The sequence below is a fragment of the Acanthochromis polyacanthus genome, chromosome 13 (assembly GCF_021347895.1).
Source record: "Acanthochromis polyacanthus isolate Apoly-LR-REF ecotype Palm Island chromosome 13, KAUST_Apoly_ChrSc, whole genome shotgun sequence".
Taxonomy (NCBI): Eukaryota; Metazoa; Chordata; class Actinopteri; family Pomacentridae; genus Acanthochromis; species Acanthochromis polyacanthus.
Genome location: NC_067125.1, coordinates 36245495 through 36380629, shown reverse-complemented (window position 1 = coordinate 36380629; position 135135 = coordinate 36245495). Strand labels below are relative to the sequence as shown.

Genomic DNA, 135135 nt, shown 5'->3' with positions numbered 1-135135 from the left:
AAGAGGGGGAGGAGGAGGGTGACGGAGGAGGGAGGAAAAGTGCCGCTTTTGGTTGGCTTGCCTTGCCAGCGGAAACTGGCCCGGGCGGCTCGCAGCACTGTAGTGAACCGGCGGCCGGCAACAAAAGGGAAAGAGACGTGTGAAAAGTTCAAGCAAATGAAGACGCATTCAGTGTTTTTTTTTTTTTTTTTTTTGTGCAGCTCCCACCCTCCCGCCTCATTGTTGCACATGTCGACGAGGGGGAGAAGAAGGGAGTGAATGAGGTCGTCAAAGAGCCCCCTCTGCTTCACACTCTCCAAACAGCTGAGAGCGGGAGAGAGTAAAAAATAAGAGAAACAACACAGACTGAAAATGTCCTCCTTTTTCCCCCCATGGATGGGAAGGTGGCAGGGCCTTTCAGGGTATTTGTGTATTTAAGTATGTGTAAGTGTGTGTCTGCGTGCTGGAGAGAGAGCTTGTGTGTGCGTAGTCTCTTTGGAGGAGGCTTTCTGTCTGCATTAGAAGTGCAGCGCGTCTGAGACACTGGGAGAGGGAGTGTGTGATTTTGTCCTCCAAGTCTTCCCCAGGCGTCCTTGAAGGAGACTTGCGGGGAATATCTGACTCTGTGTGCTGTGTGTGTGTGTGTGACATTGTGTGTTTGAGCCCTCACAGGCTGAGTTTAGCACCCGAGGCTTGTGCCTTGCAGAGCAGAATTTACAGGTGTTCCCTTCACAAATCAGGGTGCTCCTGGAAGTAACACAAAGCTGCAGCTGGAGACGTAACCCGGCCTGATGAATGAGAAACGCAATTAAATCAAGTGGCTAAGAATTAAAGTTTAAAGAAATCCTGAGTCAGTGTGTTTCTCTGTGCCTGTGTGTCTCCGTATGCATGTGGAATAGCCTGTGACGACTGTAGCAGTCAGTGAGACAGTCACACCCACGTCTGACCTTGTTTCTCCGCCTGTCTACACATGCTATCAGCTGTGGTCAGTTGGATGTAGTGACAGGAAACTGCATTTTCTGGCGGGTAGTGGACACAAATTTTAACACCTTTAAAGCAGCAAAAATACTTTTTTGCTCACTCAGTTACAAGTACAGTCAAATTTAAACTAGAAATATTAAAGCAAAAAGTTTATTCTGGGACTCTTAATTTGAAATTTGAATTAATATGGCCCATTTTTACTATGATAATGGATCAAAGTGGAGCTAATTCTCCGTAATGCACTACAGTGCAATTTAATCTAAAACAATAGTCGTATTCCATGAGTTGACCAAATATTTTAGGTCTCGTCCCACAAAGCAACTAGTAGCTTTAGCTGTCAAAAACAGCCTAAAACAGTAGCAAAAGAGAACAAATATGGTCTAAATTGCAATTAAGTACACCTACTTATTACAATCCCATACTTGAAATAGGCAAAGAAAGATTATTTTTTTCAAACACATAAGCATTAAAAGCATTAGAGGAGATTTAATTTCCTACGACTTTGAACGTAGCATGCGCATGCGCACATACAACCTCTCCCTCACCCCCCTCTAACCTCCCCCCTCTTAACATTTATGAAGAAACGCCCCCCTCCAGAAACTTGCGTAGGACTCGTGAAGTTGTCTTTTACGGCTGGGTCCCCCTGGATCTTTATCTGCCATTATGTAAAAAAAGATGAGCAAAACAAGTCGCCAGCTAACTACGAAGCTATACCAAAGCAACACATACAGAAAACACGTAAGTCCAAGGCGTACGTAATCTACGTAACTAGGCCTGAGCCGGACGATTTTTGATTGACAGGAAAGGGAGCAAACCAAATGCCTCGGTCCGAGCGCGTTGATTGGCTGATGTTTCTCAGGTCCTGCCATGTCCACAGTTATTTTTTTAATTTTTTAATTTTTTTAGAAACCATACATACAAGTCTACTAAAGGTCAGTATATTAATTTTATGTGAATCAGACAAATTAAACAAAAAAAAAAACATCCTCCATAATGCCTTTAATGTTTATTTCGGCATTTTGACAAGACAAATGTACCTTAAATACAAGGATGTAGCTGCAAATTCTCAAAAAAAAAGCTGTGCTTTTCACAACATCCAGGGACCATAGGTGACCACTGTTTACTCAAACACACAAAAAAAACTGAGGACTTATAGCTGCTATTTAAGCCGAGGTCATTGAACAATAGGGAGGAAAACATGTGGCAGTTTTATGTTAAAGACTGATGAGATTTATAATGTGTCCTCTGACCCGACACACACTACTTTCTGTTACCGTAGGAAGTAAACACGGTGAAACTGGCAGAGTCTTTACAGCTAAAACACGCTGCGTTTGTGCGGTGAATGAAAATGAAGTTGCTCCACCGAAACACCTCCAAAAATAAACCACGCTTCATCAGACATATAAATATTGAAATTTGAATTTAACATACAGTATCTGAATGTACAGACCACGCAATGGAAACTGCCAAGAAAATTTAACAAGCACTTAACTTTCTTAGATAACAGTTGTCTTCTGTCTTTCCTCGTCTTCTTCTAAACCTTGAATAATTACAGGTCAGTTTGTTGTTGATAGTCAGCTTGTAACTGGAACAGTTTCACAGGTTGAAGCCTAACGGGAAACTCCTCCTGTTTAAAACACAAGGACCAGTTTACTGGTATTTGTTGGACCAAAAAGACACCATCAAGTTGCATTTTCTTCACCTTCCACCACAGCAGCTCACAGTGGATGATAAGCATAAAAGGGTGTTTAAAGATAACTGCCACCGAGTAGATAATATTCCAAATCTATCAGACAATAATTCTTTGAGGGCATGTGGCCATTAAGGAGCCATTTCGCCTTTTGTTGAGTATGCTCCTCCATATTTCATTGAGATGCATATCTGCCTCTTACACTGTCTGCCTGCTCTGCTATTCTCTATTCAACGGTGACCCATCGCTCCCTGCCATACAATCCCTCACCTTTCTGGGCTTAAAAGTAATTACCACTTTAATTTGCTGTCCGCTTTTGTGCATGCCTGAACGTATCTGTAACTGACTGGAGTGCTTGCTGTGTGTGTGTGTGTGTGTGTGTGTGTGTGTGTGTGTGTGTGTGTGTGTGTGTGTGTGTGTGTGTGTGTGAGGGTACATGTATGCACACAAGAGACAACAAAGTGCATGTATTCACATAATTGTGAGCAGAAGTGAAAGAACTGGTCAATAATTGATTAAATGAACTGACAACACTTGATCATTTCAGATTCTCAATTAATTGTTAATTCATAAGCCATAAATAAAAATACGGTCTTTGCATGTGAACTATGATGATTTGCTGCTTTGCTGAAAAATGTTTTGGGCAGTTTTTTTCTGATATTTTAAACATTTTCTCGAGAAAGAAATGGACTCATCAATCAACCACGTTTGAGCGTACAAAGATGTGTCCACTCATGTTTGCATGTGTGCATCAGTTTATACTATATATGAATGCAACAGAAGTGCAAATCTGATGTGTGTGTCTGTGTGTTTTTTTGTTTAATATGTGAGCGCGTGTGTTTATGATGAGCCTCCCATTGGCCCAATTACTCCAGAACCGAAACCCCACAGCTTCCAATCTCTCCGCTAAAATCCCTCACCCCTCTCACCTCGCGGTCCCAGTGGTGGACCCTCCGAACACCCCAACCTTCCACCTACCCCTCCCCTCCCGCCCCACAGCCCCCCCGAGCACAGCCAGATTGTCCATCACAATACCCCCCCGACCCCTCGCAGGACCTCCACCACCTCTGCCGCGCCTCCTGCTCTCCCCCTCGCCTCCACGCGTCCCGCTCAATCATCACCGTCGTTTCCACTTTGTCTCTCTCTTCCGCCGTCGTCTTGTCTCTCTCCTCCTTCATTTACCCCTTAAACTCCTCTCTCCTTTTTTTTTTGCCCCCCTACCCCTCCTCTACCTCCTACAGCTGCCCCCTCCTTCGCTCCTCCTCCTCCTCCTCCCCCCCTGTTCTGCCCTCCCCAGTCCCAGGTGAGCTGACGACACAAGGAGAGCAGAAACACTCGGCGAATATTAATGGTTTGATCTGAATATTAATAAACCATGCATCTTAATGATCTACATAAAAAAAACACACACACACACACACACAAAAAAAACAAAGAGCCACAGTCAGGGCTATACTGCCAGGATGCACAAACACATGCGCGCACACACCGAGGCTTGTGCATACATGCGTGCACGCACTGAGCTGAACTATCTGTCCTGCTCTGTGTAGATTAGTTAAAACAGGGCCTTATCCTCCAACCTGCTGTTTAAATGCTGAGCATCACGTTCAAGACAAATGTGTTGTCTTTTTTTTCTCCCCTCAGTAAATGAAGACACCTCTTCTTTCCCACGTCCTTCTCCTCTATCTCCTCCTGTTGCTTTCTTCATTTTCTTTTTATCTCCTTCTACTCGTTTAGTTCAGGCAGCCCTCCCTCCCTCTACCTCTCACGGTTGCCCCATTTCACCCCTCCTCTCCCTTCCTCTTTACCCATCCCCTCCCTCTTTTTTCCCTTCCTCCCCCCACTCCCAACTATCTCACCCTCTCTCTCTCTCTATCACTTTCTCACTAGATTACCCCATCTCTCCCTCTCTCTCTCTCCCAGCCTCACCTACTCGATATTCCAGCCTTGTTCTCCTGCAGTCTCCAGCACAACTTTCTGACCCACTTCCTCTCTCCTCCCTGGCCCCCTGATCAAAGCCTGCAGGACGGCATCGCCTTGGGCAGAGGAGAGGGAGAGCGCGAGATGGGGGGATGAAGGGATCCGAGCAGGGAGAAGAGAGGAAGAGACAGATAGAGAAAGGATAGAGCGGCACGGGAGAGGGGGAACAGAGAGATCACAAGGACAGGAAGAGGAGCCAGGTGCCCTCTCAGCCCAAGGACAAAAGCTCTTCCTGGCTGATCACACACACACACACACACACACACACACACACACACCGAGTCCTGTCAGCGCCGTCATTTCTGGTCGTGTATGTTATGTGTGACGACAGCGCTGACATTAATGTGGTGTGATAAAAAATATCTCCTTTTTTTTGGTTTTCTGCAGCCCGAATCCCCAAAACAAGTCAACTTTACAAGTGATGGTCATTAAAATTCAACAGGATGTTTAATAAATTACACTTTCAGATTACATGTTGTCCCATCGTGTTATTCTGTTTTGCATTCGGGCGCCGCACAGGTGAGAGCACTGACAATGTGTATCTGTATCTCAGCAGGTGTCAGTCAGGGCGCCTTCTTATTAAGCCATTTTTGTCTTATTTTCTCTGAAAAAAAGCAGGAAAAAAACCCGGCATTTGTTTCAAATACGTCACATTTTACTTGATTGCGGTGCTGCAACCTGCGCCCTCCTTCTCCGTTGTTGCTTTAAAACACACGCGGCTTGAAAAATAATAGAAAAATTAGGACTCAGGTATAGACTAGAAATTAGCTTGTCGGAATAGAGATATTTTGTCGGAGTGTGCAGCCTCCTTCTCTGTGGAGTCGTTATAATTTTAAGAGTCTGGTTTTGGGATGTGAGCTCTGTCCATCCCAGCGGCCGTGTCGGTTGGGCAGTCGGGGCGGGCAGAAAGGATGGAGGAACACCAGCCCATTTGTACCCAGAGCGAGGTGGCGTGTACTTTAACATTCCCTGCGCATCCCGACAAAGAGCACTAATTATAAATAAATTAGGGACACGACACGGTGTGCCACAGGGGGACCAGCCAGAGCAGTCACAGAATAGAGAGACTGATAGAGAGAGAAGAGGGTGTGTAAAAGAAATAGAGAGAGCGAGAGGAGAAGACAGAGGAGAGCAGACAGGAGAGATTTGGCAATGACATAGAGGAGCAAGTAGGAGAAGAAAGTAGATAAGAAAATAGAGGAATGGAGCACGGGGAGGCCTGGGGATAGAGGCAGTGGGGGGGGGGGGGTGAGTGTAAGCGAGCGGGTATACAAGGCCTGAATCCTCAAAATATAGCTTGAACATACATCTGTTGCCAAAAAACTGACAAGATTCCCTCTAGATGACGGAGGCAGTGCAATATGTTTGAACAGAGATAGAAAAAGGTGACAGGGAAATTAACAACCGAAATGAAACAGAAGGAGGCGGTGTGTTAAAAAAAACAGACCCGATACAAGATGAACTCAACAGGAGGCGGGTTTGAAGGGAGGAATGGAAAAAATTAATCTGCTCAGTATCAGTTAGGAATGGATTCCTGTTATTTTAGAAGTCAATAGTACAAATCTGATTAAATAAATACTACACAATAATCATAAGGTGGCAATATCTGGCGGAGTGTTCTACACACACTAGTAGTCAACACTCCCTACCTGCCACTCAAGCTTATCTGAGATGACTTGTCAACCAAGCAAGTGCATGTCAAGAGACTGCTGTGTGCATGTGTGTGTGTGTGTGTGTGTGTGTGTGGAGAGAGAAGAGAGATCTGTTTCTGCCTCTTTGTGTCCATGTGCACACAGTTTTGTGTTTGCCAGCGCACTCGAGCCCGCGCCGGTGTCTGTTTATTGTGCGGTGTGTGTTTAGCTGAAGCGTGCACGGATGTTGTGTGCGCGGGGAGAGAACCTCGCCGCTATCTAAATGGATCACACTTCAGAGTGTGCCACCATTTCTCAGAAGCTGCCATCTCCATGTAGACAGACAGACAGACACACAGGCAGACAGACTGGGAGGATGTGGATGTGTGTGTGTGTGTGTGTGTGTTGTTGTTTTGTGGGGGTGGAGGGAAGACGACGCTAAACCTGCTTGCTCCACTCAAGGTTATGTCCTGCCTGAAGTTGAGAAGTGATGACTGTCACCGCAGCAGGAAAATGTGCCGGAGTTCAGGAGGAAAAATAACCGCCGTCTTTACTTGTGGGCATTTCTCCGTCTGAGGTGATGTGAGTGTCTTGAATGATGGAGGAACAACCTGCAAGGAGACATTTATTGTCCCCCGAACAACTGCTTTGTGTCTTTGGGTCTGGCCGAGGCCCAGAGCTGGAGGTCAGAGGTCACCCGGCCGCGGTGCAGACAGAGCGAGGTTAGACTGACTGACCCCCGATTGGCCCCTGACATGACGACCCCCCACTGACACGGCAGTAGCCATGGCTACTGAGCTGCAGACAAACATGATGTCAGTGTAAGACTTAGAGGTGGCGAAGAGCAAGAGAGAGGTCAAATAATAACTAATCTACAATTCTCCTCAACGCGCGGTCGCATCCACATACATAAACCGCCTCTTTCCGATGAGAACGTGCTCCCCGCGGTTGATTTGTGGAGTCAACATGTGATCTGCAAAGTGCAAATCGTATGAAAGAGTCGAGGTCTCCATTATCAAAGTCTATGCTTGTGTCTATAGTCTCTAAACTTTCTGCACAGAGGAGAGTTAAAGAAGAAGAAAGGTAAAGAAGGGCGGGAAGACAAGAGAGGAGCAGCTTGTTGCATTAGCATTCCACCAGCAGAGAGGCTGTCTGTTTGCCTCTGGCAGCAGCCGAGAGAGGGGGACACTCTCTGCATCCTCACACAGCTCGTCTATCTCTTCCTCTGTCACTGTCTATCTCTCCCTCTGTCTGTCTCTGCCTGTCTCTCTCTCCTTCGCTCTCCCTGAGTCTGTCTGTTACATTTCTCCCCCCACTCTGCCACTGCCTGTCACTGTTTTTCTCCACTCTGGACAATTTTCTCTGCAGTCTTCTCGTATCTCCCTATCACTCTATCTCACACTGTCATCTTCCTGTTGATCTTTCTCTCCGCTAATTTCTATTTTGTCCCCTTTCTCTTCACCTTTTCTCTTTTCATCGAGGACCTCGAGTGCCCCCAGCTTTTCCTTTGAAATTATTCGACTCGCCACTGGAAAAGCCCGTCGGCTCGAGCCAAGAGGGCCAGAAGTGAGTCATGAAGTCGAAAACTGTATCATGGTGTTGGCAGGTGTGTGTGTGTGTGTGTGTGTGTGTGTGTGTGTGCAGTTGAAAATTAGAGGGTTTTTGAAAGTAACATTGCAGATTTATCCATCAATTATGTATAAAACGCAGTGATTCATATTCATGCATGCACAAACAAGCGTTTTATGGACAGTTTCTTTGCTGAATCAAACACAAACTCCTTTAACATGACTGCACTGTTTCACATTTCTTCATCTGATTATTCCATTAACATGTTTCATAGAATAATTGTGAGGGTTTGTCTGAACTAGAAATCTAAATTAAATCCACGACAATGTCACCGAGTCACGGAAGCGTAAATTCTGTCACACAGGTCAGTGTTGCAGTTAAGTGCAAAGGCAAACTCCCTCTTTGTTGCCATGGCGATCCTAATAAACCTTGGCTATTCCACGCATGCAGATACATAAAAAGCAATCGGCTAAATAGTATCATGTTCATTTTCAATTATTCATTGAATGTATTAAAGGTTGCATTTTTGCATTAAATATTAAATGTCATTCCTGCTGTAAATGAATACAAGTGGGAAAATGAAGGAGCACAGCCAAGCCAACACATAAAATTCCATCTTGTCTCAGAACGTACAATGGTGTGGACGAAAGAAAAAAGATGTGCATTCACTATTTTATCTTTAGAGGAAGATGACAGCAAGTGGATAAATGTATTCAGTAAGTAGTAGGTCAGTGATTACCTTGTTTAGGTTATGTGCTTTTAAATGAGGCTCCAGTGCTGACCTTCAGTTATTAGCTTTAAGGGTGTTGGAGGGTATTTATATTTGTATGTGATGAACAACCTACAAATCTTCACATATTTATACAACTAAAGGCATTAGAGGAGATTTAATTTCCTATGACTTTGAACGTAGCATGCGCATGCGCACATACAACCACTCCCTCACCCCCCTCTAACCTCCCCCCTCTTAACATTTACGAAGAAACGCCCCCCTCCAGAAACTATCGTAGGACTCGTGAAGTTGCCTACAGCCGCAGTATAATACAATAATACATTTTACCTATCCAGAAGGAATTTAGCAACCAAGGCATCGGTCTTTAGGTCCATTTGTTGCTTGAGCTGACGCCATCGCCCAAATGACTCGCCAATAATCACTTTTGTTTTTGCATTCTCGTGATCCAGTTGTCTTTTATTTTCTCTGACCTCAAAAAATGACTTTCTTTTACGGCTGGGTCCCCCTGGATCTTTTTCTGCCATTATGTAATAAAAGATGAGTAAAACAAGTCGCCAGCTAACTACGAAGCTATACCAAAGCAACACATACAGAAAACACGTAAGACCAAGGCGTACGTAATCTACGTAACTAGGCCTGAGCCGGAAGACTTTTGATTGACAGGAAAGGGAGCAAACCAAAGGCCTCGGTCCGAGCGCGTTGATTGGCTGATGTTTTTCAGGTCCTGTCATGTCCACAGTTATTTTTTAAATTTTTTTATTCTTTTAGAGACCATACATACAAGTCCACTAAAGGTCAGTATATTCATTTTATGTGAATCAGACAAATTAAACAAAAAAAACCCATCCTCCATAATGCCTTTAAGACCAAGCAGCAAAGCCAACTAAGAGAATTTTTAGGGAAGGATCTTGATTGATCAAGTCAGTCTTTCCAAATGATCAAGTCAATACAAAAATCCCCCTGAAACAAAAACTAAACTAAAATGGATCTAGTTCAGATAGAAGATCCTCATCAGTGATTAAATCAGATATTTGCGCTGAGTCTGTAGGTTGTCGACTTAGACGGTCATTAACTCCAAGAGGTTGGACACCAATTACTGAAGATGATGTTTTTAGTTACACATATTTTAAAGTTTCCTACTAATAAATGTGTCTTGCTAACATTTCTTTTAGATGTTTGACCTTCACTGTGCAGGATGATAGACAGCTAAAGGTTTAGGGAGATGCTCAGATTTTTGTCAATCACAGTACTTTCAAGGAGGCACTAAAATCATTCTGGAGCACGAGACAACATCCCCACAGAGACGAGCAGAGTCATACAGGGCTTTCTCCAGGTACAAGAAGAAAAAGGAGTCCTGTAACAGGTGGCATAGCCCCATAGAGGTAACTCACAGAAGACACCAAGAGAACCTTGCAGAATAACAGTAGAAAGTTCTTCAGGGATCTCATGTACAAGTCTAACTAGAGGCCTTTTCGGACACGGAATACACAGCATCGCTACATCATCAGTCTGTTACAGTGACAACATTATGTCATTTGGATGAATGTCAGCTTTATGTTAACGGCTTCATTCAGATGTACTCACCATAGTGACACTGAAGAGCACGTGATATTTCCCATTCACTAAAGACTGGACAACAAATCAGGTGATGTAGAATATATAATAATGTACTAATGAATCAACACTGATGCTGAAATATGAAAAAAGGCATTCCCTAAATCACTTTGCATGACTCAAAGTACAGTTGCGACCATCTATCAAGGCAACTGCATGCAATTCAGACTTGTGCTGTGTTGAAAGTCATTTTCAAATCTCACTGGAGCCGATTTATGAAGATCCCTGTCGTGACTTCAACAGAAAAGTGTTCAGGGTGCTCAAACAGACATGAAACTGACACGTTCAGTTGCCGTCAGATTAATGGAAAAGGCCGTCATGTCTAAAAAAGGGCTTAGGAGCATTTATGCTGTTTTAAAGATAAAGAGTGAACACATCAAATATTGAGCCGAGTTACATTTTTTCTGTTTGCAGCACTTTATGAATGAATGATCAATAAGAAATATATTCATGGTATTGATCGTGAAAGCATTCCTCAGAAAGTTTTGCACGGTGATTGTATTGTTTGTGCTGAAATCTTTTTAAAGCTCACCTTAAACCTTCGTACTTCACATACAAGATAAATTTGCGGCAACAAGGCGAGTTGGCAGGCACATCATGATGAAGAAATAAACTTACACAATCATGACGTGGACAAGTCTGACCTACAGTTCACATACACTGAGCACTGGATTATATTTGAAAATTGATCCATGGATTTCTCAATTAGGTAGAAGGATGACAAGTTAATTTAACTACTTTTACATTTTTTCAAAACATGCCTGGAGGAGTTCTTTAACTTGCAGTCTTGTACTTTTTTACTCCAATAAACAACAACACTATGTACAAAAGCGGCACCACTGTTATACACTTCATTTAATATGAATGTAAACACTTACATTAAAGCTGAAAGCAGCTTTAATCAGACAGTAATTGTTTCACTTAAAATTCAATTTGCTAAATCAAGTAAGTTTAATGGAGCACTTTTTCAGAGCAGACATCACGTGGCGCTTTACAGTACAGGATAAAAAGATGCACCATCAGAATGGAAATAGAAACGCTGCACAGAGCCCAAACAAAAACAAAAAGCATTTCACCGCCCTACTACTTACAGACTACACTGTTTGTACAGGTGAGTGCACCCATTTGAAATGAACTGTCAAGAGAGGAAAAGTGCTTTTTTGACTTGTCAAGTTCCAGTCCGCCTTCTCTGCCATGAAAGAAAGTCAAACATTTCGAGGATCCAACTTTTGTCAGCATTTTCGAGTTGATGCCTTGTGAAAATCCAGCCGTTTACAGTTTTTTGCTTTGCTGTCGCCCCCCCACACTGCACCAAAGTGAATGCAGTTTTAAACATCCTCCGACGATAATGCCAAAAGCCCCTTAATGAAAGCATTCGATCACAACAGAGCAAAATCACCGTATCAGTAGGATGAGCGCTGGCCATAATACTCTGATGATTACTCATCTTTACCAAATTTAATTAGATTATAAAGGATTAGCCTCCAAATAACTGTGGGTAAGTAAATCACATTGGGTTCAGGAGTCGAGCCTCAGCGAAGCCAACATTGTACTGTAGCCACAAATACAAAATGCATTCAAACAAATTAATAGTCCATTAAATAAAAGCAAACCTCTGCCAGCTGATAGTACCTTAAAAGCCTATTAGCATTAGAACAGAATAGACAACCATTTGTCTCTTAGGAAAGTGTTCTAGCAGTGAGAAACTGAGGGATGAGTTTGAAGTCTCATGCTTCTTTCTTTACATACATGTGACTTCTGGTGGAGGGTCTTTATCCCTACAGTGCAGTGAGTGATGGTCCGACCTAACCCTGATGTGATCAATTTTTTTTTCTTTCCATTCTGTTTCTACATTGTCACTGAAACTCATCCTTCTCATTTAAAAGGTACTGTATCTCCCATGTCCCAATTAATCTCACTCTCTCCCTCTGTTTGCCCTTCCGCTTTTCCTCTCCCCGCATCCCTGCATCCATCTTGTTCCTCCCCCCCACTCTTTCCTTCAGGCCCAGCCACCACTCTGGTATTCCCAAAGTCATCTGCAATCAGACATCTTCAATGGATTAATTACACTGTCCTCACACAGCTTGATTGAGCATCTAACATCTACACCCCACCTCCTCAGACCCCGATGCTCCCTCCTCACCTCCACCCACTTACAGATCTCGGCTGCTTTCTTCTCGCCATCTTTTTATCTCTCTTTCATGAGTTCTCCTCCCTTTCCTTCCCTTTTCCCACCTTCTCCTCTAAACCTCTACCTTCAATCCCGAGACCCCACCCCAACCTCCTGTTCTCTAAAATGTCTGCAGCAGTCATCCCCCCTTCGTCTTCTCTGGGAGCCTTTGCTAATTGGACATCAATTGACAGGGCCTTCTCCATGATCTCTCCTGAATATTGGGATCACGCTAATTAACTTAGGTAAGAGTTGGACCTGAAAGACGGAAGGCAAAGACAGACAAAATGCTTCAGCTTAAAGAAATACGATAATGTACACAGGGGTGCATCCAGGCACGAATGCGGTAAAGACAAAAGAGGAATCCGAGGTGCTTTAAAGATAAATTAGTATAGACATTTTGCCACATGACAGGATTCACAAAATGTTAGACTGATTGTAATTATCTGACTTTAATCATTGGAGCTCCCATTAGCTTCCTTAATAAAAAACTAAACAAAACAAAAAAGATCAGAGGGAAAATCAAACCAACTCCTCCTGAGGAAGAGTCTTAACTCTCAATTGTTACTTATTTTTAGCAAACAAATACACGCAGTCTCTTTCTCAGTCCTCCCTCCAACACACACAAACACTTCACATCAATCATGGATCCCAGACCATAACCCCAAAAGCAGAGAGCTGCTTTGAGTCATTCTAAAATCATGATGGATGACAACTTCCTAAAGCAATCCCTCTGCGTGCCAGCATCATTTAACTAAAGGCATCAGCCTGCCCCAGCCAATACCACTCCTCTGTTTCCCCGGCCTGAGAGCGCCGGACTCCTCCTTTCAAAACCCTGACATGATTCCGACAAAAAAAAAAAAAAAGGTCCTGAGGAGACATATGAAGGCTGCCACAGAAGAATGAGCTTCACCCACGTTTCTGATCATGAATCTGTATCGTCCCACACACCCCCTTCCTCTCTCTCTTTCTCTCTCCCTTTTCACAAGCCAGAAACACGACGAGAATCGAGACTGCGAGGAGGTTAAGCTGACCTCAGGCTCACGCTTTGGAGCAGCTTACCCTGGAGTGTGAGATGACAAAACATTTAGCTCGATCTCACTTGCAGCTCACTGACAGGCTGAAACAAAAGAACAGCCTCGGAGGAATTTAAAATCATTGAATGAATGTCAATTAATTTCACAGGACGGAGTTGAATTGATTAGAATATAAAACAATCTTTCTTGAAAGCAAAAGGGAATTGATGTCCAAGGCCTTCAAACAGCGAGAGTGGGAAGACAGAGAAACGACAAAATGAAAGAAAGACGGATGATTTCGTGTGCATAAGTGTGTGTGTGTGTGTGTGTGTGTGTGTACGCGCGCGCTCAAGTGCGTGTGCGAGTGTGTTTGTGTGTGAGCTCAGCAGTTGTGTTGCACGCTTGGCTGGCAGGGTGTGTGTAAAGTAATTAACATGATAGCCTCCCTCTCAGCCTGATAGCCTGTTCCCTGCAGCGAGGTCGTTCAACAGACACCAACAGACACCTGAGCTGCGTCTCAGACACAACCTCGCAACGCATCTCAAATGCAAACACACACACACAAAGACACACACACACACAAACATGTTCCACCCACATATGCCTGGTACCAGCAAATACTGTGAACATACAGGTATCAGCAGAAATGACGTGCTACATGTATACCTGTCAACGGCATATTGGATGAAAGCTGACATACAGTTTGTTAAAAAAAAACAAATTGACGTTTAATAATTCATCCAGACAATTGTATGCACACAATGCAAAGGATAAATGTGATAGATAGTGCGGAAGCGTGAAATGAAGATAACTAGATACGCAGGGAGCCGAACGACCGCCATGGCTGCACAATTAATGCTTCAAATATTTCATTTTAATAATAGAAAATGCTAAGATGTTTACAGCTGTATTGCAACAAAAAACAACATTCTGATGCGATATGCAGCATTGTGGGGATTATCTAAATATTGTCTACTTTCTAAACAATATTAAAGCTTTGTACTAAGATGAATTATTCCCAGCTCGATGAGTTCTGATCAATTAAAAGTAAAACTTCCTGTGACACTATTTTTGTAGGACTGCTTAGAGATGAAATGTTACATAATTACATGTTTTATCTAAATGTGTTTGCGATTGTATGATGCATGTTTACAGCAGTTCACACAAGGCCACAAGAATTCGGCGACAGTTTGGCAATACGGTAAATATGATATACATCATTGTTTTAGCATAATCCACTGTGTAGGAGAAGTTCTATTCAGGTGAAAATATGCAAAACCCTGATAGAAGAATTTTTTGTAAGCCAAAGAATCTAGGGTTTTTGCTTCATCACTGCAGCCACGGATGAAAAGTGCACCAAAAACAGTAAAATCTACTTTGGACTTTTGCATAACTTTCTACTAATGTCACTAATATTTGTACATTTTGAAACTGCTACCTCATAAACAAACACAAAGCACCAAATAGCATAACCTCTTTCGTTGGGGTAATGAGACCACTGGTGACCAGCACAATGCTGAATATATCCCTCCTTTTCCTCCAGTACAATCCATTGTTTCCCTCTTCTTCATCCCTCATAACCCCCAAGACCTTCACTCTGGTCCTCTAATCCTAAAACTGTGGCTTGGCGCAGGCCCCCAAACACCCCCTTCAGCCCCACACAACCCTCATTTGCTCAAGGATTAGAGTGGGGGCACCAAGGTCAAAGTTAGGCCACCACCAGAGACCCCGAAAAAGAAGAAATGCACACAGCCCAGCAACCACAGAGCCGGGGATACACACAAACACACACCTATTAGCATTGTGTGAACTCTGCACACATGACACTGCTTTAGAGCGCACAGTCTGGGGAGCAGAGCTGCATTATGTATTCACATACTGTAGGTGTGTAGGCAGGACCCTGACCCCCAGACACGTACTGAAACAGAGACACAAATTTGCATGAGCATGTGCAGAACTAAATAAATTGACCTTAACTCTCCAACTCAAGAAATACAAATACATATTTGTGCGACTTAAAAAAAAATCAGGGTCAAACAACAACTTCAAGAGCGAGGGAGGTTGTGGATAACGGCAGCGAGGTAGCGCTCCTTCGAAAGAAGTCTAAGTGAGAGCGAAAGACAGGAGAGAGAGTTAGCGAGTTAGCGAGAGAAGAAAAGTGATTGTCAGGGAGAGAAGAAACATCACTCTGAAAACTTCTAAAGAAGGCCCTGCTCTGGGTTTTAAATGCTCTCCTCCCTCTATCACTCCCTCTCTCTTCCCACTTTCCTCTCATCCCTTTCATGAATTAAAAGCACGGCCGGTCTGTGGGGAGAAGCATAGTTAATTCCGATCAGATCTCCTCCTCCCCCCTCTCTGTCTCCCACCACCCTCCTCCTCTCCTCCCTGGGCGACGGTTGCCGTGCAGTCTGACAGACGGAGATGGGATCTGACAGTAAACAGGCGTGTGGATGCCCGGCGCGTGATTGACACGTAGGCAGGTCGGCGGGGGCCCGCCCCCCTCCTAATCCTGCCCTGTCAGCTCTAATTGGGGAGGTGGGGCTCTGTGTCACCAAGGTGACTGATTGACAGGACCCCAGCTTTGCATAGATATGAGGGAAAGGTGGGGAGGTTCACGCATGGCATAACACTGTTAACACTACTATACTGCTAATAGAGATGTGTGTATGTGTGTTTGTGGTTGTGCGTGTGTTTGCTGTGCGCTCATGCACATTCACAGACACCCAGACACAGGTGAGCACACTCAAGAACATGGCTGAGCTCACAAAATAAACCCACAACAATAACAATGAACAAAATCGACATGCATACAAGATGTCTGAATGCAGACTGCATCTACAAAACACACATACCCAGGCACACACAAAATCTCTTGACATGCTGTGATGAAGAGCAGCGGTTGTAAATGCTACAAGTGCTGAGATACGGGATGCACTGAGAAGCAGTCCAAAGGTCTCCGCCATGTCAAGGCCCATGAGCAGGGCAGGGATTAGACAGTTTAACACGGGTCTAACATTTCGACCTGCAGACATGCAAATGTACAGTGGGCTACGTGCTAATGTGCTAAATAAAAGACTGTGAGTTTATTTGTGTATGTGTATACGTTGGAGGACGCCTTTTGGACACGATATTCTATGAAGGAGTATTTTTAGGAGTCAGAATCCCGTCAAGGGTTACAACAAGATATAAAAGAAAGAGTCGGCACAGTGATGCTTCTAGCTAAATGCTAATGGAAAATGCTAACATGCTCAAAATACCAATTTTTTGCCATAGAGTCTAACAGGTTAACCAAGCTCAGCGTTTATGCACAACTTTTCATTTGTTAGTATGCTCTCATGTATAAATTAGCACCGAAGACAAAGTACAATTGAGGTAAATTGGTATATCAATAGTTTTACAGGTACCTTGTCAGACCCAAAATACTTGGACAAATTGAAATTTTGCTGAAAGTCAGGAGATTACCAAAGGGATTGCATTTTATCAAATAGAATGGCAATTGATCCAGTAACTCCTAAGATATTCCATTTAAAGCTGTTAATCTTGTTGTGGAACTGAAGGACAATTCAAGCCACTATTCTGCCAAAAAGCTTGTAATTTTTTATTCAAATGGATATTTAAAATTAAAATTCTAAAAACATAGATAATGTTTACACAGGACAACAGAAGTGAGTGTATTCCTCTGTGCTATATGACCGAAATGTCAAATGATTTAAAATTGGAACACTTTACAGTAATTGCATCATCTCTAAGTTGAACAGTAGATATTTATTTGAAATTGAAAACTAGCTGTTTAGATTGACTATATAAAAAAAAAATACAGGCCCCACAATAAGAACTGAATGCAACAAAAGTAAAAATGCACTTAAAGATTCACATCTTTAATTTCCAGATACTTCGTATTTCCACCTTTATTTTTAAAGACAGACTCAATCCTCCTCAGTACAGTGTTGCCCAAATTTCTGGAGATGTGCTGCCACTCTTAAGAGACAATTTAAATGTTTTCTTAGAGGGACTGTGTTGCTCCACATATCTCCTTAAAATACCCCAATTGTGTTGTAATGGATTCAAGTCAGGTGACATACTTGGCCTAGCTATACTTTTCACTTCTTTTTTCTTCAGGAACTCGTGTGATTTTGGCAGTGTGCTTAGATTCTAATCATGCTGGAATATTCCTCTTCTGCCAAGCTTCCGCAGACTGGGACTCATCCTGTCAGCGAGTGTTTTAGTATGTCCACAGAGACTCTTTGTGCCATCTATAAATGTCATCGCCATAACACCTTTTGCACTCATGCAGCCACATATCATCACACTCCCACCTGCTTCACTGTCAGGACTACACATTCACTGTGGTTGTACGGTTTTTCGGATTCCGTCCGAAGAGCCCGATGTTATGCACTGTCCTTTTCATTGTCTGAGTGTTCACAGAAACTCTTGATTTCCAATTATAACCCCATGATAAGGTCAATCAATTGGCCCTCATATGTCTGAGCTACAGGTGTGCTGTGCAAGTACAGCACTGTCCATTGTGTCATTTTAGGAGGATGGCAACTGCAACTTTGATTAGTGGTACTATGCCTCATTCTATAGCTACTGATTACAGCTGCAACTGTATCTCAAGTGGTTTAGTAGCTGGTCACAGATCTTCTTGTATCCTTTTCCATCTTCTCCTTCTTTTTGGTTCTTCTGTCTTTATTTTCCATGTAGGGCCATGATGCAGACATGATGATACACAAAGCCTATCGGTATAAAACTGAAAAAGTTTTGGTGTTTAAAGGTAATTCTAAAACCACGTTTATGCATTGAGGCTAATTGGACATCATTGGTGTCCAATTTTTTCATCACAGGGTTTCTAACTTTTCAATGTCAGTAATCATAGGTATATTCAGTTTCGTTGCATTGATTTATATATGTACATGTCAATATCTGCTTCTTGTTTACTTTCATTTTTTGCTGACGTTTCCTTCGTGTCTGCACTATTTTATCTGCTGCTGTAACACTGCAAATTTAATAAAGGCGGATCATATCTTATCTTTTTTTTCTACTTTGGGGCCAATATTTTCAATGTCATCTTTCTAAATTATTTGATTGTGATTGGTTTTAAGAGGAAAAACTGTACTTATTAATTTAGAAATAATGCACTTATGGAAAGGTGATTTAATTTTGAAACAGTTTGCATTTAAATCACATTAAACAGAAGTGTACTCACTTATGCTGTATCCTGTAAATGCTATAATAAAGTTGGGTTGTAACCCCCTTGTAGCAGTACAAACTGCATTCTTCAGGGTATAATCCACAGAACACTGCATTCCCCATTAGTAGATGCAGGATGATTCCAAACACCTGAGTAAAAAGCCAATAAACTATGTCAGTGTTGATTATGTCAGTGGGTCCCATCTATACTGGAGTGCATTTTTGCTTCTCAAAATTTCTCTCATCCAACTTTTTCTCGTTTCAAATTTGACAGTTTTATTTGCCTGTGCAGATTTTTAAAATGCAACAGTTTGAAAGCCCAAAAACCTCTGACCTATGATGAGGACATTCCTTCATTTTAATGGGTCATAAACCAAAAAGCTTGGCAACCACCGCTCTAATAGAGTGTCAAATTATCTGCTCAAAGCTTCTGAGTTTGTAGGGCTAATTATAAATGGTCAACTGTCGCACAACATAGCTGTTAGCTTTATGTGTGAATACATTTCAGTGATAGTGTGTGTGAGCGCATGTGTGCACGTGAAATGTATGCGTGCACGTGTGTGTTTTGATTGACAGCTGCCACTGACCTGTGCCAGTCAGAGTGCCATGCTGCGGGGCGGTGGGGTCGATCGCTACGGAGATGACCTTCGCCCTCATCTGCATCCTGCCTTCATTAGCAGAGCCAGGCAAGGAGAATAACAACCCAATAAATTAATAAAGAGAAAGAAGGGGGAGCACAGAGAAGGAGGGCAGGGAGGGAGCGGACAAGAGAGGAGAGCAGGCAGAGCAAGGGTAAAATGGGGAGAACGAGTGAGGGAAGGAAGCAAGCAGGCGGGAGGAAAGGGGAAGAGAAGGAAAACTACGAGAGGAAAGAGCGACGCACTGAAGTATAGAGGGCAGGGAGTGAGGAGATGGAGGGAAGGGCTGCAGAAACACAGTGTGTGTCTGTGTAGGTGAAAGGTGTGGGGTCAACTCGGGTAGAAAAAACAAAACAATGAATGATAAGCAAAGAGAGGTTGAAGAGGGTAACGGTAAGAGTCGAATTAATCCCAGTCAATAAAATCTAAATGCAGATAAAAGATGCATCTGCAGTATATTGTGTTGATGCACAAAACACAATTCGACCAACTTTATTTACCCAAGAACGACCGCAAACAGCCAAATATATCTCTGGGGTTGATTTACAAATGTGGCTCGAAGCCCTGTTTAAAAGAGTATTGATACATTACCATCTGTACTGGCTCTTAAATGCCAGTATAGACAGAGATTCTCTAACTGGCCCACAGAGCTGCATTTTGATGGGTCCAAATGTTCCAGATTTTCCCCTCTCTCATTCATGATTGGGATGAAGTCAGCATGCCAACCGCACAGAAAACGTGTTAATAAAGTATGAGGTTTAATCATCTACTATTTCACTGGATACATAGCCTTGCTGGTCCTGTTCACAAGCAGACAGAAATAGAGGAAAATACCTCTCGAAAACCTCCACACTTGCAGTAAAAGACACACAGCAGAGTCCAGGGGAAGCTTGCCGCGTAAATAAATTATGAACAAGCATGTTGCGCGGGATAGACTGTTGGTTGGGAGCTTTCCCTGGAGGACTCTAGTAATGATGCTTTCTCATCTTCCAGCAGAGTTGTATAGCATACACCACCTTCCATTACTCCATCTTCATCAGCATGATGGAAGCAAGTAGGGCCTATCCTCACAACAGCGGATCTCCGTTTTAGGCGTTTTAGAAAGTAGCTGTTTCCAGTAATGAAGTGACCATTGCACACTTGGCTGGTGTTACACACGAGTGCAGTGGTTCCCAACCTTTTTGTCTGATGTGACCCCACAGCCATGACAGATGAACCATGACCACAAATCACTAGCAGTTAATACTTTGCAACACATGAGTAGATAGTAGATATTTTTCGAGTCAAATTTCTACATTTGAATTACCCATGTTTGATTCCTTTGTTCAAGTTTGTGTTTATATCTACATGTGTGGCTACTTTCCCATTACGTAGCTGCTTTATCCTGTCCATAACCAAGGAGGGCTGGAGCCGATGGTCAAGATTATACCACCCTCTTAACATGTACATGGACAGTAGCAAATCAACAGACACCACATCTATGTAGTGGTCCCTTTTAAACCTACGATTGTACTACTTTGCCGGCTGCTGTGGACACCACAATTGTGTTGTTCTATACTACTTTCTAGTCTACTTGGAATCCACTTGCAGAATGTGGTCTATACCTACAACTTCGTATCTGTGTTTAACCAATATTTACTGGCCATTTCCATAAATATATGAGTGTCCGTTATAGTTCATGAAACGGAAATTTCAAGTCAGCAAAAGTTTGTGCAAAGTCTTCCAAAATTTGAGTCAACTTTGCTAACAAGGGCAGCATGTTCGACAGTAGTGTGTGTCGTGGTTTCTCTCCGATGTCCGTGATGTGCAGGTGAAGGAGAAAAGTCCGTGACACTGACTTGCTTAATAATAAGTTTATTATAAGGAAGAACAGCATCGATCAGACAGAGAGACTGTCCGGGAGGATCCGGCCAAATGAATCTCCCCGAACAGCAAACGGAGGTCACTTTTATATGTTTTAAACAAGTGGAACCATTGTCACAACATGTGATTTGTATCAGAAGACCAAAAAACAAGAGTCTCATTGATAAACCCTGTGGCAAAATCCATAGGATAATTCCCTAGACACAGGAACTACTAATACAACACTGAGTTCTTTCAACAAGAAGATACACTCCATTCTGACATATAGCACATGCCTAGCAACACCAACATCACTTGTCTCAAGTCATGAGAATCACATGTCTAACAGCACATCTGGTCAGATACTACATGTGCATCTACTGTGCACGTATGGAACACACTCCTTCCTCCCAGTAGACTCAAAGCAGACTAGACAGCAGTATAGTAACAACAATACAACCATGGTGTCTGCAGATTTTCGTATACGTGTCAGCAAGGTAGTATAATCGAGGCATTCTGTGCACCACAACAACAATTTGGTGGGTATGCAGACGTCCGAGGAGGACAGACCTGATCAAGAAGTTCACTTGAACCCTAGCAGACCCTCACATACTGTAGCACTAGCCTACCCTTTTCACTGGACAAGAGGCGGGATATACTTTTGACAGGCAGCCAGTGCATTACAAGCCTAAAGCCGGTGTTAAAATTTCCATGTCTTTGAGTACACTAGGGTGTGAGCGATGTAAATTTTATCATCAGAGAGTGCACATGAGGACAGTTGTGTATCTTTTGATTTGTTGTTGTAGTGCACATGTGCTGTGGAATATGAAGACTAGAAAGTAATGCTACATGACTAAATATGTGTTCATGGTGTCTACAGCTGTCTGTGCACATCCACAATGGAGCATCATCTTAACCTAAATGTACCCAACGTAAAGAGACAGACAACCATGAAAGCTCAGACTTAGGGCAAATTTAAAATCACTATGTTACAAGCCTTTGGAATGGAAAGAAAACATAGAAACCCAGAGAACCTTGTTGCTGTGAAGCGACAGTGCTAACCACTTCACACCATGCTTCCATCTGATCTAATAATTTATCTCTCCTAGTTATTAAACCATTTATCCTGAAGCTATTTTAATCACTTGTCCGCTGTTTTTTCTTAAATGCATAGACTGAACTGTTTGCTTGTTAATTCTTCTTTTTTCCAACTACATAAACTCTTTCCAGCTGCTTCTCTACAGAAGTGCCTCCTGGCATACAAGTTTCGCTGGTAAGAAATCAGTGTTGTACAGAAATACAGTGACAAAAAGAAAAAAAATCTGTTTTCAAACTGCAACCTCAGTTATAAAAGACTATATAGACGGCTCAGTTTGAATTATTGAGCGTTCAGTCAGCTGATCACCGGCACGTCTAACTGAATTTGGAGAGGCTGCAACACCAGTGCTCTCAGGAGCGACACACCGCCTGCCATACCCACCTAATAATACACATCACGTCAACAAGACCCCTCTGTTGAGAAGGCAGGTAATGCACCTGGCCCTATTTTCTATGTCTCTCTTACTGAGAAGTGCTGGCTGCTCAGGGTCGAGGAGTGTGAGCGGCGGGGAGCGGGGCCTGCTGTGCTGGGGAGGAAATTCTCAGGACGATCGATGCAGAGGATTAGGACCGGCTTTGGGGCTCAGAGGCCTGGATTTGAGCAGTATTCTCAGTGGGGCCCCTGGGAGAGCTGGAGAGGAAAGCTGGAGGGAAGAGAAGAGGAGGGCCAGGGGAGAGAGGAAAGAGGGCTAACCTGGAACTGTCAGGAGGCTGAGAGAGGGTTGGCCAGCCTGGGAATAGAAGAGCAGTCAGGATCCCAGTTGACATTATGAATGGCGCTGAAACTCTGCCACCCACTCAGATAAACACATACTGGCCAGTCTGATTGGATGAGGTGGAGAGCACAGAGGAGGGAAGAGGAGACTTAATGTAACAAGAGAGGGAGAAAACAGATCGACAAACACAGATGAAGTCGGTTATTTTGTCTCCTTACACACCCGTCTTTTAATTTTCTTCAGGCCAAATCGGTAGTTGTCTTCTAACTTGATGAGTGCAGCGCACAACAAAAGGCTCCCTCCGTCTGTGTGTCTGCCTCTGATGCTCATGATTGGTCAGCCCATTCGCCAGCTCGCCGCTCTCCCCCGGGTACAGACGGTTGGATCCATGATTCATTTTGCAATGAGGAAAAAAAGGAGAGAGCGCATGTGAGAGAAGAAACAGCCAAGACCACTGGGAAATTATACGGTGGAGCAGCGTGGTGGATCTGGAATTAAACGGCATAATTAATCAAGCAAAAAAACAAGCACGTTGCTCATACATTTATTATTTGCATTTTTTCTACTTCAGGAGATGTAATCAGCAGATATACATTGGGGCCCTTGATCCTTGTCACAAGTACCCGAAGGCCGAGTTTCCATTTCGACCACTGACCCTAAAAGTGTAAAGTGGGATCAGTTCTGCTCAATGCTTTATTTTTTTCCTCGCTGACTATCATCTCCACACAATGCCCTCTGCCTCCAAAGTAATCTCCACAACAAGCAGAACAAGTCCCACAGAATCATGTTGTTGTCTGCCTGTCCTTTAAATTAGGGTGTCTGCAAAATTGGGTTCACAACTCTGAGCTCTCTGCGGAGTTGTTCTGCATTATGCAGTGTGTGCACTTGACCCAATGAAGAAAAACCAGCAAGTTTTACAAAGATACTGTGGAAATATGACAGAAATCTGATCACACAGCAGCAATGGGCTGACAAAACCATGGAAACGCATCATCATGAGTAATATCAAAATCACTATGGCAAACATGGCTTTAAAAAAAAAAGCCAAATCAAATTCAGTGCTAATCAGCAGCACTTACTAAACCCCTTTAAACTACAGTGTGCCCATCATATGAAATCCTTATGGCAGCTGCTCCTCCTTTAAAGTGTAAGTTTCTGTGTTCTCCAGTTCCTTCTAAATAATTCTGCAGTTTCTCTCTTATAGATGCACCTGTGAGTTGGGCACAGATGATTTGGCTTATTTGAAGCTCTGTTAGCTGTTTCATCTTGCTTTAAAAACTAATTTATCAAACTAGTGATTGTCAGGTCTATTTTGTGCTGCCTTGATGTGCAGCTGACAAATACTGCTGAGTGACATGCAACCTATTTATGACCTTGTATTTGTAGAAATGTATATTTTTTAAAAAAGAAGGGCTTTTTCTCTCCTTTTTTTAAAGTCTTGATCATGCAGCTTTTGTGTGATCCTGAAAACCAGCCTGTGGTCATTTCTGCTGTGCCAAGGTATGCAAAAGTCGTTAAGCTGCAAACATGTATAGTGAAATCCTTTTAGGAAAGCCCAGATTGTTCCTCCAGTTTCAGAAGAGTCTCTATATATGAGATATTTAGTGGAACCACAGCTGCAATGATGAATTGATAAATTAATCACTATTTTGATAATCAGTTTGAGTAATTATTCAGGAAGAAAAGCCTAAATTCTCTGATTCCAGCTTCTTACATTTATGATTTCCTTCCTCCTCTGTGACAGCAAGCTAAATATCTTTGGTTTGTGCAGAAAACAAGACATTTTAGGATGTTTTCTTGAGCTTTGGGAAACGCTGAACATTTTCACCATTTTTTGACAATTGATAAATCAAACAATGAATCGCTTCACTGAGAAAATGATCAACAATTAATGGACTGAAAATATTCAGTAGTTGCAACCCTATCATTTTGCAAATCCTTATTTCATACAGCATATACAGCATGTTAAATTTCTGCACACTGTCTATATACGTAGCTTTATAACTATGATTTCATATCAGTTATGTTTTTTGTCAACAGTTTGTATCTTATAGCTTTCTCATTGGTCAATCGTTGTGCTGCTGCGATACTTAATCCTCCTCCAGGTGATGACTAAAGTTTTATCTTATAAGGAAAGGTGAAAATGTAAAAAGCAATTCAAGGTGCCTGAATTACATAGTCACAAGATTAAAAGAAAACTAATTCACTGATTAAGATGAATATTTGAAGCTGCAAACATAATTTTGATGAGTTGGGTTGACGTAGTAATGCTGATAATTGCATCAACTTAAATATTATGTGCAATTTAAATGCAAATTTCTGTGCTAGTTGCTTTACAACTAAATTCAGGTTGCAGTAATTCATTAAAATTGACTTGTTTACTTAGTATTTGTGTACCTTAAGTTCAGGATTTCAAGTCCCCTCCTCCATCTTATCATGCCTAAACAATTTCAGACACCTACCATCTACCACCTATTTAAATACATGGTTGCAAGATAGAAAAAGATAATTAACAGATTTAGATGAACATTTCAAGTTGTAAGCATGATTTCAATGAGTTGGTTAGACATTATATTGTCCCTGACTGCATCAGCTTGATATAAGGAGTAATTTAAACTCAAATTTCCAAGTTAGTTGATTTAAAGCTAAATTGAAGTAGAGTTAACTTAATGAAATTGATTTGATTATTTAATTTGTGTTCGCCTTGAGTCTCGTTCTCCATCGTAACATTCCTGGAAGGTTAAGACTGGTGATTAAAAAATAACTTTGATTGCAGAGGAAAAGCTAATTTTTCAAACTCAAAGCAGTGTGTTGGTTGAACATAATTCAATTAGAAACGGTCAGAACTCAAAGCCATTGATAAAAATTGTTGTCATTTTTTTGTTGCTTTGTTTGTCGAAACATTGTTTTTTCAGAGTGCATATGAACATCATTATGATCTCCCAGCTATTCCGCAGCCTCACTATATTTCCATCAGTTATTAATAGTCATGATGTCTACATTAGTAGTGGTGACAGTGAGAGTATAACAGGTTGTTGTTGTTATTGTTGGAATATTGATTTCCCCCCTCTCTCACACAGGGCACCCAGCATTACTGAATTTAACTCACAGAATATATTTGCACACCACTTCCACCACATGTATCTAACCCTCATTATTCCTATTATGCATAAATATATCCGCCAAACAGTTTGAAACGTATCACTTTCCAGCTGGTCAATACGGCCTGGTCCTGGAGCGCCGTCATCAATCGAGGTATCAATATGGAAATACCACTGTGACCCAGACATTAATCAATTGGGCTCCTCGGGGAGGAGAGGGAGGGCAGGGGCACCAAAAATCATCAATGAGACGGATCGGGCCGCAGTCAGGCTCGGACAGTCCGTATTGATAAGAGCATTTCCACCTGTAGCGGCCGGAGCAGAGAGACAGGTCGCATCTGAATTCAATACCCGCCGCCGCAGCTGTGAGCTCGAAGCCCAGAAAGACACGGTTGAGCGGAGCTACGTGCCTCGACTCATCATAAGACCGGTCTCTTTTTCTCCATATATGTCCCCTTCCTCCGCCTCCTCCTCCTCTTTTTCTGTCTACCTCAGAAGTTTTAGGCCATGCCTTTGCACTGAGGAGGCATCACGTCTCTAATACAGAGCAACAATGACTTCAAATTAAGTTCTTTGTCTTTATTCCGAGGCTTACTTCGCTGAGCGCTCCCTCCCATCCTCCCTCTTTATAGAATCTCTGGAGTTTAGTCAAACCTATTTCCAACTTCAAACTGTGAGAGGGGAAGAGGAGCTCGACATCAGTGAGAAAACTCTTCAGATGCTCGTCTCTCGCATTCATCTCACCGTGAGCACAGGATTAAAGCGCTGACATCCAAATCTTGACCCAATCAATTAGGTCCATGCTCCGTGTTTGCCTCCTTTACCCAGATACAGCAGAGGTAGTGTGAGACAAGTCAGCCTCCTAGTGGTGTCTTCATGCATGCACAAGGAAAAGCAGGGAAATTGCCAGTGGAGAAGCATTTTACTTCATATTAGATCAGTGTGGTTTAGTTAAATGGCTTAATGAGCACAGTAGGAGTGATAGCAGTAATAAATTCTGCAAATCCCCCCTCATGCTCACTAATCCTGGCATTCCTGACAACCATGAGTGGCTTCTTCCCCACGCCGGCCTGTCAAGCAATGTTGACGATCCCCATATTTGACTTCCAATCAAATCCCAGCCCGCCCTCTCCCTCATGATGCTGCTTAAAGGTTAGAGTTCAAGGGTCGTGTGTCCTGTGTGCACACAGGCCTGCCCTTTTCATTCCCAATCAGTTGCTCTGTTTTTTTTTTCTTCCTGTGCCAGAATGGGAGAGATGCACCACAAAGGTCATGGGCATGGATTTCCTTTGGTTTGACTCAATGAAAAGGTCAGATGAGGGCACCATGAAATGGCAGTGAGGCCTTCACATTGGCCTCGCAGGGACTAGAGTCCTTACATCACCCTGAAATGGCACAGACCGAGCCACCGTCGGGCCGCTCTCACAGGAACCAGGAGGGTCCTGTGGGCTGCTGTGACCTCGTCCCGCCCCCCCTGTGGTTTCAGCGTCCCTCAGCAGAGTGCAGAAAGAGCAGAGCAAACTGCGCTATGAAGACTATCACATGTTGTGTGAAACTAAACTTTTTAGAAGAAATGAATTTATAAAACCTATTTCTATGACTGCAAGCGTTTCTATTTACTGAGAACAGTTTTACACAAACTGTCCTGCAACTACAAAATTCTCTTGACTAACTTGAGTCTACATTTGTTGCTATTTGCATGTGTGCATCAGTGCTGCCTGTCGATGCAAATATGTACAAAAGCTGCACATAGCTTCTACTCACCAAACCAGTTTTCGCCGTAGCTGTCAGGTGTCATGAAAAAGGAAAATTTTACCTGAAAAATGTCCCTTAATAGGAGATGTAGCGAGAATTTTAGATTAATAACTGCTCATCCTCATATCAGTTTACTTCAAATAATTTGTACAACTTGCCTTTGAGCAAGTACAGCTAGTTTGCACGGTCACATTCCACCGGAAAGATAACAATTTAACATCTATACTACTAATGATTTTATGTAATTTTCCTTCAGTGGTGTATCTGAACTTTGCAGTTGGTAGACAAAACTGAGGGGCTGGAAGTTCATTTAACAGAATAGAAATAGATGAGGTTTTGTTTAATCTAATTAATAACTAGATAAATTTAGATAATTTAAGCCTTTAAAATTTGAAAAGTTTACAAAAAGCACTCCTTTTTGGTAAAAGTAGTCACATTAAGTAGACATGCAGCATACATGAGTTGGAAGTACACATCTCTTCATTTTATGGTGTCACAAAGCCAAAATGTTACCTCCCAATTACCTTAAACATAAATGAACCCTTTGCACATCTATTACAGCAGACAGGTGCGTAGGAGAGGGACAAGCTTATCCAGCAGGTACAAAACAGACTCCCATACACTGCTCAACTTGTGTTAGACCTTCATCAGGCATATAGTTTCTCTTAAAGTCAGAAGCCATCTTAAATAGGGAGTGGCTCTGACTCCACCACCAATGAACTCACTATCCTGTCCTGTTGGTGGAGAGGGTATGTGGAGGTTGCTCATTGGTGGTGGAGTCAGAGCCACTCCCCTTTTAAGATGGCTTCTGACTTTGAAACAAATGATTTGCCAGATACAGGTGTAGCACTGAAACGTTGAAAATAAATTTATCATTGCATGTTAGCCAGTGTGCAGAGGTGCTTTGTACTTGCCAATTATCTGCGCTGTTTTCTGACTACAAATTGCTTTAGGGAATGTGTGCTGCGTCGGTGGACGTCATCACTGCTTTTATATAGAGTTGGCAGCTATTTTAAGAATTTCTTGATGTAAATATTTGACACAGTCTGCATCTACTGATATTAATTCTAAATTAACTTAAATTCTGCTGATCAGCTCTGCAGCAGCTGAAAGTTGTTTTTTCATTTGGTCAAATTTATAAATTGATGAATCCTTTAAAGATGTTCTTCTGTTTAATACATCAGCAATTAATGCTGAAATAAAGAGACAAGACACGGGAGTTTTACAAGATTTGATTTATTAACTATGATACAGATCACATAAGGCCTTGCTGTATACACCATTCCCATTGAGACAAATTACCATACTCAGCAAATAATGACAGTTTTTTTGTTTGATGTTATCTTTTCAGTTTACAGTACTTCATTTATGTATTTTTTCATTATTTTCATCCCGCCCCTCCCCATTATTTCTTAATATTTTTTAATCATCTCTTAAATAGTGAGAGTGGTGGAGCCCTCTTCCTCGGTCGGGAAGAAATCATGCACTATACTGGGCTGGTCTCTCAATCGTTCACAAAGAAATTGTTAAAAAAAAAATGCTGTGTATTTTTTAATTATTAAAATAAAACATAAAAAGAAACTTTTTTTTTCTATCACCACTGACTAAAGGGCAAAGTGTTAGACCCCCTAACATATCAATAAACAACCATTTGAATATAGTTTTGCTTGTTTCTCAATTTAACTTAACAGACATCTGTCACCATTGTTGCAAAAAAAGGAGAAAATAAAAGAAAAAGAAAAGCAATGCAGCCACATATCGCTGAACCAAAGTCACATTTTTTTAAAAATTCAACTGTTCTTCTAAATTGTCACTTTGCTTCCCGTCTCTCCCCTCAAACCCCCTTTTTTTTTCCACAGTCTTTGGCTGCCTCACAGTCAGTTCAGTATTAACACATTGATATACACAGGGAACGCCACTGGCCGGCGTTCACACACAAGTACCAGTGGTCACCCCTCCTTCCTCCCTCCATCTCTCCCAAATAATGATCCCATTCACCCATTTGCTGTCTGTCTTCCCTCCCTCTCCCCCCCTCTATCTCCCCGCCATCTCTCTCACACTTTCTCTGAGGATCAGTGTGTGTAATCTGGACGAGCTAACAGGGTTACACAGTGGGGTAATGACCGAGAGGAGAGCTGCATTCCTCTCCTTCTCGTTCGTTTGGATCATGCTGGTGTCTGGCTGCTGGCCAAGCACAGCTTACTAGCATGTTAGCCTGAAACCCGCCCAAACACACACTCCTAATTCCTCTGTCACACATACAAACATACATACACCCACACACAAGGTAAATAGGTAGTGTGGACAGATAAAAGCTCCTTCAAGAGTTCAGTGATTGGTTGAAAGCGTTTTTTTTCTCCCCTCCATCTTTCGGGCAGTGAGGGCAGTCTGGAGAGACATGCAGAGATGCAATTCAGTGTCAAACGGTGACCTTGGTGAGCATCTGTTTAACATTAACACGCATAAGTTCACACGCGCCCACTCACACAGAGACACACGTGCACAAACGCGCACACACAAACACACACACATTTTGAAACCTGCTTCGATCGGGGCTCAGCAACTCTCCTCGAGCCCCATCTCGCTGGTTTCTACGGTAACAGCAGGCTGGGCTGAGGAATTTTGTGATGCTCCATTCCAGTCATGCAGACGGATGAATGGACTGTCTGTTCTGTCTGCTGTCTCTCCCAGACCCAACTGTCTCTCTTGGACAGGGAACGACTAGGGGATGTGGTGGCACAACAGTGACAGCGGAGGCAGGGGGGGAGACCGGTGTAGTGGTTACTTACACTCCTGCAAATTATATTTTGAGTCCACCGAGACAAGTTTGAGTGTCCGTTCCAGAGATGTAACGCTGTGTCCTAAGAGGACATCATGCTGGGGCTTGGAGAAGTGGTTACCAATTATTTCGAAGTATAAAAAGCCTCCCACCTGTCAAAGCTCAAGGCTTCTTTCCAGCTCTCACTTTCTGGCCTGCAATGCTACATTGTGCCTCAGTCTGTCTTCATTTCCTTCCACTAAAATATGGTATGTGGGAAGTGGAATAAACTCTTTTACAAAGGACTGACTTTGCGCCCCAAAGGGAACTGGAAACTAACAACAAAAGACAGAGGCAATTTCATTCACTGCATGATAAACCAACTGCAATGTGGCCACATGCTTGTGGCTACAGAGTCTAGATCTATATAATCTCGATTAATTTGTACCAGATTTGAAACTGCTGTAGTTCTTTTATTTATACTAGTACACTTAAGTTAATTCCACCTGACAAACGATGAAGATTAATCTTGACGATTGCACCTATGAGAGGATCTGATGCTACAAAAAAGAAAAAAAAAAACAACAGTAAAGGAGAATGGTGCTACGCCCATGCAGTAGTGGAAGTGAGGTTATGGCTGCAACCCATTTCTTCCTCTAGATGTCAGTGGTGTGCTCCCAGAGAGAGAGAGAGAGAGACAGAGTAGGGTGGACTGACAATAAAGTGAATGGTGGCTGTCATGTCTCAACAGCCCCAATTTAAAAATGTGCCTTCAAAGTGCTCAGAAAAGTGCTTTTTTTGAACAAGGTCCTTACTACGTAAAACTGCAGCACCAGCTCGCTTGTAAAACCACCACAGCGTGAAAGAAGCAACATGACAGGTGAAGGTCCAACACTGGAATTATTCCCACTATCTGTCTAATACAGGGAAATTCAGGCATGGGTACAGGTGCAGGCAGACAGATAGACAGCCAGACACACACTTACACCCTCATCAACAGATCGGCCTGGAACTTATCAAATAAACAACTTAATATAAACACAGAGGGAATGATGTGAGCGTGGAATGAAGATTTAGACTAAAAAAAAAATCATGTTAAGCTGTTTTTTCATGTGTTTACAAGGACAAAGCATGAGGCTGAAGTTCAAAGTGACAGGGAGAGCAAATAGGAGACTGGGAGGAGCCTTCCCAGAATGCCATGGGTGTCACAGCACCCATAATCCCTTGCTTCAATTTGCTGCCCAGCAGATCCAGTCGGTCGAGATTTTTTTTCTTCTGTGCTTGGCATATTGCCTTGACTAAAACTGATTTTGTTTGTGTGTGTGTGTGTGTGTGTGTGGGGCTGTGAAAGGGGTTGACTGATAGGAATTTGTGAGTCGCGGAGGACAGAACATCCTGTCGGGTGAGTAGTAACACGTGTTTCTTGCTTAAGTCCTCTGTACAGTGGTGAAATAAACAAAACATGTTCAGGACTTGCTGTCTGCTCCACTTCATCCCAGCCACAGCCTCCAGGAACGTACAGCAGGTGGGTTGGTTTTGCTAAAAAGAAAAAAAACAAAAACAGAAAAGACAAAACAAAACCAAACAAATCGTGTGCTGGCCACCATATTTCCCAGCACAGTTAGGAGCTGAGAGATTGAGGAGAACGGCTGTTTGGAGGCACACTGGCCACTGGCTGTTTGTGTTGAGTGCATGTGTGTGTGGTTGCGTGTACGCTGAAGCAGTTCCAACATTACAGAGTTCACATTCCCCCTTTGCACTGTACTTCTTAATCCCTCCCTGAGTCCCTTTAACAATTACTGGCAACATCTCACTCGTCATTAGTGTGTTTGTGTGTAGATTCGCTATAAGGCAAGGAGGGCAGGTCTAGATGAAGTGAGACTGAGAGACAAAAGGGATTAAAGTGGCGGGGAGGAAGAAAGATCTTACTGCCAGTTCAAAGGTTCTTCCTGGCTTGTATGTGTGTTCATTTTTTCTAAAAGCAACAGAGGACTCAAACGCCCCCTTTCTTCTCCCAAATGTGTTGTTTTCTCCCTGTACATACTGCATCTCGCTCAGTCTCTCCCAACTTCACTTCCTAGCTCCTGTTCTTGTTTCAATTTATCTTCCTCAGTTCCTTCCCAAACGGCGAAATCTCTCATCCTGAACCCTTGAATCGCTGAATCTTGTTATCCGTCTTTATGTTTTTTTTCTCTTTCCCTTGATCCCTGGTTCACAGCGTGTGTTGTTCCGTTGGGGGGTGGTGGGGATGCAGGGAGGGCGGCAGCAAGGCTGGAATCGGGGACTGAGGGGTGGGAGGTGGGGAATGAGGAGGGGACTGGTGTTGATGGTGGTGGTGGTGGTGGTGATGATGGTGGATCGGAGGGCCATAGTGGGGGATGACGGGAGGAGTTGCGGGGAGGACGTAGGGAGTCGGGGACGGAGTCGGTGAGGATGAGTAGCCGCCGGCCATGCAGGAGTAAGCCGAGGTTCCTCCCCCAGAGAGTGTGGAGGTGGGGGAGCCTGGCAGACCGTCGGCCAGCGGCTGATTGTAGAAGAAGTACGCGCACTGGTGGATGAAGCTCTCGATGATTGTCTGGTAGGTGCGGGTGGCAGTCAGGGCATCCATGGTGGTGAAATCCGGCCTCATGAGTGTGGGCCAGAAACAGATGGACAGGTTCTCACTGGTCATCAGATTCAACTTGTTGTGCTGGCTCACCCTGGGAGACGCAAAAAAAATAAAATAAAATTAACCATCCTCAGAAAAGGGATGCCTCACTAATCTGCGGCTGATTGAAATCTGACAGCGTCTTCTTTAACCATGAATATGTGCACCAGATTTTCAGGAAATCCAACCGCTGGACCAAAGTGCGACTGATCAACACAGCTGCAGAATGTCAAAGAGGTTTGTTTTCCCGTCACTGTATGGTCCTGCCTAGTTCATACCTCTGGTCTCAGAACTGTCCCCCAAACTATACAATAGTTGATTTATGCACAACAGTGGTTTCCATCTCTTCTAGCTTGGGATGACTTAAGATGAAGCAACAGCCACTTGTGACTACTTGCAAGAGGCTATGGCCATAGAGTAAACATGAATAATGTGCAGTTATATCAAATCCCTAGATTTTTACATGCATAGAGGTATAAAATAAGTTTCTCTTATTTAATTTTCTCTTTTATTCTTTTACCCCATCAACCCCACAACCTGCCGGTTGGGTTGAATGGCACATTATCTTTAGAACAATATTGCCAAAATTACAACATTGCCCAGAGGAAGAGAATCTAAAAAACTAAAAAATCGTGGGATTTTCAACTTTCCGACAGTCCTTGAACTCCTCATCTGTGACGTGCGTGTTCAGTCAGAAAACACACCGAAATCTAAAGTTGAAATCATGATATTTATCAATATCATTTAACTCTTAGTCTTATTTACAATTTTGCCTAAATTAAACAGCTTGCAATAAACACATTCTGCAAAAAGCAGAAAAATCTGTGCCTTTTGCTGCAACCAAGAAGTCTTTCAGGACTCAGTTGCGACCAGCAGTCATGTGACAAAAATTCAGCTGAACTGGGCTGAACTGCAGGCTGGGTTCAAACAGAACAGATAGGAGACAAGAATGGAAACAAATTAATAATGTAAACAGTAAAGAGATGTAAAATGAGATGTAAAATATCTATAAAACTTGAGTATTGGTAAAATCTTTGCGCACTTCGTTAAATGTGGTATATGTTGATTCTAGTTTTTCAAAGTATTTGTAAAGTTAATCATTTGAAAAAATCTGCTTTGATTTTTTCTTTTTATATTATTTCTAGAATTCTAACTTTGTTATACTGCACAAAACTGGGTCTGAGTTCATTCTACACTTGGCACTGGTTGACTTGTTTCCATAGAGGTGCAGGGTTCAAAAAATGTTGATCATCTTGTGACTGCTCAGACTTATCTTGGGCGATTAGACCCTCAGGATGTGAAACAGTACTGCATACAACTGTTTGAATTGAAGCTCAGGTTTTCTAGAACTCAGCTCACAGAACTATAATTACATAAATACACTGCAGCATCCTCTACCATCCATTTACAAACAGAGCTAAAATAGTTACAGCATTGAGATGGATCATGAGTCAACCTGAGTAAAACCTCTATTCTATCAGTATGCTTGTTTCGGTGAAGTCACCCCTGGGTCACTTGACCGGGTGACCGGCGGTGTAGTCAGCAGAGCTGCCAGAGGCCATCTCTGACCCCGTCACTCACTCACTTGTTCAAGTGGCTGATGACATATTTGAAGACCTCGTAGTTTTCCTTGGGGAAGCGGCGCAGAACATCCTTCATCGTCTGGAAACGCTGCTCCCTATCGTTGATCTCTGAAAGGAGAGAGATGAGAGGTTAGAGGAGAGAGAAAAAGTGGCTGAAAGAGAAAGATCAGAGGAATCTGAGGGAAATTATGTCAGAGGAGCGAGACTGGAGAGCAAAGAAAGACGAGGAGGGACGGGGAGAGCACAATTGAAAAGACGAGAGTGTGAAGAGCATAGGGAAAGCAATTGGTTTCAGCTCTCTAAAAAATCTGAGCAGGACACAGTGATTTCATCCTTCAACAGTATCACTTATCTCAGTGACAAACACACACACATACATGACTCCACACTACAGTTCTCAGAATAAGAAACAGCAGACAAAGACCACACACATTCCAGAGGAGAAACACGCCATGCATACACCCATTACAGTGTCCAACAGATTACAGCAACTCACACACAACTCACACACACACATACAGGGTGTGTTAAGCCTGATGGCAGCGAGGAGTGAGTCAGAAAAGCTGACGTCACCAGCTAACACAGTCCATCCTGTGTGTATGTGAGCGAGGCAGCACTGAGAACAGCAGATGTTCTCCTCCACATGATTTACAATCAGAGAATCTGAGTTTGTATTTCCACAATCAGGTCAGTGTGGATCAAAAACAGATTTTAAGGCGGGATGACTTCACGCAGTCCCTCCTGCTGCATGTCCTTCATCAGTAATCACAACTTAACTAACATACTACAGCTTATTTAATGTAACCATGACAATGTCCACCCACCAGCTTTCCTGTTTCTCCACCTCTCTGTGTGCTAACGCCAAACAAGCTGTAATTGTAAAAACACCGAGCCTAATTTGCTATTTTCTCCCAAACGAAGGCTTTCTAGTCTCCAGCTCTACCTCACTTTTCTTTTTCGCCCTCTAGTCTTTTTCTCTATTGTGGCACAGACTGCAGGAGCTTTATCAGGTCTCTGTCACGGCTGAAGGGTCTCGCCGGGGCCTTTAAAAAACACACACTCGCACACACGCATGCAGAGCTTGGTGAGTGACAGCAGCCTGGCGGCCCGGGGGTAAATCTCTCCGGCGCGATGCAAGACTAAGCTATGCTTTAAATCTCCATTCTGACAGATTACAGGACACAAAGAGGAAAAGAGAGGCTGTGGAGAGCGCAGGAGCACCGTCGTTTATCTCATATATGACTTTTTTCTCATGACTTCATCCAGACCTTCCATCACCATGTGCAATCATGCCCATGTCCTCTTTCCAAAAAGCCTTAAATATACTCCTCCATCCCTTTCCCCCCCCCCTCTTCCCTGGCTCCTTACCGAGTGGCAAATCCAATTCTCCCCATGGATGGATTTGGATTGCAGGAGTTTTGCTTGTTAGGTTAAAGAAACGTTACAATAAAGGGAAAGGGGGTTTCAGGAAAAATCCAATACACCTCGGATTTTAGTGAAGAATTCTCCCCACATCCCCTGCACCTCCCCGTCCTCTCACACCAGCAGAGCCCCGGGACTTACTGAAGGCCTCCACCAGCTCTCCCTGCATGCTGTAGGGTACCAGAGGCTCAGGGAGCTCGGAGAAGAAGGCCTTCATGGCTCCTGCCACGGTGTTGATGGTGAAGTCCTTCTCCACCAGGTCCAGGCTGTGATCTGAAAGGAAGCAAGACATTTTAAATACAAAACACATACATGTCATACATATATAGATATGCAGATCATTGAATACGTGACATTGTTGGCATTCTGTCATTCAGATGAACATCACTTTACATTAATGTTTCTGATGGCAACATTCAGACAAACCTATGACAGTGATGGAGACAGCCACAGTACACGTGTAAATGTGACAAACATGCAAACATTAAAACAGCATCAAGTGATTTAAATAGATATTAATCCACTAATAAACAAAATACTAACTGTCCAAATGACAAATGGCCTTGTTTATCTGTGATTTCCTAAACACTGAAAATCCTGTCCGTGTGCGATGATAATCTAGCTAATACTTTACCAACAGCAAAAATAAAAATATCCCGACAGCTGTGATGGAGCTCAGGACTCAACCTGAGGACGGCTGCTATGCAACAAATGATTTAGATGCAGCTTAAAAACGGTGACTCTGTTGTGAAGAACTTGTCAGATCCTGAATGACCCTGTCTCCATGTGGGCTGTAATTTGTGACTGATACATTCACTATAGGTTCCTGGTGTTGTTTCATGCTAAAGGTATTCAATAAACTCAGAGGAAAAAAATCCTACTAACAGCTGGAAGCAACAAACACAACTTCCACTCCTGTTAATGTTTCAATAAAATCTGGATTCAATTTATTATTCATGCGTCTCATCTTAATTTGATGGGATTTCAGTCTGTAATAGATGGTATATTGAGGGGCAAAGTGAATAAGAAAGGATTTTGTCAGACAAATTGAGCACTTGTGATGTTTATGGACCAATATTGTGAAAAAAAGTCCTCAAATTGCTCCATGCAACTCAGAGTGTGTCACTTTTGCCTCCCTATCTGGTAATTCAACAGCACGCAGTTCAGACTGTGTGGAAAACAATTTTGAAATGAGCAGAGATAGCAACTGTTATTGAAAAGTGATCAGGGTGTTCATTCACACATGAAGCCAACATGCTCAGATTACCTCTGACTAACTGAAAGGAGTGCACGTTTTAAAGGGGCCAAAATAAACCTCTGACAACCTGACTCATTCTAAAACTATCCATCCATTCTCTATACACCGCTTTATCCTCACTAGGGTTGCGGGGGTGCTGGAGTCCATCCCAGCTGACTCAGTCAAAGGCAGGGGACACCCTGGACAGGTCACCAGTCTGTCACAGGGCTACATATACAGACAAACAATCACACTCACATTCACACCTACGGGCGATTTAGAGTAATCAATTAACCTCAGCATATTTTTGGACTGTGGGAAGAAGCCGGAGTGCCCGGAGAAAACCCACGCATGCACAGGGAGAACATGCAAACTCCATGCAGACAGATCCCAGGCCCACCCCGGGATTCGAACTGGGGATCTTCTAGCTGCAAGGCGAAAGTGCTAACCACTACTCCACTGTGCAGCCCCATTTTAAAACTAGATCTCTGTAAAAAAAAAAAAAAAAACACCTAGCCTTTATATTGATGATTGAAAATGAGCTTAACAACTGTGTGCAAGAATTTGACACAAGTGTAGTAGATTGAAAAAAGTCACAAATAAAGAAAAACTTGAAAAGACGTCTCTTGCTCTTCCTGCTCTAAACTTTGTATTTTCTGCTCTTTTATTGTGCCCTGTTGTATTTGAGTACAATGGAAAATGCAGAAAAAAGTTGACAATTATTCATATTAATAGGCGGAACCTACTAACATTCCGTAAAACAGCAGGGAGGCCCACCTTTATGGAAGAACCAAGCTAGAACTTGTGTATGTTGGTAGCTTTCGATTTATTATCTCTGGTGTATTAGGATATTGTGATCAGCAGTGTCTTAAATAATGCAAATAATGGTCTTTATATTATTTTTGCTTCAATTTGACAAAGTACTTTAATTTGTAAGGGGTTAACTTTTCTACATCAAAACCTTTCTGATATTCCAGGAAATGTATTAAATGAAATTATGTTAAGATATTACAATAATGTAATAAATATGACAAGGGTTACATCCAAATATAATACGCTCATTTCTGGTTCTTTTCAATTACACACACGACTTTTAGACAAGCTTACATAAATATGCTTGCCCTAGAGTTGTAAATTCATCATATTCCTAATATAAATAAATAACAAATAGACAATTATAAAGTTAATTTGAGCGAAGAAAAAGCCCAGAGAGCCAAAAGAGCAAAACCGCTGGAGCACCACTCTAGCAGAGAGAGCATGTGTGTGTGAGCAAGAGACTTAATTAAAAAAGCTATTTTCTGATAACTTTTTACTTTACAAAAGGTAGTCGGTGTAGCAAGAACAGAGGGGAGAGAAAAGTGCTTCAGCTGCGGTTAGCGGGTTCGTGAACAGTCAGAGGAGAGCTCCCATTTGGAAAGTTTCCACGCACGCCGCTTCTCATGCAGCTTTTTCCTGCACTGAGTTCCCTAAATCTTCAGGGAGCTGATGAAGTGCCATCTTCGCTGCGACTACGAGACACCTGCGCTGTAGCTTCACCTGTAATTGTCTTGTCCCATCGGCCCGAGGCTCAAAATGATTCAACGCAGGGTTTCAACCCTGATTACTGGAGTTGGATTTAATCTCAACCAGGCGTGGACGCTCGCATACACACACGCATACACGGGCCATCTTGCTCTGCTATCTATCTCGGCAGCAACATGCTTCATTAACCAAACCAATCTGCAGGCAATTAACTGCCCACGGCAGACAGACACACGCATGGAGACGCACACTGAGGGTGCCTGTGCACGTGCGAGGATGCACACGAGGGCAGATAGACGATTGAGGAGGCAGCTCTGCAGTCTAAAAGGAAGTGAAGGCCAATTCCCTCAGTAGAATTAATGCTCCCTGGTTAATTAAGGAGACTCAGGATTGTTATAGACAGAGGCAGATGTGCGCACGTACACATCTTCATGGCCTTTTCTTCACACGTAAGCATGTCTACACCTGAATGTGTGAGTGCTGTCAGCAGAAAGTAGCACACCTTGGTCGAACTGCCGCTGCATGCTCTCCATCTCTGCTTTGTTCCCGCTGACCCTGTAGATGCCCTCTGTGCTCAACCCTGGAGGAAAGAGAGGGAGGAAAAAACATGTTATTAACTCAGTGTTCTTTTCTCATGTTTAATTTGCAACAAGTAGTAATGGTAACTGTTCAATCCAATCCAAGAAGCCTTTAACATATCATCATGCTGTGTACAGATGCTCTCTCAAGTGCAGAAAAAGCAGAGGCTGTGATTACAGCCTTTCCCCATGTCCCCCTCCATCTAAACACGCTATTAGCACTATTTATTAAACCCATAAAGGGCTCCTGCAGGTCCGCTAAGAGCCCACTGGTGCACTGTGACAAGCTGAAGTTACCTTAGTGCCACTACGCTGTAAAATGGCTTTAAAAAAACGCAGATGCCGTGTGCTTTTTCTTCTCACACTTAGCTTCATTCTTAAGAGGATATTTACGGAGGATTTGCAGCTTTTTCTTAAACAGCCAAAGTACATCCGTATTAGCTAAAGGGCTGCGAAAAGGTTTTGTGCTGGGAAACAGAGGAAAATCGGTGCAGCTGAAATGTACATGTTTTAGGTGTTGGATTACTTATTTAAAGGCAGTTTTATTAGTGCAGGAGTGCAAATTGTACAAGCATAAATAAAGACACGGCAGCTGGAAAAAGCAGGTATAAAATCAGTGCCATTGTTTCACTGAACATACTCAGCAGAACAGTGACAACATCTTAGGTCCATCTAGTCCAGACTACATACGCACTCTGACACCAGCAAAGAATACTGCAGCAGATATGCTTGTATTCATCAAAGCAACAATATGAGACAGAAGAGCAGAAGTTAAACAGTCTGCCATTATTCACATAATTCTCTCTTTCCGTTAGTCGTGCCTCCTGTTCAAATTCATAATTCTACAGACTTTTCAAGGCTCACAGCAGGTGTTGTCTAGCACAACATGACTGAGACCTTCAATTAAATACACATTAAGACAGCCTGTTAGATTTTATTAACCGTTTACAGCAACAATCTATTCTATTATACTTTAATATAATTGGCACTTAGAAAGTTTCAACGACGCATTGATTTTTCATAACTTTTCAATTCAGTCACTGACCATGTTGTTCAGCGGATAAATTCTGACTATGCTGATATTTCCTCACATGTTGTAGAACTCTTATATTTAATTTTTCTGGGGGCATAAAAAGCCCAAATGCATTTTCAAAGCAGTGTGCTCTTTCAAATCACTTAAGTTAAATATTTCAATATTAGAAAAAAAAAAATGTATTTGGAGCTCGACTGCTTTCCAAACATAAGAAAAACCCCACAGAAACATGCCGACAGTAGGCATCAGTTTTCATTTCGCCCTACAAACACCAAAGCCTTCTCATCAGTTTGAAGGGCATATTAGGTTAATATAAAATAAGGATCTATCAAATTTATGACATTACACAATTTATCAGAGCCAGAAACTGTAAAATCAAACAAAGTTTAAACTTTCCAAAAGTTCTTGAACTACTCATCTGTGATGTGCCCTTCGATTGGAAAATGCAACCAAATCTAAGCTTAAAATCGTGATATTTCATCAAAATCATTTCATTCTACATGCGTTCTTTAAAATGTGACAAAAATTCTAAGACTTTTCAGCTGGACTGGGTGAACTACAGGCCGTGTTTACACTGAGCAAATAGGAAACAAGTATGGAAACAAATTAAAAATGTAAGCAGTACAGCAGTAGCCATAAAATAGTTTTTTCAGTATTAATAACACATGTGGGAACTTGTACATGTTGTACACCACAATCCTGGGTAATTTCATTTTTAGTCAAACAAGTAACCAAAGAAATTCAACTAAGTTTTTTTCTCGTATTTATGGCATTCTAAGTTCTCCCTACTTCTAGCCATGGTTGTGCTGTTTTCATAGAGGTGCAGGATTCTAGCCTAGCCCTGCTACACCCATGTTTCTGACGGCACAAGGGTCTAGGCACGCTCGACAGGGAGGGAGGCGGGCTAAAAGGTTGTCTATCAAATCACTCTGCAGCAGTTGGGTAGGTATACAACCAATCAGCGCAACAAATAGGCTCCAAGAGCGCCGGAAATCAGAGGGTGCGGTAGTTCGGTGAAGCCTTATTTATACAGTCAATGGGTGAAGCTCAATATATTACAGACATGTTAACAGAAAGATTATTCAGAGTCGGTGCTAATGGAGCTCAACGACTGTTGTCGTTTTTGTTGTCAACCCTGGCAGAGAATTAAATTCGTTGCCATGGGTTGTCTAGCACGGCTAGGCTAGTCGTTTCCAGTTGTTTCTGTCAGAATCGTCGCGCCTCTGTCGTCACTTAGTTACGCCCGCCTTCTGACTCTACACTTCATGGTGATTGGTCCGGCCAGTTTTAGGAGAATCCAGCCTCGAGCCTTATGGAGGGTAACTAGACCCACCCTGGCAGAGAATTAAATTTGTTCCCGTGGGTTGTCTAGCGCGGCTAGGCTAGCACGATTCTATATTGTAGTGAAAAAAAGAGCCCACAGTCGGGAAAAATGTGTCAGGAGAAAAAACTGCTCACAAACTTGAGGTTCAGAGGGTGAACACATTAGGTGAACTGCAGTTGGGCATTTTCATACCTTTAGCCTGAAAAAGTAAGAAAGTGGTATTTTGCACCATTAATGTTAATTTGCTGTAGGTTTTGTTAATATCCTCCTCGGCAAAACATCCATGTACTCAGACACGGAAAACACAAGTAACCAAGTCAAAGTAGGCCAGTGGCAGAAAGGAAAGGCCTATGGATGACTGGTATGAATGAAACTTCACTTCAATTTGGTTCATTAATAGTTTTTTTTTCCAATTTACGACAAAGATAACGCTCCACCTCCCACCCTCCACCCTCCACCCTTGAAATTCTCTTTCCGCGCTCACACTTTGGTGGCGATATGGGGGAGACAAAAAGCAGTCCGGAGGGAGTGAGGGAGATAGGAGTGGCAGAAAAAAAAAAGATGAGATAGGGAGAGGCAAGGGAGGAAATGAGAGAGCTCTCAGTCAAGGCATACAACATCGATCTCCTCCTTCTACCAATCAATTATCCACAAAAGCTTTTCTAGCCAGACACTAGGAAAACAGGGATGGGAGGAGAGATAGGGAGAGGGAGTAGTGTTGCAGTGGTGGGGTGAGAGAGTGAGAGATAGGGGTAAAATAGGACAAGCACCCAAGGATGGGAAAAGATAGCGAGGGAGGTGTGAGGACGAAAAGGAGTGAAAGTCGGACTGATGAAAGAGAGAATGAGAAAAAATAAAGGGATTAAGATAAAGATGGATATATAGAGGAATGGGAAGCTACATCAAAGACGGGGGTTACATGAAGATGAAAGGAATGTAACAGGAGCCAAGAGGCAGTGGGAGGGTCAGAATAGAATAAAATAATAATAATTCCACAGTGAAAGCTTGAGAAGGTGATCTCGCTAAAACTGAATCCTCCTCCTCCTCCTCCTCTATAGTTGAGGAAAGCACCAGCAAAGTCAATGCAAATAAAAAGAAAAACAAATCTTCAACCTCTAACAAAGTCTTCTTCCATTCTTTGGGGTTATTATAAATCCATACACTGTGCACATTAGGGGAAATAAATCATCACTTTATCAGATTTGGTGTCCATATCTTTATGCATCATTTATAAATAGGATCAAAACCTAAAAATACACTCATCTATGGTAACTTCACAGCTTCCAGCAGCTCTTAAGTGGCCAAAAACATGCCTGTGGTCCCGCAATCACACAAACTCTAATAGTGTGATAAATGCTCCCTCAGTTAGCATTAGTTCCTGCAGCGTGTTACTGTCTGACACCAATCCAGCTGATCCCACATCAGCCCAGAATCCCAGCCGCTCTCCGGGTTCAGCAGCCCAGAGGCTGATTTCATAGTTCACCATGGAGACAGGCAGTCGCTGGGTGCTGCCCTTTTCGTCGCTATGGAGGCTCCTACAGCCAGCAGATATGCCTGCACACGCTAACACACATTCATCACCTCGGTGCCCATGAGCAGAACACACTGCGACTACCACGCTGGGAGAAAGCCTGAACTGAGAAGAGATAACAGCAGTCACTACGGATTGATTTTATATAGCTGCTTTTCTACAAGCTCAGAATGCATGAAAATAACACAAAATACCACATCCACTTCTATTATTCTCAAGGACAAAAGGAGCGAGCTATGAGACATGAATAAGAGATCCAACAAAGAATAAGACTTTAAAATAAGAATGATATAAACAGAAAAAAAAAACTCATTTTATTCACTGCACCGTCTTTGTGTTGCCACCAAAAATTCTGAATATGAAGAATGCAGCTGTTTTATGTGTACAATTAAAATGTATAGAACTGGAGGATTGTGGGTGACATTTACACAGATAGGAATAAAGGCAGGAACACTGGGTTTGGGTTTAAGCTAGCTATGAGTATTTTTATTGAGCAAAAAGGAAAAGAAAAGAATGTAGGTCAAAACAGCAGGTCCAAGGTCGGGCTGACAACGTCACCCATTATCAGCTCACACTACAGTGACAAACACAGTGTCAGCGCTGTACGGTAATTTCCTGCAAGTGCCATTATATCCACAGATCATAGACACAGATATGGGATAAGTAAAGTCTGACTTACAGCAACAACAACCAGAACTAAATAGCACATTGTATCTCATTTCCCCTTCCAGTCCCAGAAATTCTCAGTGTGGGTCTGTCCCACATGTGTCAGCATGTAAACAAAGTATACACAATATACACAAACACACACAGTGCACTGGTTAGTAAGATGTGCAGGGCTGCATTCTTTACACATGCATACACTTGCAAATAACATTTGAAGAAGCTAAACACACATAGAGAACAACTGAGACCAAACTCTTCCAATTTCTTGGCTTGTGATATTGATCAAACAGAGAGAGATATGGGGCAGAATATTACCTGGAAAAAACATACCCAGACAAGTGAAATAAAGGAGAGAAAGCAACGAAGGGGAAGTCAAGACAGGGAGAAAGAAATACATGAATTGAGAGAGGTGACAATAGGATGGGGGAGAAAGAGAAATGTGTGTTAGCAAAGAGATGAAAGAAATCAAATCTGACAAGTGCAGGTACTCAGAGTGATGGAGGGAGAAGGATGAGTGGATCAGAAGAAAGAGGTAGAGAAACAAGGACACGAGAAATAAAAGAGGAGGGAGAGGAAACAGAGGATTAGGAGGAATACTAAAAGGAGCGAGTGAGGATAAGAGGTGGAAAATACCTCCAGAGGAGCAGCAAATTCACTCTGCACAACAGCGCGTATGTCTGCATATTCAACCAGTTTTTTTCTCCCAACTGCTGTGACTGCTCCAGTTAACATGTTAACAGGGTGAGGTGAAATCTAATGCAATGCCATGTTATCAAGAGCTTTGTTTCTACACGGAGGAAGAAGGTGGATGTTTTGCGAGGCCACAATAATCCACAAATACAGCCTTTTAATCTGGGCAGAGACTACAGTGGAATGCATTGGCATGTCAGTAAAGAACAGGGGTGTTTTGAGAAACTCACTCGCCCAAATGCAACTCGAGCTAGGGAAGATTAAAAAAAAAGAAGCTTTAGCAACCACAGTGATAGTTTTACGAAGCATTAGGTGAGAAAATGTAATATAAACCACTGATGCCATGTCATGTGCACTTTTTCTGGGAATTTAGATCGAGGCATCGTGACTTCGCTAAAATCTAAAATCCTGGTTATGACCCAACTAAGAATAGAAAGACGAGTGCAAATATCTTAACACAAGCATCAACCCTGCGTTAAGTTGCCTCTGGTTTAGTGGAACAGCTGGTGACGGAGTGAGAGGAAAGCTGGCAGTCGGAGGGCAGTGGGGCACCAGAAGAGCCTGGCAGGGGGTTTGGCATCTGGGCAAAAGGGTAGCAAGGTTAGAGGAGGCTATCTATCCACATCTGTGCTCCCAGAGAGGAGGTTTGGGTGGCTGCTGGCACCAGACTAAAGACCTGTTAGCTAAACACAGTGGTGCACACTTTAATCTATGCTGGTGAGAGTATTTCCGTTAAAAACGACACACTACTCTACACTGCAAGTTCATCTCTTCTTGTCACACTAATCCGACTTGCTCTAAAGTTGGGACAAAATACTGAGAATGGAAACAGCAGCTATGATGTTCTTTTTTGATGCTTTCACTTGGGAACCAGTTGGGAGACACTAACTCGAGATTTATGTTACATGTTAATACAAACAAGGCACAGCTTCATCCATTCATCTTTATTTTGCTTTCTTTACTATTTAAGCGATCAAAAAGTAAGTTAACATCCTTTATTCATGTCCCTGCTGGTGCCCACCTGTAAAGCCTGCAGCTCAGACACAACCATCTATCAAACCTGAACAAAGAATCAGTGAGACATAAAGAAAGCATGTGCACATGAACACAAAGGCTGCGTGTGAATTAAGGCGGATGACAGTACGCAGCAATCCCACCAGAGAGGAGGATTAAGATAAGGAGGAAGAGAATGCAGCAGAAGAGAAGAAAGCAAAATAAATGGAGGCAGGTATAGCACATGCAGAGGCAGAATGGATCCTTTGAAATCCTTTTATGAGAGCTAATACCTAATTGAGTGAAAACAGCAGCCTGCGATGCGTCTGGATGCTATTAAGCAGCGGATTCTTACCTGTTGTTTCGATAAAACGGATGCACTTCTCGATGAAGATGGGGATGGGTCTCTCGAGGGAGACCACGGTGGTCAGTGGCATGCCAAAGTAGTTGCTTTCGATGGGTTTTGAGATAGAATACCTGGGTTTGGGTCGTGGTTTCTGTGGGGGGGGGATGGAAGGAAAAACAGATTAGTTGGAGCAGTCAGAGAAAAAAGCATCAACATTATTTGAGAGGACTGACATTGGCAATGAAACCGAGCCTCGAGGCATTGTTCTCGAAATGGCTCGATTCAGATGGAAAAGAACACGACTGTATTTAAAGGTGTGTTTTTCGGTTTAGCAACCACTGGTGAAAAGACATTCACAACCGTCCCGCACATTCCTTAAACTGATAAGTAACCATACATTCCTGTCTTGAGCAATGTTCTGTGCATCACTGAGATACATATCGCCCTGATCTCTTCATTCTTACCCTCCTTCCTCTGGCATTCTCTTTCTCTCCACTACTGCATTGCAGCTCTCAGACAATAAAACTCTCTTATTCATTGTTTAATTACTTTCCAACCCCTGTTATTCTCCTGTTAAGAGACCTCTAATACACTCCTGCAACTTTCTCTGCCTGCCTCCCCATATAGCTGAGGCATCAGCGGTAATTGTACTGTTCTTTAATGGTGTTCAGTGGGAATGTTTTGAAGGCCCCTGAGGCCTGGATCTCTAGTAAGTCTGTCAGCCCCCTGAGGCAGTGCCCTGGCAGGCTGGGTGGTAAGTCAGGGATGCATGGTTGGCTAGACACATCGACTGTGGGAGCAGTGCAGGCCTGACAGACAGACACAGGAAAGGAAAGCAGAGGAGTGCTCATTAGAGAGAAGAAGCCTGGCGTGCCCTCTGCTCCAGATACTGGCCTCACTGCACTCCAACAAACATTTTCGATAGCACATATATACGCACTCACTCACAATGCTACTCTAGGAAACAAGTAGAGAAACATTCATTAAGCCCGGGAACATCAACAAAGGCTCACCTGAACCTTTTCTGCATCGCCTGTTGTTTTAGCATTTAGTGAATTTACTTTTGTTTCTAGTGTATTATTAGGCTTCCATCTATAGGAGCAAGTTAGTATTATTACATATGAATACTGCAGATGAGTTTGCCATTGATTATGTGCAGGGCATACACGTTTAATGGCCAGCACTGCTAAGTCTGGCTTTTAACATTAACTTTAAATCTTCAAAAAGCTGCCAAAATTACATAATACATATCATCGCTACAAGCTGCTGAAACTGGAAAAATTGTTATATTTTCATATTTCTGACAGTCCTTGACTATTCATCTTAGACTTACTGTTTAAATGGAAAACTGAACCAAATCCTACCTTAAAATCGGGATATTTAATTAAAAGCTCCATTTTATATGTCTAATTTAAAAATGAGCACAAAAGAAATTGTTTCCACAAATCTAATTCTGTAGTAAAGAAAAAATTCTGCACTCATCAATGCAACCGTGAAGCCATTAGTGACTGAACAGTAATGACAAAATATAGGGACTTACCAGCTAAACTGGGTTGAACTGCAGGCTGTGATTACACAGCACAAATAAGAGACAAGTATGAAAACAATATCTATTGTGTATATAGATAAATATATACACAGTATATATATATATTTTCCCCCAATACTGTCACTAGTGGGCACTTGGGAAAATGCATTTTGATTACAGCTTTTTAAAAATTTTTGTAAAGCAAATAATCAAAGAATTTCAACGCTTGTTTATACTTTTTTCATGATGTATGGCATTGCAACGTTGTTTTACTACACAAAAGAGATGTTTGAGTTTACTCTAATTTGAGTCATGGTCGTGATGTTTCTACAGATGTGCAGGACTTTACAGCAGCCCACAGTGAATAAAAACGTAGCAGGAGCATAAAACACTTGGGGTTCAAAGGCTTTCTTCGGTAGCTAAAACAGAAAATAACATATATTTCAATTACATCCAAAAGTGACAAAACACACAAAGAACATGTTTGTTGCTATTTTGCTTTCAAGTATTGGTATTGATATTGACCATATAAAGATCTAATTTCATTCAGGCTGTTTTTGTCTAGGATGTTTTTCAATTAAAAAAACTACAATCAAGTCAAATCAATCAAGCTGATGAAAGCAGAACCTGCGCTGAAGCACGTTGGTTACACAACTGCAGCCCAGTTATCTTTCTATCATATCCCAACACCGACAGCTTCCGAACTGGAATTCCTTCACTTATCGCTCACTCTACCTTCTCCACCGCCAAACCTCTATGATAAGTCTTTTCTCAACATACAAGACGTCTAAACACTTGTGGCCGGTGCAGCGGTTTTACATCTGCGCTGTACATGTGAAGTGTGTTTCTGTGTTCACACGACACCCACATGAAGCTTTATTGGAAACAAAGGGGAAGTGATAAAAGATTCTCTCTACACAAGTTGTGTTATTAGAGCTCGCTGCCTGATCGGGTTTTCTTCTTTTTTTAGCTCCAAGAAGGAGCTCATAATTTATTTGTGTCCTATCACACTGACTATGTTGTATATCTGTGCCCTATCTCAGCTTAGCAGACTGTCTCTATACTTCCCTCCTCCTCCTTCTCTCCTGCGCCCACTTTTCTCCCTCACTGTCTTCTCCCCCTGCAGTTTTGCCTTCTGGCCACTCCTTTTAGTTGCTGACTGAGACAGGATACGTTGCCAGCGCTGAGAAGACAAAACAGACCTCTACCACTAAAGAAAAACAAAACACATCCGTAACAATAACATACAGACACCATGGTGAGCGTATACATACACTGCACGCTGTAGGAGGCAGAAACACAAGGATGTGTTATGGTTCAATCATAACTCTCATTTCGCTCCATCTCCATTTTATTTTCTTTCTGCGGCTGTGTTCTCGCTTTTTACTTTGACTGTCTCCCTCCCTCTTGTTTCTTGCATGAGGACACAAGACGAACTAGGTGACTGAGGAATTTAAAACATTCCTCTTGCTTGGCTGAGGAGGTTTGAAAAAAAAAAAGCTGCAGAAGACAGAGGGAGAGAGGAAATGTTTCCGGCCTCTTATTGAGGGAGGGTGATCAGGACAGACACAGTTGGCCGTTGCCTGAGGTAAAGGGGGGGAAGGGGTTTAAAATGGGCTCAGAGTCTAATTTTAATTATTTGTTCCTGCTCGTCTTGACTCACAGTGGTAGACAGTGCCCTGAGGCTGCGGTCAGGAGAATGTTTACTCCACATAAAGCCGAACCTTCACCTAAAACACGACTTGAAAATCAGACTTTGCGCTAAGCCTGACAAGTCACACTAGCAGGGGTTTCTGGTTCGGGTCACTGCTACAATACATCTCCCCAAGATGACCAAGTAACTCAATAAAATGTCATCCTGAGGGGCTTTCAGGGTGCAGCAGATTGAAAATGGACTCTTATCTTTGAAACAGCTGCTCAGAAAATAGGTGATGGAACTTGATCACTTTGTTACAACCACAATTAAGCCATAATGGCCTGTAATGTGGGTATCCAGATCCCAGATGTGCTGTAGGGCACAAATCAGAGGCACTAATTAGACTAATGATGACGACACGGATCTACACTCTGCCGGCCTCAGTTTACTTGGGGGATTTGTTTTGAAACATGAAGGCTGATAATGTGTCATGTGATACTTTATTGATCACCCTTTCGTCTTGCCCCCTCCTGCAGGGACGGGGTCAGAGCACGGGGTCGGGCAGAAGTCAGAGTTACTGGAGCTTCACTTGTCCACTTCACGGGCAGTCTCTCTGATCGACAAACTACACTGATGCCTTGTGTTTGAGTTGTTTTTCAGGAGCACAAATGGCATCAGGCACTAGAGAATGCAGTCGAGGCAGCTGAAGTATGTGTGAAGACAGCTTCTATGCAGGTACTTGGACATCACAGCTGAGTGTGTGAAAACATTAATCATCCTCCTCCTGTTCCACCCTACTGACAGCCATGGTAATTATCACAGACGCACAAGCACAACATACACAGCTGTAACTCTTGTTCAGCTGGCACTTCTGTACCACACCACGTGTGCGAATGAACAGCATACCGGGCTGATAAGCCTAACAGTGTAAGGTCAAAAAGCTTCACTGCAACATGGCTGAGAGACAAGCACAGAAAGCAAGAGGACACGGGTTAGACAGAAGCTGAGTAAAGGGGGAGATACCTGCGTCTGCAAATAAAACCTCTGGCAGAAATGTAAAAACAAAAAGGAAAGAGATATGAGGACAACATAATGGGGTGAGAGAAAAAAATAGTGGGACAGGAAAGTGAGCAGCAAAAAGTATGAATCAGCAAGAAGAGAAGACAAACACTGAATGTGAGAGAATGAAAGGAAGGAAGCATAGAAAGCCAAACAGACAGGGAAGAATTGGAAGTCTCTGGAACAAGTTGAGAAGTTTTGGTGCATAACTCACTGCGGCAACACAACAGCGAACAGCAAACAACACTGCCGTAACTTAGAGACAACAGTCAATCACTATCTTAGTAATGTCACATGCATGTTGCCAGTTTGAGACTACTTAGTCTCTTACTCAGAAATAACGGCATTCTGTCATTCAAACATAGCTCACTGAATGTTTTTTGCTGTTTTACTCAAACATCTAATAACAGACAGAGAAAGGCTCTATAAATCTGTACATGTAACACATGTACACCCACCACTTTTAACAGCATTTAATGTTAGTACACTGTAATCCTGTGATGGCACACATTCCAGTCTGGTGCCTTGTTGAAAGTGATGTGTAAATGTTAATAGGCCTGACCAAGGGAGGCAGCTGTTGCGACTTTTGCAGAAAAGTTTCGAATGTGCTCATTCAGACATGTAGCTGACATGTTTAGATGTAGTAGATTACTGAAAGGGCCACAATAGTAGCCTCACTAAATACGAGCCTGAAAACATGGTGACTAAAATCAAATTTTGTAAATTATACAAGGACTATAAAGGAAGGTTTTAACTTTGGACACAAACACAATTGTGAGGAGATTCTTACCATTTATTGTTATTTTTTCCTTTTGCTTGTTAGTGCTGTCGTTTCCTCAACAGCAGGAATGTTTGCAACTAATTTGCTGAGATATAACATTAGCTTTAATTTGTTTCACGTGTCACTATAGAAACAGCTGGAAGTTGGAGGCGGATGTTTCCAGCATCTCACAGAGGATAAATGTCCAACATCATTAAGCCAGCTCTCATATAACGGGAAACCTGACACAACCAGACACATGTGCACAAACAGATAAAACAGCACAGTGTACACTGGGCTCTGTCTCTATTCATTAAGATTTTCTGCTTTCTGGTATAGACATTTACTGACTGGAGATGGTTTCTTTTTCCTCTGATGATCTGGCTAGTTTAGAAGGCTCCCACAGAGCGGTCAGGGACAAATATGGCAGACATGCTTTCAGAGGAACCCCAACAGTATGTCATGTTTTCACTGGGCTAAGCTTCACAGAGTACAGAGATTATACTGGACTCATTAGTTATTCCTTGACTTTAGCAATAAACAGAGTTATCTACCAAAGCAAACAGGTGTTGAATCTCAGCCAAGAACTAATTATACTGGGGATTATCGACATTTTTATACATTCTGTCTGTAAACAAATTCTTGTGCATACATGCAGGCAAAGTGGTTTAAGTGCACAACCTCCTGTACTGCAGAGTTAGCCATTATATATGGCTGACAGTGTTTTTTCTTAAAAAATCATTTTCTAGTATCAAAAAGTTACTGAGGTAATACAGTATTTTAAAATGTAATTGAACAATGGATGTGTTCCACAATAAATATGCAACCGTATGTAAAAATTTTTGTTAACTGCTGTGTTAGAAGTAGTTTAATCAACTAAGAAATTTAAAATGTGCCCAATTTAAGAGTTTACATATTTTTAGTCTTTTCACCAGTATGTCACTCAAACAGACGAACATGCACACTAACCTTTGTATTTCTGCGCAGGCTCTTGAGAATATTTCTCCTTTTCGGATCCTCACTCTCCTCAATGGAGTCTTTCTGTGCTCCTCCGTCATCCTGGCTAATCTTGGGTGGACCCCCCATCTCATCATCACTGCCCAGAGAGAAGCTTGTCCTAAAATTGCTGAACTTCCCAAGCCGTTTGGATCTGTCTCTATAAAGCTTAGGCTTTACATGAATGGCAGACAACTTTCTCCTGCGCTCCAATGAGCTGCTATCAGCCTCGCTGTCTGATCCATTCCCCCCAGCACTCCCATTGGAGTGACCCTTGTTGGCGTTGCGGATGGTGATAATCTTGCCCTGTGTGCTGTCATGAGGGACAGAGTAAATGTTCTCCTCTTCTGTGGGTCTAGGTTTGCTCACAGCATCCATGGGCTCCGCATAGTCTGAGGGGTCATAGCCACCATCGCTACCTGGTGCCCATGTAACAGTTTGGGGCAAAGAGCGGCGGTTGGTGCCTCCCTGCTGGTCCATGTATGGGCCAAGATTAACCTTACGGACGGGTTTGGGCTTCACTTGTGGAGGAACCTTGTTGTTCAGCTTGCTCTCAAAGTGCTGAGCTCAGAAATGACAGAGAATGTATCACTTGAATCCAGATCTGGCAGCTTGTAGCTTCCCAGGTGGGAGCTGAGACTATCCTCCCTCTGGGTAGGGTAAGGTGGTGAAGGGTCAATATCATCCTCTGAGTCCAAAAGAATGTTAACTGGACTAGGAGAACCACAGCGAGGGCTGATACTCTCATTGGTACATGCCTCTGCCACATTGTCATACATGTGTGTGGCTTCAACAATAGTGCGCTTCTCTATGACCTCTTTGAAGAAGGGTTGGAAAAGGTCTATCTTATGAAGTCCCCCTACTACCCCACCATGTCCACATATTACTGTGTTAAATCTGGCCTCTATTTCATGGGCCAGTTCCTCTCCCTGACTGACTTGCTCCTTCGCTGATTCTGAGTCTGTCAATTCCATCTGACTCTCTCCTACTGCTAGCAACTGGACTGGTATGATGTCTTGGACCTCACACAGGAAAGCACATAATGTCTCCATGGAGGCCTTTCGGCGGGCAGAGTAGACTGCAATGTAGCCATGGACCAGACCAGTCTTGCGGAGGGAGAATGAGGAATGGAAGGACAGCAGTGACAGCTCCATGTTCTGCTTCTGACCTCCTAAATTAAGATCCAGCAGAACAGAGGTGCCACTGCTGAGACTGGAGGCGGGACGACAATGCTGTGGCAGAAGGAAGGGAGCAAGGAGTTGGTCTAGGTCGTACGTGTCTCCACACATAAGGCAGATGACTATCCTCAAGTCTGCCTCAAGCGCTGGCTGGGACTGAGAGTCTCTGAAGGCAGAGGATGGTGGAGGTAAGGGAGGGGAGCTGCTACCTATGCTTCTCCGTGATTCTAGGAGGCCCTTCAGCATCTGGCTGATCTGCTTCTCATTGACATTGCGGCCATAACCCATGCCAGGGGAGGCAGGGTCTAGGTAGGCACACTGCAGCTTTCCAGCCACCTGCTGCCCTTGCTGTATAAGAGTTTGAGCTGTCTCTCCCCCAATATCCCCTATGGACCCGACCCCCCGCTTGGTGAACAGAAGGAGGGACAGTGGGAGCTGCGCTAAGCTGTTTTCCCTTTCCCTTCGGCTAATAGTTGACTCTCTAAGCTTCTCTATGCTCTCAACAACATAGGAGAGGGATTCCTTTGAATTGTACAAACATAGGCAACCATGGGGTGTGAAGGTTGGTGTGTGGAAAGAATTGACTGGCAGACGTACATTACCCTCTATGGGACGAAGAGCTAACTCATACAACTTGCCATCTAACACGTACCTGTCGTCACTGGTGCACAAGGCTCTTATCTCATTCGCCATTTCTCTAGCTAGCCCATCTCTCCCCAGGATGACAAGATTTATCCGCTCAGCCCTCCCTCCCATCCAGTCTGATGATGGGTAGCGAGTGGGGAATCTGGATGCCAGTATCTGCTCTATCTTACTGTCCACACAGTGAGGGCTGTTGGGACAAGTATCCTTTGTTGGGTGGTAGACAAAGTGGATATGTTTCAATACTAGAGCATCCCTTTCTGCCTGTAGCTTCTGCAGAGCTTTAAATCTTTGCTCCTCGCCCAACAGCTCCTGAATGGCTCCCATTTTCTCTTTACTTGGTTTTGCATCCACTTCTAGCTCATAAAACAGCTCAGAGTATTCAAGAAGCAGTTCCTGAAAGTCCTCTTTGGCCCGGTCAATGATTTCCTTCTGATGTTTGTTGTAGATATCCAGATATTCAACTTCATCGAGCCACTGGTAGAACTCTTCATTCATGATGAAGCTTCGGGCCTCCTCCCACGGTTTCCCTGGTGTGATGAAAGGAGAGACACTTAGCTTCTCCTTGAACTCCCATCTTATCTCTGCCCTTTTGCGCTCATTCCTTAGCTGCTCCAGATGGGCCTCATAGATAGCTTCAGCTGCTGGGGTCTCCAGGAGGTCCTGGGGGATTCGATCGTCCTCCATGTTATCAATATGTGGTGTGATCTCCCAAGGTGTATCGTCTAGCACTACAAACCACTGGGAGAAATCTCTCTTTGTCTCCAGTACTTTCTGAACCCCAGACCAGCTCAGATGGTCTATCTCACTCAACTCTGGCAACAGTATAGACAGGGCCTGTGGCAGAGTACTTAGATAGGCTTTCCTGCGTTTCTCTATATGCTCTTGTTTCAGTCTATGCACGTGCTGCTGGAAGAGCTTCTTGGCTTTAGCCGTGCCCTCAAGGAAAACATATTCCTTGTACTCGGGGGCTGTCTGCATTCGGCGACTGACCGCTGGCCACGTCTCATTGTGGTTCTTCACAATTCGGTTGACCAGCCACTCATAGCGGTCTTTGGCAGAGGCAATCTGTTGACTCTGCTGTTTCAGTGCCTCAAAGTAAGGGATAATCTTAGGCTTTCCCCTACTCTTGTCTATTAGCTGAACCAGTGTAAGAAAGGCTAGGTCAACATTGACATTAGAGCGTGCTGATGTTTCTACCACCTGTAGGTTCTTCTTGGCTAGGGCAAAGGTGTGCGAGTCCTTAATATAGCGCTCAACTCCTTCATCACATTTGGTGAGAACCAGTACCACAGGCTTCTTCGTTTTGGCTAACTGGTTATATAGGTTGGTAACAAACTTCATCTGGTCCTCAAAGCTACGATTCATACCCCTGCTAACATCCACACAGAGTAAGAAGCCATCCACCATAAGCTTGCCTTCAGGCATCTGCTTCTGCTCAAAGTCCTGCTCCAGGCCCAGCTGATCTGTGCAGAAGTACATCAGCTTTTCAGCCGAAGCCAGCTTGGTGGAAGCTGCCCTCTTGATGTAAGGCTGGAGCGCCGTGCTACGGTGCGGCTGGAACGTCTGATCGTCGATGAATTCCGTCTGCTCCACCACATTCATACGGCATTCTGGTCCCTCCTCCACCGTTCTCCCAGCCTCTCCCCAGAACAGGAAGTGGTCATTGTTCACCACGCGGCCTCCAAAGTCACTGGTGCTGAGAACGGACGTGTGATCCAGATAGAAGTCATCCGCACTTGGTCGGACAAAGCGGTTAGACAGGCAGGACTTGCCCACACCACATTGGCCTTTCTCCTTCTCCGTGCCGGACAGCCCAACCACGACCAGGTTGTAGGTGGGTGCCCGGACATCTTGCTTTTTGGCCATCATCGTCGCTGGCAGAGGCTCATCCTGCCATGCTGGCTGCTAGCTCTAGGGAGAGGAGAAGGCTGCCAATGAAGCAGGGCTTCCATGCAAGAGGAGCTCACTGGGTGGAGGTCTGGCCCTGCATGATAGGGAGAGAGAGAGAGAGAGAGAGAGAATAAGGAGATAAAATTAATCTAGAGAAAAACAGAAAAAGCAAAAGTATTCTTTATTATTAGAGAGCTATTGTGTCTCTCATCTAAATTCCTACTATGTGCCTATGGCCTGTTAATAATGTTTAATCTGTGATCCTATTTCTCCACTGAATGTTTCCTGAAAAGATTGAGGTCAGTGGCAAAGCTGCTGGAATGCTGCACATTACTTAACCCAGCTGTAGCTCAGTTAAAGGCAATTTTTCCCAGTTTAACTCATTTAACTTTAATGCTGCTAAGACTGCAGCGCTACAAGCGGTGCCTTCCACATTTTATTCTCTTGTTCATTGAGACTCGATATATGTTTCAGCTTATTATCTGATCTAGCAGTACAGATGATCACCTCCCTATCAGCAACATTAGAATAAAGCTATGTCGGGTTTTCACTATCGACGCAACAGACACATGAATGTACACACAACCACCAGCACACACTTGTGGAAACAGGCACACTAAGCTCCCTGCACCCCCAAATGAAAGACACACAAGATGAAAGGAGATAAGTGTTCCAGAGCTAAAGTTACTAATTGGCCAACTAGGGAAAGCCATCTGCATTTTAAAAGGCTGCATTGCCTGTTGGCTGACTTGTCTCCATCAAAAACATGTTTTCCTATGTTTCTTACCAAACAGATCAGAGATAGCTGCTATACCAGCACTAATGCCATACATATTTACTTAAAGCAACAAATTGGTGCATAGTGGGCAAGAAAAAGGCCCATGCACCTAGGAACGCAGAGGGCTGCATGACTGGCTGATCTCAATGTAATTTATTCCATTTATAAATCAGAGCTAAAAATAAATTAACAAGAGCGAGAGGATGACGGATGCTCTTTATGAAATGGCCCTCTCTGACAGCACAATTTGTAAGAAACAAAATCTTCCCAAGCTGCGAGACAGCCGGCATACACAGGCTCGGAGTATTAGACCACCCCCTCCATGTCATAACTTAGGCATTAATGTAGTAAAACAGACATTAAAACCACTATTAATCATGAATAGCTCTTTTGACAGAGAGCACAAAGGAAGACAAAGCCTTCATTGCAGCTGAATTGAGTTTGTCAGACAACAGAGAACTGTGGATTTGCAAAGATGAACTTCAAAGTCCAACACTGCTACACCAGAGGGGTAGACAATGAAAAGGAAATGGTAGGAGGAGTAAGAAACTCATTACAGAGGAACACACAGTAGATAAAAAAGGCAACCTCACACCTGCCATGTATCGACTACTGCATATTCTGTACACCGCATTTCTGAGTTTTATTTGAAAAGCTGAGCACCGCTAATCGAAATTCAAAGCTGGCAGTTACGGAAAAGCGCTGAAACCCTGCATTTCGCTAAAGCAAATTCCAATCAGACTGTGAATTAACATTACAGAGGCAAGACCTCCCCTGCGCTCTACCAGGTGTATAACCCAGTGCCAGCAGAAAAAGGAATCAATATCAAAAAGAATATCTTGTGTTTTGATATTTGTCGAGGAAACATGCATGAAAAATGTATCAAGACACCCAGAGATAAACCAGAACCCTGTAATAACAACACATGGAGTGCACTGTGCTCTGCCAGACGTGGTGGTCGATAAGTTCAAACACACATATGACCTGGGAATTTTAGTTAATTCATGGTCTTCTTTTTCCTGGCTCTCATGTGTGTATGTTTAGAACATGTGTGCCCTTTTGCTTGTCTGCATGTGTGAGCACATGAGCCTATAATGGTTTCCACTGTGTGTACCCACATCTGTGTGAAATCTGTGATCATTGAAGATGTCCAGTTAGAAAAGAAGTGCACGACACCATCTTGACGAGATGAGAAGAAGTACAGTGCGATATCTATAGAGCTGGAGACTTAAAAGCACACCTGTGTACTGACCTTGTCATGTTCACATTACAGAGCAGACCGTCTTACTGTAATCATCCACAAAAAACATGACCTGCTGCCCCTGGATGTGGTCCACAGGCTGAACAGAACATGTATTCAGTCTGCTTATCATCATTTTTTAATATGTTTTGTCGACATGAGCCTTTCCTGTGCTACCAACTGACCAGCTTCACAAACATTACAAGTTCAATTTAATCTTAAATCCACCATGAAATATCTCTGAAGTCTGGCCCTACCAATTTATCAGTGGCTCCTTTCTGATTGCTGTATTTTGAATTTTGCACTATTATAATTATCAGGGCTGATTTCATTTACACTAATTGATTGTTTTTAAAGTTTTTGGAGTCAGCCAAAGGGGATTTTCAGGTATGTTTGTGAGTTCTGTCTTTGTGAAATGTATCTCTGCAGAGTAAACTGCGGGGAGATGCTTGAAGTAGCTGTCTACTGACCGTACAGAGGGCATTACCTTAACAGATAAGTACCGAAGCCCTGGCAGAGAACCACATTTGCACAAATACCCCTATATGAGCTTACACATAAAAATGCATACATCCTTGTGTGCGCACACACAGACTAACTAAATTTTATCCTATATGATCAGCATCCTGGTGATAATCATGTCCTGTGTGAAATAGGTCAAGTTTACTGAGAGAGTATCTGGATTAAATACAGTCAAGTACTCCGAAATGTCCATATGGACGTGGAGGTTGGCCAGGCTCAACACTCTCACAGATGTTCTGCAAACATCTGCTTTACTGACACCACTTATCTTTTTCTAATAATCTTCCTGTGTGTGTGCACAGTGCATGTGAAGTTCATCCACATTTCCTGACAGTCAGCTAACACACACACTGCAGTGGAGAGCAAGATACGTGTGTGTGTATGTGTGATAAAAAGCTGTGGCATTTTGCAAAAACCTCAAAAGGAATGGCAAATAACAGAGACCTAAAGCAGTTTTCTTTTTTATTTGGTCCTGACACGTCCGAGCAGCTTGTCAATGCCAAAACCAAACAGACAGCTTGATGTGAGGATGAAATAGTTTAGAACACAATGGCAAATAATGTGGGAAAAATAAAATGTCTCGCTGACTGACTGCTGCGCCCAAACCGAGCTGACAGAAACATAGAATATATATGACACTACAACTGCACAGTTCAGCTTGTTTCAACTGCAAGTCTGCCGGCAGTCTTGAGTGCAGCGTTTCATACACAATAGATCTAGTCATTTAGGGAATACATTTCCTGTTTTCTATAAAGATGCCCCTGCCTGCGCTCAACTACCCTCAGTGCAGCAGTCCAGTTGCCGAGCAGTCAGGCAAACAGTCTCCCAGTTCACCCAGAGGCCTGGTGTCTGGTGCGCATGTCCAGCCACATACCACCGTCTCCAAGCCCTGGGCTGTACAGGAGTGAGCCAGAGATAGGTTAGAGCCTGTGCTGCATCTACCTCTGACCCTGAAGCACATCAGTAAGCAGAAAACAAGACAGACAGAGAGTTGGAGGAGGTGGAGGACGTGCAGGAAGGAGTGGAAGGCACCGGTGGAGGCAATGCAGGGTGGGAAATTAGCGCACATGGAGAGGATGGGGGTATAGAGAAGAATGGATACAAGAGGAAGGGAAGAGAGGTCAGCAGCCTGGGTCATGTGAGCCGCACATTGGAATCCCCTGGGGGTGGAGGGGCAGGGCGTGGCGAGGCCTGGACGAGTTAAGGGTCAGGGTCTGACCCATCACATCACTCACCCTCCTAGTCTAATCACAAACAGCGTTACAAGCGTGGCATACCCACCAAATACCACATCTCAGTTTCCCTGCTGATTTTTACTCCCTCCTCTCTCTCTCACGAGCACTTATCACCGTGTCGGTTGAAAACAGCTAAAACACAGTAATCTTGCCATGACAGAACCAGCCCTTTCTAGGTCACTGACTGTATCAAGGACAAGAGAAGCCAAGGAAGATAGGATGCATCTGCAGGGTATTGGAGAGCAGCCTAGAGCTAATGCTGGGGCGGCAGGGCGTGAAGTTCATCATAACACGTGCTACAAAGGGCACCAGGGGAGAGGCTGTGTTCACTGCCCATGAGGGGAGACCGTGTGGCCTTCATGGGGTGGCTGCATTCCTTTCATTACAGAGTTCCACGAGTTAGCAATGAAGCATTACCCAGGAGTTTATAGTAATTGTCAGTCAGGCCTGTGTAAATGTATAAAAAAAATCCTTACTGCTTTGGCGTGTTAGCCTGAATAAAGAGAGCAGATGGACTGAAGGTAGCAATCTCTCTTTAAAGCAAGATCTGGGAGGAACAAGTAGAAGGAAAATTCAAGTTAAGAAGACTACTTTGCGAGGACTAATAAATGTTAAGTAGAAGTGGAACGTGGTTGTGTAAAGGTTAAGTGTTTCGTAGATTATCTGAGCATTATGTGCAGACAATAAAGCAGGAGATTTTCTAGTATGGTACAAATAAAGGAGCAAATATAATGGTGCTATTAGAAGAAGCACTTTAGAAATTCCTTTCTTTAACTCATTGCCAAAAATTATCAGATATTTTTTAGCGATTCAAGCACGGTTCATATAGAAAACTACGAAACAAGAATAAACAAGAAAGCACAGTTTCCCAGAAAGTCCTCTGGTTGTACAGTATTATACACTCAGGAAGACTGGGAGTTGGCAGAAACAAAGGTCATGAAATAGTCATGAAGCAGTGTGATGGTGATGATGAAGACAGAGAGGCAGCAGGGAAAAAATCTTTCTCTCCTTTATTCTCTAAGATACAAGAGTGGCTGGCCCTCCCTTTGTTTCAGTCCAAAAATGTTTTCCCTCCATTTTTTTCGCTCCTTCTGCATGATGTAAGTCTACAGCTAGTTGTGCTTCCAGTCTCCTCTGGCTCATTATTTGCTTTGTTTTTTCATCTTAGGTCTCTCCCACACCATTGCCATCATCATATAGATTTCCCATCCCCATCTGTCACAACGTTTTTGTATTCTTACTTTTCTCTATCACACCCGCCCCCTTATTCTTTGCCTCTCTGGAGACTCGTGCATTAGTGAGCTACGAGGGTTTTGGCCAAGGCATCGGGGCTGTGAGTGGGTGAGTGGGGGCACATCCTTACGGTGATACCACTTTCTGCTCTGGCTGTGCTCTCTCACTGGGCAATGATAAAAACAGACGGTACAAAATGAAGGAGGAGATGAGAAATGTGACACAAACGCTCATGAAGAGAGAGCCAAAATCACAAAAAAGTAAAGATGTAGCGCTTAAGTAGTGATGCACAAAGGGACACATGCAAACAGTAACTTCAGTAAATATATATGTTAAGGCCTTCACACATCACAGTCACTGCTCTTTACATGAAGTGCTCTGTGGTGCAGTGAACTCAGCGTATCCACGAAAACATAAGTCATTTGTCTTTTCCACAAATGCGGAACATCCATCTATCACTCACCAAAACAGGAAACACAAATTTCCTCACTCTTGCCATCTACTGCGTGCATGCATCAACAGAAGACAGAAACACTATCATAACATCGCTAATGCATTTCACATGTGGCAAAGCAAACAAAAGTGTTAGAAACTACTCCTACAGGAAGAAAACACTTCACCAAGAACATTCAGCCCATAGGTGTTTCTAGCCCATTTTTGGGGGTGCTCAAGCACCCCTAAATTGAATCCCAGCACCCCTAAAGTTTGAGAGATTTTTTTTTTGTATTGCATGTCCTTGTTTTTTTTTTTTTAACAAACCAGGAAAGTGTAAAAATCATACAGCACTTGGTTGATACGTAATGTTTTAACAACAAAAGTACAGCACTCCTCTCCCCCTATCTTGCCTCAAAAATGGTTTGATCCCGTCCAACTTTCCCAACTCAGGCTCTGAGCCTTTACGCTTTACCTGCAGAGCTAAGCGCTTCCTCTCACAGGAGGATATGTTTCGTAGCAGTGCAAGTACCTGGTTTAAATCAGGATACGTGGCACAATTCTTAACTTCTACCACTCAATACCAACACATTATTATCATTACAAGTCCTCGTTTTTGCTGCATTTAATCACAGGTTACTGTTTATGTTGTTAGGTAGGAGTTAGCTGACGTTTTTTCTAGCTAGCAAACGTTACAGGTGGTCAGTGTCTGTTTGAACTGGACTGAGAGAAGCCAGCTGTTGTGTCAGTGCATGTGTTAATATTAAAGCTAAGGTGCTACAGACTAGCTAACTGACTGGATGCCCATTAACATTATAACTCCTATTGTGTGTGTGGACAGACAGACAGCCTCATCATGGAGATAAGATTGTTTTTTTGTTTTTGTTTTTTGTTTTTAAAGAGCCAGGTTCAGGTAAGAGTGTAAGATCAAATGGTTTATCTATCATGAGTAATGTTGTAAGTTGGAGCAATGTATCAGTGTTTATATCTCTTATTAGATATAAAATGCATTGTTTCGTTATTTGCCTTTAGGCTGACAGCACAAAGAGAGAGAGAGAGAGAGAGAGAGAGAGAGAGAGAGAGAGAGAGAGAGAGAGAGAGAGAGGACGTTATTTATTTGTATTCTTATTGGTATTTTTTCATATTTCCATTCACAATATAATTTTACATATATGTCATGGAAGTTATGTGTTCTCCCCACATTAAATGTTTTCCAGAAGCACACTTAACAGATATCAGTGGACTTCATTTGAAACAGAACTTCTTCATTACATTTTCCTAATTATTTGTATGCTTTAATATTTGCTTAATTTCACTATACAAGGAGGAGAAGAACAGGGAGAGACTCGGGTAGATGAGAGAGAACAGACCAGGGAAAGAGATGCTGTGCATCGCTTTTCAATTAAAAGTAAAAAATAAAGTCCAAGGTCCATTTTTGGTGTTTTTGGTACTCAGTATAGGGGGCTGGTTTACTCCAGAAACATACATGCTATTTATGTGTATGTTAAGGAGCTGCTGCATCTAAATTAGTCACTTTTCCAAGAAATTAGGGTTGTGATAGGTTTCTTTTAAAATTCCAGAGCATTCCTCCTTTGCTGTGACTCAGCATTTAAATATCCTTTATCAGATTGGACGGTTTAGTCACAGACTTTTTCAAAAAGTGTTGCTTTTCTTTGACAAATGTGGGAATGAAATTGCGTTAAAATGTACAAAACAGTGAAATTTATCTTGCCTGGCCAGGCACCCCTAAACATTTGATCCTAGAATCGCCCCTGGTTCAGCCTGAATCAGCTGACTTCATGTTAAATGTCTGACCTGCAAAATATCTGCACTCCAACACTCAGAACTATTAATGCAGAAACCAAACAGCCATCACATATCTGAGTCCTGATCCGGGAGAGTTGGTCATTTGTGACAGGGATTATGGACACTCTGTGGATTAGCTCCGGCTATTTGCATCTTTCCATTTGCAGGTTCACAAGCGGTGCTGTTTGTGCATTAACATCATCCGATGGTATGGTGATATAACCGCATGAAAAAGGACCAGAGACGCAAATAGCAAATCCCCCCACGGCTGCTCTATTACGCTACACATTTGCATACTGACATATATGCAGAGTGCACTGACATAGAAACATACTAAGGGGAAAATAAATGCTTATCAGCGCCATATACTGCAATATTGAACAGCTGTACCTGCATAAACCTCATTAGATTCCTTAATTGCTGCTATGTTGTGAAAACACTGCTGTGGAACAATACAGGCTTTAGCAAGCCATGATATGTAGCGTTGCACCAAGCTCCGCTTACTCCCTCCGCCTGGCTCTGCAGATCTAAAAGGCTAGTTACTGATAGACCCCCTGAGGAGAGACGTAAACGGACAGACAGAAGGAGGAAGGATGCTGGATAAGAGCTGGAACAAAGGGGACAAGAGGGACAAAGACGGCAAACAGAACCTCCAGCTATTGTGGATGCAAGATATGAGGAAGACAGAATGAATAGGGCAGACTGTATTCTCAGAATCCAATCTGAAATTCACGACTACATCTGAACTTCTGAAGGAGGAAAGAGCAAGGTTTAAGTCAGATAAAGGAAGGATCTTGAGAGAATGGACAGCTTATTTAGAAAGTGGAAAGAGAGAGCGAGAAGGGCAAACTAGGAGTGCGGCACTGTGGTTTAACCTCTTCAACTGCACGAGGAGGCCTCACTGATAGCACTGCTAAATATAATGTGCTGGGAACACGGACAATGACAGATATGAATTCAAACTACCGCCACAGAAATCCACTTGCAAACACACAGATATACAGATGCACAAGTACTCAGAGGGTGGTACTTTCTTCTGATAAGATCATTTCTCTCCAAGCTGACAGCCAGCCGAGTGAAAAGTGAGAGGATACAGTTGTTCTGCAGCTGCAAGTCAGTTAACTGTGACACCAGCTCTCTGACTCCGGCGACCCCGACTGATTAATCAGTTATTCAATCTGTCGAGGAATAGTGTTAAACATCTGAGAGGATTTGCTGTTTTTCCTCTGTTTGATAAAATGCCTCTGGAGGGCTATTCATACAAAACTAGTGATTTGAAGATGTCACCTTGGGTTTAGGAAGTGTTTTCCGAGATGCATTATTATTGCATTATGTTTAATAGAATGAGCAGTAGTTTGCACAGTTAACAACGTATCAAAAAAGACTATCATATTAATCTATGGATGGAAATAATGGTTAACGGCAGCCTAAAAGTTACAAAGCACAGCTTAACACAGCAGGGACTTTCGAGGTCAAACACTGAAAGCGAGGCACACTGTGCTACTCAGAAACATTTGCACCAGAAATTCCCCATTCAACAGGCTATGCAACATAAACAACAACAAAAACTGTTGCTTTTTCATGCAAGGTCAGCGAGACAGACAAGCCTGTGTTTTCCTTTGGCACAAAAGCTCATCTGTGGACCTTCTCTCTTCCTGCTTCTTAATTCCCTCTGCCAGGCATGAACTGCCGTACTCCTCATTTCTTTCAATGCCTCTGGCTCTTGTGTAACTCAAACTATATTCTCTCCTACTTCTCTGTGTCTCGGCATGTCTCTGCTGTGCTCCGTCTCGGCTCCGTCTTCTCCTGCAGCAGCAGCAGCTAACCTCGCGGCCCAGCCCCTGTCAGACCAGCAGCCTGTCTGCCTCTGATATTAGCATACATCTGATCCCCGCTCCCCTGTTAGAAGGTTTGTCAGCCTCAGCACAACTGTATACACACATCCAGACACTCAATACATCTGTCCCGTCCTACCAGCCAAACCCGATGCAGCAGCACAAACAAACAGCTACAACACAGACGGACACGCAAATACATCCAACACACTCAACAGGAGAGGGTATTCAATGTAGACACGGGGCATGTTTGCATTCTGTGCACACAAACGTACAAAGCAGTTTTGTGGTTAAATATGACAACATTTCGCTGAGGGGGGATTGGCAGGTGGGTCTTCAAACTCAGCTGGTAATCTTCCACCTGAATGAGCCTCCAATTCCAATTGCTACTGTAATTGCTTTGACAGCGATGGTGTGTGTGTGTTTGGGTCTCATTTCAGCACCAGGGACGCCCTCAGTCGTTCAATACCCAGAGCTGCCTGCACGTATACGCCAATTTTCCAAGCAAAATACATTTTTTACAATAATGTTTGTTAATATACATGCTTGTGTTTTGGTGTCTAAAGTGAGAATTGCTTCCAGCACATCCTCTGTGTACAAATAAAATCAGACTGCGCAGAATAAATTTCCTCAATAAAAAAAGCCCATAAACCAGAAAAGAAGTTGTAGTCCTGCTGAAAGAGTAGTGCAGCTGAACAGAACTTTATCCTCTTGACTTCCTGAGTAACTACATGACACTGTGACCTCTAGGTGGGATGTCTTCATGTAGCACGATAATGTCTCTGTAAAACAAATAATAAAGTTCTACATTATGTGCATTTTCAATAACTCGGCTCAGTGACTCAAACTTACTCACCACCACCACAATCCCTCTCCGAGCCAGAGAAAAGCTATCCACATAAAATACTATGATTTGTGAGCAGCAGATCAATTGCTGACATTACCTTCAATTTAATTGTCATTATTAACCCATTTTCAGTGAAGCGCTCATCCCAAGCCAGAGCGAGTGGCTAATAGATGTGCTGGGTGTGTTTTCCAGATGGTGAACAAGACAGGAAAGCTGTGCGCGCTAACAAAGCGAGGCCGCTGCCACCGGAGCTGAATTCTTTATCACTTTATCTGCTGCTGCGAAGATTGTGATGGCCAGACTAAGCTCATAGAGCAGTCCTGATTGCAACAGTTACTTGATTGCCGTCGCACAGTGTCCATTGTTTTGTCTAACTATGAAAGAAAGTTCCAATTGTCAAGGCTGTGCACACCTGTGTGTTATTTGAATTTCCTGCTTCCTGCTTTGGATTGTTAGAGGAAAGAGGAGAGAGAAGGGGGGTGAATGGACAGGGCAAAAACGAATGCTGCTGGGAGATTTGACTTTAAAAACCAGTTGCCAGGGCAACCCAGTAGCCGAGTGGTTACTCTGAACACCAAGCAGGTGCAAATGCTGTCAGCTGCGGGTCCCTGGTTCAAATCCCGGTAGGTTGGACCTTTGCTGCATGTGGTCCCTTTGCTCGCTTTCCTCATTTTACGTGCCTCTTTCCACTGCTCCTATTTAATAAAGCCAAAATCATATTCTAAAAGGAAAAAACAGTTGCCAAATTATACACAACCACATTTGATTTGCATTCATTTAGACATGGCGGCACCTCAGGAGGTGGAAACGTTCTCTATTTGACCTTTTGACTCTAAAATAAATACATTCAAAAGTGAGCTCAATTAGCCCTCATGCTAGGCGTACTATATGTCAAATAGAGAAGCATTAAATAAATTGCAGCACCTGCTCAAGCCGTATTCAGAAAATATAGCTGCTGAGACTTTTGCATTTGACTGTTTTTCACCCTGAAGTTAAAGCAACACAATAATTCTACCTCTGATCAGGACTCAGGGTACAAGGATAATGCTGCTAAACTCATTCCATCTGGACTTGTAACCTGCAGGCTTTGTATATAATTATGTGCTATGATCCCTACAGGGAGATCTTACATCAACCAGAGATCACCCAGACCGTTACTAGGTGACAGATGGTCGTCACACACACAAAAACAGCCACCTAACACCTACACCATATGCTCCAACATAGATACGGCACGTTCACATCTCACAATATACACATGCCCTCGAACTCCTCTACTCTCTGCTTAAACATTGAAAGTTGAAATAAACTGTTTTTTTTTTTCTTCCTCCTCTCCACCAAGAGAAATGTCCACGCACTACTGAATCTTGCGACCAATTAAAGCTGGAAATGACAGAAATGAAGCACAGGGATGGGCTGAGAGGGAAATGGAAGATGATATAAATCTGTTTTTGCAGAATGCTAGATAGTGCAAGCTCAGAAACAAGTGTTGGCTGTGAAAGTGGCGTATGCCAGCAGCTATGGTACATCACTGCAAGACTGTGAATGCCACACTATATGTGGTCTGTTCTTGTCATGTTCTCATGTGTGGAGTTGAGGTGCTAATGGGCTAGCCTGGGCAGCGGTATCCTTGTAGCATCATCCCATGCTGCCAGAAGCAAAATAAGACAAACTAGTCAATAGGTGCCACCTCCTCTCAAATCTTCAGTCTATCCTGTCAATCTGTCCCTGCTCTGTGGAAGGTTAATAAAGCAGCCAGCAGTAATAAAAAGGTACGCCTAGACACTGCACTGCCAACCGATTCTGACAGGCCTTCCAATAATTAAAGGCACACCCCAGATTCAAACAATAGCTGGAGACAGAACATCCCAATACTGGCTTGTTTGCGTAATTATTTTTCCATCGAATTTTTTTTGCACCTACAAACTGATTGACTGAGCCGGTGATGGCGAGAAATGGCTCATTGTGGGGGAAAAAAATGGATTTGAAAACGACAAATGGTTTTTGAAAGCTTGTATTGACTCTGGTGCAAAATCCTGCTTTTCATTCCGAGGGGCTCGAAAGAGAAAAGAAATTATTTTCTATCAGTAAATGCCACCTTTGAAGAACTCGGGTGTCCCGCGCTATGAAAGGGAGAGATGAAATGAGCCGAAAGAAAAGAATGAAAGTTGGTTCGACGTGGAGGGGGTGAGAGTGTGTGAAGCTATAAATAAGGCAATGAAAAATATTACAAGAGAACAAGTAGAGTTTCCAACCAAAATGAGGCAAGAAGAGCAGAAGGAGAGACTTTGCATTGGGGGGGAAGGAGGAGGGGAGGAAGTTAACACAAGGAGCTTCTGGTAAGTGCTTAGCACTTGCGGTTGGCTAATGGTACACAGGCCGGGCTACTTTACGATGGCTCATCTGTACTTCTTGCTGCTGCTGCCCTAACAAGCCTCAACCTGAAAGAGTAACCCCTGTTAAAAAGCATAGACAACCACTTTCTATAATTCCTTGCCCTCCACCTTCCCCACACTGCCATTCAATTTTTATGCTCCTGTTACTTTCCTCTTGAAATTGTTCTCTCGTCACTTTTTGCTCCAACTGACATTGAGTCATCCATCAATACTCCTCGGCATCTAAAAGCATAGTGGCATTATGCTGCATATCCTGGGAGCAGGATAACCTTAGAGAGGGAGAGAATTGCTTGAGATACTCGCACACACTCCCTAAATCGTCCAGTGAGGCAGCTAAGAGAAAGGTACACAGCACGCTAAAAGGAACGATGACACGGGAGGGGAAAAATGAAGAGCCCCACAATGAAGTGGAGGACTGCTGCCAAAGATGGGTGAGTCACTGAAGAGAGAGAGAAAAAAAGCTAATGATACAATTGAAAACACCTGAACCTGCCACAGTGTCAATTAAAGATAATGACTTTTTACTGGTTGCCACAGTAACCAACTGTTGGCACAAAGGCAGATGGTTGCAGAGGTTTTCTTCCCCAGCGTTCCTTCCCCTCCCTCTCTCTCTTCCTCTATCGCTTTCGGTTTTTCCTAGAGCTTCTCTCTCTGTTCCTGCCCTCCTGCTGGTGCCAAAGTGCAATTCATGCAGTGGGAATAGAAAGCCAAACAAATAAACCATTTCCATGCTTTAATAACACCCAACTAAAATAGCCTCTGCTTTGTCTCTTCAGGTGCAGAAATGAATGAAATGAATGGATTAGATGGAAAGTGGTGAGTTTACCCGACTACAATATATATATATACATATCCATGTCCCACAGTCTAATGTAGGCTGTACGCTCTGTGCATATGTAAATCCATTAGCTTTTACAACTCTTCTAGCAGCGCCTGTGTGCATACATGTGGGAGTGCCACCTCTGAGCTCCGTCTGCAGCCCGAGTGGAAGAAGCTGGCAGGCTCTGGGGCAGCTAGTCCAGAGGTTACAGGGGTTGTGCTCGGTCATCCATTTTAAATCAGTCTACAGACAGACACTGGTACGCCATTACAGCTCAAGACTTTGCTGCTCTGCACTGATCTGCCTGCAGCTGCAGCAGTGTTAAGGCCCAAGGCCGAGCTCTGCCTGCCGGGCCACTGCCTAGTCGGTCCTCTCTGCATCACAGCCACATAAATGCAACTTCTGCAGGTAAGAGTCAGCTTTTAGCACAGATACACACTTTGCTGGATGCAGGAGGTTTGTGCAGTTTGCGAATATATCCTAGCTTAGTCTTCTTGTCTAATTTAACATGCTCATATATACATGGTCATTTTCTGGCAAAATCATAGATGGATTGATGTTCTTGCAAAAGGTCTTAATGCCATACATGACATAGGCATCAAATACAATGATAATTGCAACAATATTTGCATTTTTTCACTGCATAGAACATGATCCCATTTTCTACTGTCGAAAAATCTCATTTTGTTGAAGTGTTTTGTTTGGTTTGTTCACTGTTTTTTTTGCAAGCCGCAACTTTCATTTTTTAACAAGGACATGTAGTGTAGTATTTAGTCTATGCACAGCATCTTGTTTACTGGTTATTTCAGAGCAGAAATCTATTTATAATAGACATATCTTACTCTTACATGCAATACACATCTGCTACACTCAACTATACAGTTGTACCATAATCATTTGAACATAAACTTAGCAAACAGTTGCGCAAAGATATTTTATGGTCACTCAGTTCAACAATAAGCTGGCAGTTATTTCTTCCTGAGCTCGTGTTGACAGTAGCAGCTCGAGGTCACAACATTAATCTGGAGTAGAAGCGTGGATCTGCAAAGGACAGCTGTAGAGCAAATTAGCGCCTGAGAGGCTGTAGAGAAGCAACACTCTGAAATGCTGTACGATTGTTAAGAGCGATAAATGTAATGGCAGACCAGAAGCACAAATGCAGCCATAAATAATCAATCGTGATCTCTCTTGACCTCATCCTCCTCCTCATTTCTAAAAGTTACATGTGCACTATATTATTCATTCTTCTTCAAACTAGTTTTCTGTGTCGTGCCTGCTGTTCCTTCTCCAGGCCAAGAGGAAGAAAAAAAACATCAGGAAAAGGCAAGGAGGTGAGAATTAGACCATTTTCTCTGCTGAAACAGGAAAAGAACCAGGTTGGATTTTATAGCAGATCTCCTGGATTTCATCCAAGTGTTAACCCCCTACCTCCCGCCTCCTGAACACACACACACACACACACACACACACACACACACACACACACACACACACACACACACACACACACACACACACACACACACACACACACACACACACACACACACACACACACACACACACACACACACACACACACACGCCATTAAATTCCTGTACTGAGTGATGATGCCAAGACTTCTTTTCACTATCCCCTCCTCTCTCCACCCATCCCGTCTCTTCCCTCTGATTGGCACTGTTGCCTCGCACTACTTCATATCCCAGGGTTCTCGTATGAACCCACCGGCCAATCGTGTTGCCTGATATGGTTCCAAATTCTCTCTGGATTCCTGACTCAGAATGAAAAAAAGCGTGCAGTCCTTCAAGCTCTGTTTTGTTCTGATATACCCTTTCCTCTTAAAAATACAAAGGGTGAACTTGGACTTTCTGTTAACACTCGGTTTAACAATGAATAAAAGAGTATTAGACACTGTGACACGCAATAATGTAGTAATTATAAGAAGGAATACAATAAATGCTTAATTTCATTATTGATTAATTTGTTATGCAAGTAAATGCTGAATAAATAAGAAAAAAATGTTCTATAATGCTTTTAAGCCCTACATAATCCAGTTAGATGTTTTGTTTTGTCTAACCAGCATATCATATATTATTCATTTTAAATAACATATTCAAAATGAAAACTATGTTGTCATATTTTATACAAATATCACATGTATAATTGCTTGTATATATTTCATAGCTAAATACATAAAGTAGTGTTCGTGGTTTTATTGTACTTCTTAACATTCGTTTGTCATTAAATTTGATGTTGCTCGTGTCACGTTTTTGCTCACTAAGGGCTCATACTTTTAATGTAAAGTTCTGCACCTCTATGAAAAGAGCGTGAGCACAAACAAGCACAGGAAACTCAAAAATGCATTCTGTGCAGCATAATAAAGTCATAATGTCATTAATTATTTAAAAAAGAAAAATCTAAAGGTGAATTTATTATTTATTTCTACAAAAACTGAAAAAAGGAATCAGTATGTACAACATTTTTGCAAGTACACCCAGGTTTTACCAATCTAAAAAACCTCTACGCATTATAAATATTTCACTATGTGTATCAACACTGCCTGCAGTTCAGCTGAAAAGTCCCTGAGACTATTTTCCATAATCTGGTTGCTGTAAACAGTTTATTTTTGGCAATTTTTTAAAAATATTTATGGATGACTAGGTAATGGGCTGCTGGAAAGTGGAACAGCCAACTATTTTTCCATTTTTACAGGTTCTGATAGATGGTCTAATTTTTGTGATTTGTAAAAGATAACGCACCTGAGGGTTGATAAAGTTTTCATTTTTAAATCCTTTTCTCTGCATGCATTGATGAAAATCATGAGATGTGGCAGAAAGTCCTGAAAGAAATCAAATAAGTGAACCTTGAACATTTAAAGTAATGAGTCTATATCTCTCTACAACCAACCCTACATTTAAAGTCATGGTGACTCGACATCTATCCAGCATGATTTGCAGAAATGAAACCAAATATGTTCCAGGTCTTTAACTTCCCATTCGCAGCTCTGTTCCAGTATTACTGCAGCCTCTGCACTTGACAGTGTTTCAGATGCAACACCATTCGCTTTTAGCTGCTGACGTCATCTCACAGAACACTCACCTCACAAAGACACACAAATGCTCACACCCAGCTCGGCGTAGCGTCTTTAAGCCTTTCTAATCCTTGATGTGTAGAAGGACCCTCCATCCATCTCAGACAAAGGACGGGGGACTCTCACACATCTCATCGGTCTGCGTATCGATGAGCAGGCTGAGGTCATTACTATGATTGTCATGTGAAGGTAAGGGGGGATTATTTTGCCACCGTCCACTCGACACACATCTGTGGGACTTAAGGATTTCTGTTTGTGTCTCCATCTTTCACTTTCCTTTACAATCTCTCCACCTCACTTTGCTTCTTTTTCTTGTCTCCATGGGGATTTGAGCAGAGAGAGAGACGGTGGGGGAGAAGGTGTAAACCGTCAACAAGTTTCCTTTTATATATATATATATATATATATATATATATATATATATATATATATATATATATATATATATATATATATATATATATATATATATATATATATATATATATCAAGAGATAAAAGAAAAATGTGTGAGCTGCTGGTGCAAAGCCTCGACAGGCAAAGTGACCAAATGACCTTCAGTGGGCTCATTCATAAAGTCAAATACATAGCAGAGGGAGGGGGGGGTTACAACCAAACATCCAAACGTGATAAAAATCTACTCAGAGGGAGGGAAACCGGAAAGAAAGGAATAAACGAATTAAAGTCAGATAAAGCCTTGTTTCTATTGCACTCTGGAGACTTGCTGCCATGGCAGAAGAAAGGGGAGAGAGGAAGAGAAAGCTTTAGAAAGTCACTAGAAGGGAAAGAAAAGGGAACGCAGAGAGCTGAGTCACACACTGAAACCTGTTACTATAGCCATTCACAACTTTAGCACAGCAAAAAAGGTTAAATCAGTCTATACGGCAGCCGGAACCATGTTCCAATTTTTCAATTTATAAACTACATTGATTCAAAACAGTGCAACTACTACAACTATTAGCTCCCCGTATCCAATAACCTTTAAAATCCTTGAGCGGCGGTATCCGCTCCTGGCTGCAGTCCCACAGTCCACTCTGATGTTTAGGTTTTCAAGTGAGCCTCTTGCCTGAGCAGAAACAACCTAGGATAGGAGCTAAATCAAACTCTTGGCACAATCAAGGGAGCACGATCATGAATGAACGCAATTAAACGAGAGTTATTTAAAAACAAATGATGCGGCGAGGAACGGCGAGGCCAATTTAAACACAATCTGACATTGTCCAGATTGGTAAATATTGCCCTGTTTAAATAAATCAGCTATTCCTTCTCTGCCGCTGCTGCTTATTAAACCCTATCCTTTCATCTCCCCATTAACTGCTCTGTCGGCCTGTCTGTTTGCAGGGCTGCTCTACACAATGACATGTTTACCTCCAGTCAGATTCCCATTTAGATGCCTGAAGAAGTAGAGGGAGGTGAGAGCGCACATGTGTGACTGTGCTTCGAACAAAAACATAAAGCTTTTGCTATAATTTAGTTATTACCACCTGTACTGCTTCATGCTTTTCAAAATGAACAGTGAAGTTTAGTCTTTAGACTTCGGTTTTACACCTGAGTTTTAGCACTGGGAAAAAAACAAGCTGAAGCCAGTTAGATACTGAAAACAAGAGCGGTTTGACAGAGTAAGTGGACGTGTTTGATGTATTGTGACGTGCTGTTTGGTAGGTGGGCAGCATGAGTACAGAAGGCATTTAAACTAGGACTAGGAGATGTAGTTTTATCATGCCACAATGACATATTTCAGTCCCTATATAACTGATAATGATGCCAGAGAAGGAGACCACTTAAAGTATTTTCATGAAACTGACCTTGTTCTGCATTTTCATGGCTTTCTGCATCTGATGCATTTAAGTGAAACTATCAAACATTCATTGTGATCGCTCAAGTCTACTTTAAACCATGCAAATTCTTCAGCTCCTCACGCATGAACCCATCTTCTACTACTACAACTATCTAGGCTCGCTACGCATCATTTGCCATACAACCAGGCAGCAGAAAAGTCGGCATCACTGCACTCAAAAGGACGGTGAGACTGCTAGTCACAGTTACACAACTCTGCATCCCTCGTGTCTCAAAACTCTTCAACTTCCAAATCCACTCTACTCAGAAAGGTCTTCATCACAGCAGGACAGAAAGTGGAGCGAAAAGTGTGTGGAAAACACCCGACTCCACAGTGACGAAGTGAATACAGTGACAGCGAACTGGATGAGGCAGAAAGCCTTCAGAGCAACAATATACCCATCAGCAGAGTGATGCTTTCCACATTGCAAACCCAACCATTAATGCAAAGTCACGCTATGCTCACTGCTGATTCTCCTGGAAATCAGAATGCATTACCGGAGCACAGTTTCCTATAGCACTGTCGGTACAGGCCTCAGGATACGTAGGAGGTGTTGTCAGCGCTGTTACAGACAACTGCATTTATTTCCTGATGTGCCGAGTACAACAGCTCTGACCACAAGATCCTATAAACAAATGGTCGGTCACGATGGCGCTGTCCTACATTTGACTGGCGATTGTCCAAACTGTTGCAAATAAAACTAAAAAGTCGTGCGATCACAAAGCAAATTTACATCCTTCGATTTGCAGAATAGTTTAGAAACAACCATCTCTGGAGCTACTGCACCACGTACTGATTAATTTCATCGTCAAGGGCTCCCATAATTTACATTCAGCCTTCTGTTTTTCCAACACTATAATATGCAAAACTGAGTTTGAGGGAAATATATGTAAACTATGGTCAAAACTGGGCCACAACACTAAGAGAAGTTGCAGGAAGTTACCCAGAAGGCTCCACATTAACTTCAGCACTACCTTCTTCTACATCCACCGAACACAAACCACAAACCTGATTCATCTGCATACGCCAGCGAGGAGGGAATACATTATCTCTAACTCTCCACATACAAGCGTGTGATACAGTGTGTGTAGCGCTCATACATCTTCTTGTCTACTAAGAGAGATCCCAGTGGGACCAATATCCATGTATCGACCAGCAGGGGAAAGAAAAAACAAAAAAAAAGACCTTCACACTGAGCTATGGGTTTTCTGATATCACACACTATCTGTAAACCACACAGCCAGTGTATGGGAAGGTAAATTTATGCACACACGTCAACGTATCATGAACGTGTCTGTAGGCAAATTATTCAGCTTCTGCTTTGACAGCATTTTCTCGGAGCCCACTACTAGAAAAATCTACACGCCGGCACAGGAGACATCCTCCTCTTACCGACTGCCAGCCAAAGACACACTCGTTCTCACATAATTACTCATGCAAATGAAGAGGGAGCGCAGCTATTTCATCTGATGGAGGAGATACTGTATCTGTGTGTGTGTGTGTGTGTGTGTGTGTGTGTGTGTGTGTGTGTGTGTGTGTGTGTGCGAGATGAACACACAGGTGCACAGCTTATAAAAACATCACTCAAACGTCCTTTGTGTTAACACCTTGTTCTCGGCACATGAGCATCTTTAACACCCTTTTCACATAAAGAATTGTTTCATTCAAGCCACATTAGCGCAAAACCCACCCACCCACGCTCCCTCTCAGCGCAGACGCACCAAACATGCAGCGCTTGCGGTATAATAGGAGTACATGCAGCATAAAGACAGCACAAAGGCAGCTGAACCTGACTAGTGACAACACTCCCATTCATCACCATGGCCCCAGAGAGACTCCACATCCCTTCACAGTGACAGCAGTCAGCAGAGTACACACACACACTCACGCGCGCACACACACACAGTTGTGCTACAAAGAGTGCAAAGCGCACAACGGACCGTGTCAGCATCACGACCAATCGAACAGGCTTACTTGTGTGATGTGTGTGTGTGTGTATGCGCTTGTATCTACATATATTATTCATTTGCATGCGCGCACATGAAAGTGTCTCTGCTAGCGGAGATAAGGGGCTTCTTTATTTTCAGCCCTTCATTTGTGTGTCAATGAATGCATGCATGTGTGTGTTCTTCAAATCATCCATTAAGCAGACCATTTGTAAAAAAAAAAGAAAAAAGAGAAAAAGAGAGAGACAGAGAGGAGTGGAAACATAGAGAGATACCAGGAAAGGAAGCGAAAGGACAAGAGAAAAACAAGAGGAGGCAATGAAAGAAAAATCCGTTATCGAAGGGAGGAATGAGAGGAGAATAGAAGGGCGAGGAAGTGAAGCTCGGCAATGGCATAGAAGGAGCTCAAGGGGGCTTAGCGTTGTCGTATTTTCATTTTATTGTATACAACCTTGAATTTATTCAGAGAGATTTGCAGAATTTAGACACATACAGTACAAGAAAACAGATCTGCCTTCCCATTCTAGCCCACAGTACTCAGCATTCATCCGCCCCATCAGCGCTAACAAGCCAATACTGTCAACACTCACAGTGGGCTTTATTCCATCTACAACGCAGTCTGCTTTCACAAAAACCAAACATACATGCTGGCACAGGCGCACTGAATTACACACATACTCTTGTATGAAAACAACTCTGGAAGAAAAAGGCTGGAAAGCACAAAAATCAGTCTTTTCCATGCTGGAATGAAAAAAAAAATAACCCAAATTTTTCAGGCTTTTTCATCATCCTCCATCTGTCTATGCCCGGATAAACACAGAGTCTAGTCATCAGAGGGGCAACAGACAGAGGATAGGAGGAGGTAGGTTAGAAGAACAGGTATGGATTTGTGCATGAAGGGCTGCTGAGGAACGAACTGGGTTCACGTTTGCAAGTGTTTGTATCACTACGAGGAGCTGCTCCAAACGTTTGAAGTTTGATCTACTGATCTGTAGAGGGAATATGGTAAGATTGACAGATTAAAGATTGAAATTTAAGCCAAAATAATAACTTCTTGTAATAGCTGGGGGATGAAAGAGTTTAAGGTAACAACTGTTGATTTCAATGGTTCTAAAGATTCAGCTGCAGGTAGTTGTTGTGGAAGGTGAGCTACTATATAGAGCTGTTTCTCTACATTCCTGCATCTGCACTATTTTTGCTCGGACAATGTTTGTTTTTTAGAGGAAACAACACTAGGGTTCGACCAATATGGTTTGTTTAGCGCCGATACTGATACGAATGTTAGTAGTAGTTGATCAGTACTTGAAACTAATACACATTAGCAATAACAATTAAACATCATTGAAATATCTTTGTTTATTCATGTTTATAATATGTTTCATTAAAAGAGAACTTCTGAACCGTTATCCTTCAGTATTGATACGTTGTTACTAGTGATGTGTAACCAATCAGATGTAGGTGGGATGTTACTAAAGACCACAGAGTTGCAACTACAGATATAGAGGGAATGGATTGAATTAGAATTTATATATTTTACTGAGAATCGTTCTCGAGATTATTCACCATAATCTGAAAAGTGCAGAATATCTAATCTGAAAATCAGCTAGATCGAAAATCAGTGAATCCTCAACATCAGAGAGTATAATTTTGAGTGGTTTTATTATAATAGAGGTTGCCGTTCATATTAGATCAGCATAGTAGAGTTCAAATCGATATTTTCTTCATTAAATGCAAGTACGTGGCAGTAGAGAACTAGCAACAAGCTAGTTACTAAGTGAAAATGACAGACAGCTGATTAACAGAATCTGCCAGTTAAACCTTCAAGAACATATCGTCTTTTGCAGATCATTACCTTTTAACGTCTTTGGGATTCATAGCTTATCATTTTAGTTAGTGGAGATAATGCAAATTAAAGTAGCTTCAGTGCAGAGCTGCTAACAGAATCAGAGGTAGGAGTTTGATATTACGACGACCCCAAGAAATCGCGTTGCACGCACAATATGAGTCAGGAGGATCCAAATTCGGTATTTCTGTTTATATTCTAAATTACTGATGCAATACAATATGGTCACTCCTCTTTGTTTTTCATTCTCTTCAGTGGCCACGCCCTTAACCAAGTGGACCAGCAGTGCGACTATCACAGTTTATTCTGAACTCTAAAATAGCTCCATGCTCCTGGTCCCTCAGGTCTACAGAAAAGCTCTATCTGGTGCATGTATGTGCTGACAACACTGAGGGGGAAAACTACTGCACAGACCACCTTCCATATTTTACAAGAAAAGCTATTAAAGCCCACCATGCATGTATTAAAGTGGTGCAGTGCAGGGACTTGGGGATTTGTCGAGTCTGAGTATTAACATGTTTCAAGCACAAAATCTCAGACTGCTTATAGGCTGAAACAAAAAAAAGCTACACTATCTGTATGCACAATAACGTGTATTCACAGACACACACTCGCACACTTCCCCAGGCAGAAGGACACACATAAGCACACAAATATCCACAATAGAAAGTCGGTCAGTGAATGGGAGGGGGCCGGCAGACTAGCAGGTGCTGTGTTGGTGGAAGATATGGCTTCTGTCCACCTCAGCATTTCTAAACACTCACAGTTATCTTCCCTCTCCACAGGAGGAGAGGTCATTTCTTTCTTCTTTTCTCCTCTGCAACACCGTCCTCTCCCTCGCTTCTGCTTTTCCCTTCTGCTCCAGCCTTCTCTCCCGTCTCATTTATCTACTCCCAACCTCTCTTTTTATATCCTTCCCCCCTTAGCTTTTTATCTTTTTTTCCTCTTCTTTCAAGCGTTCTCCTGTTTTTCCTTTTTCCACTCCACCCATCTCCTCTCCATCCCCTCCTTGTCGTCTCCTGTGCTCTCAGTGGAACAGCCCATTCAGCAACAAAACAAAGCTGCCTACAGCATCACACACCGGCTAATCAAGCAAAACCAGAATGCAGCAGCTCTCGGATCCACTCAACAGCACCATGATACTGGGCAGCAATGGGACCTATAGGCTCAGGGGGAGGAAGGAGGGGAGGCGGCGGGGGACAGATGTCAGGAGGTTGCGGATAATTAATATGCAAAGGACAATATTATCTATTAAATTCTTGCACCCGATAAGAGCTAAAAGTAATTTTCATTCCAACGGCTCGAGCGGTGTTTGCATTGGCTTCATCTAAACGAATGTAAATACACTCTAGCACATGGCAGGCATGGTGAAGGGAATGAGTTTGACAATGCAAAAAAGGCCGCGAGGTGCCATGGGTTAAGATGAGGTGGAAAAGAGGGCTAAAGGAGGGCAAGGAGAAGAAGCAGAGAGATAATGGGGTGAAGAAAATTCTCTGACAGGCCATCTACAGTGAGGCAGCGCATTCATGACGATGATGAAACCCAACAATGGTCAGCTGCAATCTCCTCCTGGACAGAAGATGAGCGTTTACAAGCGAGCATGCCAGCCACTCCTCTGTGAAGAAAAACAACTGCTGTTCAGCTTCGGGGAAAACCTAAAGCACGACAAAAGGAGCTCGCAAGATGCAGAGATAGGAGAGACATAAACGTGCAAGAGCAGCAACAACAAGAGGGCACAAGGAGAGCCGGGTTGTGAACAAAGCGCATTGTAAGCTGGCAGGGAAATTAGGATCACTTATCCACCTACAGATAAATATTCATGTGCATGACCGGGGCAGAGATTTGCCCCATGGTGGGATTTGGGGAGAGAAGTGTTGTTACTGACACACAAAAACATCGTCTTCTTATTGGAGGAGGAAGAGGGGAGGTTTAAGAACAAGGGCAGGGATGAGTAAGGAAGTAGAACGGCTGCTGAGATGGAAATGTGCTAAAAGACAGCTGCCAAGTGACCTGTTATACCACTCAGCACAGTCCCAAGGTTCTCTGACTGGTATTGATGTTTTTAATTTTTACATTAGCACTTTTAAAGCCTGATGTAAGAAAAAAAAACATTATATTATGCTTGTTTGACGATTAACTGCCTCCCAGAAGTGCCCATTTAGATGAGAAGGATTTACTGTTTGTATTTACGATGCTGGATATACTGCATGGACAGAAATACTGAGTTTTTGGACGACAAGCAAGAGATTTTCAACTTTTCCTGACCTGCCTTCCACACACAGTATTTGTCACTGTACACAGGCTTATTCATCAGCTTCTTCACTCCCAAGGTACAGCGTGAAACTATCTTTTTCTCATCTCGGCTTCCACTGCAATGAGGAACCAGAACCGCGAAGGTGCACCAAAGGAGGCATCACATGAAGAAAAAACATCAGCAAACAGTACAGAATATAAAACAGAGGCATTAAAGAACACAGGCTACGCATTTGCATATTCCTTTTCTTCCAGATGAGAACGTCAACACCCCTCTTTAAAGGCAACAAATAGTGGCTTTGCACGAGGTTATGTGCTAGACTGTTTCCCGCCAGGCGCAGCGCCTTCATGCAATACTGTCTTCAACGTGAGGTTGCCAGGCAACCAGCAGAGGCTCCAGGAAGTTCCCAACGCAGCATCCAGCCAAGAAAAACTGAGAAAGACTTCCATCTTAACCTCTGCGAGTTAACAAATAGTTGTATTTGCAGTTCAGGGAGTTGAGATCTTGATTGGATTAATCAAATACTGTGTAGCATGTTAATTAACGAGCATGGCACCTTTAGCAGGTTAGCTCTTCCCCGCTGTTGACGGCAACTCAAAATAAAAAATTGACAGGCTCGCCAAGATAGCAAATTATTAATTTAGAACTATATATATATATATATATATATATATATATTTTTTTATTTTTTTTTTTACAATTTTTCTATTTAAGTTTAATCCAACCTGCTAAAAAGATGTCCCCCTAAATTTATAATGAGAAGAGATGGCCAGCTCAACTAAACTATGGCTGTGGTTCAGTGTCTTTTGCCACATAGCATTCATGCACTTAGGTGTTCAGATGTATGCATTCTAGGAAACCATGCTACAATTTTACTTGTTCAGATGACAAAACAGGACAAATATTTACTGCTCTCTGAACATAATTGTAGAAACTATACATTTTGAACATCCAGGGCCAAAGTTTCAAGGTGTTCGTGTAGGCAGAAATGAATATTGAGGTGTGATGGGAGACTTTAATGGTTCTGAAAAGAAAGAGTGGGCTGGGAAGGAGGAAGAGAGGGCAGCGTGTGCTTGGAGGAGGAGTGAGTGTGATGGTAGGCAGCAGAGAGGACAGCGCAGTGATGAGACGAGGAGGCGCGACTGATGGTGTGGAGTAGAGGAGAGTGTGATGGTAGGATGGGATTTGAGTCTTTTAACTTCATTAGTTCCGCCTCAGTCTGGGGTCTGTAGATTATGTCTAATTAAGCAGCTTAACATGGCTTAAAAAGCACCACACAGAAAGCACAAGAGCCTTATCTGTCAACCTGCTCAAACGATTCTCCGCTTCTCCTTTCATTCCCGTGGCAGGCTAACATAAATTCCCTTTGCATGGCCTTTATGCTGGGGAGATTAGAGGCTCTGACATCGGCGTGAGCTGGATAGCTAGCAGCCGCGGTGATAGCAGTGTGGGCTGTGGAAAGGGAGAGCATGTGTGGCGAGCAGTGGGGAGGCAGATGCTTTCTTTCAGACTGCAGGGAGAGAGAGTTGATAAAGAAGGGTGGGGCTCACCAAACAGAAGTCCTCCTGAGTCCCGTCATTCTAATCAATGCTGGTACACCAGCCAGAATTAGGCCATGCAGTCTGCTCATTATCCCAGAGTATAACAAGAGTCAACCAGGTAGCAGCATTACCATTGAGCCAGTGTTACCTGGACCAGTCTAGTTCAGGTAACAATATGATTACAGAAAATGGTAAGCTGTCTAATGGCAATATCAGACCTAAAAGCAGCGATGTTTCCTGCAAAATTGACATCAAACAGGTTAACTTGCAACCTGACAGATCTTATCAAGTGTTGGGTGCATTTAAGTGCATGTAACATCCTATTCTGGCTCATAATATTCTTATACTGGCTTTGAGAAAGTTGGATATATCTACACGTTTACACATTTCAACGAGGAAAATAATTGGTAGTTATAGCCCTAATGATGAATTACTGACCACACCGATATCTGCAATGTGTGAGCTAAATTGCATCCTTACTTATTCATTTTCCAGGTGATCCACCAGAATAGTTAGCGCAGCAGCAGCGTCCAGACAAACAGAAAACAAAGCAGGTTTTTCCCAGACTATACAGCAAAAAACAGACTGGTTGAAATATCAAAGTGAAAGATGAACTGCAATCTGCATGAGATGATGGGAACCCAAGATCATGTTATTATCTGTATACAGGGAAGTGAAGAACCAGGGTTAAAACTCTTATCTCACACATGATCGAAACCAGCATATGACTCAACACTGGGATTCTACTCTGCATGTAAACACAGTTATTATGAAACTCTTATAAAAAACAGTAAAAAAAAACATTTTGACTGATTCATTTAATGGTTGCAAGACTGAAAAATAATAATTTCTTAAATTTCATAAAGTGTTTAAGCTACAAACACTATTTCAGTGACTTGAGTTTACATAATAAGGTTGATAATTACATCAACTTAATACTGTGTTTAATTTAAACTGATAATCCTGCTTTAATGGATGTAAAACCAAATTCATGTTGATGTAACTTAATGAAATTGGCTTCATAACAACATTTTTTATTCACTTTGAGGTTCCTTTTCCACCTACTTAACACTGGAGCTACATTTTCTTATTTTATTTGCCAACTTAAAAACTTGTGCTCGTAATTGTGGTAATCCAGCACAAAATACTTTAAAATTCCTTTATAAATAACAAGGAAATACTAGTTGGAACAACTTCAATTTAAAAGTAACTGACTTAATGGCCTGTGTTTGTGTTTGTGTTATCAATCATGAAGTAAGCAGTAATTAACAATGCCTTTGATTGTAGCGGTAAAGCTAATTTTCCTTAACTCAACATAGTTTGTTGGTTGAACATAATTTAATTACAAGTTGTCATAACTTAAAAAGACAGATGAAAACTGGTGCTTTAAGTTATTTTTTAGAGCCACAGCCAAACAGGTATTTATGTTGGGCTGGGATAAAGTAGATCTTGTTTATTGAAACACGTCGTCACAGCAGCAAAGCCATAAACGCCTCAAATGAACTGTGTGTGTGTGTGTGTGTGTGTGTGTGTGTGTGTGTGTGTGTGTGTGTGTGTGTGTGTGTGTGTGTGTGTGTGTGTGTGTGTGTGTGTGTGTGTGTGGTCTGTCGGCCTCTCCCTATACAGCACCTGTTAATTATCTATACAGAGTATCGTCACAGCAACATCAGCATTGTGTGACACGGGACAAGCCTGGCTACCATATGTCAACGCAGAGCAACAGTGTTTGGCAGTTTTATACAGCTGAGGAGGAGTGAGAAGGAGCTGTAACAAAGCACAGGAGGTCATTCGGAGTTTGGCTCCACTCAGCTTTCCCTACCGAGCAACATTCCCCACCTCAGGCAACAGTTCACTCACACAGAGACTTACAGGTAGATAAAAACACCCCCTTCTTTTCCAATATCTCCCCCTAATCTTCTTTATTCCTGTTTTATCATTTGGGACACGGGAAAACCGCACACAGAAAGCAATTCCCACTAATCCTCAAACACCCTCTTCCAGGTATTCAGCAGTATTATCTCTCGTGTGATTTCAGACTGCACCAGACAAGATGGCCACCCTCAAAACTGGTCCATCTTGTTAACAAGCATAAACACACCAGGGGATAGGGGAAGCTGTTCTCTCCAAGTCTGCAGCAGCCTCAGAGCAAAACACACAGAGCGTCTCTCTCTCTGACACCGGCTCATCTAATTCACTCCAGGTGCGAGGCCCATAGGCAGGAGTGAGGCAGGTATACTGTGCAAGACACACAAATAGGTGCACAGCATGAGGTAATTAAATTACGAAAAGCAAGAATGAAAGAAAAGTAAGAGAAACCGCGGTGCAGGCCAACAGCCACAAGAGAAGAACACAGGAGAGTGAGGTGGTGATAGAAAGATGAAGTGGGAGCCTGACTGATGTAGTGAAGAGAAAGAGTGTGTGGGACTTGGAATGGAGGGAGAGATGAAGAGAGAGCTGCTATCTGATAGAAGGGATTTGCCCTTCCCTGGAACAGTAATTTACTAAAGCCATTCTACAGAGGCCCATCAGTGGCGATCTGCTGGCAGATTAGACGACAAAACCTCATCCCTCGCTTTCACCCCAGCCAATCAGCGGCAGGCAGTGAGCACCCGGTGGAGGATGGAGGGAGGACAAGAGGAGGGGAGGGGCAAAATTTCCTGTCTCTGTCTGCTGAATTTAGGAAAAGGCCTCATACACAAAAAGTACTCGCACACACATGCACACTGAATACATGCAGGAGATTGAATTGGAGCTGTTGCATTTCCCACCCTCAGGATACAGCAGCTAGAACGCTGTTTGGTTGCAAGAGCTGGGGATTTGTCATTTATAATCAGTTTTCTGCTCTTGTTTCCCCCTGCACTCGCTTGTCCTGTCTTTTTGCAGTGTGTATCCTGCCCCAAAGGCCCTCGCAGCGTTCCTCTGTTGTATCGGTTCAGCACCCACCCACCACCCCGCTCCCCTCTTCCTCCTCCTCCTCCCCTCTACATGCACTGCAGAGCCCCGTCAAGTGTGCCCCAGCTGTGCAAGCAGTGGGGACTGTTTACCGCGGCACATCATCAAGGAGCCCCGGGAGCAACACCCCACTCGTTTGCAGAGCTCTCACAAGTGTTTAGCACATGATGTTGAACGTTACAGACGCTCTGAACAAGTCAACGACCCCGCATGCACTAAAACGACCTCTGTTTGACAGCATGGAATGCAGACTTCACATTCTTAACAGTGAGGTAGCAAAAACAAGGAAATTCAGGATGACAAAAATACAAAATTCAGCTTAGTTACAATTTAACTTTAAATCTATCAACCTTGTGGCGAGCCAGATAGCTTGTAAATCACATATATGCATTGACGCGCTCATGAATGGATTCTTTTGGCAGTAAAGGCCTTGCCATCGACATCCTGTGTCTCCCTCTTTAGCACTGACGTGAAAAAACAAACAAAGCAGAACAACAGCGAGCTGTTCCTTCCCTCCGTCTGCCATCACTGTTTCCCGTCTAGCAGTTCGAAGCTGCTGCCCAACCTCACAGGACCCCTGAGGAACCCTCTGGATTCTCTGAGGACAGGGCTGACATCACCCACCCATGTCTCCTGTCAACTATGACCTCTGGAAGAACAGGCAGAGGGAAAGGAAGTGAGGAAAAGGCGAGGCCTGAGATGGAAGCTCGGCTCTGTGGTCTGAAAGCTGCACATGAATACTCTCAGAGTTGCACAATTTCCTAGAATTTGATCCACTATGGCCAAGAGACGAGGGACAGAGAGGATATATTTACATAGTTGTGAAGCAAAAACTGAAATATTGCAGATGGGAGTCCCTGTAATGCAGCAGTATGTTGAAACACACTTGCTTAAGGTCTAACAGTATAAGCCTGCTAATGTGTAATATCTTAAGTTGTGGTTCAGGGGCAGGTTAAACTAGTCTGGGGCACTTGTTTGTTTCATCCTATCCAACAGCACCCAAACAAGAAGCACAAACTTTTTATCTTCCAACTATTTTCTTTCAGTTGCTTCGTGAAGTTTTGCTTTCCGAAATCACTTCCTTCCGACTCTTGATCTCTCTGACTGACACACACACACACACTCACACACACAGACACACAGACACACAGACACACAGACACACAGACACACAGACACACAGACACACAGCAGGTGGTAGAAATAACAGAAGTATCAACATCCCTTTGTTGTCATTTCTGGCTAACTTTTTTACAAGAAACAGACAAAGACATGGTGATTACTGATTTCTGCCATAACTGAGTTTCTCAGTGATCATTTCCAAGACAATGCCAAACATAATTTCAATCATACATCCAATACAAGACCAGAATCATGTCTGCTTTTGTTTAAAATATTGCTTTAAAAGCTTAATAGATTACATATACTGTGCGTTTCACTAAATTGGGACCCCAATTGTCGAGAACACTGTTACTTTCTGTCACAAAAAGGGTGTTTCACCAGTCCATTACCTTGTATATTTGGTATGTATTGCAAAGGAATAGGCAGCAACATGAGGAACGTGGCTTGATTGCAATGAATATGCATTCAAGAAAGTGTAATGCTGAAACTATGCAGTTAGAGCAGAACTGGACTGGAGCAGCAGCTGAAATCAGAAACAGTTCAGATGCAGAGCTGTAAAAAAGTCCCGCTTTATGTCATCGTTTATACAGTATCCTCCCAAACTGTGCAGCTCACAGTCTAAAATACTGTGTAATCTGGCATCTTATAATCTCATTTTCAGTAGTTAAAGTCTCTAAATTGACATAGCATTAATGTGACCTTAAAACAAAGCACTGCCATTATTTCAAAAGTGAAGCAGAATGGATTTCCACTTATCAGCTCAAACAACTTTTTGATTGTGCTTATTAAAAGTCGCAACGTTCTCGAATCTCAAATGGGTATTCTTAGAAGGCTCTAATTTAAGATTTGTTGGCTTGAAGCGAGCTATGCCATTAGCCTGAAGGATTCAAGCATTACTTATATTCGAGCACATCCACTCTGTAATAAATTCCTTTCTTTCCCAAGCATAATGCATCTTAAATTTAATGTCAGGAATGAGGCCAAACATTCTCTATGATCTATGATGCACACAAATTATAATCACTAAACCATGATGTCTGGAAGCTCGTTTAATATATTCCGTGATTGCATAGAGATACTGGCGAATTAATGTCTTCTCAATGACCAGATATGATAAACAAGTGGGAACAAATGAAATTCTTTAACAGCCTTCGCCACAATCACTGCAGTATGAATGCACTATTAGTCATTAGGAGTCATTAGTGATTAACTGCTTTGTCTTGTCAAGTGAGCGCATGACTGGAAATATAACAGCCTGCATGAATGAAAGACAGGTTTTAACACATGCAGGAGGCACCTGTAGCTTCAGACGGGAATAAAGGGCAGTTTCCACTTTGAATTGAGGTCAATTTTAATCCAGCTGAACGATATAAGGACACTACATGAGTATAGTATTATAACACTTCTCTGTACCACTGGCTACAGCATTAAAAGCTGCTTGTTTTTTTTGTTTTTTTTAATCTTTTTAAAAAAAAAAATCAGCAAGACATTTAAAACACAGTTCAAGTATATATTTTGAATATACAATGATAGTTATAATCATAATTATTAATATCTTCACCACCTTCCATTCAAAAGTCAATTTTACTCATGATTGGATGAACTACTGAGCGTGTCAAAAACAATTGTGTAATGTCATGTGATTTTGGTGGAGCTTCGTCAAGTCTGGGCCAGTGACTCAGTTGGGCTTGGACACTATTAAGTGTGATGGGAATTGCAGGATCCAGCTTAACTAATGCTACTAATAAAAGCAAGGCCAAATTTCAAAAATTCTCTTTTTAAAACTGTTTCGTGAAAATCTCCAGATTGTAATGGAAATGACCAACTGGTTTCCCTTTTAACAGATGTGAATCATTCTCTCTCTCCTTGCTTGGGAGGGTAATTTAGACATAACATCCACCTGTACCGTGGTGATTGCCTCCCTTCCTTTCAATATAGACCCAAGCTGTTCTCCCAGTCTCTTGACACTCATGTTTTATCAAAATTCATTTAGCTGAGTTTCACCTCTATCTCCTATTCTTCCTCCCAATCTCATGGATTTAAGCCACAACAGACCCGGCTCGTCCTGACCTGACAAACTGCATTCCCTGCGACCTTTTCCCTCATTGGGCTAAAAAAAAAAAAAAAGCTCTGCATTCTCTTCTCTCTGACGACTGTGACTAATACGGGCCGTGGTGCGGTGAGGTCGTCCTCGCTCTGAAACAACCTTCCAACCAAAAACAACTCCTAGAAATGTTTACATTCTTCGCCCATGTTTCCCTGACTTTTATCTTCTCAACTTAGAACATACATTAAAGTCAGCAAACCAACAAAAGGAAGAGGCCGGACTAGTGCAGACTCAGGTTGGTGGTTTGTGGTGATTCACAAACAACAGAGATGTATTCGGAGTATAATTAGAAAAAGGAACATCAGCAAAATGATTGTGGAACTGTCTTCATTTCAAAACTCGCTTTTTTTCCATGTGATCATGTAGGGGACTTTTATACTGGATGCACAGTTTCACATTTGTACTGTATCAGGCGGAATAAGGCCTTGACGGCATTTACAGTTTATTCACTGTAAATCTGACTGAACCACAAAGAACTTTCACATCTTTCTGGGAAATTCTCTGCATCTTTCTTCACTCAGCACAACATTGGTTGAGTCAGCACCTCCTAAGTAATTGTTATATGTGAAATACATTTTTAGAATTTAAAATCCACACTTGCAAACAATGGGTGGTGAATCGAGACACATTTCTCCAGTCCTCAACAGGAATGCTACAAAATGGTGGATCCTCAGGAGCGGCTGTAACACTGCAACAGGAAATGAACTCTGACATAAGAGCTATGGACCTTGGGGCCCCAACTGCATCCTGGGAAATTATGGCACTGCGAAGAGAAATGACCCACGTCAACCCCATGAAAAACCAGCTCGGAGGAAAATCCATTTACAATTCTCTAAAATGGCACAGTGGGTATATACAGCGCCGTGAAAAGGTTTGGGGGATTAAAAATATAGAAAGCGGGCACTTTTAAACATAATGCCACAAACGGTTTTCTTTCATCAAATCGTACAAAGTGCAGGAAACACAACGAACCTAAATCAAATTTGGTGCGACCTTTAAAGCAGCACCACCTCTCTGAGGCTGACTTGTTACACAGTTTATCAAGGTACTTGGCAGGTAGGTTGTTCCAAGCATCTTGGCAAACCTGCGCAGTTCTTTTGCAGATTATGTCTCAGTTGCTTCAGTCTTTTCATAAAATCCCAGACTGATGTTGAGATCAAGACTGTGTGAGGCCGTCTGTGTCAGAACTCCTTTCACTTTTAGTCACTGAAAACAGTCATCTGTGACGGCTTGGGCTGGGATTTATGGCTTATATGTGCTATATCTGGAAAGTCCAGAATGTTTTGATTCAGTCAATATAACTAAGGATTGAGAATTAATGATAATTTCAAAATGATTTAAATTTAATCACTTAGGTCTATTAAAGTGCAATTTAATGTTAGCGATAGAAAACACAAAAAATTACACACACAAATCAATAGGAATAAAGGAATGATTTCAATGTCACTGAACTTTGCCGTATGTTATTGTAACAGTGGTTTGTATCTGATTGTATCAAATTATATTGTTTTGCTATTGATGAAATGTCAGTAAGACAGATAATCACTTTACTGAATAAAAATTATGTTTGGGACTGTGAAGATGCCCCCTGATGATACTGCATGATGAATGCATTCAACGCGCCTCCAACTTTCGCACCGTGCTGCACATAATTGCAGCATTCATAACAGCCTTTTCTAATTGCTTCTAGATTCGAGCATTCCAGGTGATTCATCACTTACAGTATTTATTTAGCAGACATAAACCTTCTGTTTGCCCAACAACAGCAATAATCAGAGTAACAAGGTCAAAACCAGGCCAACACGGAGACTGTCAGACTGGCAGAAATCGTGATCTGTCTTTCTTTGATGCAGATGGACCAACCAGCACCACAATAAAGACAGCCAACAACAGAGAGACAAGGGAGGGGGAGAGAGCGCAGCAATACAGATGACAATGCTACCATTCTAGCAGAAAGTGACACAGTATCACTTGGCCAAGGTTCCTTCAGGTGTCCCTCCTCTATCATTAAAATCCATCTTTTCCTGTGACGCCGCCGTTAGCCGCCGCTCTCTGCTTTATGGCCGTTATCCAAGCCGTGAGACAATAGTATGGACATCATTAGCTAAGTGGTGGCTGGATGACAGGCGGTGGCGCTGCGATCGATAACGGCAGGCCCGGCCGTCCGCAGGCTGAGCAGTGCTTACTCATCAGCCCTGGGCTTGCATGAGCCCCAGCCTGGACCAGAAACTGGGACGAAGCCAGATAAGGGATGTGGAGGTGTCAGGGGCTCGCTGCCTGTGATAACAAATGGCTATGAACAGCCACCTTATCTTCTCACCTTAAAGAGGATATGATGTCCACTGTCACACAGCTACCGAGCAGCCAGGACCGCTGTGACAGTTATGTTATGAGGGTGAGGAAGGGTCAGCCGCTGGTGCTTACATTGTGTGTGCACAGAGCGGCGAACCCACTTTCTCAGACATTTTCGGTGCCCTTATGACTCGACACAAAAGTTAACCATTTCCACTGCCAATTTTTAAACCCTCAAAGTGGAGCCACATGAATACTAAACACTAACAGCCAGGTAATGATTTGCACAAGTGAAAATGCCTTGTGGCAAGCGACGACTTAAGAATACCTAATCACAACATTGTAAAACATGCCCTCTTTCCAAATACAAGAGTTTTGTGTGTCTATGAGTGCGTAAAAGAGAGACCGTGTCAGCACATGCTCACTGGGGAGATGCCAAAGGCTACCACAGTGGTGGCTGGAAGCCCCTGAAGTGGCATCTGAGGCAAACATCTAGTGACAAGGTGGTGCCCTTCCTGTGTCCTTAACCGCAGCTCGCAAAAACACTGCACCGCTCTCCAAGGGCAAAAAAGAGTGAGAGGGTGGCATGGGAAGAGAAATGAGCAGAAAGAAAAATATTCAGCGAAAAACCAAAAGACAAGAGGGAAGAAAAAGACGCAGAGCAGCAACATGAGCGATCGATACAGCTTAGGAGAAGTTTGGGAAAAAGTAAGAAAAACTTGAAGCCAAGTGAGATTCTTTCAGAGGCCTCTGGTTGTCTAGTGCTGCAGGACTGTTCCCTCCTCTCTCCTTTCCAGTTCGGTCACTCTCCTCTTCCCTTCTCTGATGCTTATCAGTCTGTGATTAAAGCTGCCAGCTTTAATTAGAATATGTTTGAAGTAGAACACCTCCCTGCCTCCCACTCTCCACCTCTCTCTTCTCCGTCTGAGTGCTGCAGGTGTATGAAGACACTTCCAATAAAGTTGTCAGAAGCAGCATGTAGGAGACATCATGATAAATAGACAAAGCGGCGGGTTAACACACAACTGCAGCACTGCCAATACCGTGAGCTTAAACAAACACATACCTGAAGCAGTTTTATTTTGACAATCTAAACCCAGACAGACAGTGACAACTTGCAGCAGAGGGCCAGAGACTATATTTACTCCCCGTTTGCTGTTTGCACGCTGCCAAATGCTAAAATCATTTCTACGCCATATTCAACTAGACACCTAATCTTATTATGGCTAATAATGTGTAAAAATCAAATGAAAAAGCTGTAGTTAGTCACACAACCTCCTGCTTTCAGTTTCAATCTTTACCGAGCAGTTTGAGCAGATTAGAGGAGCTGAGGCGAAGATTCTCGTTTCTGTTGTGTGTTTTTAGTTGTAATATTACACCTGAACGGAACAGCTTACAGCCAGTCTTCGTAGATAACACCCCGACCTTAAAGTCCCTCCGACACACACAAGTGGCTCTTACAGGAACTTCTTCTCTCTTTTTTTCTACCAAAGAACTTAATCCAACTGATGATACCCAAAGAGCTCCACTATTAAATAAACTGACTGCACAAAGTGGAACACTGGTATGTTCCAGAGCAGCTAATCAAATGAAATGTTCTATCATATCAAAATATTAATGCGACACTTGATTTCTCTGTGCAGTTAAAAGGGATGGACGTGCATTGAATGCTTATCGCCATTATTGCTTGGCTAACGAGCTTATTACTGATGCAACAAGTTGTATCACACTCAAACACTGCTGCATCTATTAAAAGGAAGGAGGCCACCCACAGCACCTTCCATGATTCAGAAGAGCGAGCAGAAAATATTAAGAAACAGTAGCCGAGACAATTTTTATGACAGATTATTATCCGTACATTGGAATGATTTCAAACAGGACCAGTTTGTTTTTTTCTAATCAAGATGGTTGAGAGTCTTTTAGGGGGTATAAGTAAGAAAATGGTTGATTAATTTGTACAAAATGTGGAAGCGAGACTCCTAACAAAGAAAAGTGAACACATTACACCAGTTTAGTGGCTTGCTGATTTCTTTCAGGACCAATGTCATGATTTTACTTTTAACACCCTTCATGGCCTTAGAATGTACATCAGATGTCTCCTTGCCAACCAGCCTGAGATCCTCAGGCTCAATAATCTCACCTCACGCTTAAACACTGAAGAGGATCGAGCATTTGCTCTTAGAGCTCATCAGGTGTGGAACAACCAGCCTGAGGAATTGCAATTCGCTACAAGAGTGCTGAACCCCAAGATGTTTCTGAGCTTTTATTGCGCCGGTCACACTTTTACTCACTGCAATGTAAAGTCCATCAACTCTATGGAAACACAACCACCGTGGCTAGCAGCATAGAGAACTCACAAATTTCTTCTATGTAGTATGACAAAGTTATGTCATGTGATCCATGGCAAAAAGAGGAACAAAAAAAAGTCAGGTTTTTTTTGTTTGTATTTTACAAAAATGTAACAAAACTGAAGTCAACATGTACATTTTCCAAGTACTCACAGGTGTTACTAATACTGAAAATGGTGTATATGATATTTAACTACTTCATTTGTTTCTACAGTTGTCTGTCTGCTTTGTGGAAATGCAGCCTGCTGTTCAGCCAGGTTCACCTCAGAACCCGAACATTTTTGCTACATGACTGTCAGTCACAAACGGCTTCACAACAGTGCAGAGAAGCTTCAAATTCTGAAAGTCTGGTTATAGCAAACTGTTTCTGGCAAATGTTTGACTGCAAAACGTAGAATTAAGTCATTGTGATGGAACATGAAGACTGCAAGCTTAGATTTGGTTAAGTTTTATGACTGGACTGCACCTCACCAATATATTGTTCAAGGACCTTTAAAAGAAAGTTGAAATCCCACAAATTCTTTTGTTTTTATTCTTCAGGTTCTGAAGAATAACGTAATTTTGATTTCAGAGGGTTAAACACTTTTGAAAAGTTATTAGTATCGAAAGAGGTTTCCAATAAATTTTCCTTCATTTTTTAATGCCTACCTTGTACTTAGACTTTGTTGTATTCTTGAAGTTGCACAAGTCTTGCCTGGCTGCATTTTAACTTCAAATAAATCCACTGTTTGGATATGTTTTTTGTAGGGGTGGTATTTTAAGGGTTTTTTTTGTCTGTTGTTTATAATTTGTATTCTTCCTTTGCATGACTGTGTATTTTGTAGTAAGTGTTTTGTGTTTGTTGTAATGCCCTTTGCATTATTAGAATTATGCCTTTGTCTCATTTGGCTTTTAAAATTTCTACATTATTCTCGGACACCCCTCCGCCCACACCTCTCTGATATTGTGTGCCTGACCATTTCTGTAAGTTTCCAAAAACTGACTATCCAACATTCACACCCACTTCACAAAGTGCTTAGCCAACTGTGCCGAGGAACGGAAGAAGCCAAGATTTATACTTTGTTGCACTTTGTTTATCATTACACACAGCCGGGTTCTTATTTTGCCATCATCATTGCACCTAGAATAAAACAGGCTCCACTGCTGTCCCTCTCTAACTCTTCCCCTCAGCTCTACACTTCTTCTTCTGGCCGCCCATTCTCCCTCCACACATTCAGGAATCGTAGGTGGACTTCCTACAGGAAACCCAGGGGCGCTGCCGGGGGAGAATCTCCAGAGAGAAAGTCAAACAATGACACACAGGGACTTATGCTCCTCACTCCAGACCAATTTAGGCAATGAAGCATGAGCAGTTGCTAATGAGATGAGGGGTAGGTCAGCACGACAGGTTAAGACAAAAACGAAAACTGAGTGTCGGGTTAGTGTGGGAAATGAGTGTGTGTGTGAGTGCACAGATTACAAACATGCTCAGTTATCCTTTAATACTTGTGTAGGTGGATTTCATGGCAGTCTCCCTTTGTTCCTAATGGTGAGAGGTTCCCAGTGTCTGCAGCCTTTCAATATATTAAGTAGAGACTGACTCATCCAAAACAATCAAGGCTATTCTAGCCTTAACATGATAATGTAATGGAGCATGTATTTATGCATGACAAATCTCTTTGTAGGTTAGTTCCCTGCACAAACTTGCATAACTTCAAGGGTAAGAACCATGTTGGCAGTGTACGTAGGTGGTGCAAACTGTGTGTACAATTACAGCAGCACAAGTCCAACCTATTGAACTCTGGGCAGTGGCCTCATTTCACTGGCAGAGACTCAATCATAACATCTTATCTACGGACATGCTGAGTCATGGAATTCAGCTGTGGCCAATAGCCAAGCAGCAGGGTTACTTATGGCTGTCATTGATTGGTTGATCCCTGAGCACAAAGCTGAAAGGGCACATACCAGGAACACAGCCTGAAGCAGAAACTGGCAGCAGTTTGCTCGCGCTTTACTTTACTCTCACATTCTTGTTGCCGTTTTCTTTTCCTTTTTTTCCCTCCCAACTGACAACCTACTTTGTTGTGTCACCTCTCTCTTTTTTCCCTAGTTCCTCCCAGATCTGCCTTCATGTCCGCTCTCCACAGCTCCTGCCAAATCACCATAGCCCATTACCCCTGTCCCTCTGTTGTATAATTGTAGCTGGAATAGGAAAACAGGGCCGCTCACGTCCAGAGGTCACCATTCCTCTGTGGCTTACATCTGGTCCTTCATCTCCATAGTCACCGTAAGTCCAAAACAGTGTCTCCATTTTTTTTTTTATATCAAGGCTAGTTAAAAGTATTTCGCAGAGTCTTACAGCCACCACTCAAACCATTAATCATATCCAAGGTTCTTACTTCCCGCTAGAATTATCCATTAACCCTTTAAGGTCTGGGCAATTTCCGCCCGAAATTTCTACTGAGATTTACAGAAAGTAAATTGAATGCTGTTCTTGAACTGTTTGGAAGTACATGCATGTTGGGGTCTCATTTGAAAGCTGACAACCTGAATTTTCACCCAGTGCAGTCAGAATTACTCTAGGTGCTACTGGCACAGAGTTATGTATGTTGGAACACACTGAATTTAGGATGAATTTTTTTTCTCGCCTTACATTTTTTCCCTAATAAAACACCTGAAAATCAGTGTGGCAGCACTGCAACAGCTTGAAAACACAATATTGCAAAAGCCTGGGTCTTACATAGTTCAGGTCAAAATTTCAGAGCAATACTACAAGAAATGAGTGTTTCAACACATGTATTTGTACTGATATGCTCCGCCCCTGTCAATGTTGGATACACTCTTTATACACTGTGCACACTCTCTACAGAATGGTATAAATTCCTTTTCACTCCATTTTCCACTTCATTTTCATTCCAAAAACTCATAAAGAACTCAAAAAATCACTTCAGATAGGCTTCAGTGTCGATCACACACACAGATTGAGAGGAATACAGAGAAACAGCAGGTGGAGCCCGGGAGCTCACGAATGAAATATCATATAAAGCCGCTGGCAGAGGCGGGATTTATAGGCAAGCCATTCAGCAAGCTCATTGGCTACCAGGCCTGTCAATCTAACGTTTCCTCCGGCGTGATTTGCTGAGAAACAAGTCAATCAAGTGATGTAATCGATATCTGTCAGACTCGGCCATGGTTGGCTAAATCGCCGAAGTAGGCGGAAACGAGTCACCTGATTGGTTGAAGTTCGGTTTGAAGCGGTCGAGAAGCCTCCAGTATCCATTTTGAATCGCGAACAAAGAAAATAGGACCGTGTATGATAAAGTTATAATAGAAAGATGCAGTGAATATGAAACGCACAGCGCCACCACGCGCCGCGTGCAGCGCGCACGGGAGCCGATCGTTTTCTGGATTTTTTACCTATTTCGAGACATGTTTTGGCCAAAGTATTATACTGGATTGTTTCCTCTGGATGGCTAAGCTTGGGTTCTGGCCGGTTTTTGTGGATTATCTTCTTTTATGACCAGAAACGAGCGTCCAAACTGCGTCGACAGGTGAGGCTGTGCACGTTTACTTGACTTGTTGTTTGTTGGATAAATGTGTTTATATTACCCGCTGTGGTAATCACATCTGAAAGTGGTTATATACCGGCGGATTCATGAGGAATCTCAGCTTTCTATGTGTGTATAGTGTTTGTATAATCGTGTTTGCAGTGTCCTTCTATTTTAAAAAAAGCGTATACCGATAAAAAAACGGCCCGCCCGCGGGCCGCCGTACTTTAAGTGTTTAATAATGCATTTGCATTGGGAAAAGCAATATCATACAAGGTGGAATTGGGATATAAAGCAAACGCAATCATCGCTACTGATTGATTTTAACTGAGAAATATTTTCTTAGATGAACCATTTGTGGGCTAACGCACAGGAACACCGTGATCATTTTGCTCCCTCAAAGATACACTTGGCAGAGCCGACACCGCTGATTTTGGGGTCAAGTTTCCCTCATACATAAATCGGTCATTCAGGATGCAGAGTTAAACTGGCTCTGAAGCAGAATAGGGGCAGACTACAGAGGCCTTTCTATCAGCCTGTCCCCATCCGCAAATCTGTAATGAGCAAGGGAGCTGAAACAGTGGGGAGAGAAGAGAAGCTCAGTTCAACTGAGGCAGGCACACTTTCTAATGGAAATTCAGATACAATCATCCCAGAATGCACTTCTCCCTGCCTAATAATCGGCCACTAGAACAAGGCAGCCATTGAGAGGAGAGTGACTGTAATCTGGTCCACCAAACTCCAAAGCTGCCCGCTATAATTAGCTCCTTTCTCCATCAAACACAGACTTACACTGACTCACAAGCAACCTCTCCTGTAATACAAGGAAGAGGAGATTTAGCCAACGCCGCATTTTCAGATGAGTGGGGGGAAATTTTCCATCCTTGGCTTATGGAGTCACCCCACACTGACAGGTACGCTAGCTGTAAAATCTGAAAATGAGCAGGTGAGAGGCCGCCGATTTCATTCAGCGGAACGGTGATTTTGTGAAAATAAAAGCCTCAGTCGACGTGGAAATAATATGGTGCGGGGGCAAGTTTTTCAAATTGGACTGGTATTACAAGCCCACAACACTTTGCTCCTTATTAAAATAAACTGCTCACACTTAGGCTTGCTGATTTAGGTCATGATTCACACTGCAAGGCTCAAGTAAATTTCCAATTACCTCTCTCATTTGATTACTCTTTTCAGTGTTGAGCAATAAAGTGAAGTTGCCGACTTAGATGTGAAATAAGGCCAAAGCAGGCCAAACTGCTGTGTTTATCCGTTCACATAATATGGGGCAGAATTTCACTTCCACTGTCCTCATCAGAGCATGTATCCGCATCTCTGGCCTACATCCTGACGAGCAAAGCCTGCCGTCCTCTTAATCTCAGGAAAATGTTCAAAGCCCAGGGACTCACAACGCAACACGATCCCAGAGACGGGCAGGACTGAGCGGGTTGCTGTTAGCTAGTCTGCTGCCTGGGCAAATGGCACAGCTATTAGGGGGAAGAAGAGGCTTCCTGGAGATGTGTGACTGCACTGCAAAGGGCCCAATCAAGCAGAGAACAGAAGTGCTGACAGCTGCTAATGCATTTACCTGAGAGCACAGAGACTGTCCTAGCGAGGAAATCTTAGCTTATGTGCCTGCTGTGTGTTTACTTCCTGCTTGGCATGGGCTTTCCAAAAAAGGTTGATTAAGATCAAAGAGGGAGAAACTCATCAAGAAGCACTCAGTCAAAGCACAGAAGTAAATGAGGGGCGATGAGTCGACACAGAAGCCACAATACCAGAGAGTTTATCTATTATCAAATGACACATTTTGAAAATTTCCCATTTACCCAACGATGACACAGCAGTACAAACCAAACACCCTCACTCAGTGGATGCACCTCAGTCTTAAGGCCACATCACAAACTGCACATTCCCTCAGCTATCACAGTCTCTGAAATCTCCCACAGTCCATCTTAAATCAGCATTTCTGAGGGAACGTTCAAGGATCACTTTTGAAATGAAAGCACTGACGTCCAGTGGAGGGACTAAAAGGGAGTGGCTGCCAGGGCAATGATCACTTTGCAGGTGGCAGTGAGATTAAACCGTGACACACCGGTGACTAGTCCCTGGCACAAAAATAGATTGATGAGAGCGTTAATTTTTATCATCAGGGCCACCTAACCTTATCTCAGACCATAAACGGGGACTGAACATGCTGCAATCACAGAACTGAGGTAAATATCCCCAGATGGGATATTTAATAGGTGGGAAATAGCGAGAAATACACTTTACATGCTGTCGAGGAAGAACGGAGTGATTTGTGTGACAGGTACAAAATTAAATGGGGAACCTTAACAGAATTACCTGCAGGCATTTGCTAAGTGTGTCACCAGGAAGCTCTGCAAGTTTGACATTTGCAAAGTTAGGGGGAGATTTAAAAGAGATTAAATTAAATCGCATGAAAACGTGTCCCATTTTTAAGAGCATATATATAGTAGGGAGCCAAATTTGATTCAGATTTGTGGCTACTATGAAGTTAAACATGTCAAGTAAAAGTGCAGTCAGTTGGAATAACCTAAAACTTAACAAAATAAACACACTGAAATATGTTCTTTAACCAGGAGATGAGAATAAATAAGCTGAACACACAGTAGAGGCAAGTAAAACTGCTTGATACTCTCAAACAGCCTATTTAAACTCATTTTTTGCTCCTTATATTTATAACATAATACAGGAGTTTCTACAGGCCTGACAAGACCAAGTATTCAGGTGTTGTACAACTTAAAGGTTTGGACATTTTTTATGACCTCCTTTCTCCACTGTAAAACTTCTCATTTAAAGAGGCACAGGCAGACTCTGACCTGCCTTTAATAAGCTTTCCTTTTTATACAGCCATGCACCATCTTTAGAATAATCATTATCATTACTATTAAGGGCTTCAGATCCAGCCAGCCCGCAGGGGACTGGGGTTGACTCCCAGTTTTCTTGTTATTCGCAGCTCTCAAGCTGCAATGTAGTAGAAGTAAAAGGAGGAGAAAACGCTTAAAATAGCTTTGAAACACAGTTTGCGCTTCAAAATGCTCCGTTCGGGTTTATTAAAGGGTGGAAATAAGAAGTATCTTCTTGTAGTCCTACGTACCATATCATTCCTGTGTCTCCAGCTCCTCGTCCACTCCTTTCTTCCTCTCTCTGGCTCCTCTGCGACCCACAGCCGGGGAAAGACTTTAAAACCAGACAAAAACACTCCCTGCAAGCGCTCACATCGATTATTTTCCGCTTTTTTCTCTCAGTAAAACACGCCGTCTGTCCATCGCTTCCCACATTAAGCGCTCGTTTTCATCAGTCCGAGAGTTTTCAACATGCATAGCTGTTTCTTCTTTTTCCTTCTCTGAAAATAACACAAACAACTAAATTTATGATCAGGAAAAGAAAAAAAATGAACTCCAAGTCTTTTCCAGCTCGGCTGTGTTGCGAAGAGAAAAAAGGGGGAGGCGTTGGGAAAAGCTGTTTCGGTGTGTTTTCCCCTTCTTGCTTCACCACCACGTTGTTTTGACCAATTATTATTTCCTTTGTTGTGTCAAAAATAAAAGAGTCCGTGAGGAAACGCGATCGGAAGCTCTGGCTTCAATTAAGCAAAGCGCTGCGTTCAGAGGAACAGCAGCCCGTAGAAAGCGTTGGATTTTCCTTTCTGATCTTAAGCCCCTTGCAGGATAAATTGTGTGACGTTGTGTTTAAGTCTATTTTTTTCTGCTTCCAATAATGGCGGACCTTCTCCCGAATCCAGCATCTCCCCCTCCTATTCACAGAGAGCAACAGTCTCGCCCAGCGGTTCATGGACACAATTACAACACACGCTCATGATACGCTGCTCAGCGCTGCACATGGAGGCGGAAAGATCACCCAGCCAGTAAAGAGACTAGATTTATGTTATGAGTACCATGAACGTATCAGAGATCATATTTAAAAAAATACATCATCCAAAAAGTTTCAAAGATGGAGAGTATTTTCGGAGTTATTTGATATGTTATTTTGGGGTGGAAAAAAAAACTGATAAAAAAACAAAAAGTAACAAAACAAACATTAGCAATGTCTAAATATTAAAAAAAAAACAAATAACAACAACAACAATAATAACTAAAAATAAAGAAATTAAGATACTATTTTGTAGTTATGAATACAAACAACAACAAAACTAAATAAATAAAATACAGAATATAAAAAACCCATCTATTTCAATGTCTGACAATGCCTAAAAAGTATTTTTAAAGCGCACATAAAATAAACATCCAATACACCGAAACAAAGAAATTAAAAAATATCCATAACAATGAATATTATTATAAAAGCATAAAAAGTAAAGAGAAAATATTTGTGTTAAAAATAAGTTGATATTAAATGTTTAAAAGTCAAAATTAAAAGAAATATCTATGGCATGAATAAAAAAAAGTAAAAACCATGAAACAACAATAAACCACGAACAATATAAATATCAAAGCACTGACTGACATAAACAACACCACAAATTTAAGAAATAAAGTTTGAAAAAAGAAAATATTCCTAACAACAAACTGAAAATTTAAAAATGTCCATACCAATTACTTAAATATGAAACTGTACAAATTAAAAGAAACGTTCTAATGACAAAACAATTGTTAATAAAAATCTTAAAAACACAAAAATAAAAGAGAAAAATTACTAAAAATGCTAAAAACACAAAAACAAAACCAAATATTCATAGCACTAAAATTAGGCAAAATATTAAAACACACAAGCCATATGCTTTAACAGTGTCTACAATATATAAAGGTTAAAAGAAATATTCATAATATCACCTACAATATTTTAAGGCCTAAACAATAAAGTGTATGTTCAGGAACAATGACTGAAAATGTTAAAATATTAAGAACTCAATTTTAAAAAATAACACAAAAATAAGCAATAAACATCCATAACACTCAATACAAATATTACAAACATATAAATAGTAAGAAATATCCATAGCACTCAATAAAAAAATTAAAACACAATAAAATAAAAATATCCAGTACATATACGGTAACTAAAACATTAAAACACAACAATGTAAAGACAAATCCATAACAGTAACTACAAATATCAAAGTCACACAGGAAAAATACAGTTGAAGATATGCTTGCTTTACTGAATATTTATTTTTAATGTTGCTTTATACTTTTTGCCTCATCATAGTAGATGTAACACTTTTTTTGTTTTTAAATCTTTATTTTGTAAATTTGGCAGCTTTACCTATTTGATAAACATGTAAATGCAACGCATAGAAAGTGTAATGTATGCAATACATCCAATATACGCTACTAGTCAAAATTTGGACACAACTTCTCATTCAATGGTTTTTAGTTATTTGTTTATTTTCTACATTGTAGATAAATACTGAAAATTAGAAGAGTTTTTTAGTATACATCGACTGCATAGATTCGTAATGATTACATCTGTCTAGTCTTCAGTATTAATCTACAATGTAGTCAAAATGACGGGTTAAAATAAAAAAACCACTGATTGAGAAGGTGCGTCCAAAATTTTTTGACTGGAAGTGTAAGTGAAGACAAATGCTAATCAGGCATCCCAGATCTCAGCTCTGGCTGCCATTACACTGATGTATCACTGATGTCTGACTCATCTGTCATACTTGGCAGTCTGTTCCATTGCAGCACTACTTCTGTTGCTATAAAGAGAAAAGGAATTGTGCTCATGTTCATCGTGATTGTAACTTAATTGACTTTATTTTGGTCCGATCTTGCCTCTTGGCCTTCCTGTGGGTCACAAACCACTTCCTCTCACAAGTGATCCCCATTTCCCTGTTACAAACTCAAACATTAGTCATCCCCTAACAGACTTTAATGTTCCACGGCTGCATTGCATTTAATAGATTTGTTGTGCATTCACCCAAGCACTCCTACCTAAAACCTTATTGAGCTGCGGAGAGAGGAAATATTTAATACCTTTGCTGGGAAAATCAATCATCTCAAAGGTCAGCCCTAATTATATGTGTTGTGCACAGAGTCATCTCCTTGGTAAAAGAGTTACTGTGCAGCGGTTTGACCTTTGATGATTTTAACCACTAAATGATAAAAATTTGAAGTTACTAAAGAAGGCGGCAGAGCTTCTTCCACATTCGAATAACGTCTGTAGTGTTGTACAAGACAACATCCAGTAACAGCTCAAACAGATGTTTAGTGTCTTGCAGTGGGACCCTTTCTTGAAATTCTTTAGTCCTTCCTTGAACTTCCTAGAACATGCAATTCCAGTCTGGTAATCTAAACTCTGTGTGATATGAAAACAAATACTTTGTGTGGCTGCAACCCTCAGTTTATTGTTTTGATCTGATATTCTGGCACCTTTAGGGGCATCTTAAGACTGAAACAGGGCTCCTTCTGTAAGCAAACGGAACGTCAATGTCAAGAACTTGGTCTTCCTAAGTCACAGTCAAGGTAAATGTTTTTACCAATCATTTGATGGGATGTCGAATGGAGCAAAAGGCAGAGAAATGTATAATTGGTAGATGTTAACGAAGTTCTTGCTTGAGATGTAAGATTGTAATGCACAGAGTTCACTCTGGATGGACAGTCTGAAATGTGACCCTCCACTGACTACGCGGTCAGGCAAGGTTCAAGGTGCAGCGTCCTCCGTTTGAATAAGTCACGCGCTTTCTGCTCCCGTCACATTAGTCACTGTGTTCTCAGCAATATTGCATGACCCCCAATCACACAGAGCGAGATTAGCAGGGGTCAAGTTTCGTTGAATAATCTGCCTCGTTTTACATCCCTTTCTCCTACCTCGTTTTTTTTTTTGACACAGACCAGGCTCTATCACAAAACCTAAGCTCATTTTGCTATTAAATATGACACATAACGCTATTTGTGTTATACAACACCACCACATCACTTGTGTTTTTATTGCTCTAAGCACGCCAGTACCAAAACACAGCTGCGAGCATTATATGAAAGACAAACTCTTTTGTTTACTCACTGGTTGGTTTCCCTTTCATTTATTTCTTCCCTATCCCACCTCAACTCTCTCTGCATTTGCAGCTGAAAATATTTCTGGGTCCCAAGGCAAGCACATTCCTCCACTCACAGTTGTGCAATCCCTGGACAATCACAGTCCTCCCCCTCTACCTCCACCCCCCTCTGACTCCCTAAACGCCCAGAACGCTCAGATGCAAGCTGTCCAAGCTGTCTGGGCAATGTTCTGTGGTGAACTGGCTGCCCAGCCAGACCAGTAAACAACTCGGAGGCCTGACTCTGCAGAAAACAACCACAAATAATGGTAACCTCAAGAGGTGCAAATATATATTGCTGGCCTGTCTTTTCATTCTGTGCTGCAAATGAAAATATTTCTTAGGCGTGTGACAAATGTGCGTGGTACACTGAACCACATACATTGTGATATATTAAGATGTGGCTGAAATATCATTTTTAAAGATGTTTTTATACAAAGGAGAAAAGTGACAGGATGAGTAGTACTGATGACCTTCAAATCATTGGTGTCCATGAAATGGAATAATGATAAAGCAGAGTGAAGGGATGCCAACCCAAATAAAATGGCAGAGAATCAAGATGCAGGCATTAAGGTGGGGTTGAAAGAAAAAGGCAGTTATTTAGTGGCTAGAGACATTTTAAACAAACACACTAATGCATGTCAGCTGAAACATTCATTCATTCCATAGACTGTATAAAGATGGACGTAAGCACCTGTGACGTCACCCATTAGTTTCTGCACTGAGAAAATGAAGCCCAGATTAAAAAAAAAAAAAAAATGAAGCCCAGATTTGCTACTTCCTGGTTGACATCTTGGATTTTGGAGCCAGAGATGAAAAAAAAGAATTCTCGGAGGGGAGAACCAGAGAGTAGTGATTAGTCAGACTGGCTGAGAGCCGAGGACTCTCTGTCCCACCCATATTTACGGGCTTCTGCTGCTTGACAGGTGTCCTGCTACTAACAACCACGGGTACGCGTCCAAAGTCGAGCTAAACCTAAGACTGAGCAGCTAGCTTGGTTAGCATCGCTAACGTTAAAGCTAATATTTACTGGATGCTAACTTTCTTCTCTGGTCAGTACACACAGGAATAAACTCCACCAACATCTGGAGTGCATGGCACACATTATATGTGACACTAAAGTTGCATATTAAAGTGCCAGTAAAACCGACACGCGTTAAGAAAATCACTACACTTACTGAACTATCAGAGTCCTTTCAGTGTCTGCTGGTAGAATTAGCTGATTGGCAGAAAAACTGGTTAAAACAAGCCAACAGGCGGAAAAAACTGTGGAAAAATGTTCTGCTGCTCACCGATAAATAAACAAACAGTGATCATATTACAGTTAATCCAAAAGAGAACAGAGTTTACAGTGAATGAGCTTCTGGCCCTGCCTCCTTCATAGGACCTGTCAATCATTCCAGACCAGACTGTCAGTCAAGTAAGCCCCGCCCCCTGGCTCCAAAAACTTTAACGCTCTGTATAAAATCCCGTATTGATTCATTTTAAGATCGGACGGCCTGATCTCTCGTTTTGACCATAACAGCAAATTGAAAACAAACCCTGAGCTGTTAGAAAAGCATTCTATCAAATTTTAGTTTTTCCCGTGATGAGTTGGGGTCTATGGAGCAGAGCTTTTTGGAGCCAGCCCCTGGCGGACGGGTGATATTGCAAGTTTTTGACACTTCTGGGTAGGCTTCACTTTTGGAGCCAGGCGCTATGTCCATTTTATATACAGTCTATGATTCATTCTGAGTACCTGCATCACTTTCTCTCTCTCCGCCTCTTGGGGGCTACACAAAAGTATAAAACAGGAAATACCAACAGGCCTTGCAAACACTTCCCCAGTTAAGGATGGTGTAGACATAGCAGGATTAAAATCTGCAAGAGGCGAACAAACATTCAGATCCACATTTGTCAATAAGATAAAACCACAAATACAGATGCACTCCAGCAATATTAATATCAGTTCATGGTTTCTTTAATGAGGGTTGAGCAAGGCTTTTTTTTTTTTTTTTAAAGATTTTTTTTAATGCATAGATTATAATTATAATGAAAGCTTAAAAGACTATTTTATTTGCAATCGAGCTATTCACTATATTAGTAATAATTAGTTTTAAGAGGTTTTACCTGGGTTTCAAATGACGCAGATTGTTTTATGCTTGTTTGTTTGTTTGTTGTTCTAAATATTTTCGGTTTCTTAAGACACGTTGATAAAAATATAAAAGAGCTATGTTTGTTTATATGAGGAAAACTATGAATTTTAAGCATGTAAATGTAGTAAAATCTAGTAAAGTGGCGTTAAAACATTAATTCATTAAAAACATTAGTTAAACACTACATTAAAACACAGTCTTGTTACTCTTTGTTAATATTTTCTTCTTTTTTTTTGTTTTCTGAAGTTATTATATTTGGTTAAAACACAGAAACTAAAGAAAATACCAAAAGCTCCTGAAGGATACCAGTCACAATCCCTTAGTCGCTCAGTGTGATCCAGAAGACGGCTCGAAATGCGACGTCAGAGAGCAACGCTGGTTCTTTGTAGTTCTATATCTCCTTGTGTAAGTTCAAAATGTGGGCATCGAAAACTACATTTTCCACCATGCAACGCAACGTAACGCTAGTTTTCCACTTCCTGTTAGCTTGGGAAGATAGCGGACGAGCGGTCGAAAAAATACCGATGAATATAATGTAAAGCGTTTGCATAATTGCTCAGGGAACGCACTATTCTGGAGCCTCTAAGGTTCATATTTAGAAGACGAAAATGGTAAATATGCAACATAATTGACACTGTTCTGTTTTCCTCTCATGTTAGTAGCGTTATAGCATCTAGTTTGCTATCGTTTGGAGAGTTCGCCAGATAACCTCCTCATTCAGTTCAACGTTAGCTGATTGGTAGGCCGAAAATGTGAAGTCACTAAACCGCAGAGACAAACTAAGACATGGTTTTGATAAATCTTACACTGTTTCTTCAGACGTTGTCAGGTTCCTTTACAATTACGTTGTCAGAATAAATGGGTGTGGTTTAGCTAACGTTATCTTTTGCTTCAGCTAAGCTAATGCTAGCAGTAGATATCTAGTAGTTACCTGTCAAATAATACTTTTAGCTTTTTGGATGATAAAATTCCAATGTATGGAGAATTCATGCATTATAAATTCGAGCCCATAGTAGTAAAAAAAGATGCATAGATACTCGTGTGTAGCTTGTTTATGAATTCTTTGTGTTTCATAATACGTCTGTCTGGAAGTACTTAATATTAGATACTAAGGATAAGTATTGTAGTTTAATATTTCTGTTGCAGCTAATTAAGTTATTGTCTTTCTGTCTTTTGCATGGCATAGATCCGCTTTATCCTCATCCAGAACCGAGCTGGGAAGACACGATTGGCCAAATGGTATATGCAGTTCGATGATGATGAAAAGCAGAAGTTGATTGAGGAGGTCCATGCTGTGGTGACTGTCAGGGACGCCAAGCACACCAACTTTGTGGAGGTATGGGATCTGTCAGTACCATATATATATCTGCATTGCATGGCTGTATGGTTCCATTTGTCTGCATGGTCCTGTAACGTGTAGTAATTACACTGCTGTTTAAAATACCTGTTTCTGCCTGACAGTACATATTGCAAACACGTTCTCCTTGCACAATACAAATTATAAAGTATTTTTCAGTGTTCTTAAACTGTTTGGAAGGCAGCACAACGCTGCACTCAATAGGTGATATTGTGACGGAACACACCATTTAAAACAAAGAAAGAATCCTGGTCTGCTGATCAGCCTAATATGTATTTTGAATCAGCATGTGTATCATTGCTATTTTGGTTTTCACATACAAGGATTTTGATTTGATGTATTGGTGTGTAACAGTAAACACTGAATAGCAGATAAAACTTCAAGAAAATTAAAGTTTTTAAAAAGCAAGTGTTGCAAGTCAAATAAGAAGCAAGTGTAGCAAATAGTTATTATAAAAATAATTATAATATTTACAGTGTTCTTTAAGTGAGACAGCTATGCAGACTGTGCAGCAATGTGCAAATTATGTCCCTGGGAATGCGTAAAATCTCACAGTGCTTCATAGTTATTTGAAAATATACGGGTGGGGTTTACCTTAAAGCTCAGGAGCTTGTATTATTGTCATAATATAAGAGGATTTATGTGTGTTGTTCTCACAGTTCAGGAACTTCAAGATCATTTACCGACGTTATGCTGGTCTGTACTTCTGTATTTGTGTGGACGTGACTGATAATAACCTGGCATACCTTGAGGGAATCCACAACTTTGTAGAGGTAATTGAAACACACAACACGTGATATATGGACTTAGTGAAGTGCAATGATTTAGTTGTCATGGTCTGATCGTTTTCAGGAATGTCTCCTAATGATTGTGTTCAGAATTGATCCTCCTCTACTGTCCTGCAGCTGTTTAATAACAAACCTGCAGCATTCTCATGGGATATAAAGACTGCAGTCAAATGACGATTAGTGGAAAAAATGAATTGTTTATAATTAATTACTTAAATTTGTGGATAGTACACATTGAGAGAGATATGCGATATTATTTGCAATAAATGTATAAATTTGCAATGGTACCTAATTCACTAAGATAAATGTAAGATTAAGTTTTGTCCTGCAGAGTATGGATTATTGCACTGTTGAAAGGACAACTAATAAGTCATAGTTCATTAATTAAACTTAAATAAAGCATTTATAATAAACATCCTGGAGGATGTGTGATGGAGGTCATGGTCTATAGTTTAATCAAAGACTTTTATTAAAAATTGTGAGCAAAAATATGAACCAGTTTACAGAGGGAGCTGAAGATCTATGATGAAATATTTTGATGAAAGATTTGTCTTTTGTTGAGTTGCTGCGTGACCTTAAACTCCAGGATACATAAAAGTGTTGTTATCATTAGTCTTTTAGCTTTTGCTTGACATAATTGCGATGTGTATCTACATAAATCAATACGTTTCTGTGTGTCTGTAGCAAAGCTACTTAAAGAGCATAAATCCTGAATAGAAATAGTCTGTTAGATTTGGGTAGCTTGCTGCATCAAAGCAGACAGACAGAAATGAACAATGTCGTTTTAAAGGGGTCGTTTGTTTTGTATCATTAATCACTGACCTAACTGCATAACAGATAAGTTTATCAACATCATGTGAATATGTCAAGACATTAGAAATCAGATTGAATGTATCTTGTTCTATCACTTACTATATTTAATTACATTTTAACAACGTTGTCTCTTTCGAATCATTACATTTTAAATCTAATTGCACCCACTGAAATTGGGTGCTCAAATATAATCTTGTGTTTGTTATTCACTAAGACAAACAGACCATTTTCTCTCCCGAGCGCTCAGGAGTGAAGGTCATTTTGATGTAATGTTTGACTATGAAGGAATGCGTCTAAGTGCCTTTCTTAAACACACTTAGGATATACAATATTAAGTTGCTGCTTGTGAGCTTGTTATTTGATGTGGACACGTCCACAAAGACAATCGATGTTTTTAGATTATTATTTGTAATCACTGCACCCATTTTTAGGTTAGAATAAACTAAGCTGATGCATATCAGCTCACAGCGGGATTTTCTCACAGGCCGCTTTGACATTCACTGTAGCAAATTCTGAACAAAGGGTCACTAATTCTGCCATTGTAAATGACACTGTATCGCTGCTTAAACAATCTCTTGTGGAAAACGAGAGGAGACCAGAGCCACATTAATTTTAAAATTGATGGAGTCCTTGTAGTAGAAATCATCTTATTACATGGTTTGTTAAATGGATTTCTGCTGCTTCTACAGTGTCACTTGTCTCTTAACTAATGCATCACATTAAGATATACAATTATATCTCTGTCTTACTAATGTAGGTCTTTTCATTATCTGCGGTTTACGATCTGATTGCCTTAAAAGTTAGAATTTTTACTCTTCCTCTCTCTGTCTCTCCTTGAAGTGCTGAACGAGTATTTCACAACGTGTGTGAATTGGACCTTGTGTTCAACTTCTACAAGGTAAGGACACCGAGTGATTATTTTCCCCTCTGTTCCTCAGATTTTCAAGTTATTATTTAAATACCTTGAACGGACAGACGGAACAGAGGAGGACAAAAGGCAGATGAGAAAATGTTTCTTTCATTACAGCGCCATGGCAACTGATATACTGTTGGCAACGAGAGCAGTTATTCAGTGACATTCATCTAAACCGTTTTAAGTGGGGGATGGATCTATATATTTCAAAGAAGAAAATGCTAAGAAATAAATATGTTTAATTCCCTTCCCCCACCTGCTGCTGGTTTGTTGCTAATTACCCAAGGTGTCTGAGCATCCACCACATGCTTAACTTTAATGAATCACCACTCGTGTTTGACAGCTCATGACCAGAAACTGACAAATAACAAAAACCAACTATTGACAACCAAAACCTATTTCACAAGCTCCGTCACCTGCTTTTCCCCAGGTGTGTCGCAAAAGGACAAAATGAGTCATCCCTGTCATATTTGTCAGGTCACTTCATGTATGCTTTTAGTCAGCGGTCAGAGGTTATTTTTACATTTTGATAACACAGAGGTGGAGTTAAGGAACACTGAATACAAGATAGGGGATGACTTATGGTATTTGTACACCGTTTTGTCCTAAATGTTCTGAGCCCTCTGAACCCCAATCAATTTCTGGGCATTTTTGCTCAGAAACTGCTTGAATTTTGTTGAATTTCTTTGATTTCTTATTGAACAAAAAAAAAAAAAAAAAACAAGATTCAACATGTGTAACACTTTTCCAAGTCCCCACAGATGTTACCAATACTGAAAAAACAGATTACATATACTTATATTTTTAATTTGTTTCCATACTTGCCTCCTATCTGCTCTGAGTAAACACTGCCTGCAGCTCAGTCCAGATCAGCCAAAAGTCCCTTCAATTTTGTCACATGTTGGTCATACTGCTGTCGTCTTGGTTGCACAGCAAAGCATAGAATTGTTCTGCTTAATATTTGGCAGCTTATAAAATGAGGCTTGTAGAATAAAGTGATTTTGATCAAATATCCTGATTTTAAGCTGGATGTGGTTACTGTCTGAACAGCTGAAGGAGCATCTCTTAATAGAAAATCTGATGATTCTTTCTATTTTTACAATTTGCGACTCTGATAAATGGTGTAATCTCTGAACCTTGTTTTCTGATGCACTGCCTCTGTCTGTGCTTGAAGGTGTACACCGTGGTGGATGAGATGTTCCTGGCAGGAGAGATCAGAGAGACCAGTCAGACCAAGGTCCTCAAGCAGCTCCTAATGCTCCAGTCACTTGAGTAGAAAATTGACAACCATCGACGCTACCTGCCCACAAATCTGCTGCCCTGGCCCCCACACCAACATATTCCTCGTTTCTGTCACTCTGGGAAGGACCTCCATCATTCTCCTGCCTCTACATCACCAACGTTCAAGAGAACTTCAGGAGAGGGGGGGTTGTTCAGAAGAGAAATACGCAATATTGTTTACATATAGATGTACAAGTTAAACTAACCTGTTTGTCATTACAGTCTGTATGTTGCAATATTCTGTAGCTGTTGTACTGCTAGAGATGTCATCTACTATTAAGGCTGCACAGTGCATTTCAACATGTTAACATTTCATATGCCTCCTATGTTACATTCTGTTCACTTCTCCCAAAGCCAGAGGCAGCACAAAGTTAGTTTTTTCTCATGTAGTAACCAGTTAGTCATTGCATTTATCTCTGTGCAGTGTGGAAATCAGTGTGACACTGCTACTCCTACCCCTCCTCCTCCTCCTCTTCCTCTCATTACCTAAAACATTTATTTAATGGCACTACTGGAACTAACAAGCACCATAAACAGAGAAAGCCTATAATGGTCTGTGTGCGTTGAGAACTTACAACAGTCTTGTAGCCATTTCTATAAATCCACATAAAGAACGTTCTTGCACGTATTCGGGTATTCATCGTGGCTAGTGTGCATTTTAAATCCGGATCGCAGTACAAGCAAACTACAAGTAGAAAGCCCTTTAGAGCAATTGACCCAGCACGGCAAGATCATAATTGAATGGAGTGTACTCAGAACGAGTGCCATTTTGATGGTGTGTTATGGCAACCTGTGCTGTGTCAGACATCCTCGTGGCTCATTGATGATAAATAGTGGAGGTTATGTTGGATCAGATGGTCGCACTTTGGACGTTGTAACGATTTTCATTGCATTTTAAATCATCAGCATCATTTGATCAGACTGATTACAGTAAATGGCGCTTGTTAGTCACTCATCAAACACTTAAACAACTCAGATGGAACAAGACCTGGACATATAAAGTATATTTTACATAAAGCAGTACTGTGAAGTTTGCTTTGTATGGTGTGTACATACAGTGTATCTTGTGTTGGATCTTGTGAAATTAACACATTCATTGCAGAAGTAGTTCTTTCTCCCATTTCTGTACATTCCTCATTAAATGAATAACATTTTTAATTCAAGCCACGTGAACTCTGATGGAAACATCTTTTATTCATGTCCCTTTGCTGAACTTCAATGTTTATGAAATTGTCATACTCTTAATTTTAACCATATCCAATTTCAAAAGGTGTCAAAGATGGTTTCAAGTGTTGTTGAACTTTTGTATTATTTTTTTTAAATATTGGGCAATAGTGACGTATGTACTGCTTCCCTTCCTGTCCACCTGTGAGTTTGTTGATGGAAGATGTGTGTATTACCGTCTCCTGTTCAACTACCTGCATCAGTGTGACCCATTTTGTGTAAATGATAAACAGATGAAGTGACACAACAGTTTCTGCCTTTCGCTTTGGATTCATCTTCAATGAAGAGGGAATTTTATTACATTTAGATCTTGACATTTTCCCACCTACACTTATTTCCTGATAAATAACCCCACTGTAAATGTTCTTTCGTATTTGTTGGCTTGATTCGGTGTGAATCAGCTTCTAACACGACTAAACAGGAACCAAACACGTTCACATCTAGTGTTTTAGCACCATCTACTGGCGAAAGAATCCGCTTTTCTGCAGTAAATTATACAAAATGCAATATGAGGTCATCCTGACAGCCTGTCTCGGATCAATAAATCAGTCAATATATCCACTTCAGCTACATTAAACCACTCTAGCCGTTGCTCCATCGACCCAGGAGCATAAATCCAGACAATTGGACACAGAGGGCATTTACTCTTCATCATATGAGTCCTCTGATATCCTAACCTCAACCTGACTGCCTTTGGGAGAAATGATTCGACTAAAGAATGGCGAAGGAGGGGAATGAATCACGTACATGGATTCCATTGTTGAATTTCAAGGTCCGTTAAGTCAGCCGGCTGTAAACCTGATGTGTAAACGCAGCTCACACTTGTGCACACACTCAAGGGAGGTACAAAAGAAAAAAAGGTGAGACTTCCCAATATTCTGGATGGGATGCACTTTAACAGAGCTTAATTACAAAGCAGAGATCACCATTAACATCCAGGAGACAGGTGAGAGGTATTAATTGAAAAACAAGCAGTTTACTAGGAATTGCATAATCATTACAATCAATGAGCAACACGCACCCTCAATAGACAATAGACAAATCTTATTTACAGGACAGGTTACTGGAGATGTACAGTAGTATTTAGGTTGATTATACAACATTAGTTACTAAGCAGCAACTGAGCTGGATTGCGTCCATCACATGATTGAATCCAGACAAGTGAATATAACGCTCATATATGGCTATCCTGATGATTGCTTCTTATGAACTGTACAATAACACAGACGCAAGCCGACTGATTCAACCATTCTGATGACTTACACATGACAACCGGCGAATAGGATTAATCAGAGCTGCTGCTGACCGCCACCTACATCTCACAAAGTCATCATCCTTTCATCATTACCTCCACGTCAGCAGAGAGCAATAAACAAATTAAATCCTCAGACAGCACGAGTTCCCATCATTTCAACATTCTTGCCTAGCGACAGCAGGAACTCGCACTGAGCATCTCAGTTGTTATTTAGTAAGAAATGATAACATCTACAATTAAAATCTTTATTACAGTTTACAGTTCAAGTAAAATAAAATGTACATTTCTATAGTTACAGCATATAAACAGAACAAGAATGAAAATTCAAAAGTAAAAGTGCACTTGCAGAAGGAGACAAACTATCACATGATGTAAATATTGTATGAAAGCAACAAGTTTTGACCATCTGTCTCTTGATATCCTATACTATCTCGTGTTTGCACAACCCGCCATCTTCCTCCCGTCAGTGTGCTGGCTCACTTGAGCTTAAACACATATGGTTTGTCTGGGAGGACATATGCCAGCGCTGGAGGACAGAGACATGAGAAATAAGTTAGCGGGCAGTTTGTTTTGATCTCCTCTTGGCTGGGTCAGTATAACCTGCTCTCAGTGATTCAGACAGAAGCAGTGCCTTTGACTCAACAGGGCGGCAGTTTGGGGATGTTTTTAAGTTATGAACTCGAAACCTCGTTTTCCTCCAGCAGCACCACAAAACATGCTGTCAGTGTTACAAGAAAAGAGGAAACCATGTTGCACTGGAAATTCCCTGTTTCTCTCATGGGCAATACAGGATTCCAAGGAGAAAACATCTGGGTCGCCTCAGAAAACTCAGACTCTGGAGCAGAACAGAGTTGATATTTCTGTGCTTAACAAACAGAAGTGATTACTCGCGAGGTTAAAAACAGAATCTTGATTTTTTTTTAAGGCGCATTTACAACTTGTCATGAGTGTACAATGTCAAACCGCAATGAAGGAACTGGGGGGGGGCGCAAAAGTTTCCTGAACACGACACTGAAGCAAAACCAACTGTGGTTTCCTGTGACGTCCCTTGTACAGTATGTGCATGCAGAGCAGCAAGAATCAAAGGGAGGTCATGCCCAGCAGGAGGAGTCAAAAACATTTTGCCACGATTGATGACTCTTTCTTAATCTTTCACTGTAACAGGAGCAGAGATATAGGGACTCAAACATGGTGTGAACGTAAAAAAAGCCCCAAGCTATAGACTTTCAGACCTTTGGATAAAATAAAGAGCAAATGTTCTCTTCTTTGTGCTTTAGACCTGACCCACTGGCTTGTCTATGTGGGTGTAGAGTGGAGTGATTGGACCATTCCCTTTGACAGAGACATGGCGGCTGGGAAGAATACACTAAAGAGCCACAATATCAAGTATATCACTAAGGCCAATACTCTACATCATAACAGTGCATTATAATGCAAACCAAACATTTTTTAATGTAAGACGCAATGTAACACACACTTCAGAGCGATTAAAATTCCTGGGCTCTACATTAGGGCCTATTTTGGCTTTAAAAATCTGAAGTACACCTAAATCCAGTGATTAGCAGCTTAAATTTTCAGATCATTTGACAATAACTGCAAAAATCTTCGCAAGGATTTGCATTGCTTCGCATTAGGAACAAATTTCTATACAATATTTATAACCCAAAATCTGTGAAAGTCAACTTCTCATAAGAGGACGCACTTAGACTATTTATTATTATCAATGACGGCCTCGGTTTAAGGAAAATATAGTTATGTAAATGATCAGCAAGCATATTATGAATGCTAAAACTTAAAACAACCAAATTAACCATGAAATATTACTGGGGAAGTTTGAATGATGAATACGCGCAGAATAGTTTAACAATAATAATTTACAAACAATGTTGTGCAAACGCAGAAAGCATTTGGGGGTTACTAAAACCAGAATGAAAAAAAAAAAGCACAGATATAAAACAACAGTAGGGCAGCCCATACACACAACCCTTGACTTGTCCTTGTCTGGTAAGAAAGCAGGAAACCATCTTTTAAGACGAGGATTTCTCTTCTTTATGATCCCACTGTGTTCACACCGAGGGGTCGGCTTGTTCAGATGCAGGAGCAAAACTGACCCCTTCAGGTAAGAAGGAGAGACTCTTACCAGAGGTCAGGGGTCAGGGGTTGCAGTGATCTCCACGACCACTCATCGAGGTGATCAAAGGTGTGTGAGACTCCAGGATGGAGCGTCGCACACACCAAAAAACACCTTGAGCTAAGATGTGGCGAGAATGGAAATGAGAAGGTAACCACTCCATAGTGCGGCAAATTAAAAAATAACAAAGAATTCAGGTCAAGTGTTAAACTTACTAACCTGTAGGGGGCGTCCTGTCTGTGTGGGCCTTTGGGCTGAGGTGTGGCTAGAGCCCGATCCCTAGCAATTACACTGCTGCTTATTCTGTGTCGTGGTGCCTCTCGGCTGTCGCAGCTGCCTCAACGAAGCATCTCCATACTGGATACCTGAACCCATCCTCTCCGGGTCCAACTCACCTTTAAGAGAACCACAATGAGAAATGTCAAGACATGTCTGCTCCACTTCTGGCAGATCCAGAGAACTTCATGCAAATAAGCAACGAGATCTTAACACAGCATGCAAACGTCTGGAGCAACCAGTGCGGACACACGTCTTTAGCAAACAAAACAAGCGTACCTGAATCTATCTTATTGAGGATGGTGCGAGCGCATTTCAAGAAGCCTTCCTCGACGTTTTCACCAGTCAGAGCGCTCGTCTCCAGAAACATCAGCTCTGTGTAGGCACAAGAAAAGCAAGTGTATAAAATACTAAAAAAAAAAACAAATGCGGAATTGAAATGTGCGACAATGTAGATTCCACAGCAGTTACCGTTCTCCTGAGCGAAGCGCGAGGCCTCCAGAAAGGTCACCTCTCTGTCTGCATCCAGGTCTTTCTTGTTACCACACAGGATGATGACAATGTTGGGGCTGGCCAGTGTCCGTGCATCCGTCAGCCAGTTGGTCAGAGCGTTATACGTCTCCCGGCTGTAAGACAGGACAGTTTTAGTGTTGGGCTAAAGCAGGGGTGTCAAACTCAGTTCCTGGAGGGCCACTATCCTGCATGTTTTAGATGTTTCCCTCTTCCAACACACCTGATTCAAATGATCAGCTTATCATCAAGCTCAGCAGAAGCCTGATAACGAGCCTGATCATTTGAATCAGGTGTGTTGGAAGAGGGAAACATCTAAAACATGCAGGATAGTGGCCCTCCAGGAACAGAGTTTGACACCCCTGGGCTAAAGCATCACCATGTAACACGGTATTTTCTGCATTCATGTGGCTTCAAAGGTTCAGGACTGTATGCCCACATGTCATGCCAGCCTATAATTTACAATAGAATAGAATATAATAGAATTCTGTTGGTTCAGTAGCAAGCACAGCGATAAAAGAGACCATCACCACAACAGAAAAATATATAAAATAAAAATGTACTAAGCTACAAAATGCACAACAAGGTGTAAAATATGCTAGGAGTAAAACTGTACATAGAAAAATGCACCAATAAACTATATTAAAAATCTATAAAATTATTGTAACCGCCCTGCTTCTTTACGCACTCTTTGTGTCTGTCTTAGAGTATATCTGATGGTTATTAGATTGTATGTAAATATTGCAATTTCCATTACAGTTTATTGAATTAATCTATGAAATGATCGTATTTACCCTCTCTGGTATTGATAAAACCCCTAAAAAATGATCTCTGTCTATCAAAGTTCACAATGATTTCTATGAAAATAATCACCTCCATTAGGATTCTTCTCCTTTACACTATATAACACTTAAATGCCTTCATATAAAAACACGACAATGTACTAGAAGAGGGATATTTCCATTTTAAGAATATAATCTACCTGCTGTCCAAACCCTGGATATCAAAAGGACTGTGTCTTCACAGGGTTGCTCTATCAAATGAAGAATCTTTCAGTGTTATTACAATTTTTTCTCCAAATCAAACACAATGCCCTTTTTAAAGAGGTCCTCTAACGTGTGTAAATAAAGACTAGTAGCAGTGATAAATTGTGACTTTGTAACTTGATTATATTTAGAACAAGCACATCTTCTGTAACCTTTCACAGAAATGTCACGCTCTTCAGTTACACTCCATAGCTAGCATGCACAGCGGTCTGCTGGGACAGTGAAGCCAAAAGCACAAAACTTTCATGGAAACTTCTCTGCAGCGAAGCCACTGGTTACCACGGAGACCGGGTCAGGGTGTCCACGGTAACATGAGGCCAATGAGGTGAGCAAAAAGGGTGTAGGTCCGCAAGCTGATGTTTAACAGCTGCTTTCACAAACGGCCAAAGAATGACGCAACTCCCCTTGCGCTCGCCGATGGGGCGAAGCGACTCAGCTGCAATCTGCCTCACAGACTCTTCCTTCCTTCAGCTGTCCATCCTCCTGCGAACGCTTTCATCTGTGAAGAGTGATGAATGTCTCCACAGCCTTTTGTTTTTCATCTCCTCCTCCTCTGATCTGTCTCTCCGTGTATTTTTCTCCCTCCTCTCCCCTTGTTTTTACCTCAGGTGACACTTATTTAGATAGACTTCTGCTTTCCCAACCGCTGCTGCCTGCCAGAAGACGCCTCTATATTACAGCTCCTGCCACTCTGCGCTCCACCTCCTCCCTCCACAAAAGCCTGTACGTTCCTACAAACACAAATTGTATTGCATTCCTGTCTCTCAGCGTTACTGCAGTCATGCCATCTTGATTTCACAACCCCTCTATCACAACCCAGAGCTTATGAAACACCGGCCCGTGAGTGGGTTTCTGATATTCATATATCACCGTATGGGTCCAGGCTTAGTCATAAAACTGCACCATTTTCTGGAGGTGGCGTGGACGCTATATAACACCTATAGGTTGTTAAAACCACACAGACCGAAAACAACAACAACAGAAGGGGTCATAAAAACACAGTGAGTAAAGTGGAATACCATTTACAGTTAAGCTTCACGCATCAGCAAATTTCAATTTCAAGTGATGCTCGATGCAATTTCAACAGGTCAAAACAGCATTACTTTTTGCAGTTTTCTCATAGTTTTTAATGACTATTTTGTTGTGTAACGAAAAAAAATGCACAAGCATGAACATGTAAGTACAATGCTTGCGACTATATCCCACAATATAGAGAAACAAGTTATTCTGACATCACAACACCCTGATCCCGGCTTCCCTCCACCAGCTCCTTGTCTGTTTTAGAATAGATTTTAACATTGTATCGATCACTTTCAGAGATGGCCGAAAGCTACATATCAGAAATCCCGATCCCGTATGAGCCTGTTTGCAGCCTCAGTTGCTCATGTGGGGCCTTTGTGATTGCTCCAAAGTTGAGGCTTAAATCTAAGAGTGACTGTCAGTTTGCCATAAGGGACTTTTGGCTTTGGAACAGGAGGAGGTAAGACTCGCAGAATTAGTGTCTTCCTTGCAATCACATCTTAAAACCTACTTTTAAGGACTTGATTTTATGGGATTTTGTCCAACTCATTCACCCTTTATTTAAGTACTTATTTATTTACTATTATTATTGCATTTACCATTGTTTTTTATGATTTTCTTAACTTTTATTCTGCTCTTTCTTTTTCTTTAATATGAAATGGCATCATTGGTGCTTTTTAATACTTTATTTGTATCAATTGGTCTTTGCTGCATTGCTGTACTTTACAAATCTTTCACCACGTTTAATTCTATTTCTCCACCTTTGTATTTTTATATGTCAGTTTAATTTCTGTTGGGCTGGACTGACCTTCTGTCATCATTATTGCTATTATTTAAATTATCGTCAAGCAGCATTATTTGTGCTAAAGTAGCAGAACAGTGAGTGATTACACACAGCGACGGTTTTACCTGGTAATATCATAGACAAGGAGCGCTCCAGCTGCTCCTCGGTAGTAGCTGCGCGTGACAGAACTGTGAAGAAAATGCAGAAACGCTGTTTAAAGTAATGCATTCACAATATCACATGGTATCAGACAGGGGGAGGTGAAAGAGGAACGCTCCCTTGCTTTAAACCATCATCATCAGTCAAGCTCTTCAATACTCTACTGCAGCTGCTCTGAGCTTACGAGACTGTAACCTCTCACATGAAACTGTGGGTGTTGTATGTATGTCAAATACTGAGCAGGAAATATTGTAGTCTGTTACCGGAATCGCTCCTGCCCGGCAGTGTCCCAGATCTGCAGTTTGACTGTCTTCCCACCAACGTTGACTACCCTGGAACCAAACTCCACGCCGATGGTGTGGTTGGAGTCCTGCTTAACTGCAAGAGCGTTGTGAAAAGGGAGGGAGCATGAAAGAGCAGCACAGTAGAACAACGAACTGCAGCACAGTTTATGTAGAAGTGCCACGATGTCTTTGTCCCTTGGAAAGTTACGCAGTGTTTATACAGAGAAGTCTTTCCACTTAACCACAGGGTGTGCACTGCCATAATTGGGACAACAATGTCATCTTATAACATGTTCCTGTATTGTTTCCTTTCTCTCTTTATTGACAGGGCATGAACTGAACACAGCTCAATCAAATTAATTCACGTGTAGGAATTTTTACATGTTTGTACAAAGCAAAATTGTGAAGCAGTGAGTGCGGTACACGAGCATCCTGAATGCTTACTAGAGGACTTCTCAACATCTTTACAGTTTTGATGTTTGGACAGTTTAAATACTGTGCTATAAATAAATAAATCACACACTAACATTAAATCACAGTTTTGTTAGATATACTTCTACAGCCCGACAATAAATCCTGACTTTGTGAAGCTTATGGTGCATGCTTTGAAGGCATTATCAGCAGGGATGTTTTACTGCCCTGCACGGTGCAGAAAGTGTCATTTTCATTTAGCCATGAAGACGTACAGCTCACAGAATTGTTAGCGCCCGGCAAAACAGCGTTTTCCGGAAGGTATTGTTTTCCGCTGCATGGTCTCGCTTGCTTGTTTGTCTGTAACAATTTGGTTTCCGCACGATAACTCGATAAAATACTGATATTTGGTACACAGGTGTACCATAATAAGACACAGGTCAAGTTCGCATTTGGTGACCTTGACCTCATTTTCAAGGTCACAGGGGTCATCTTTGTCGCCGGGCGGTCCAAGTTTGGTAAAACTTCTAGTTAAATTTAGTGTGTATTTTCTTTTTAGGTCCTGTTCGTGCAGGACAGCCAAGCCAGAGAGCTGTGGTAACTCGTGTTGTATTTGGCTGGCTCAATAATTACCTACTGTAAATGTTAAGAATCTGGATCGGCACACACTGCATCCTGCATCCACACAGCAGTGAATGAATAACTTTCTGAGAAGGAACGTGTTGAAAAATTCAGCAGGGTCCAAGCTCACAGTAGAGTGAGAGGGTTCATTTGATGTGTGTGGCGTAAAATCAGCAGCACAAGTTTGTGACCTTTTCAATTTAAGGGTGTCTGTGCTAGTCTACACTGAAAAAGTCACTTTTTTTGTAACCCTCAGACTTACACTTGTTCTCAATGAACTGGTGGAGGAGGCAGGATTTCCCCGTCCCGGCACTGCCAATCACCAGGAACTTAAACAGGAAGTCTGCAAGCAGAGGAGAAGAGGTAGAGATCAGTGCGACACCAACATCAGGGGCGAATCTACTCCACTTTGTGCTTCCATCCCCGGAGACAATCCTAAGCTTTCCTCTTAATCCCACTGAGCTACTACTTTCACAGTATCCTCCAAACCCAAATTAGCCTACTAATCACAAAGCTTTGCATGTAATCAGTATAGCGTGCCGCTTACAATTCTAATTTAAAATGCCTGTTTGTCCCAGGTGGAAAATGACTATCTGAAGCCTTGAAGAAGCACCAGCACCAATAACAGGTCATCAGAGCAAAGCTGAAGCTTTAGAGTTATTAAACATGGCTTAGAGCAGGGGTGTCAAACTCAGTTCCTGGAGGGCCACTATCCTGCATGTTTTAGATGTTTCCCTCTTCCAACACACCTGATTCAAATGATCAGGCTCGTTATCAGGCTTCTGCTGAGCTTGATGATAAGCTGATCATTTGAATCAGGTGTGTTGGAAGAGGGAAACATCTAAAACATGCAGGATAGTGGCCCTCCAGGAACTGAGTTTGACACCCCTGGCTTAGAGTAACCGACTTGCACAGAGATTGAATGACCAAAGCCAGCTGGTTGTACAGATGTTGTTGTGGAGAGTGGGTCCTTGCCCTGGAGAGTATAACGTACCCCCCTTACATGATCCTCAATGACTTATGTGCAAAGGTATACTTAGAACGGGCTGCCTTACGTGCTGCGGTCAAAGATAGTACTGGGGAAATTTACATACATGCACTGTGCTGCAGCTCCCACTAGATCCAAAAGATACAACACATGAGGATATGAAAAGTGGGCGCAAGTCTGAGTGAGCTGTTTCAGTGAGAAATAAAGACAAATTTTCATGTTGCCCTCTTCAAAAAGACATTTGAATCTCAATGAAATGTATCCATTTAAATAAAAGAAAGAAAGGTTGTGATAGAATAGCAAGAAATTCAGGAATCAGGGTGTGTCCCTTAGACTGTAAGAGCAAATAATGACTGCAAACTATGCTTTTCCTCCTGAGCACCTGCTTTGTTTGAAATTTTAGAAAGAGTGTGCAGTTTTGGTTTAAGCTTTAGCTCTGCAGGGAAGAAGTGCTGGCCTGGGAAATCATTAGTGACCACTGTTGATGTTACCAGCCAGGTGAACATCCTGTGAATATTCAGCTTCACACAAGATTGACAGAAATAGCACTTGAAAAAAGAAAAACAAGAGGGTATGATGAGATTGATCTTTAGTTCCTGTGTTACATTTAAACTTGTTATGCTATTGCTCTTGGAGCCACCTTCATCGGCCGACACACACCACACCACCATTACAGTGTGCCATTGTTTGTTGAAGCGGGTGTTTTCTCAAGCAGCACAAGCTAGAGGTCAAATTCAATGCAACCAAACGGCTGCAGCACAGTGAAGGTGGCTACAGGCACTTATAGTTTTATTCTGCCACAGCAGTCAACGTTACATCTCAACCGCACAGTGTCAGTGGTCGTGACAGCAGAACTGACAGAATCAAAGGCTAACAGCTCTGTTTTAAAAGCTTGCCTCAGCTTTTCAGCGTCTTCCTCGACATCATATATTCCCATGTGAGATCTGCATACAGCAATCAAGCTGTCAATATGTCAAAGCAATGAGGAGAGTGGAATGCAGCGCTGTCCTCTCAACAGCCACCTCTCAGCCTATTGTATTCTTTACACATCAATATTAAATAACCCCTGAGGGAACAGAATAACAATGTTATCTGCATTCACTTACACGGTGACAACATTTAACACGCTCAGGCGCAGATCTAATGTTTATGTCTGATGTGTTCTCCCGTTTACTGACAACATGCACAAGGCATTTAGACTTGAGGTCAAATGGGATGTTTGCCTAATGCATTTGCATCTCTGTACTCCAAAAATGCAGAGCTTCGTCAAAAAATGAAGAAAGATAATGGATAACAACAGAATTCCAAAAATTATAAAATGCTGAAGCCCAGCATCTATAAACATACCGGTATTACCAAACAGAGAAATCTGGACAACAAAAACAGAATAAATTAGCCTAGAAACAGAAAACCGTCCAACAACACTCCGACTCCAGTATACGTTGCATTTTAAGATTAGTGTCAACCAAATTTAGAGTTAATCTGAAAATATGCTCCCATTACAATGCCACACTAAAGACAGCATAATGTTTTCTACTGTCCTCATATAAACCACGATGTGTAACTACACTTACTGACCAAATACCAAATGAAAAGTTGTATAAATTCCATCTGTAACCACTTAACTTGTACTTATTGTGTTCATAATGCTTTTTGCCAGTTGCACCAGTGACCCTGCAGAACAGAAAGCCGAGGAGACTGAGACAGAAATCAATAAAAGGCTATTACCGCTCCCATTAGCTCTGGCACTTTTACATAAATACTGCCCACTTGGATAAAGTTTCATACAAGGAATGAGGGAGAGAGGGTACAAGCAGAAGCAGATGGCAAGAGTGTGTTTGAGAGTGCAACAGGAGAGTGTGATGGTGTGCCATTTCAAAACAACTACGTCTACAGTGACAAGCCCATTCTTCTGCTGATACTATCAGTCATTTTGAATGAATTTATGCAGAACAGTAATGCATTTCTGAATCAATAAATTTCTCTGTAGCAATAGCAGTCAGTCATAATTACAATGTCACTGACAGGTGCAATTATGTCTATTGTCAGGATAAGTATGCAAAATGTATAAAACAAGAAATTAAATGCAGCATGGGAAATTTATTAAACTCTATCTATTCTTTTTAACACAACAGAATATGTACGTATCTGTTGTTCGAACACATGGAATCTCTACCACAAAACAGAGGTCATGAAACAGCAAAGTACACACTTTACCGGAAATGATAATAGGTAGATTAAGAGTGGGGTCACAGACCAGAAAGCAAAGTCAGTAATGAGTCATCTCTGACGCAGAGAGTTAATGAGGTTGTTGGTTCTGGTATGTTGTCCCACTCTTCCTCTGCAGAAGCTGGTGGACATTTTGGTGGCCAGGACCACATTGTCGGACTCATCAATCCAGAGCGGTCTCGAATTATTTCTGAGACTGGCTATGGCCCTAACTGCCTTATCAACATCCAGCATGCCAATAGCCCATTCTTATATTTCTCTTTTCATCTGTGGCACTCTGTCATTTGAAGAAAGCTGGATTTTTAGAGTCACTGGTAAGAGGAGTGTCTGTGTGCTGGCCACACTATCTAATCATTGTCCTTTCACACCACACCTGACCAGGGTGTGGATTAACTCAACGGTTAAGAACTTATCACAACACTATTAACAGCATACAAACATACTGTGCACATTTGACTTAACTGAGCCCTTCTCTAAACATAAAAAGATTAACGAGATTTATTACTTTTTCTGTAAGTCAGAAAAGAAGACTGTTTGTATGCTGCGTTTATACATTTTGGGTTTTGTTTTTTTTTTGGAAGTGAAATTTCTGTGAATCAGGATGAAAACAGATGTGGCAGACCAGTGACACGCCAGGCAGTTGCTGCTCTACAGGTATCTCTTCCATGATCAGCCACAGCAATCTAACTTCCTCTTCTGGGCCTTGAAGCTGACAGCTACCTCTTATTTGGAAAAAACACAGCACCTTGGGCTGAATGAATGCAACATTGTTTCAGCTCGCAAGGTCACCCATTCTGCTTGAAATACAATAAACTAAGGTTACCTCAGAGTCTGCGAGCACATTTTCCGACACGCTACAGTTGCGTTTTGTGTAAAGTTTGGCCAACTTTTACCTGTACACGTCTCACCATCTGTTTGTTGCTGACCGTTTCACGAAGCAGTGCACTCCGCCATAGTGGAACAGAGGTGTCACTTAACACACACGAAACACTCAAAGTAGACCACTTAATCTGAATGAAATGTCAGCTGTGAATGTTAAATAACACCCTTAAAGCCCACAGTCAGCATGAGGTGGCACAACCTAAGCTAACACACAGCTAGCTAAATAGCAACTTTGCTAAGAGCCCAGTCTGTCACATCAGACCACAGAGCTGAGTCTGAGTACCAGCTAGCAAGCATGAAATTTAACAGTCTGCCTCGCACAAACATACCGTATGTCTCAGACATGTTGACCCTCGCTGTATGAAGGACTCGAGCGGACCTTGTAACTGTTCTTTTGGTTTTGTGATAGCTGTGTGCTCGCTGGGTTCACACCTCTTAAGGGTGTTTATCTACGATGCTAGAGGTTTCCTTGATCCCTTCCTAGCTTCCTTTGCTCAGACCAAACACGACGTAGCAGCTACGTGCTGCGTCACTCGTCGTTTAATTGTGCTGCGTTCAATCACCATACACCGTATGGTAATTTTGAAAACACAGCAGGATAATTTCGGCAAAAGCGTTGAAAATAATAGAATAGTCTATATTTGATGAGCTGTTAGGGATACAGTGTTTTTGTTTGATCTATATGTTTATTGTTCCTGCAAAAAATCTAAACAAGTGGCAAAAGATGGCAAGACAATGTGCTACAGATGTTAATGGTATTTCTCTACTATACTTCCAGAGTAACGACTTTCCCAGGAATTACACGAAGTCTATGTGAATCACGTGACGACCGACCATTTAAACTGCTATTGACTCTACTCACAGCTCTGAGTTCTACCACGTTTTAGAAAATTCTATTAAATTATAAATCGAGAACAGTTAATGCAGGTGTTCTCCAGTCAGTTACTACCTAACTGTGAGTCATGGGTAAAATCGCCGAGCTCAGCGAGAGCCTCCGGTCACGCATTGTGGCTGCACACAAGACAGGGAAAGGCTACAAAGCAATATCCAAGTGTTTCGAAGTGCCAGTGGCCACAGTGCGAAGCATCATCAAAAAGTACAAGGAGTTCAACACCGTGGAAAACCTGAAAGGGCGTGGTAGGAAGCCAAAAGTGACCCCCGCGCTGGTGAGGATGGTGGTGAGAGAGGCCAAGAAGAACCCAAACATCACCACCAAGGCCATCCTGAAGAACCTGAGCCACTCTGGTACTAACATCTCCAGACAGACGCTTCAGAGGACACTGCAGAGGGCTGGTCTGCAGGGACGCAAAACAAGGGGAGCTACACTTCTGCAAGACAGGTAACCTGTATAGAAGAAAACATAAAAGAGCAAAACAGGGCTTACAGGTAATAAACAGGATTGTAATTGTAAACTAATTGCAACCATGAAATGTTATTAAAGCATCAACATGACATTTTGACAAAAGCAAAATGTGCAATACAGCTTTAACAACAAGTGTGCAGTCAGTTCTCGGCAGATAATCACTTTTTGGCAAGACACTGACACCTAATTTGTCACTTTTACAATCTGGAAAAATAAAAAATGTACTTGTTCTGTCATTTTTTGTAAATTGCTTGCTTGTAAAGAGACACTGAGCAAACCAGCTGCACAGTATGACTGCATGTCACAAACTGAGGAACACTTAAATAACATCGTTGAATGTGACAAATATTTAGCTTGAGATAGTCTATTGTTTACGTGAAATACACACACATGGATATAGTCAAAGATCGTACGATTCAAAAATCAGGTGATAAAAGAAAAAAATGCAATGATAAAATATAATAAATAAGCAAAGTAAATGAAAAGAACAAGATATTAATTTTTACAAAAAGAAAGAAAAGAAACAAAGGGAGCATATGTCTTGTGCCGACTTTCGTGCCAATAAAGCAGACAGACTTGAAATTTAATTGAATTTAAGTGAATTAAGGGATGTCAATCAAACCACATGCAGTGACGCCTAAGGTGTGTGGAGTGCTGTAATAACATTGAAACAGAACAATCAATCACTCAATTGGACTTTATTTATATAACGCTTTTCTTACGAGTACAATGTAACATCAAGTGTTTTCGAAAACAAAAGCTACAAAAAAATGATGATTCCCTCAATGCAACATCCAAAAAGGCAAAATAAGGCAACATTTTAGAAAATATAAGCGATAAAAGACAATTACAATTGGTTAAAATGTATAAATAAATAGAGAAATGCAATCAATTTTGAAAATAATTACACTAATAATAATAACAATAATTGAATTAAATAAATAAAATCACCTGAAAGCATACTGAAAAGGTAAGTCTTGAGTTGCTTTTTATTTTTATTTTTTAGTATAATCAACAGTCTCTTCTACCCTCAGGTCTTCAGCAATGCTGTTGAGAAACATGAACTTTAATTACGAAACGGTTCACCATGGATTTTTGTTCTGACTTTTGGCAAATATCAGAATACCTGAGGGTTCTGCAAGGTTCAGAGGATAAAAACAGATCTGAAAAGTAGGTAGGGCGATGACTATTGTGAGCTCTATAAATCAATTATATGATCCTAAAATCAATTCTAAAAGAGACAGATATCTAAAATTGGTTTATGCGAGTTCTCCTTCTGGTCTTAGTAAGCACACATATAGCTGAGTTTTCAAGCAGTTGAAGTTCAGTTAAACTCTTCTGCTTCAGTCCTGCAGGTAATAGCAGTGTCTCTGTGTTCTCTTAAGCCACAGACAGACAGATGATGTCAATAGACAGAGAACTCCAGCTCAGTTTCATAGCCTGCGTGCTTTTTGTGGTTGTAATAGAACTTTGGGTCTTCATTCCATTTCCCTCCATTGCAGCAATGAACAGACAGAAGGGAAGCAACCGGAAAGTGAAGAAGTGGCAATCAGTGAATCAGAGGTAGAGCCTGGTTTGGAGAGCGAGCTGCAGGTCGACTCTCTCCATACTCCTCCCCCTGCTGAGTCTGACTGACTTTTGTGAGTGCCCTTTATGGTTATTAAATGTAAATAAATGACACTTTGGGATCACAGCTTGCACCCTGTCATTGTGCAGTGTGCTCCCAGAACTTTGGATTTAGGCTTTGCCGAAGTTCAGTTGGACAAAGAAGAGAGCCTTTGGTATCAATTCTGTGGTCAGATGAGACAAAATGGAGTTGTTTGGACACAGGGGCTTGACTTTGGTTTGACAAAAGACTGGAAATGTAGTAAAGAGCCCCATCCACACGGTCCAGCATGGTGGTGGGGATATGAAGCTTTGAGAGTGTTTTGAGCCGATGAGCCGGACAGCATTAAGATTCTACCGGAATATTTGGCTCTGGGCAGCAGAAGACCTTTTAACAAGAAAACTATCTTGCACAGCCAGATTGGTCCAGACGTAGTTCACGGCAAACATTTTGAAATCCAGATGTGAATCCCATCGAGAACCTGTGGAGGGAGCCGAAGACCAGAGTGAAGGAAAGGAAACCTTCAACTTCACTCTTCTGGGGATCAGTGCAAATAAGAGATGGTCCACCTTCAAAAACATGTCAAAATACTATAAGAACTATTTAATTACTGTTTGTAATAATTATAAAGAAAAAAACCGAAAAAACATTCATTTCTCTCATACGATGTCTTGCTGTTTTTTGCCACTTGTTAATGTTATTTCCAACCAGACGAAGCCTGGTGATCAAGTAAAAATTCATGGGTTAGTTTAGGTTAATAAGTGTGAACTCTACACCGTTTATTGTTACACTTAACTACAAAGCACATAAAACTGGAACTAATTGTCTGTACGATAGTAATCTAAATAAAATTTGAATTTAAATCTCTCAGAAATGTGTAATTGTTTATTTCTAAATTAAATATGAGATCAAAAGAAGTTGTTTGTATCAAAATTAATTTTCCTATTTTTATTGTTTCAGTAAAATTTGCTGCAAATCCCTTTTCATACAGAAAAAAAAGAAAAATGATAGGAAGCTTGAAAGGATTATCACCACTCTCACCACTTTTGCCAGCTCTTTAAAGCAATACTTTTTAGCCAAAAAATGCAAAGCTAGTCTAAATGGAACAGTCTGATTGTCCCTTTTATACAGTAGTTTAAAGTTAGGCATAAGTGATTTAGGCTTGACTTCTGTTATGTGTAACTGTAGGTACAACAGCAAACCACAAGGTGGCAGACAAACATAAAGGAGCTTCAAACCGGAGTTCTCTGGAGGCAGCAAAGTGAAGCATAACCTGGTTAGATGCCACTATCGGAACAGAAGCTTCTTCATGACATGATTAGTTGTGATATATGGTACATTTTGCACTTATTTAGTAATAATATTTTAAAATTGCGTTATGTTGCACAGACGACTGCTTGAGGCATCTGTTACAGAATCTGATATGTTCCAGATTCTGCTTGTTTTAACCTAATATCAAAACTGTCAGTACATGAATATGTCTTGTCAAGATCAGTCTGTGGGAACAGGGAGTTATGCATCATTGTGGTGTCTTTGGCAAACAGACGACTGCTCTTCCATGGAAATAATTACTCAAAGTAATGACTTTTGAAGTTTTACAGGAATGTGGAATATCTGTTTTCTTTGCATGAGCATTAATCACCTTGCCATACCTTTATATCCATACATAGACATAAACTCACAAAGAGCCCGGGGCATGGAGTGCAGGGCCGCCCAGGGCCAACAGGTGATAAATTACAGAGCCCTCCACTCCGCTACTATCTCTCCCAGTTCCTCCCTGCCTTTGTTCTTCTTTGGCAGATCCACTCATCCTCCCTGGCCTTGTTAAAAGCTCTTTTCACTAAGATTAAAGACAGAAGGAAACACAAGGCTCAGCATCGTGTGGGGGCACGGATGTTTTCCTAAGGTGGGCTACAAGAAAGGCCTCAAAGGTGTGCAGCAGACTGAAAGAAAAGAGGGAGGGTTTCGCTTCCGTTTAGGTGCTCTGCTTTCCTTTTGGGCGCCTCAATGCTCATTGTCTCTCTTGTCCTGTTTCTTGTCCTCTTGTCTGTTGCAGGTGTCATCATCAGAGCAGATAGTTGTTTGGACTGCAAGACAAACAAGGTGCTTGTGTTGTTGATGTGTTTATAGGTTTTGACCTTGTACTGCAAAGAGCTGGGTGGGATTCACGTGAACGGGGAGGGGGCACAGAAATAGATATTAGACCTTATCAAGGCCCATCCAGACAGTTTGAATCCAACATCAAAACAAATGCATTCAGGATGAGCACACAGGGGAAGCCCCACATAAAGCACACAACAAACAATGAGTCATTTTACAGAGTATAATTTGAGTGAATCACTTCTGGAGACAGGTGAGCCGTGTGGCTGGCTGGCATCACCGTGAATTTAAAGGTGTTTGTCACATCATGAGTCAGAGCCTATACAGTGAAGCAGAGGGATTCCTGCTGTTTTTACACACAGAAACAAAGCCATGAGGGCTATGAAGTAAGGGCTATTAAGACGAGGTTGTGTAAACAGACTTAAGGTGTGAACGCATTAATGAGCTGAAAGCTGGGCAAGAATTTTGTCAAGAAAATGTGTTTATTTGTGAGGCCAAACCTCAGCTATAGAGGCACTGTGGCTGCAGAACTTGAAAAATCACAGATCTAAAGCCTAAAAATGTGAAACTGCTCTCGGATAGGGAGTTATTGTTTGTGTTGAAGTGGAGAATGAACAGTAGAGGTCTGACTCAGACTGAGGGGTTTTATTTATGTTCTCTACACTCTCGGGCATGCCTTTAATTTCTAACCTTCTTCACTTCTCTGCACTGCTTTAGTCAGTTAACCCCTCGCAGGCTGCTGCATGGCTCCCCAGGCTATTTGAATTACTGTAAGTAAAGGAACAGGAGCAACACTTTAACAAAAACAACCTGCCGTCTTTGAAATGAGCGAGAAGAAAAAGAGAGCACATGTTAAAGTTATGCTGAGGGTTACACTTAAAAGAGAGCAGCCTGGCATATCTTCCATATCAGGTTCCCTTTAAGCTATTCATACCTCATGTCTCTTTCATCTTTCTATTATCAAGAGAGATGTAAGGCTGTGGGTCTCATGCATTCAGCTATAAATAGATTACAGCCTACTGCACTGCATTTTAACTGACAATAAAGGCCACAAAAAGATGATCCATTACATATCCACATTATTAATTATATTATGTTGTTGAAGAGATAAAAAAAAGACAAAAATTGCATTCATGTTGATAAAATCAGCTATTCAAACAAGTGCACGCATGTATCAGTTCTCAAGATGGCTTTTAGCAAACACGATCATTTTGTTAAAGAATTCAGTCGTACTTTAGCACATAAGGCTAACACGTGTTCACAACAGTCGAGCTTCTTAGTAAGTCATTTTGACTTAAAGGTTAAATGCAAAACTTTAAGGCGGCATCAGACTTGCTGTTGTGGAGAAGTGATCTAAAATAGATCAGAGTCATCACAACCTGCCGAGAGACACACAGACTGATTGGTTTTCACCAGGCAGAGAAAGACTTTCATTTTGCTCTCAGTCCCTCCAGGAGTATTTTTGCTTTCTGGTTATTTTCCTAATGTGACTTGTATAAAATTTGTCAGTTGCAGTAGAAAATGAAAAGTTTATACCTACCCTTCGAACCACAATTGATGGATTCAAAAAAGTATTAAAGAATAGGTTCACAGTTTTTCATTATCAACATTAAGGCAGTTAGCCTGGGATTTCTGTTCCTTTTGTTCATGCGAACAGTTCAGACACCTCTCCTTCTCTCCAAATACTATTTCAGTGTAACTGATGGTTGACAAAAGGCATTGTCCCCAAAATGCACCCCAACGTTCCCAAAAGTGTAATGAAGGCAGGTTGGGACTAAACTGACACAAGCTTTAGAAAATACTCCCTTGATGTGACACTGAAAATTAGAAATCTACTTTTACTAAGAATAAGTAAAAGATGACGTCTCACATCACTTACAGTGTAGTCAGTGGTACAGATAAGAGAAACAAAACCAGCTGAAATGAACACTTAATGTACATATACCGGGCTTTGCAAAAGTTCTGTTACACTCGGTTTCATGATCTTTAGAGACGTTTACATGTCGGAGTGAAAAATTCCATTAAATAAACTGAAAGTTCTACCTTATAGTCAGGTGTCCTTAATACAAATTTTTTTCTCCGGTGAAGTTGTATCAAGATGGAAGTCAAAAGAGTTGAGATATCTGCTCTCCTTTGTGCTGAACATCAGCTGGATGACCGTCCACAGAGTCGCAGAGAGGCTAAAGAATGGTGAAGATCTTTCAGGTCTTCACCATTCTTGAAAGATCACCGAAAGATCTTCACCATTCTTGAGCCTCTCCGCAACTCTGTGGACGGTCATCCGGCTGATGTTCAGCTGCTTGGCTCTGTCAGACTTGTTGTGGCCAGCATGAAGGAGAGCAGATATCTCAATTCTTTTGACTTCCATCTTGATACAACTTCACCGGAGAAAAAAACTGTGTTAAGGACACCTGACTATAAGGTAGAACTTTCAGTTTATTTAATGGAATTTTTCACTCCCGACATGTAAACGTCTCTAAAGATCATGAAACTGTGTAACAGAACTTTTGCAAAGCCCGGTAGATATTTCTGTACTGGAAAAATGTAAATATTTACTTTTGATCTATGCTGTGAAACAAACAAACTAAAATAAACAGTAATATTCCAGCAGTTTATGCAAGAAAATAACACTGTAAAGGAATGAAAAATAGCCAGATCAGTTTCGTCTGTTGAAAAATAACTTTTGAAATGATGCTAAATTGACAGATTGGTTTTAGCCATCTTTAGATTTCAAAAATAAATTCAATTCAATTTTCTTTATACATGGAAAATGTATGGTTATTCACAGCTGCAGGTTTTAATGTTAGTTTGCATTGGTCATGTAAATTTACAGTCTGTTACGTCTTTGGGGGAGTCGGGGGTTGGTAATTGCAGAAATAAATCTGTAAAACAAAATGAAAAATTCCTCAAAAGTACTTTTTTTTTCACACACTGTATCATCAGTATTGTAAGTTTATTAGATGACCATGAAGAGACACTGAGGTCAGATAAAGTTCCCAAAGAAAAGAAGAACATTAATGAGTTCAAGGGTTCGAGCAAACCCAAAATCAACAACAACAACCAGGAACCTCATAACGTCTCACTAGTAGCTAAAAATTTGACTGATTTAACAGCCTGGAGGCAGGTTCAAGAAAACCCACTCTGTTTTCTGATCTGATCTATACAGTGCATTCCTTATACACTTTCAAAGCTCCTCCCAGCAGTTCGATCATGCCATTTTCTGGTATGTTATGTTTACCTCAGGTTAAAAGAGGAGTTAGTCTGTTAGTGCTGTTGGCAGCCCGTGTCAGTCGTGACTCCTCTCAGAGGGTTGAGTCACTGCAGAAATGTTAAGGATCATGGATTCACTTCAACAAACCCGGGTTTTGTTACTTGGATCAGCGTGACTATTGTGAGCTGATTTCTTGGCTGGTGTTTTTGTGCTTGGCCATATTACCAATCATCATCCCCCTAAATGTCCTCTGAGCCTGCTGTGTTCCTGAGGGACATGACGAGGTCAGACCCCAGACGCCAAATATCAGCTCTGTACATATTCAGTATTTGCATAGTACACTAAATCCATTCCACATGAGCTGGCTGACTGAACCGAGGATTTACAACCCCTTTAAATGAGAGTTATGGAATATTGCAGCAAATGAAAACATTAAGAGCATTTTACAAGTGTTCATAACAATTTTTCAAAGACGTTTAGCCATAACTGAATTTCTTTAATACACCCAGTTGTCAGTATTAGGGGGCATATGATTAAAACAAATCCTTTGTTGCTGGGTTCAGCTGAGTTTACGCTCACACTGCTTTAAAGAGCTGCTGATTACAGAGAGTGAGAGGTTACTCAAAGTGGAGATGTGGTCAGCAGAGGTCAAGGGTTAAGAGCGTGGGCAAGATCAGCTATGTTAGTGGAAAGATTTCCGCTGACCTCTCCTCCATTCATCTTCTGCTATCAGTACACAAAGTCCACTCTCTTCACCTCCACGCCACAATCGCTGCTCGCCTTCCACCCTCACCACGGCCTGGAGGGAAAGCAGTGGAGCCGGAGGTTGTTTGTGGTCAGAAGATTTTAGGTTGTTTGTTTGTGAGGCAACAATTTGTTTTTTTCACTTGCAAAAGTGAAGCTGAAAGAAGTGTATTCAAAGCTGCCAACAGCCTGGCTACGGAGACGATACACATAGTGCCGAATGTCCTGATTAAACTTTGTTTTAAACTTAGACAACAGGGCTCTTTACAGGTTTAATAATGTTATTGATGAAGTTTAACTTTCTATCAGCTGCTTCAGAGTCAGGGTCCTATTTTGCATGTTAGGTGCGTATAAGTGTATGGGGTTTTTTTAAAATTTTTTGTTTATGTTTTGTTGTTATAATCAAACTATTGTTGGTGTAGGTTATTGAAAAGGATCCGTATGTGATGTCAGACCATCTTTTTTATTTTTAAATTTAATTTGTTCAAGTAGGGGGCAGGCAAATACAAGAATTGTTTTCTCCTTGCTGCTCCTTTCCAATCATGGAGGTGTTGATCTGAAAATGTAGAGTGCATTTATTCACAATTTATGTTGTCCACTTTCATGGAAGGAACAAAAAATTAAATAAATAAATATGTCTGTAAAACAACCAAATGAATTGGTAGCAAGCTTTTGAAATCTTGCAAAAAAAAATAGAATAAGTAACAGTAAAAAATAATAATAATAAAAAATTGCAAATTAGGCTTGTTTCCATTAACTGCTTTGGAACTCGTAAACTAGGCTGAGTAGTGTTGTCACGAGGTAACAGCAAAGCCTGTGTTACAGGCAAGAAAATAGGGTAGAAGAAGCCAGAAACAAAATTCCGAACTAACATGATATTTAGTACGTTAAACTACTACTTGAGGTTTCCTTTAATACAACCAAACCTGTGGTATGAACCCAAAAGCTTTTAATGTGCGTACTTTTTATGTACTAGAGTGCACGTATGGGACACTGTCAGTTTAAATAACCCACAATGCAATGCAATACAGTACTGATACGTACTATAGTCATTCAGACAGCGACCAAGGCCGTTCACCTGGAACATCAACAACTCTCCAATTTAAGTGTAATTATACAACCTTGCTTTGCATGGTGAAGCATATTTATTAATAAATCAGTCCATAATTATATAATTTTATGCAGATGCGTGGATGTGGTTGCAATGTAAACAGACCTAAGACACTGGCTAGCACTTAAGAGTTTAACGTGGATAATGTCACTAAAATTATGTGAAAAGACATAAGAGAGCATACGGGCTAACTCAAAGTTCCCTTGCATATTGCTGAATTTGTTTGACTATCCTCTGATTTTCCAGGGGCAGATGAGCTGACAGACAATCTTTGCATGTATCCAAATGCAATGCAGCCATCATCTTTTAAGAAGTAATGACACAATTATGCTGAATAGTGCATCCAAAAAGACCCAAACTACTGTTTATTCACACAACAATATGGTAGATGACGGTCCACATACTGAGTATGTAGTACATGGTATGGAGTTTTGGATGCAGCCCAGTTTTTTACCAACCTTGAGGAGGAAGAAGCAAACAATAGTTTGGACATCAGTGAGAGAAAAATGGAGAGAAGTAATCAGGAAGTGTTTTCAGTCGGGAATGCTGAAGTCATTCTTTCATGTCAGCTGGTCTTGGTCATGTTTCATGTTGTCCAGAGGCGAAGACAGTGAAAGAAAGCAGAAACAGCTGATCATTCATGGGGGTTAATGTTTGCTGGATCAGAACTTATTCAAAAAAGCTGTTTCCATCTCCCCATTATGTGAGTTAATTATTTTTCAAAAAAGCCGAAAACCATCTCAAGCGAAGCTGTTATTTAGATTTTTGCTTTCTCTTACCTTTTTCTAATGCGGTACCTCAAAATGTGAATTAAAATATATTGTGAAAATTGTCACTGTGATGCTTGAATAGAACAGAGCCATTGTTATTGATATTAGTAATTTTTCTACTGTTACAAGTCAAATATCTAAATGCTAGTTTATTTTAAACTAAAGAAATTCTTTTATATTTGAAAATCTTATAATGTTCTGTTGATATGTGTGGGATTTTTTTTGTCAGTTAACATTTACTAACCTAAGATTTTTATTTTTATTTTTTTGTTTTGCCTTTTTCAAGTCAAAATAGGCCGGGAAAGCAAATGAAAGAGCACTGTTGAAGATTTCAGTTGGCTGAGACAATTATGTCCTGGGTGAGGGAAAGGGAACAATGAAG

At 41.7% G+C, this 135135-nt stretch overlaps 3 protein-coding genes and 1 long non-coding RNA gene across 4 annotated transcripts; 2 read left to right on the top strand and 2 right to left on the bottom strand.

Moving 5' to 3' along the window:
- Nucleotides 1–28923: 28923 nt before the first annotated feature.
- On the bottom strand, nucleotides 28924–99471 carry arhgap35a (Rho GTPase activating protein 35a). Its single transcript, XM_022220856.2, is given in 9 exon segments — nucleotides 28924–32718; nucleotides 32721–33160; nucleotides 34694–34799; nucleotides 36255–36386; nucleotides 39374–39451; nucleotides 46042–46183; nucleotides 51985–52581; nucleotides 52584–55818; nucleotides 98845–99471. Coding segments are annotated over 8 exon segments (4704 nt in total). The 5' UTR covers nucleotides 55704–55818; nucleotides 98845–99471; the 3' UTR covers nucleotides 28924–32629.
- Nucleotides 99472–105338: 5867 nt separating this feature from the next.
- On the top strand, nucleotides 105339–111501 carry ap2s1 (adaptor related protein complex 2 subunit sigma 1). The gene is made up of 5 exons (XM_051957787.1): nucleotides 105339–105487; nucleotides 106063–106212; nucleotides 106893–107008; nucleotides 108676–108732; nucleotides 109922–111501. Exons 1-5 carry the CDS (start codon nucleotides 105485–105487, stop codon nucleotides 110001–110003), a joined length of 408 nt encoding a protein of 135 aa, XP_051813747.1. The 5' UTR covers nucleotides 105339–105484; the 3' UTR covers nucleotides 110004–111501.
- A 707-nt stretch (nucleotides 111502–112208) lies between these two features.
- rab4b (RAB4B, member RAS oncogene family) lies at nucleotides 112209–124373 on the bottom strand. The gene is made up of 8 exons (XM_022220868.2): nucleotides 124178–124373; nucleotides 120012–120092; nucleotides 118697–118811; nucleotides 118400–118462; nucleotides 115386–115540; nucleotides 115194–115289; nucleotides 114858–115033; nucleotides 112209–114758 (listed from the first exon to the last, which is right to left on the bottom strand). The coding sequence occupies exons 1-7, from the start codon at nucleotides 124191–124193 to the stop codon at nucleotides 114918–114920; spliced, it is 642 nt and encodes a 213-aa protein (XP_022076560.1). The 5' UTR covers nucleotides 124194–124373; the 3' UTR covers nucleotides 112209–114758; nucleotides 114858–114917.
- A 219-nt stretch (nucleotides 124374–124592) lies between these two features.
- LOC127536698 (uncharacterized) lies at nucleotides 124593–127691 on the top strand. The gene is made up of 2 exons (XR_007945791.1): nucleotides 124593–125187; nucleotides 126714–127691. It is a non-coding gene; the product is annotated as an uncharacterized LOC127536698 (long non-coding RNA).
- The last annotated feature ends 7444 nt before the right edge of the window (nucleotides 127692–135135 follow it).

What these genes read in the sequence shown, in the direction of transcription:
- ap2s1 (XM_051957787.1), top strand. An exon ending in AGCACACCAACTTTGTGGAG is followed by an intron (nt 106,213 to 106,892) that starts GTATGGGATCTG and finishes TTGTTCTCACAG; the next exon opens with TTCAGGAACTTCAAGATCAT. An exon ending in ATCCACAACTTTGTAGAGGT is followed by an intron (nt 107,009 to 108,675) that starts AATTGAAACACA and finishes TCTCCTTGAAGT; the next exon opens with GCTGAACGAGTATTTCACAA.
- rab4b (XM_022220868.2), bottom strand. An exon ending in CTTGTCTATGATATTACCAG is followed by an intron (nt 115,541 to 118,399) that starts GTAAAACCGTCG and finishes CCTGTCTTACAG; the next exon opens with CCGGGAGACGTATAACGCTC. An exon ending in CCTCAATAAGATAGATTCAG is followed by an intron (nt 115,034 to 115,193) that starts GTACGCTTGTTT and finishes GTTCTCTTAAAG; the next exon opens with GTGAGTTGGACCCGGAGAGG.